The sequence below is a fragment of the Pelmatolapia mariae genome, linkage group LG10_11, assembly GCF_036321145.2.
Source record: "Pelmatolapia mariae isolate MD_Pm_ZW linkage group LG10_11, Pm_UMD_F_2, whole genome shotgun sequence".
In the NCBI taxonomy this organism is placed as follows: domain Eukaryota; kingdom Metazoa; phylum Chordata; class Actinopteri; order Cichliformes; family Cichlidae; genus Pelmatolapia; species Pelmatolapia mariae.
The window spans coordinates 38,832,417-38,967,916 of NC_086236.1; the positions used below are offsets into that span (position 1 = coordinate 38,832,417).

Here is a 135,500-nt window from a genome sequence, read left to right on the forward strand (position 1 = left end):
AGTCAGTTGACCAGAGAGTGCAAAAATGTATATTTTCACTCAAACTTAATTTGTTTATCTTTTAATGTAAATCCTACTGCTAAGATGAATGATTGTAAGAGAAAACAACTATTTTCTTTAGAGCAAAAAAGAACATTTATTAATTTTTATTTTATTTGTATTTTCCTTAAATGTGTCAAATATATATTTTCTCATCTAAATGTCCACCTAGCTGTGAGCCAGGGGGCGGTAAAGTGCCTTAACATTGGTTGCCAACCAAGAAGAAGAAGAAGAAGAAGCTGTGAGCCAGGAGGGAGGGGGTGAGTGAGTGATTCGTAACAGGAAGGGAGGGGGTGAGTCAGTGAGTCAGTGATTCGTTCAACTCGTTTGAGCTGTGAGCCAGGAGGGAGGGGGTGAGTGATCCGCCTTACGCCATGATTCAGCACAGCAAGAGAGGGGGTGAGTGATTCAGTGATTCGTTCAACTCATTTGAGCTGTGAGCCAGGAGGAAGGGGGTTAGTGAGTCCTGAGTGATTCGCTTATGCTATGATTCAGCACAGCAAGGGAGGGGGTGAGTACCTCAAATGTGCTGTTAGCATGCTAGCTGAGCGATGCTACTGTGAATCGAGGATCTATTGTCTTGATGTGAGCTTCTACTCAAGGTTTTTTCTTCCAGTTCAGAGCAGGAATGTTTTTGTTAATAAACTGGCTGTTGTTTTTTCCCCACAATTTTAACTATAAGCTAGATATATTTATACTAATGGAATTAGTTTGCTAACAGCAACAGAGATGAGTCAGTGAGTCAGTTGCGCTTGTGACTCATGATTCACGAGTCAGTAAAGTGTCGTTCACGAATCGAACATCACTATCTTGAGGTCTTATATCGATAAGTCGAGTTCAGCTTTCATTGGACTGAGCTGCTGTCTTGTCTTTTTTACTCTGGTGAAAAAGCAGCTACTACAACACAGGACACACAGAGCACCTGTTCAGTCAGTCACATTATTTTCACTTTGATCTGTGACAAATTAAAGTGATTTCCAAATTTCAGCCTGTGGGACAGTTTAGCTTTCCATCACCTTAAAAGTAAACAGCAGCTCAGTGATAAAATAATTAACTGGTGTGTTTATTTTGCTGCTCTGTGTGCTAAATCACCAGATGAACGATTCATCTCTTGTCCTTTTTATAACCCTGTGGTGTTTTACTGGTATATTTCTTTTATTTTCTTTACAGGTGACACTCCGAGGAATCATTTTCTGTGTTCTGAACTGTGAGATGCTCTTTTAGATTGGTCAGATGTTGTCACACCAGCCCTTTCATGCAAACATGCAGGGAAAACCCTGGGTTAACATAACAAACTGGGTGCCAGCTTTTTGTAACCGTGAATCCAAGATTGATGACGTAATATATAACAGGTGTTTGCAAACCCAGAAAAGGGAAACTCTGCCTATAAGTCGAGTCATAAAGAACCATCCAGCTGAGAAAGAGAAAAGATTATAAAATTGACTGTGTGAGAAGAAGAAAGCAGGAAAACCCTCAAACTGGGCCAGAGTATAACAATTTGAACATCTTATGTATTTAAATGTTTATTTTATTTATCAACCACTTTCTATGCATCAGGATACACTGTTACAGCTGTAATATCAGCGTTTGCTTCAGCTTCACTAATCCTGCAGCCGATGATTTTCCAAATGAGCAATTCTAATACTTGTGAGCTTGACTTGTCTGTGCTGGTGTCAGGAACATGTGTTCTGGGATATGAACATTGGGAGGAACAGTCTGTCAGCACTGAGTCCAGATTCTGCATATGGCAGTTTGATCATAGGGTCAAAGTGTGAGGAAGGCTCGGAGAACAACAGCTTTTGGTGGAGGCAGCATAAAAATATAGGGTAGCATAGTCCTTACTGGAAAAATGAGGCTTGTCATTAATCTCACTCAAGAAAGATATCAGTGGAAATTTTCCATCGTCTAGGACCAAGCTCCATCCTCCAAGATGGCAACACTTGCCCCACAGAGGGTTTGATCCCCTGGGTAGCAAACACCCAGGGGTCATGCTGCACTTTGCTTGATGCAGAAGTGGTGCCGTTATTGCATTCTTTACATTCTAGCATTAGTAAATTATGTGAGCACGCTGAAACGTTTATTATGGTCCTAAAATAGTGCAAAAGTTATTATTGGTAATGCAGATAATAAACGATACATTATGTAGTACAACAAACTAATGTCTTGGGTCAAAATGTAGCAGTAGTATAAAAATGTCAAATGTTAAAGCTTCAATTTTAAAACTGTATTTATTATTTTGAATACATAAATTTCAAGTTAGCAACACGTTTCAGAAATGTTAGGACAGAAGCCTGAGGGCAGCTGGGAGCTGAGGAGACCAACTACTGTAGCTGTTCAAACAAAATGTTGACCTTCTGGTGGCTGTGGCTCCGTGGCAGAGCTGGTGGTCTACCAGGTCGGCGGCTTGATGCCTGGCTCCAGCTGTCCATGTGTCAAAGAATCCTTCATGAAGATAATGAACACTGAGGTCCGCTCATGGATCTCCCATCAAAGTGTGTGTGATTGTTAAGTAAATGCGCTTTAGATAAAAGCATTGTGCGTGAATGGGTGAATGAAACGTGTAGAAAAAGTGCTTTCACAGCTCACATTGAGTAGTCCATTTATCATAATGTGCTAAAAGGTGCCCCGCCCCCATACTTTTATTTATATTTTTCCAAGATACAGTAAGAGAATTAGCAAGCAAGAAGAAAATAAACAGACAAAAAGCAAACAATGAATAAACTGAAACCTAGCAGCTTTTAAGCGTTATCACTTCTGCATTACCATTATACAGTCCACTTTATAGTGCATCAGCCAGTATCATGACTTCCAGCTTATCTTCAACAATGACAACAGTACAGAACATGTACTGTCTGACAAGGGAGAGCCGTCATCATGCTCTGCCACTATTCAACACAATAAAAGCTTTTAAAAACATTTCTGTACTTGTCATCATAAAATCTTAGTATACATAACAGTGAGTGTATTCATGTTTGGATACTGTTTAAAAATTAATGCTTTAGAAGGATTCTAGAGCTGAACCTGGTCTTGATGGCTGAGGTAGTAGGCTTGGCCTGGAGAAGCCCCTCTTTGGAAGTGCTACAGTAACTGATGGTAAGTGCACCATCCTTGCATGTGTCCTTTGTGGTGCTCATTGAAGACTGTTTTGTAGCACTTTTGGATTCATGGGCTATGTTGGTGCTGGCTCGTAAACTACTCTTCTTAATGTTCTTGCTGTTATTAGTACCCATGGCACTGTGCCTGGAAAAAGAATTGGCTGGTGGGTCAGATGTAACTGAGTTAATAGCAGCTTTAGTTACACTAGTCCTAGTAGCAGCAGCCCTGGACTCATTAGCCCTGGTAGGTGGCTTTAAGATTGTAGTGTTCTGATGTTTTTGGAGCGTTTTCTCTCTCAGGTGTTTCCATACAACCTCACTAGCAGGCATGAGGTTATAGCTAGTGCTGACATTAGTAAGGCTTTCCCTTTGATCAGAGGCCTCCAGAGCAGCTGTGCTTGCCACAGGCAGTTTTTCTATATTTCCCTTTCCCCTCTCAAGTTTCACATCTCCAACATGCCCGTATCTTTTTTCTACAACAGAGTGTTTACACATGTTCACATAATCCTCTCTAACATTGTCCCCTTTCTGCTGAATCTCGTAAATATTACTCTCCTGTGAGACATGAGCATCTTTGTCCTGAAATGTCTGGCACTCATTTGATGAGTTTTTGTCCAAGGGAACCCGATTCGGAAGGACAGGACTGGTGTCTGGTGGAAGGCCTCTCCTCCGTCTGGATAACCTCAGGACCACAGGGTTCTCATTCAGCCGTCTAGAAACTGAACGTTTATTTAAACATGGAGTTTGGCATGAATTTCTTCCTGAATTGTGGAGAATACTGAAGGTCGTGTGGATGCTATAGTATTTAGAAAGCGTTGGGTGGCGAAGGTGCTGATTGTTAGCCCGATGGTGGTTGTGATGTAGGGGGTGGTACTTGTTGCTGCTTTCCTGGGCTCTGCTTCGGGAATGGCGCCTTGATTTGTATGTATTGTTTGGCCTTGTGCCTTGTTTGTTACCAACACCAGTTCTCGGCGTTAAAGGAATGACTGACGCTACACAGGAGGTTCTTTGCTCAGAGATTTTAGTTACCTTGGCAACCTGCAACAGAGAGAAATTGTGATAGTCTGCATACTTCTGTGGATAATCATTTTTGTAGGCCTGAAGTTAGCATCACCCTGGTTTATGACGCTTAGATGTTTTGGTTAGCACAGTAACCATGCAAATTTTGTTTAAATGCATTTGGCAATATATGAAGTCAACGACGCATCCAAAGGAACAACGCCACCATCACGTGACTTTAGTGTTGGCATCACTGAGCCGTGATGACATATAGCCCAGAGATTAAAACTAAATACGTTCACACACACAGACAAGGTGAGAGACTTTCAGTCTGATCATTAATTACATTAACTCACAACTTAAATTTATAAAGGTTTTAGTCACTTTCTGGACTGTTTTTTGTTTATCAGTGTATAAGATGATGAAAGTAGGTGTCACCACTACCTGTAGGTAGATACCTTCAGTGTTTGGGATTCCTGTTTCTCTGTCCATTTATTTTAAGTGCTGATCCAACTATAGCCAACTATGGGGGAGGGGAGTACACAACAGATAGTTCCCACGTCCATCGGAGGACTGACCCATGGAGAAAAACTTGCATCCTAGCGACAATTTACATTAATTAGTGATCGTAGTTCCATCAAACTAACACTGATGTCCTTGGATTGTGGGAGGATCCGGGGAGAATTATTCAACATCTATGACACTGGGGGGAGGACCCTCCAAAACCTCCACCGTCTGTCTTGGGGATTTCTTTTTTTTTCTCACAAATGCTAATCTCAAATGCAAAAGGGGTGCACACACACTCACACACACACACGGGTGAAAAAATACTCAGATTTCCTTTGACATATAAGCTGTAGCAAAAATATACAAACACTAACACCAATATTTACTCATTCCATTGTGCACAAAAATAATGCCATGTTGGCGTATGATAACAACAAACAAAAAGGAAAACAAACAAACAAATAAATACATTATTTGTGTACACTGAAGCTGATTCATATCTTCGTTTCTATGCTGCAGACCCAGTGTTTGGACTGTTTGTATCACTCACCAGCAACTTTAACTTTAGCTCTAGATGTCGTCAGAGAGGCGACAGCTCTTTATGCATTTGTATTTAATATTGCATTTGTCAAGTTTTGTTAAATGTCACTGTGACTGTTTCAGCTGTTTGGCAGCATTGACAGCAGTGCTGTGACTGTCAAAGAGGAGCTTTATTAATCCACTCACACTCCAGTCAGTGGTCCTCTTCAGCCACCATCAGGTGCTACTGACATGGACAATGTGTCCAAGACCTTTTACTCTTGTCATTGAACTTAGTAAAAAACTGTTAACAAAGCCCAAAAGGAACAACCCCGGGTGTTAAAAGGACCTGTATGTTTATTAGTGTTTGGTTTCCATACCGATGATACAACAACACACTTTTCACACAAGCAAACGTGTAGTAAAGCATGACCAGACCTTGTTAGCCCTCTTGACATGACGTAAGTGCTGGCGAGGTCTCAGGAGGTGTATCTGAGCTCCCTCTCGCCTGTCCTCCTCCACTTCCTTCTTCTGTTGCTTCCCTTCTCTTTCATCCCTGTCCATCCTTTTCCGTGCTCGAGCTGTTAAAGGGCAGGTGGACCTGACCACAGCAGGGCTGGCAGGCCTCCTCTTCAGTGATCTGGAGTCACTGTGCACTGCAGGACAGGTACAGGAACTGAAACTATCATTTCAAATAGCAGCTAGAGTTTAAGGAGGAATAATATACTTGCAAAGAAAGATGCAATAGTTTATAAAAACATTCCCAGCAGGCGAGTACCTGTTCTTCTACATAACATCCTGATTTTCTTCTCCTCAGCTGGAGCCTTGTGACAGGAAGGCAAATGCTGACTGTCACCTGGCTCCCTGTCTCGCTTACTTGTTAAGAATGCCATGTTGCGTGGCAATGCTGCTGAACCTGAAGTGAAAAAGGAAATGGCATCATCGGGTGTGCGTGTCATGTCCCTTTTTTATTTTTAATCTCCGTAGTCTCTCACAGAGTTAAAGCTACTTCACCAAAACAGTTTAAAGAGGCAAAAAGATGCTCTGAGAAACACTGTACAGCCTGACTCTGTGCTATCAACACAGTCTAAACAACTTAGCTGCTACGAGCTAACTTCACTGTTATACTTGTCGACTGATGCTCCACTAACTGCTTTAGCAACATAATGTAACCCACATCTCCTCCAGCACTCATGCTCAACATGTGCTATGTGCATGAATACATCAGAGGGAAACTTGGGGTTAATGTCTTGCACGAGGATATTTGGCATGAAGGCCGGAGCAGCCAGGGATCGGACCATCAACCCACCAGTTAGTAGATGAGCTGTACAGGCCGGATAAAACTTTTAAAATAATTTCATTTCCTGCATCCATTTTTTTAAATGTCAAACAGGGAACTAGGAGAAGCGGCAAAGGCAGGACAAACCAAGGATAGGCTGGAAATGACTACAACTGCAACAACATCAGGTTGTGTTGCTCGGAATAAATCAGAATATATTCTGTATGGTGGTGAATTATGTGAGTAGCGTATTTTTCTGTTAAAAGTGTGGAAAAAGACGAGTAAGCAGACAGAGAGCTGGAAACAGGCAGTGTGCCCTCTCTCTCTCTGCTGATATGAGTGAATAGAGCTTAGTCTCAGTTTTTTCCTCACTTTCTCTCATGATGGTAATTATTCAAGTAACATATCTGCATATTATTTATATGATGATTATATGAATAATATACAATATTTATGTGATTAATGTGTAATGAATAGAAGCAGAAGTATCAAACAATCATGCTGTAATTACAAGGCCCAGCCCAAATGAGGGGAAAATGGGAATCCTTGCCTAGAAGCAGCTACATTCCCTTGCACTGATTTATTTGGCACCACTGACAAAAAATGAGGTTACACTCTTTGTTGATGGCTTAAGCTAATGCAAGAGGGTTCACAGAGGGAACGCCAACAGATACAATTAACACCCACAAGCTGCCCCACACAGCCCATCTTATTTGAACCGGACCAGTGAAACTAAGTTCAGTTATGTCACAGTCTTTCTACTTTATAAACAAATGCTTCATTCATTCAGCATAACTCTTTGGGCTTAAATTTAAAGAAATAAATGTGTAAAATTACAGAAATCGGACAGACAGACAGATAGATGACTACAGGGTGGGCCATTTATATGGATACACCGTAATAACATGGGAATAGTTGGTGATATTAAAGTCCTGTTTGTGGCACATTAGTATATGTGAGGGGGCAAACTCCTCAAGATGGGTGGTGACCATGGTGGCCATTTAGAAGTCGGCCATCTTGGATACAACTTTTGTTTTTTCAATAGGAAGAGGGTCATGTGACACATCAAACTTATTGGTAATGTCACAAGAAAAACAATGGTGTGCTTGGTTTCAATGTAACTTTATTCTTTCATGAGTTATTTACAAGTTTCTCTTTGTTCACAGCCATTGACATGTCGAAGAGGTTAACACGTGAGGAGCGGATCGAAATTGTGTTGATATCTGGTGAACGCAGTAACCGGGTCATTGTAGCAGATTTCAATGCAAGACACCCTACGAGACCACCCATCTCCCACGCTACAGTCAGCAAACTGCTTGCTAAGTAGGGCTGCCACGATTAGTCGACTAGTCACGATTACGTCGACTATCAAAATCGTCGACGACTGATTTAATAGTCGACGCGTCGTTTGAAGCTTTGTAAGACCACAAAAGCCGCAGGAATAAGTAGTAGGATTTAAGAGTGTAATAACGGACTGAAACAGAAGATGGCAGCACTGCATGTACAAGGATGCCAGCTGCCGTTAAACTCCGAAGAAGAAGAAGTAGCTCTATCCCAGAATTCATAGCGCAGCCCAGCTCAGTTTCCAACAATGGCGGCAGCTAGTTAGTTTTAATATTACTCTTATTATTCTTTCTGGGTCACAAAATAAATGTTTAACATATTTTCAGGCGAGAATGTAGCTGTGTAAACCTCAAATATCTGCTCAGTTTATCAAGACACCACATATTTTCAAAAGCGCTCCGAAGTTTTCGGAGACGTCTGTTACCCACTAGCTTGATAGCTAGCCGGGGGCAAGGCTCACTAGAGCCCGTGAGAACACCGGACTCCCGGCAAATCGTTTTCAAACCCACCGCCGTCTTTCGCTACTCAGGTTAAAAGTGATATATAAGTCACTTAGATAACTTAAAAATGTTATTGTTTGGCTTTTTTTTTTAGTATTTTATTTGTTCCTGAGTAAATCGGTTTGGCTGAGGTTAAAGTTATAGTTTTTACACAGCTGAATAAACGTCAAGCAGACAGCTGATTATCAGAAGTGTGAGATGCTGGAGAATATACTCCGGTGTCCTGTTACATTTTAGATAGCAAGGAGCAGACGGCTGAGTTTATTAAACTCCACTGAAACAATCTGCAAATTTCATTAAAATTTAATAAACTATCATCTTGTCTTTATTTTTAGTTAGAACATACCTGAAACACCTAAAGCTGTAAGCTAATGATAGTTATATAAGAGCAGATGCACGCTGGTGCAATAAGCTGTACATTTTACTTCCAATGGATGCATGACCTGATTAGTCGACTAATCGCAAAAATAATCGGTGACTAGTTGACTATCAAAATAATCGTTTGTGGCAGCCCTAATGCTAAGTTTCGTGAAACTGGTTCAGTGTTGGATTTGCTAAAATGTGGACGCAAGAAAACTGTCACTAATGAAGAAACATCAGTGGCTGTCCTAGCTTCATTCAGCAAGAGCCCACAGCGTAGCACTCGCCGCATGTCACTGGAGAGTGGCATTAGTCGAACATCCCTTCGGCGGATATTAGCTACTCACAAATCGCACCCTTACAAACTCCAGCTACTGCAGCATCTCAACGAGGATGACCCAGATCGGCGCACAGAATTTGCAGAATGGGCAAAACAAAAATTGGAACAGGACCCTCAGTTCACGCAGAAGATTTTGTTCAGTGATGAGGCAAACTTTTATGTGAATGGTGAAGTTAACAAACAAAACCACCGCTATTGGTCTGACACTAACCCACATTGGATGGATCCCTCCAAGACTGTTGGAACAACAAAAGTGATGGTTTGGTGTGGTATATGGGGTACAACGATAGTGGGTCCATTCTTCATCAATGGAAACCTCAAGGCCACTGGATATTTGAAATTGCTACATGATGATGTGTTTCCCTCTTTATGCACTGAAGCTGGCACGTTCCCTGAGTTTTTCCAGCAAGATGGTGCACCACCACATTATGGGTGCCAGGTCCGAGCATTCCTAGATGAACAGTTTCCTGGAAAGTGGATTGGTCGTCGTGGGCCAGTTGAACGGCCCCCAAGGTCTCCCGATCTGACCCCCTTAGACTTTTATCTTTGGGGTCATCTGAAGGCAATTGTCTATGGTGTGAAGATACGAGATGTGCAGCACCTGAAACTACGGATACTGGATGTCTGTGCTGGCATTTCTCCTGCGGTGTTGCTATCAGTGTGTGAAGAGTGGGAGAAGAGGGTTGCATTGACAATCCAACACAATGGGCAGCACATTGAACACATTTTATAAGTGGTCAGAAACTTGTAAATAACTCCTGAAAGAATAAAGTTACGTTGAAACCAAGCACACCATTGTTTTTCTTGTGACATTACCAATAAGTTTGATGTGTCACATGGCCCTCTTCCTATTGAAAAAACAAAAGTTGTATCCAAGATGGCCGACTTCTAAATGGCCACCATGGTCACCAAACATCTTGAGGAGTTTGCCCCCTCACATATACTAATGTGCCACAAACAGGACTTTAATATCACCAACTATTCCCATTTTATTACGGTGTATCCATATAAATGGCCCACCCTGTAGATCTCTCTCTCAGGCTGCTGAGGGCTGCAGTCCTTCTTCCTAATCTCCATGTGCTTACAATTATGTCCAAAGTTAGTTAGACAAAGAAAGTATTTTTGTTGATATGTGCCTGAAGTGCAGACTTTCAGATTTAATTCAGTGGGTTTAAAAAAAATCGATATGACATCATATGATATGATATGCTGATTCAAATGGTATTTACAGCTTTCATTGTAAATGAGGCCAAAGGGATCTTTGTGCATTCGGCTGTAATACCAAAATAAACCCATTAGAGAGTTACCAAAGAGCTTAGGAGCAGTCAGATCTACATTCTCAAAAAGGTGAATCGTGGCCAGCTCAGCAACATCAAAAGGCTTGGACACCACAGAAAAAACCAACGTGGATGATACAGAGACACAAATATACTGCTAGGCTCAGAGTTCGAACGACCCATCGTCCAATTAGTAGATAACATCCTCAGCTGCAGCCACCCCTGTGCACAGCCTGGTCACGTATGAGCAGCTTCCGTGTTTTCAGCTTACCTCTTAAACAGAGAAAAGACAAAAAGTCCTCAGTCTTAGGGCGACGTTTGGCCAGACAGGTGACTACAGCCAGGCTGTGGGAGTGGGTATTCTGTGCCGACGTCATCAGCACTAATGGTCCTGGAGAGCTGGGTGGGGACTGAGCAAACTTTCTCTGTGCGTGCAGCCGTGGTCTGCATACATACATCAAGTCAAATCAAACAAACTGAGCTCAGTGCATTTATTAATAACGCAACAAACATTTAATCTTAATATCTAGTAAGCCACAGTTCAGTGGTGACAGAGACTTTAAATGAATTTAGTTCTCAAAGTGAATTTCATTTTCTTGATGAAACGCAATGACAGGATTAGTTTTAGAAACTGTTGTGTTGTTGTACACAGATGGGAGCAAATCACAAAGTATAAATATTCATCTGTTGCACCAACTCACGTTCAGTGAGTGATACAGCATCACTCGAGTTGATGTGCATGTCATGCAAAGGCAGATGAGTGTATACTTTTGGCAACACTGTGTTTATTAAAATCTATTCAAACCTCTTGGGATGTGATTTTTATTTAAAAATCAGCTTCTGATGTTGGAACATCACAAGTTTGAGAAGCACTGCTGTATGACAGTACGAGCATTTTGTCCATCACAGGAATAATCACAACACACACAAAAACACACTCGTGCCTACCTGTTTTTGGCACAATCATCTTCATCACCACGATTACTGGTAGGATGGCGTTGTTGCGTCTGTAAGGACCAACTCCAGCTTGGACCAGCTGCCCGATGCTTGATCATAGTGTTAACTACAGAGCCTTAAGAGAACAGGCACAAGCCCAGCTGTGTGAGAACTGACCTCCACCTACAGTATCATGACAATCAAAGTAATAACACATGATGACCTAGAGTCATACGCTTGTTGTGTTACTCACCGCTTGTTGTGGTGTGCGACCTCAGAGTCCTGGCTGAGAGAGCAGCTCTCAGTGGCGTCTTTGTGTTTTTAGATCTGCACATGTTGTTCAGTGAGTGTGTGTGTTGAGCAGTGTGTGTATGTTTTGTATATTTTGAGTTCTGCAGCGACAGCGTGTTTTGTGTTTTATTTGAGCGTAGTGTCCTGGTAGAAGACCTCTTCTGGTCCGTGCAAGTACGCTGCAGAGTGTGTGCAACTTTCCTTTTACACATTTTCGTCTGAGTTTGTGTGTTCCGTAGTATCCGAGTACATTTACTTTCTGGAGAGTGCGAGGCCCAAGTCAAGTGAGCTGTCTGCCGTTTGTTTGTGTGTTCAGTGTGTAGGCGCTTTGAAACGTGCATGTTTTGTGCAGTATGTGTGTTCTTCTGTGTGTATGTATTTAGTGGTCTGCATGTGAGTCTTTGTTGCTGCGTGTGCATGTTTTTTCTTGCTTGTGTTTTCTTGTGTGTATTAGGTTTTGTCAGTGTCTTTTGCAGAGCATGTGAGTGTGTGTTTTTTGACTTGCGTTCATGTGGACACTTGTGTATGTGTGAGTGAGTGTGTGCAGCACGGTGTTTGTCTCTGTATTCCCTGAGAGAAAGGAAGAGAACTTTGCGGACCAGACGTTCTTCACACCACGGCATCCCGTCACTGATGTCCTGCACCACAAAAACAGTGTCTTCACATTTAGTTCCACATATTTTGGGGCATCAACACAATTTTTATTTTATCTGTTTACTAAAACGTATTGATGTTACAGGTACAAGTGAAATGTTTGATGAACCATCCTGAAATCTGAAACATATTTGGCCAGTGGGGAACATTCTGCTAACTGTGACGTCTCTGACTAGTCTGAAACTGAGTTATGTGGGGATTTACTCAAATACACTTTTCAATTCAATTTATACAGCCCTAAATCACAACAACAGTCGCCTCAAGGCGCTTTATATTGTACAGTAGATCCTACAATAATACATACAGAGAAAAACCCAACAATCATATGACCCCCTATGAGCAAGTACTTTGGCGACAGTGGGAAGGAAAAACTCCCTTTTAACAGGAAGAAACCTCCGGCAGAACCAGGCTCAGGGAGGGGCGGGGCCATCTGCTGTGACCTGTTGGGGTGAGAATCCGATAATCCGATAATCCGATAATCCGAACAAACTAGCAAGTCTACCTCTGAAAAGCTCAGAAAGTGGCCCAGTCAGGTTCAGACTTAAATCAAATTGAGATGCTTTGGTTTCGGTGTTCATGCCGAAAAAGCCCTCCAATGAAGAGAGCCAAAATCCTTCCACAGCCAAGTGAAAAGACTAATTGCCTCAGACCTGATTGCAGTTCTTGCTGCTGAGGATGGCACAACCAATGTTTAGGTTTCAGGTGCAATAACTTTTTCCTCCGTTAATAAATCAAATTATTATTTAAAAACTGCATTTTGGATTTACTTATATCATCTTTGTCTAATATTAAAATTTCTTTGATGATCTGAAACAAAAAAAAGTAATCAGGAAGAGGCCACATACACGTACGTACACTTTAAAGAGGAAAGACATTTTACTTACATATCTTTTTCTGATGACATTCCGTTTGGGTCTGTCTGTACTCATATTGCTCAGCAGAAAGCCTCTGTGTTTTGCCTGTGCTATGTTTTCACTGCAGGTGCTGGAATAAACATTCGTCTGCTTCTTTCTAGATGAGAAGAATTAAGAAATGCTCCAATTAAAAAAAGCCATTGGACAGGGCCGCAGTAGAGAGTCACAGTATTCAATATGACTTCAAGTCATTTTAAAATCAGTCCATTTTGTGGCGCAAAGTCACTCATGGTGTGCAAAACCACCAGAAGTTAGTCAAGAAACAGTCGTCTAAAGGAGCAGTGAATCTCACTGGAGACACAGCAGTACTGCGTCTATCTGATGACACAGGTGAGCCAGCAAAAGCACACTGATTACTCTTCAATACCTGAGGGTTAAAGATTTAATTAGGATAAATTAGACAGCCTGGTTCAAATATAATTCCTAGTGCAGATTGCGTGGAATAAGACATGCAATTGCCACGGAAACAGCCAATACTTCAATAGACATGAAGTTGTGCTGAGATCTAGACTTGTAGTCCTAAACCAAGACCAAGACAATACCAAGACAGACCGAGTCAAGACCAAGACAAAGTCGAGACGAGACCAAGACCGAGACAAAAAAGTCTTTAAACTGCAGCCAAATGCTGCTTCGTTTACGGGTGTCGGGCATATTTATGTGTTTTTGCTTTCGCACAGCCCTCCTCACCGCTGTCTACTGTCTCACTCACTGAGAGGACAGACGCACGCTCCACTTGACTGTCGCGTCTCTCACCCTCTCTGTTTTTCACATAATGATATGATCCTATATCCTCGCATGTGATTGGCCACAGTATGGAGGGATTGGAGCATAGCTGAGCCACTGTGTGAGAGCTGAGCAGCAAAAGGAAATTAAGTGAGGAGCCGGCTCTCGCTCAATGGGAGTCGGCTCTTCTGATTCACTACTAAGCACTCTCTAAGCACGGCTCTTAGAGCTGATGCTTTTGCGCATGACACATTATCGAACGTTACGTAGTGTGTCGTGGATACTGTTGACTCCAAATCTCCCGACCACTATGTCGATCTGAGACAGCAAGAGCGAGACAGCGAGACCAAGACAAGACCAAGACCACCCAACTCTACTGTGAAGATGAACATCTCTGTCTGATCAAGCCATCCTAATCATAATAACTACGACCCTAATTGTCACAGGTCCGTTTTCTCGTGTAAGTGAAATTGACAAATAAATTTATAATTCATGATGAAGTTATTAAAAACATCAGGGTGACAGGCTGTAAACATGAAATCATGCAGCTGCTCAGAGTGTTGTCAGGCTGCAGGACGGTCGCTCTCCATTTTTCCTCTCACATGGTCTACTTCTGACAGGAAGTAACCATGGTTACAGGAGGATGCTCTCAAACCCTCGTGGTCTAAAAGATCTCAGGTTATTGATGCAAAATCAAACTGTACCCCAGCACTAAAACCTCATAAAAGAACCATACTGTATCAGATGCGCGTAATTTCTAGGGGGTTAGGGGGGTTATGAACCCCCCAATAATCAGACCCAACCGATATAACCCCCCAATAAAATTATGAATTATCTTGCATAAATAAGCTGTTGATTTTCTTTACTCATTTCAGTTATTACCAGCAAAATAAAAAATAGCTGCATGTTTAACCATCTGGGAATTTACCCAGATTTATTTATTTATTTATTTATTTAGACAGAGATCTTGACCCCCCCAATGTTCAGCACAAAGTTACGCCGATGTACTAAATGGATGTATTACTGCAGTAACCTTAATAATACTGGCTTTTTTTAACGAGGTCAATCGATCACAATGTGTGCACTATGTCACTGACGTTATTTCCTTTTTATAAGTAAAAAATGAAGCATTCTTGAGTGTGCTTTATGTAATTTCACTGTCTACATTTTGCTGTGCTATTCAAACATATGGATGTTTGTGTATTCAGCACATGCCACAGATGCAAAGGTTAATGTACTATATTATGTTCCATGTTCAATGAGGACTGATGAACTCTAGATGCTACACAGAACTATGTGATCCAAATCAGATGTAGATAAATACGGTGCAGTGACAAAAACAGTGTATAAGGAGGGTGATTATTAAAGTGCTCTAAAAATAAAATACTGCAAAATGAAACAAAGCGTAAATTAACTAACTAAGAGGTGAGCATAAAAAAGACTAGCAAGCAGCCACACAGTCTAAAAGGAGCCATTATGGCCGAATAAAAGCAAGAGCTATGAGGCTACTGACCAAAGTGCTTAAAGCACACACAGGTTGATACAGCACTTTTAATATTATATTACTGTGTGGTCCATTTGCTGTTAAAAATGCTTATATTGATGAACTGCAGCAGCTGTGTTACTTTCAGTAGTTCATGTTTAACATCTTCATATTTTTATAATATCACAATTTTAACTTCCTTTGTAAAACCGGTTAATTTGCAGGGTTAGTCCATGTATGTGACTGGTCAAATCTGCCAGTGCTGCCCCTTTCATAGGACCATCCACATGACTGGTTTGGAAAACGTGGCTCGAGCTATCGAGCTGATAAACTCTTGGACCACTTATCCTGATTGCCAGTGTCAGGAAAGTGAAGCCAGACAGAGGAAAGTTATCCTGGCTATGTTCAACCTGCTTTGTAGTGCAGGGACCAGAGGAACCAGGCCAGCATGCTGTTGTTGTTCATTGACTTGCAGCTTGAGACCTGACTCAAGTCAAGTTTGAAAATGATTTCAAATGTAAATAATCCTAGCAGCGGATGTCTGTCTCCTTCTGGGCTATCTGCAGTATATTTCTATATCTAGTCCTGTCCTGTGTACTTGCACACACCTTGTCTCAGCCAACATGTTTACAAGCTCTAATGAACGGGTGAAACTGGAAATATGGTAGGATATGACAGAGCATACTAAAGACCTATGTGGTAAGAGGTTGTAGGGACAGTAGGACTCAGAGTACAAACAAAGCTCCATTCAGCTGACTTTCATTATTTTGCCAGCATTTCATGTGGGTTATAGCGTTTTGTTCAATTTAGAAAGGCTTTCAGAGACAGCATATTGATACTGCCAAGTCAGTACATTAATTTAAACTCAATAGCTTACAGTGGGGATTATGAAATATGAATCAAATAATATCTCCCAACCCCACTACTGTAACCTCTCACTAAACTTCTGTCCTCGCTTAACACAAGAGCCTAGCTGTACTGTACAAGAGTACAAATGCATTCAGACAGATTTACAGCAACCATTACCCCAGGCTCAAGTTTGTTTCTTATAATGGAGGTAGCTAACCTAAGGCAGTTAAACCATCATGTGATTATGCTGTAATTAATTCTCTCATTAGCAGCAATAACACCGGGCACTGCTCTAGAATCCCCGCGGAAAGGACTAGAGATGGCACGATACCACTTTTTTTTATGTCTGCTACTGATATCATAAATTTGATCTGATATCTGCCGATATGACTCCGATATGGTGCATTTTATAATCAATAAAACTGTTTTTTATAAATATCTTGCTGCCATTTGTTCATAGTCAAGTTTTAACCCCCCCCCCCCCCCCCCCCCCAAAAAAAAGCTACTCTGTTATAACTGTATGCAAAAAATACACTGCACCCAAAATATTTCATAGTTCAGCAATACTGATCAATCTAATAAACTTAAACCTGCACCATCCTCCCTATTCTGGTATTTTAAAGAGTACTTAATAGAAAAATTAAACAACCTAACTAATAGGGTTGCCTACGATGACCTGGATGACTGAGAACCTTCACAGACATTATTATTATTATTATTTTTTTTTTTTTTTTATTTCTCTCCGATATCCGATCCAGTAATTTAGGTCACTATCGGACCGATACCGATACGTAATATCGGATCGGTCCATCCCTAGAAAGGACCACGCTTTGTGTCTCACTCACTGATTTTGCACTTCATGTAATCCTACCACCTACACTCACTCAGCACCTGTAACAAACCACACATGCAGTGTGCAGTACAACATGCTGCAAATAGCCGAGTACCGGCCTGCAGTCCTCTGGCTTCTCCCACACCCTGACACGGACACTCCCGTGCAGCTACAGCGGGAACTAACATGCGCGGGTGGATGGATTTATTTCTGAGGCGCTTCCAGCCCTGACGACTGAGCAGTCTACGGATCATTAAACAAACGCAGATGACCGAACAATACACAATGTGTCTCCCACTGAGCATGTTCCCTTTAACAAAGCAGGCATTAATAAAAGAGATCACGCACCCCATCCAGGATCCCCGGCCTGCAGTATGGACACATCTAGGACCTGAAAGAACGGCACACAGACCAGCTCACAGCTTCACCGACTAACAGCAGCTCATGTCAACTGTCCCCCCGCTCCCCTGGGCTGTTATTCCCGTAGAGCTGGTGCTTGGAGTCGGCCCCTGCACGGCTCCTCAGCGCAGTGAGGAAGCACCGACTGCGGTCATGTGAGCCGCAGTTACCAGACAGGCTAGAGCCGCTGAACCGAGAGTCGCGTCAGCAGACGCTCAGAACGCAGTCGTCACGTGGTTCAGTGGGGTTCAGTGTGAGTTTCCGTCCCTTTTCACGTGGGTCATATGTTGATTTGTTTTTAACAGGTTCCTCGCAGCGCTTATCCTCTCTCCCACGTACAATCATACAATTTTATAGTTTTAACCGTATTTAATAAAGGAAAGCTTTATTACATGTTTAATTTTATTTTGTATTAACATTAAACCCATTTTAACTGACTGTATGCCTACGGCTCTGTCCTATTGAAATAGGTACCTACCACCCCATATGGAAAATATATCTATAAATCTTATAAAGTTTGTATCTGTTTTGTGTGAAACTTGTATGAAAAGCATACAAGAGTGAAAACAGATATAAGATCCCTTGAAAAATTATATAAATGAAACTTGTATGTTTTGGATACTTCCTAAAACAATATATGAAAGCAATGAGAAAGTGGCCACTTTCATGAGTAAATCATATAAGCCTTCTATGATTCACTATATGAAGTAGGCCACATCTGATGCAAGTCTTTTATAAGTTTTTACTATTTCTTCTCCATATGGGACGGGTCACACTGTGGTTATTAAGACAAATGTGATTGTCACAAATGTGACAATGTGCATTTTGGCCTGTGTGCTGAGATGCTGCATATATTTTGTCATACTATGGTGGGCAGTGCTCGCTATTATACTGCTGTGTGTTGGTGGTGCAGTGTGACAGACAAAAACACCAAGCAGCTGGACAAGCTGGTGAAAAAAAGCCAGCTCAGTGCTTGGCAGGAGGCTTGCTGGTCTTACATAGGACTGTGGTGGAGACCCACAAAGCCCCAAATGAAGTCTCTCTATCTTACACATTTAACTTAGCTTAAAAAAAAAGTTTTTTTTCTGTTCATCCTGTATTTATTGCACTTTTATTCCCAATTTTAACATTGTTTTTGTTGTTTATTATTGTGTTTGCAGTCACATGGTTTTATTATCCATACTCGCAAAAGTCATACTTTTGCGACTTCGGAAAAAACCGCCGTAAAAAAAAACAAAAAACTACTTAACTTGCGAGATACCGCCTCTGTCCGCCGATCCAGCAATTTGAATTCTTTGCATTTCAGGATACTGTTCTGTAATAAACGGTAAGCATTATACATATTGTCCTTGCAACACTGGAATTTCATAATTGAATGAATCGCTTGGCTTGCAAAAGTATGACGTCACAACACTGTGATTGGTCACTTGCAATGTTGAACCTGGAACAACATTTATTATAATGATGCGGGAACAACACCAACATGATGATATCAGATCATCCTTCTTTGATGCAGAACACCTGATTATTCTGTAAATAGATTTAAATGGCAGTATAAAAAATCGCCTGATGCCTTTGCTGCATTTTTAGGTGAATAGTACCATATAGCTTTGTTGTTTGCAAAATTTGTGCATAAGTTTTAGAAATGTACAATTTCTATTTCCATTTCAAGTTATGAAAATGATTCATTAATCATGTTTGTGGTTTTACAGTAAAAAATATAACTTTTTTCTACTCGGATTTTAAATTTTTTCTCTGAATTTAGATCAATTGTGCTAATATAGTATGTCAAAATGAAAAAAACAACTCCAATTTCAGATATTTGAGGTTGTGCTGAAAATAATGATACCAAACAAGGCAAGATAAACAGTTTTTAAAGGTGAAATATAGAGGTAGAATCAAAAGTAGTCAGAAACGGCAAATTATACCCTGGACCCCAGAGGGTTAATGTTATTTCTTTAAGTACTCTGCAGCTCTCCTGGCTTCTTCAAGGACAGTCAGAGCTTTTCTCTGGATATTGGCTGCCTTTTTTCTGTTCCCTGTCAAGATGATACCACACTGCTTCAAAAATGTTAAGGTGCAACAAAGAGTGCAGTGTTCAGATAAACAGATAAATAGACAACAGACTGTATAGATTTAGCATAATATATGAATCATTTATTTGAATAATCCAAGTATGCAAACTAAAAATCCCAGGAGAGCTTATGAGACCACAAACAATGTTGAGGTCCAGTTCACAGACACAGGTTTGCAGAGGTGAAGCCTAGAGGACAGCTGGCAGCTACAACCATGTATGTCAGCACCCACTTGTCACAAAGTGTCACGGCTGGGGGCAGCAGTCGTGTAGTGAAGTGAAGGAGGACCCAGGTTGCAGACAGCGGCGGTGATGCGAGTGAGTTTATTTACAGTGAACGATAAATAACAAAGGCGAGAGCAGAACTAAACATAAACCTAAACTGGGGAAAACTAATAATAAACAAAACCCGAAACCATAACTCACAAAATCACATGTAGGGGAAAACATAAGGAGGTTACAGCGGATGAAGAGCAGCGGATGAAGAGCAGGGAATGAAGAGCAGAATGGAGAGCAGAGAGACGCAGAGATGACCAAATAACACAGACGAACCGACTATGAACACAGGTAACCAGACACTATGGCTGTATCCCAATTCAGGGTCTGCAGCCTTAAAGGCTGCATTTTAAGGCCGATTACGTCACAGCGGCGCGCCGAAGGCTGTCCCAATTCAAAGGCTGCTCGAAATGCGGCCCTGAAATGCGGCCTTCATTTCCCTGAATTTTAAGGCTGTGGCGATGTAGACTTCGGCCGTTTCTCAATTCTCAAGTACGTGAGTACGTACTCGCGTTCTCGGCGAGTACGTACTGGCCGAGAACGCACGGGAGTACGGACTCGCCGAGAACGCGAGCACGGACTCGTGATTTGTACAATTGGAACACCAGCGTACGTGATGATGTCACAGGTCCGGAGTTTCTGCTGCCGTCCCCTCTTAATTTAACTGTGAGTAACATGTTATGAAGCTCAGCTTTAATCACAGCCAAACCGGTTTACTCAGGAACAAATAAAACACTGAAATAAACCAAACATTAACATTTAGAAGTGATCTAAGTGACTTATATATCATTGTTAACCTCAGTAGTGAAACCTCTATTAATAAAAATAGTGTACATGTACATACGTGTACATACCTTAATAAAAACAAGCAGGTGAGATGTTAGAACGCTTTTATTTCTATTCTAGTGGACATTTAATACAATAGACAGCTGCTGGGGTTTGTTCAACCTGAGTAGCGAAAAGACCGCGGGCGGGGGGGGGGGGGTGAAAACGATGTGCCGGGAGTCCGCTGTTCTGGACGAAATGCATTCTGGGATATTTAGCTGTACCAAGTCCACACCGATGCATGCTCGATAAAACGGGCGGAGCGAGAACACATCCGGGACTTTTTCGCGTTCTCGGCTTGATGCGTACTTCGAATTGGAACAGTACTTGGTCTCCGACTGATGACGTATCACGAGTACACGAGAACGCAAGTACGCACAAGTACGCATATTGAGAAACGCCCTTCGTGGCCCAACATATCCCACAATTCATAGCGCGGCAGTCACTGTGGATAATTTTGCCGCAGACGGCAGAAGCGTAGCGGCCGAAGAGTAAACTGTTAAACGTAAGTACTGAATATTATGTCACTTATTTATGTGCAAATGTTTAATAATGAGGAACATTAAAACATACTGTTGGCCACATGTCGGCAAAGTTATTTGCCATTAGCGATGTTTGTACTTTCAGCATTTACTTGGTTTTAAAGCCTTTAAAATATAATAATACAATAGCTGACTTTAATCCTACAGAGAATGTGATGATTTTATGGATAATTAAAGTCAGTCATATATCCACAAACACAACAAGCTGAAAGTCAGTGATGCTGCTCGGTTTGCAGTCCTGAATATCACGGCACAAGCAGGATTCACTGCACTGTTAATGTTAGCTATGTTATATTGCTGCCTCTGTTCGGTGGTGTCGAGCCAAACGGACTTTAACGTGTGTTTGAACGAGCTGACGGTTCACTCGTTAAGCTGAAAGAAAGATGCTTTAATCACAGGAGTCACACATGTGTCCACTGTACCATCTGGGAACTCTTCTTGTTTAGCACTCGTAATAACACAAACACTAAATCCTCCTTCTCTTGTGCTGTTTTGTAGCAGTGTATACACCTGAGACTGTCACCTGTCTGTCTGTCCTGCACTCTCTCTCTGTTTCTTTCTCTCTGATTGTGGAATAAAAGTGTGAACATGTGTTTATAAGTTACACTTGTGTTTGAATCCTGCAGCTTATCACACATTTGATTTCCATGTGTGACAACTGCAAGTGTCCAGAGTGAGGACAGACTGAGGGACCCACTGCTGCACATCATCTGTGAGGCTTTGCACCCCTGATGATCCACCAGGACAAACTCAGCAGTGTGTGAGGAAGAGGAGGAGGAAGAGCCAGCAGCAGCTGACAGATGGAGAGAATAGACAGACTGTTCCCTGTTTGTGAAGGACTGCTAGGAAAGTTTAAAATAACTAATTATCTGTCCTGAATCAGTCTTATTAGGTAATGTTCAAATAATTATATCATTCCAGTGTTTTCAGTGTGGGAGAAAGTACTCAGGGCCTTCAAGTTACACACTATGAAAGGCAGCAACAAGTTTAATATTCAGAAACCTAAAGTATGTATCAGCAGCAGAATGGACCTAAAAATAAATGTTTGTTTCAGTTCTATGAAGCTTTGAGTATTTTGGATTAGTAGCACTGCTGTGTTTGTTGCATCATATTGCTGTAATTGTTTATATGCTTTATATATTCTGAGGTAAGTTGATCTATAGTGTTACATCATATTCTATAAGGATGTTATGTGTTTGTTTACTTTCTGCCCAGTTTGACCCATTTAGCAGAAGTCAGCCTGTTTAAGGCTCTGATATCTATTCTGTATGACTTAAAGCAGTTATGACATGGTCTGATTTTCTCACCCAATAAAGGAATATTTCATATATCAGTCTACTCTTCATTCTATCAGCAACAGTTATCACAGCTCGTACATTTTCCTTTTTACACATATATGTAAGCATTGAGCCAAATTTAGTAATGCCAACATATTAAAAGAACAATATTTGTCTCCTATATATAATACATCTAGATATACACTGTCAAAGATACTTGTCTTTGAGTGAAGATTTAAGGTGATAGGAAATATAAATAACTGCAACTTGAATCTTTACTGAAGCTCAGTATTTGACACAGAGTTCATTCACATGAATTTCACTCACATGTGCTGTACCAGTGTACCTGCACATGTGATGTGACAATAGAAGTGATTTGATTTGAGAGTTCAAACTCACTGCTGTAATAACTTATAATGATTAATATGATAACTATATTATTGGCCGTATCATATTTACACTTTAGTCTCATGAACAACATTAGCTAATTGTTATTTACTAGCTAATCTTAAATGACTGTTCAGTACAGAAATGAAGCCCAACAATCATGTTTTACAGTCCTGTGGTCTCAGCCTCAGATACTTATTAAATCACACAAAGCTCGTTTAGAAACAAACACACGAACAAAATATATTCTCCTTCACTTCTGTCAAACAAAGCTGTATGAAACGTTTCCAGCGGTTGGTGTTATGGTTGCTAGGCAACCTGGGCAGCGCGACGGAGGCTAGACCGTCCCATTTCACGAGCCTCGCACTTCCGGCCTTAGCGGTCTTTGAGTACGCGGCCCTTGAGGATCGTTGAGGCTGCGTACTTTAAGGCTGCAGACCCTGAATTGGGATACAGCACAGATATACACACACCGAGGAACACAAAATGGCAAACCGGAGGGAGGCACAGCTGATCCTAATTACACAGACGAGACGGGGAGAGCACAAAACTGAACACAGTAAGGTCACACATGGATCTACAAAGTAAAACAGGAAGTATACACTGACGAAACAAAGAACACGAAACTGACCGGGAGCACAAACTATAACCAAAGAACTAGAACATCCAACCCCAAATATATATAGTCAGAATACCCCAGAACATAAGATAATACTACTACTACTACTAATAATAAGCACAAAATGCTGGGTCAACGACCCAGGACCATGACACAAAGAGCAGCCTTTCATGCCTGACTCTGCATAACTGTAAGAACCAAAGCATTTTAATTGAAGAGTCATCTAAAGAAATCGTCCTGTGCATGAAGGGAAAAATAAACTTTATTGGTGAAAATCAGATTTGCTGATCTGCTTTTCCCTCCACAGTTTCAACATTATGAGTGAACTAAAGCAGGTATGAGAATCAGGCCCAGGCTGTTGTTGTCTCATACTGTCACGTCCCTGCCTGTTAGCCTGTGGATCTTTTTCCTTTTTCTTGCTTTTTGATTGTTGTTGCCTCTAAGCTGTTATTATCCAGACTTTGAATGTATTTTTAAATTTGCTTGTACGGACGGAGTACTTGAGTATTTTTGAAAGGTGTCAATTAAAAACTGTATTAAATGTATGTATTACAATTTTTTTAAATTAGAATACAAATTTCATGCCACAAACTTGAGTTGTCATATACATCTGTGAGTTTATGTGCACAACATTATGCACATGTGGTCTGTGCATGTACACACATGAAAAATTTGACATAACAGCATCTATGAAAGTGTTGTAGAAGTCACAACCCAAACCTCGACTAGAAAACTGTCTAAAAGAGTGTCTCAAACTAGTGTCAATATTAAACTGTCATTTCTAAGCAAAATCCCCAGCTGTTAAGATCTCAGTGATACAGTCCACTTGAAAAAATGGGAAAGTTGCCAGTTTCATAGGTACTAATGAATGCCCATACAATCAGAGATGCAGTCTTTTAACATGTGCTGGTAACATGCTGGATGCTCCTTTTCCTTCTTAGTCTGAAGGGCGTGGTATCCAAGTTTTCCAACAGTATTCCAGATTTTGAGTTGTCTGACCACAGAAGAGTTTTCCACTTTGCCTCAGTCTATTTTAATTGACCTTTGACCCAGAGAAAACAGTGATAAGATCATGTTTACATGTGGATTTTTCTTTACATGGTAACACAAGTCTTCCTGCAGTGATTTCCATGTCAGAATCATGACTGTTTTAAATTCAGTGCTGCTGGAGAGGCTGAAGATCCGAGGGATTCAATATGAATGTGACCAAGTCGTTGGTATTTTTTCATGATACCGTTCACTGTAGATGATAATTATTCATTCTGTCTTTCCTCCAGCTGTTTCTTTTCAGTAACACTTCCTTTTCCAGTCTGTTGTTGCTGGAAAAGGAACAACATTTCTTACAATGCTACATTTTGTGTTCCATTATAAATAAAATATGGTGAGATTTGTAAATGATTGCATTCTGTTTTTAATTTACATTTAACACAGTGTCCCAACTTTTTGTGGAACTTGGTTTCTGATAACTATGCTTTCCTGCAATACATTTGCCAAGGGTGAAGTACACAGATGAATAGTAGAGATATTGTGGCGGACCACCAGGTGGCTCCACTCACACCCAAGTTTAAGGGAAGTGTTGGGGTGGAGATTTGGGCGTTTTCCGACGCTAAGTCGGCGTTAGCTAATGCTGCCATTCTGACCCACCCATCCCTGTCGGTGCAGAGTGTGTTGACCACTGATGCGCCGGACATAGCGGTGGGTGCGGTGTTGGAACAGCAAATCTCGGGTGTCTGGCAACCGCTCGCCTTTCTCAGCCGTACTCTACGAGACAGCAAGCGCAATTACAGCGTTTTCGACAGGGAGCTACTAGCTCTCCACCTGGTGGCCCATCATTTCCGTTTTTTTCTCGAGGGTCGTCACTTTACCGCATACGTGGACCACAAACCCTTGACGTTTGCAATGTCCAAAGTTTCTGATCCATGGAGTGCGCGGCAGCAGTGCCAGTTGGCAGCCATTTCTGAGTTTACCGCGGACATTCAGCACGTGGCTGGTAAGTGGCTGACTGTTTGTCCCGTGTTTGTCGGCACAGACTACTCCGCCATGGCTGCCGATCAGAGCGGTGACCCAGACATCCTCGCGCTTAAATCCGCGCAGACTGGCCTCATACTGGAGGACAGACCCGTGCAGGACGGCGGCCCTCTCCTGGTCTGTGATGTTTCCACCGGCCGCCCTTGCCCGGTAGATCCCGTTTTATGGCATCGTCGGGTTTTTGACTCGGTACATGCTCTCTCTCATCCGTGGGTCCGGGCCTCTGTTAAACTGGTCACCTCTAAGTTTGTTTGGCCGGGCCTTCGCAAATCGGTGAAGGAATGGGCGGCGGCGTGCATTCCATGCCAGCTCGCGAAAGTTCATAAACACACCAAGGCACCCCGGGAGCAGTTCTTCATCCCCGGCAAACGTTTCGATCATGTGCATGTTGATCTGGTGGGTCCTCTGCCGCAGTCACAAGGTTTTACGCACCTTTTGACTATTGTTGACCGCACCACCCGGTGGCCGGAGGCAGTCCCCCTGGCGTCCAGTACCGCAGCGGTGGTGGCCAAGGCGTTTTTGTCAACCTGGGTTTTGCGTTTCGGCCCCCTGCAGACATTACCTCAGACCGAGGCCCCCAGTTCGTTTCAGAGCTTTGGTCAGCTATGGCTGATGGACTGGGGGCCACCGCACAACCGCATACAAACTGCAAGCAATGGGATGTGTGAGCAGTTCCACAGGTCGCTTAAGGCTGCTTTTTGCACTTCCTTAATGGATGGCAATTGGGTTGACCGCCTCCCGTGGGTTTTGCTTGAGCTGCGCTCTGCGGTTAAGGAGGATCTCGACGCGTCCCCAGGTGAACTAGTGTTTGGTCAGCCCCTCCGCGTGCCTGGAGAATTCTTGCCTGAAAACCCTCCCACCTGCTTCGATCCATCTGTGCTATCCCTCAACCCGCTTTTGCACTCACTTCGGGTTCCTGGTCCAGTGCATCATTGCCTGCCTGACACTTTTGTTCCAAAGACTTTGGAGACTGCTAAGTTTGTTTTTGTCAGGCACAATGCCCACAGGACGCCGCTGCGTCCGCTGTATGACGGCCCGTTTAGGGTTATTGAACCGGGCCAGAAACATTTTGTTTTGGATTTTGGGGGTCATAGGGAAATTGTGTGTGTTGACAGACTTAAATCTGCACGTATTCTTGCGGACAGTCATGTAGTGCCGGCCCAGGTCCCTCGCCATGGCTGCCCTCCTTCCACGGGGTTAACAGACTCTGGTTTTCCCCTCAGGAGCACCCTCTCAACCGCCGGCGTTTGAAATTCCTCCTGCCTTTCCTGCTCGCCTACACCAGCCTCGTTCACAGGATGGACCTTCCTCTGCCAGTTCTCTCCCTTCCAGGTTTCAGTCGTTCTGGCCGTTTGCTTAGGCCCAGGGTCCTGGACTGAAAAGAGACCTTACTGGGTGTTCGGGGGGAGGGGGTTATTTGTGGCGGGCCGCCAGGTGGCTCCACTTACACCCAAGTTTAAGGGAAGTGTTGGGGTGGAGATTTTGGCATTTTTTGCATGTGGAGTTCTGGTGAATCCGTTAATAAAGTTGGAGTGAGACACTGAGACCTCTCCTGTCGTCTTTACATACCTCCACAATATTATTATAATTTATTATAATTATTACCATAAGTTAGTAGTTGTTGATGAATCACTGAGGATGTTACTCTTGAACTGCAGAAGAATTTACCAATTCTATTCATGACTGGCTTCTGAGTTCCAACTGAGGTGCAGAAGGTTTCCTGTCACTGTCAGAGTCAGGTTTGTTGCCACCACGGCTGAAACTGTTCAGACAACCATCAGGTTTGATAGATTTATCTCCACGGTTGGATTCGTACCGTTTAACTTAGACAGTTTTGGTTCATCGCCAGGACTGGACTTCAGATTTCCTCTTGCTGTGTTCTTAATGTGGTGTGTAGTCTTTGAGTTTCTTTGCTTTTCTGCTGTGGTTTTTAACATTTCCATAACTATACATGTGTGACCTCTGTATCTGAGCATTTCATAGTACTCAACAAAATTACACTTCTCTGGGTCCAGAATGCGAAGTTGTTCTACATCTCTGACCTGACATCTCTTAGCAGCCCAGATTTCGTTGTCTTTTGCCATCTTGCTTACTTTCAGCCTCGTCTTTCACTTTATTTTCACGTTTTGCCTTCCATAAAGGAATCACATGTACCTCGACCTCAACAGGTGATGACGATGCTGCAGTCATAATGTTTTCACTTGGAGAAGATGTCTTCACTGGAACAGCAGGTTTTGGTAAATACTGAGTAAAATAAAAATCACAGAATCACAGTTCAGAATGATCACATATAATTCATCACATTAATCCTGACACACTGCTCTCTCTTCCACCAGCTACCTTTATATGTTAAAAGTATGATGGAAGCAGGGGTAAGGTGAGTCGGCTCACAGTCATGGTGAGTGTTCTCCTCTCAGACTGTGCGCGCAGGTGACGATGAGTAACGGCGGCTACATGGGGACGCTTTATCAGAGCGACCTGCTGTGGTGGGTAGCTTGGTCAAAAGAATGTTTCCGATGTGACTTCGCTGTGATAGGCAGATGTCTGAATACACCTTTGCTTTACTAAATATTTCTTTTTATTGGGCGATCCGAGTTTACCGAAAAACACGAGGAGGCAGAGAGGACACCCAGGGCCAACACGCGCCTGAGAGGACGGCGACAGTGATAGTTGTAGTTAATCAAATTAGCAGGCCTATTGAAAAAGAAGTCCCATTTCAACTTCAGCTGATATCTATGCAATACTATACATTGGTCATAGTGTTGACTCTTATTCAAATTGTAATACATTTATTTCATTTTAAAGATTTTAAACAGGGGCTTATTTACACATGTATTTATGGATTTATGCATTCATTTATAGATACACATACACGACCTGTCCAAGGTGTACCACCACCCCGTCACCTCTCCTCCAGCAATTGGATAAGAGAACTAAAAAAAGAGAGAGATGCGTGGACATACTAAACGTGCAGGACTCCACATCTTTAGCGGGACCTTGAACGCAGCACGCATAGGTTGAGAAACCCCGTGAAGAAATGACGCACCCATTCACAGCGCTTTTACTTCCTGCATCTGTGGCTACAGCTGATGCTTTCTAAGGGGCGGCACATGCACTAACTGTAGCCCGATGGGCTGTCGTGCATTTTAACCGAAGTTCGTTCCTTTTAGTTTTCTTTTCTAACCCGGCTGTAACTTTGGTGTGGACCCAGCACAATGGTAGGATTCATTTATGGTTCTGTGCCTATGATACAGTCCAGTACGGGTAACTTTTCTGTGGGCTGGAATGAATTTCGGAGACAGCAGTTTTTCTTATTGGCAACTTTCCGGGCGCCTTTGCTTTCAGGTGCTCTTTAACAGGGTCAGCACGGCTGAGTGGAAGAGAGGTCTGTCGCTTTGACCTTAGAGGCTAAGCGTTCATGTCAGTTACGGACTCTTCTTCACTAAGTTTGTGTTTCCGTAAACAAAACAGAGCCATTCCAAGATTGAGGGCACGGATTTGTTAAACAGTAAAAGCGGGAAAATACGCCCGAATGTTGTGTTACTTTGTGACTAAAGATGCGAAAGATATTTGTAGCACGAACTTCGGAAGTGATAACTGTAAACAGCGTTTGAAGAGCTGCAGGTCAGACAAGTTCTTGCCAGCCTTTGTGTTTGCAGTATTTGTGAAATGCAGCCACCAGTACTCATGTACTCAGAGTTTCAGACCGAGGTCAGAGATGTAGGCTGCTCACGTGTGTTAAGAATCGGAAAATCGAGGAATTGGTAAGTTACCCCGCAAACGGTAACCTTCAGGGAACGTTTGCTGAAGGTTAGTTTTGTAGAACCTTCAGGGAACGGTCCCTTGCTTTATGGGCTACAGTGTCTGTATCTTTGTGATGGCAGCGTCCTTGTTTGTCATTGGGCCACTGCTGACATTGGCAGGTGCTGATGTTTTTTTTTCTTTTAGCTAATTTTCTTTTAGGTGACATTTTTATGAAAAAAACAAAAAACAAACAAATACATGTTACAAAAACATTTTGGCAGGACAGACAAAAACACAAGCAGCTGATCCAGCAGAGTTGGCTGGAGCATAAACCAGTAAATAAATAACTACACATAACACATGTTTGAGTAATCTGTGTGTTTGGAAGAAAAAAAATAGCCAATGTCTGCAATATCCTTTAAAAAAAACATAAAATCAAATATTGGTATTGCTATCAATCTTAAAGACACTTTATTGATTGGCCTGTAATTTAACCTGCTGATGTAATGATATTTTATTATATATTTGATATTTTGGTGTATCCCTTGTCGAATTAACAGTTAGTTGACTGGCCAAAAAGGGGTAAAGTTTAAAAGAAAAAGAAAAAAATAGTGATAGGTCATGACCTGGTTCATAGTAATCTGGGTTTAGTAATGTCCTTTCTGTGATGTAGTTTGGTGTGTATGGTGGAGACCACAGCTTTTGACAGATAAGGACTAAAGAAAACAAACAATTTGGCATATTTTGACTTGAATTTCTTTTTTACACACAGAAAAATCAATCATCAGACTTTATTGATAATGAAAAGGGCAATTAGTCTGAAATGTTAAAGTGCTCTGAACACAGCTTTAAAAGAAAGGAGCCAATAAAACAGTTCTTACATTTACACAAAGGTTCTGTTTTAACACTGGGCTGAAAGCATGAAAGAGCCCCCTGCTGTTTGTACTCGAGCAATTTTGTAACTAAATTGTCATCAGTTTCAAATGATAAGAAGTGAACCTGTGTGAGTCCTGTTGCTCACTTTGTCCATTTGATTTAACAAAAATCGTGTCACAGTGGTTACATGGTAAACACATGTTCCAAACACGAAGGGTGATGACAGGGTTCAAGAAATTCCAATATCTGGGATGGCTGTGTCAGGAAGGGCATCAGGTGTGAAAATCTGTGTCATGTGCAAGTCACAAAGGTGACCCCTTGTGAATAAGGAAGGAGAAGAAAGAAGCCTACCATGTGATGTTGAAATGCTGTCAACAGTTTCTGATCTTTTGTTCCACAGAGCTGACTGTTGTCCTGTAAATATGGATCAGATAAAAGAAGCCAGGGTGCCGTGCTCCAGCCTCCTCACCTACCACAGAGAGCTGCTCGTGACCAGGCTGAGGAGCATTCAGTGCATCCTGGACAACCTGTTCACCTGTGGCTTCTTCTGTCAGGAGGATGTTGAGATTGTTCAGCGAACTGCCACCAAGGCTGATCAGGTAGAAAAAAGAACGTCCGAGACAAAAACTGTGCTTAAAAATCTCTGAATGTGAATACGACTCCTGACTGCCTCCACCGAGGAGGTGATGTTTGTGTTAGTGTCTGCATGTGTGCGTGTCATCACTCTGTGTGTAAACAGCTTGAAAAGTTTGGATTGTGTGTTTGTAAAACTCTGTGGAGGGTGAGGTCATGCTACCGACCCATGACACGTCAGCTATCGTCCATCAAGGTCAACTTAGTAATTTATTGGTGGACAGCTATCATTCCTACAGGTGTCGTGTGTTTTGTGAATATATAGAAAGTACTGTATAAAATATCATGTGACATTTGACCTCTGACCTCTCCTTCAAGGTCAGTAGATTGCATACATACTACACAATTTAAAAAATGTAAATATAAATTTGAATTTCTTTCATGATTTTTTTTTTAGGTGCGCAAAATCCTGGAGCTAGTCCAGTGCAAAGGGGAGGAGGCCTGTGAATATTTCATCTTCATAATTTATAAAGTATGTGATGCATACATAGACCTGCAGCCATGGCTGAAAGAGATCAACTACAACCCAAGTGAAGATGTAACAGTGATGAAGGTGGTTAACACTGATCCAAGTAGGTGTCATTATCTTTGACCTCTTTCATACTTTACAGCTCTCACATCTGTAGCACTAAGAAGTCAGTCTGCTGTTTATCAGTTGAGCAGTTATGGTAGAATATAAAAATCTATAACAAGAATAACAGTATATTTTCTACTTGATTATACAGAAAGTGTAGTAATATTTCAAACTGAAATTGTAGAAATCAGCAGGACTGGAGGGTTTTTTTTTTTTTTTTTGAGTGACTGAAGTTATATGTAGAGTATGTGGGTGTTTTAAATGAATAACAACAGCAACCATCAGGCTGATGTAGCAGGATTAATGGAGGCCCTGAGTGTTATTGACTTATAAAAGCTGTTTTATTTGTTATTTTTTACTTGAACTTGTAGAATTTTTGTTTGTAAGAGCATGAAACATGCACAACCTTACCACCTCCTCAAGTCTCAGAATATCTTAAAAGCACTTGAAAAGCAAAATATGTTCCGTATGCAAAGGTCTTAAATGTTAATAGTGATGCCACAATTTCAGTACACATTTCTGCCCACTTCACAGATTTAGATGATGCATTGTAAAAGTAAATGATTTATCTGGACATGAGACAAACGTTGTAAAACAGCTCTGTCAGCCCTCACAGTTTATTTCTGTGTGGATAAAACAGGGTAACAGATGCAGTAAGATAAGCTAGAGTAACTAACGCAATGGTTAAAGCCAATATCTAAGAAACAACTAATAACAGAAGGCAACCTGCACTCTGTCGCAAAACAATATTTGATACAAAATATCCAGATAGTAAGCCATTCTTTAGGTAGGCACACTATTCTTTATGATTTCTTTTCACATTATTAAACCCATTTGGACACACCTGTAACATTTTACCTTATTATTCATTTGAACTGATATCAATTATGTTTAACTTTTGTTTGTATACTTTCAGGCTTTTGGTCTAAAGTTTAACTAAATGTAATTAAGCCACACAAAAGCTTCCCTACCTAGAACCAGTCAACGTCACCCTGCAATTCTCCCTTAAATCATGTGATGACCAATAAAACACGGTGCACTGAAATCATAAAGAAAACAGTTTTTTCTCTTTAGAAACCCAGAAGAAATCCCCCCGTCTGTAGCTACAGATAACACACACACACACACACACACCTCCACAGCAGCGCTGCAAGATGAGCGGTCTGTCTTTATTTAAACGTTTGGAACAATTTACACTGAATATTCCACTTTTGGAGCTTTCTCACACTGGGCCAGTTGCTCAACTCTTGTGTTTTCTTATTTAATCTGATACATTTTTCTTGCTATTTTTGGTCATTTATGAAACAGCTGAGCAGTGGCGGGCACTCAGGTTGTAAACACTCCACTCCCTCAGTTCTCTCTGCTTCACTTTTTTGTAGTTCTTACAAAGAACAACACCTCCTTATAAAACTCTAGATTTTCCTTCAAATAGACACCGAGCCAATCACCTTTTACATTTCAAGAAAGCAAAATGCCATGCTTATGCGTTCTCTACCCCTGTAAAAACTTGAACACATGGAAAATTGAATAGCTATGTTAGTACACATACACTGACAACAAACAAATAGATAATTCTTTTTTGCCTTTGTAGAAGAGTTTTGTCTTCCACAGTTAGATTAGAAGATCATAGTATTGCTGTGCTGGGATACCTGCTGCTATTGTGAGCAAAGTCTTGTGGTAGTGTTGTGAGTTACAGTGCATTTGGAAAGTATTCACAGGGCTTCACTGTGCAATCCTGTCTCAGAGGCCTGAAGATAATTCGTTCACTGGACTTCATGGCTTGCTCTGACATGCTTATACAGACAGCTGTGTGCCAAACCATGCCCGATCAGCTGAATTTACCACAGTGGAAACAGGATGCACCTGAGTGTCATGGAAAAAGTTACACATGTTTATTTTTAATACATTTGCACCAATTCTGAGTTTTTTCAGTCATTATGGACGACTGTGTTCAGGAATTTGAGGTGAACTTGACTGGAATTTATTTTGTTGTCAGGCTGTAACATGGCAGCATGTGGAACCAGTGAAGTGTTGTGAATCCTGCACAGATGCACTGATCTAGATCTGTTTAAGAAAGAGTTTGATTGCGATCAAAGCTTTGACATTTTTTAAATGTGCACTAAGTCAGCAGATACTGTGAGAAGTTAAGACATGACATGAGCCGGGACACCAGCTTCATCATGTCCTATGGCCAGCAAGAGGAGACGCGGCTGGAGGACCTCTACACTGACACTGTGATGGAACTGTTAAATGACTGCAATGAAAGCCTGGGCTTCTTAGAGAGTGTGGACCAGCTCCTGGGAGATCACGCAGTTTTCAACCCCCAAGGTGAAATCATCTACGTAATGGGGGACGCTGGTGTGGGAAAATCCATCCTTCTGCAGAAGCTCCAGAACCTCTGGTCCATAAAAGAGTTGCAGACGGATGCCGTCTTCTTCTTTAAGTTTCGCTGTAGGATGTTCAGCACCTTCAAGGACGCAGAACAAATCTCTCTCAGAGACCTTTTGTTCAAGCACAACTGCTACCCAGATCACGATCCAGACAATGAAGTGTTTGATTACATCCTGCGCTTCCCCGAGAAAGTCGTTTTTACCTTTGACGGCTACGATGAGATTCAGGAGGACGTAGACCTGATGAACCTGCCTGAGGTGGTTTCACCGGAGGATAAGGCCAACCCGCTCCAGCTGCTTATCAGCTTGCTCTGTGGGAAATTACTCAAAGGCTCTCAAAAAGTGCTGACGGCCCGGACAGGGATTGAGATCCAAAGCAGGGTGATCAGAAAGAAGGTGGCTCTGCGTGGGTTCTCCCCAGATCACCTGAAGACTTACACTGAGTTGCACTTTAAGGAGCAGGAGCACAGAGAGCTGGTGTCCATTCAGCTGGATGCCAGCCCCCACCTCTGTGGACTGTGCTCCACCCCGCTGTTCTGCTGGATTGTATTTAAGAGCTTTGGACACCTGCACACAATGCACGACAGCTTTCATCTGCCCAAAACCTGCATCACGCTCACCGACATCTTCCTCCTGCTGTCCGAAGTGTTCCTCAGTCGCTCTGCTACACCTGCTCCGTCTTTGCTGAAGAAAAGCACCCGCTGCACCTCGGAGACGTTCAAAGCAGGGCTCAGGCCTCTTGCTGTATTTGCCAAGCTGGCGCTGCAGGGAATGGAGAGAGGCAGCTTCATTTCCAGCCAAGAGGAGATCAGTGAGTGCGGTGTGATGGAGGAAGATCTGACTCTCGGCTTTCTCAGACCTGTTAGTGAGGAGGAGGATGCCAGCGGGAGCTCCGCTACCTTTGAGTTCCTCCACATCACCCTTCAGTCATTCCTGGCAGCTTTTGCTCTGGTGTTGGATGAGCAGGCTGCTGCCAGCTCCATCCTCAAGTTCTTCACAGAGTGCAGCAGGAGAAGGAAGGTGTCTTGTCTGCCTCTTGATTCCTGCATAAGTAGATCTTCAAAGCCCGGCGAAAAGAAGCCGTTTGCAACCAACGAACACCTGCAGTTCACTAATCTGTTCCTGTGCGGCCTGCTGTCCAAGAGTCAAAGAGGCTTGATGGGACATCTGGTGTCTCCCGTCTTACTGAAGAAGAAACGGGCCCTGCTGAAGTCGTACCTTTCCACTAGTGTCAAGTTCCACCTGCGTGGCTTACCCCACTACGACGGGCAGGAAGGCAAGAAAGTTCATGTCTTGCCCAACTTCCTGTGGATGCTGAGGTGCATATTCGAGACGGGAAGCAACGACATTGCTCAGATGACGGCGAAAGGCATCACGGCCGGCTTCATCAAGCTGGGTTACTGTAACGTGTACTCGGGTGACTGCACCGCCCTGAACTTTGTGCTGCAGCACCGTCAGAAACTCCTGGGGCTCGACATGGATAACAACAACATCAGCGACTATGGGGTGAAGCAGCTCAAGCCTTCCTTTTGCAAGATGACAGTAGTGAGGTGAGTACGGCCGTGCTTTCAAACACGTGTTTCGTTTAACTCTGAGCTCTAATAAAACTGTTCCCCTGCAGACTGAGTGTGAATCACCTGTCCGACAGCAGCATTGAGATTCTTGGAGAGGAGCTGTGCAAACACAAAGTTGTGGAGGTTTTGGGGTGAGTAAACGTTGTAAACCCAGTAACTGTTGTAACAACTGTACAAGACTATATCGAGGGTGTTGGACGTGATTACATCAACATTTGGGACCGACTGATCTGATTTTTGGATCAGATTGGGATCGGTGACACCTCAGTAGCACCCAGGGGCCCAGTCTGTTCAGTTCAGTTTTACATTGTGTATGTTCACTTCTTCACACTTCAGCAGCAGTGCACTGTTTGCTAATGATGTGAAAGTACTAACATAGCATGGAGGAATCTGAAAGTAAAGGCTCAGCACTGTCTGCTCTCACTCAGCATTCAAACTCTCTCTGATCCAGTTATCTGGGTGGCAGTTGTATAAAGTTATAAACTGATTTGCGTCATTGAGTGAAATAAGTGCTTGATGCCCAACAACCCACACAGATGCACTGCTCCTGAGCTAATTCTGCTGTATGAGCATGCAGTGTCCCTTGGTTTCACGGTCAGAAACGCTCTGTGCTCGACACGTCTTGTTTCACGTTGCCAAGGTTCAGAAATGTTACTAAACTACGGGTTGGCTCACTACAACGGTCTGTGTAGGTTTTGCTGTCGTGACAGGATTTGTTCAGGGATACATTTTGACCTTTTAGGATCCACTTCCATGTTCTGCATTGAACAGGCCACAGTGAATATATATCCTTGGTTTGGTGTGTAGGCTCTGAGCTCATCACTCCAGCCATGTGTGGCACAAACAACAACAACAACAACTTTATTTATAGAGCACATTTAAAAACCAACGCTATACCAGAGTGCTTAACAAAAAAGACAGAAAATAGAACATAAATATTATAAGACCATAACAAAGTACCAAATATGCTAACAGGTCAGTGTCACTAATACACAGGAATAGCATGAAATGCATATCAAATAAAAACATAGCAAAAGCACAAGGCCATAAAAGAGAAATAGAGTAAGTCAAGAAATCAGATAGGCATTAACTAACAGGAAAGGCAAGGTTAAATAAATAGGTTTCTAACCGTGATTTAAATGATTGGATAGCAGTAGGAAGGTTACTCCACCAATCAGGTGCAGCCAAGTCAAACGCATGGTCACCTCTAGACTTCAGCCGAGATCTTGGCTGCACCAAGAGTAACTGAGTAGATCATCTTAGTGCTCTAACAGGAGTGTACGATCGAAGGAGTTCAATAAGGTAGTTCGGTGCTTTGTTGTTGATCATTTTAAAGTAAGCAGCAGTATTTTAAATTAGATTTAATGGGTAGCCAGTGCAGGTCAGCTAGAACAGGGGTAACCGAGGCAAACCTCCCAGTTCCGGTCTGAAGGCGTGGCGCCGCATTTTTGAACAGTTTGCAGTCTATGAAGAAGAGCAGAATGAAGACCGAAATAAAGGGAATTACAGTAATCCAGCCTAGAGGTCACAAAGGCCTGAATAAGCTTTTCCAGGTCCTTACGCGGAACACAATGCCTGGCCTTGGAGATGAGACGCAGTTGGTAGAAACTAGATCTAACTACAGCGGGCACTTGTTTATCAAATTTAAAAGAGCTGTCCAGCAACACGCCCAAATTGCTAACAGTATCAGAGAGGGAACTGGCAAGCGAACCAAAGGCATCACGAAGTTGGCCGCGAGGAATATTGCTGTCAATCACCACGATTTCGGTTTTCTTATCATTAAAGATAAGAGAGCTCATCACATATAAGATGTGATGAGCAGTGGATCCAGGTGGATGCTGGGATGGTGGAGGGGTTGACACTGATGCAGGGCAGCAGCAGCACTGCTGATGTTTCTGAGGCAGAGATGGAAAACTGCTCAGTTTGGGCTGGAGTGTTTGGTGTCAGCGAGGATGTTGGTGTTTATATGTACACATATAATTTTACAAACATGTATGGATGTCTTACAATGTTTGGAATAATGTTTTCATCTTATCTTCTTTAATTCTTTTTATTTGAGTATACTCTCCCTCTGTTCAGCACTTTGGCCGACACTTGATGTCCTTTAAATGTGCTGTAATGCAACGCAGCTTCGGTTGCCTGCATGAAGCAGCTTGCTATGTTATTCCATTTTCTCTAAAACCTGTCTGAATCACTTTTTAAAAAACCAAAAACACAGTGATTTATATTTTTATATTTGTGTCCTCAGGCTTTACAACAATAACATCACAGATGTTGGAGCCAGGCTTGTTGCTCAGATCATTGAAGAATGCCCCAAACTGCGAGTTCTTAAGTAAGTTAAAAATATCTCAGTTTGGGGAAAAAACCAACATACCTTACTAACTTTGAATACTTTGACATTACTTTGTAGGATTGGTAAAAACAAGATCACCAGTGTTGGTGGGAGGCATCTGGCCAACGCCATAAAGAAGAGCTCGTCAATATTTGACGTTGGGTAAGAATTCAGTGTTCATCCAGGAAATTCAGCAAAGAGCTGAGTTGTAAGAAACAAAGTAAAAATGCAGCTTTAATGGTGACAGAGGAAGTTTCTAGCATTTATTCTGAGCGTTTGGGCACAACAGAAATACACCCTGGTAACTGAAACCAGATGTGACAAAGGGAGAAATCCCTCCGAGATGCAGTTTTAGCTGTGTTGTTTAGCCCAGCTGAAAACATTTGAGGAAGGACTTGATAACGAGGTGCCTGATCAGGCTTTCTGTGCATTTTTGCAGGATGTGGGGGAACAGTATTGGCGATGAGGGAGCAGAAGCATTTGGAGAAGCTTTGAGGAACCACCCGAGCCTTACCAACCTCAGGTAGGAAGTTATAAAAACGGCACAAAAATAAAAATGCCCATCTAGACTTAATGATTAAAATCTTTACTCTTTTTTTTGTCTTCTAGTCTGTCGGTCAATTGCATTACATCCAGAGGTGGGCGGGGCCTGGCTGAAGCACTGAAAGAGAACACGGCACTCAGGATATTCTGGTACGTGCAGTCTGTGTTCCTGCGTCGACATCAGTAATGTAGAAGGAGAGCTGGGATGCGCCGACATCAGTATTTAGTGAACAATTTAGCTGCATTCTGAAAGAACTCGCAGCACAGCGCTTAAATCCATGGTTGACCTTATGGATGTGGAGCTACGTCACAGTCAGTGCTGCCTCTCCAGAGTGACTAAAGTCTCATGGCTGTGTGCCGTTACTGTTTGTGCTTTTTAGGTTGGTGGAGAATGAAATGACCGATGATGCAGCTCCACACCTGGCTGACATGATTCAGGCAAACACTGGTCTGACCCACCTGTGGTAAGAACAACACAGCATCAGTCTGCATCCTGTTTACACAGCATGGATCGGAACTCTTACACAGCTCAGTGTCCTTTGTAAGTCACTGCTTGTTTGTCTGCAGGTTAATCAGCAACCAGTTCACTGTGGAAGGGATCAGGCAGCTCGCTGAGGCCCTCACTCACAACAAAGCACTCAAAGAGATATGGTGAGCATCAGTTCAAATTGACATCTTGGTCTTTTGTTCTCCCCTCAAGGTTATGTCAGACCAAGCAGAGGGTGGGTGTCCACGTTGTGAGAAGGATTATTTGAAGTCCAACTTATTCTGGATACAAACTTAAGCTAGTTAGGGACGGATCGGTAACTGTAAGGCTGTTAAATGCTCTGCTATCACTTCCAACATAAATGAAGACAGAAAACTAAACAGCAGTGACGTTTGTAGGGTTACTGAAGTTGGGCTAGCTGGTATATAATGATGTGCTACGTGATCGCTAGCGACACAGCTATGTTAGCATAACATAAACACAGTGAAGCTGGAGGATGAACGCTAACTTTTTTCCACTCGATAAAAGTTAACGTGAGGGTTCCCGATGGTTAGGGACAAATGCAATCGCATGGCAGGATGCTGTAAACGGACCAAACTTTAGTCAGGAGAACAACTGAGATAATCCATCCACAATACCAGGTTAGTCATTAATATACTGCTGCATGGGCTGAGCTGTAGTTACATCGTAAGGATTTAAAAACTGAGCTTTAAAATGAACAGTGGTGATAAAAACCGAGAGAGGCCGACAGTGATCACTGACTGTTTTTAGGGGCTTGTTGAGATTAAATAGAACAAGATAGAAAACATTAAAACATGTTAAAAACACAACAGCCTTCATAAACGCAGAGTAGTTTGAATCCGGAAGCAGGATTGATACGTCATCACTTAAAGATTGGATATCCCACCTGCTGTGAATGGTTTAATGCAGTACAGATGTTATTATTATCATTATGTCACATCCTGTTTATGACAGTTAAAATAAATAATATTCTTATAAGAAATAAAATTGTCTCATGTAAACTGTATATGGCATTAAATAGGCCTACACTACTGTACTTTAATGTGGGTCATAAGGGTGGTACTTCAAGAGCCATAGATTTTATGAGGTGGTACTCATTGTGAAAAGTTTGAGAACCACTGATCTACTGATCATCAGGCGCCTCTGCTGTAAGGTAGACCCTACAATAATGGACTAGCACGTAAATAGGCTCAAAGGGTGTAGCTCTGCTGATGGCCTCATTTCTCTCTGTTGAAACGGACAGTGAGCTAATAAAATAGGAATTAAGCTGTCCCAAGTCATTTCAGTTTCAGTAAAAAAAACAGGAAATTTCTGCTTTCTTTATTACTGGGGAGGAAGAAAAAACCATCATTCAGATGTTCAACTGAGACAGAATTTCTTGATTCATCGGTAAAAGATCTATTGAGATATTACAGATGATGAATGAAAGAAAAACGCAGCATAATCTAAAGTGTCGGGCCAGTACATGCCACCAGAAGTAACGCTGGTGGTGGAGGACGTGTTGATCTCCTCGATCTGGAGCTGAGCTGGATCCACATTGGACCCAGACTAGCAGGGAGATGCCCTCTACAACACTAGGTCCAGCTTTTCCCTGTCACCTGTCTTTGACAGCATCCACAGAGTGAATTGCAGGTTACGTGGGGCAGTCGTTAATGTTGTCCCTGTGAATGCATGACTGGAGTCTGATTGTATTTCTACAGCGTGAAAGGAAACCGGCTCTCTGAAGAGGAAGAGCAGCAGTTTGTGTCAGAGAAGCGGCTGCGGTTCCACTGACTGGGCACCTCACATGACGCATGCACGGAGGAAGTGTGTGCGCTCGGTCCGTGTGCTGGTGTCAGCAAACGGATTTGGTGCAGTTTCACCCGATGCTGCGGGGATAAAGTCGCACCACCTCCATTGTCTGTGTTTTTATTTATTTCTTATTCTTAAGCGAAAAACCCCAGAATGTTTATTTTTGAAATCTCTGAACGACATCACCGTGTTTCATTTTGGGGACTTTCCCCTAAAATTTCAACAAGTGTTTCACAGTTTTCCACAAAAGTTAGGAAGTCGGAACTTAAACAAGAAGTATACAGCATGCTGACTTCCTCACATGCACACCTTGTTTTCTGTGTACTGTAAATGCTTTTTTATATTCATCTGACTGTTACACAAGATGATGTTTTTCACATACTTAATGGTGGTTCAAAGGTCTCGAACTCTTTAGCATTTCCTGTGTTTCTGCATAGATGTGACCTAAAATGTTAGAACAATAAATAAATGGAGCCCAAACACTACCCGCGAGTGGCAAATGTGTGAACCTTTCATCCAGTTCCTGTGTCGAACACGGGCTTTCCCCGCTGCTTTCTTCAGACATTTCTGTTGGAATAAAGCAAAGACTTTGATTTGACTGTTTCAGACGTGGCCAACACTTCAGTATATCACTACCAACGTGTTTTACACATGGGATCAAGTCCTTGTGTTGGAATGTTTGTGCGTGTTTGTTTAGGAAGAAAACAAAGCAAAATGCTTCACTGTGGTCGATTCAGTTAAAAAACATTGTCCAAGCAGCCGTCTGATTGGTCCAGGTAATCTTTAATAAACATTTCAGAGAGCCGGAGCTCCTTACACACAGGTGCCTTGATATGCTCACCAGTGTTGTTCAGTATGAACATGAACCCATGTGAGAGGCTGCTAGCTGCTTGGACCCCACAGGCTAACAGACCTACATGCTGTAAAATCCTGTTTTTATGGATGTACATACAGAAATATTCAAGCTTGCTATGATTTCTTTTGTTGTACAGATTCTGTTTGTCGGGGCTCAAACCCAACATAGTTTGCAGATAAAAAGCATGCTGGGACCGTGTTTCTCTCGGTGCACACTATCAAATATACAAACCTAACAAATACAGCAGCTCTCAGAGCCTCACGTTTGATCTTTGAGTGATTTGTTCTTTTTCTTAGTTGGTTTATTTGTCTCAGCTTTCTGCCACTTACCTGAGTTCAGGTATAAACACACCACACCTTCCCTCAGCAGTCTGTAGTCTGCACCACCTTTTGCTTTCACTTGTCTTTTATTTAGCTTCAGGTTCGTTCTCCTCCCTCGCTCACCATGTCTGGTTTCAAAATGAGAAGATGATGCTGATGATGGCCAAAATGCTGGGAGCGTCATGAACCCAGCACATTTACCTTGTGCTTCTTCAGACAGTAGAGACCAATTAACTGGATAAAGTCTGAGACAGGACAGTCTCATATATTCACATTAGAGCTGTTTTATTCTTTGGAATAAGCAAAGATCCAGTATTGATCAGCCTCCATGTGCCTACAGTAATCAATAATTGCCAGATTTTCTTTTCTTTCTTTCCAGCGAGTTGCAGGCTGTGCAGGGGATTTCTGCCTGCCAGTGCAAACAGGGGAAGCCCCATCGTGATGACCCAAGTTACACAATAATACAAAAAGCCATTGGAGAACTGAGAATCTGAGGCTGGTCACTGAAAGAGTTCACCCAGCTCTCATCGTGGTGTGAACTGTCATTTAGCATCTAATGGGGCGTCACCGCAACTAATAACACCTGTCATTAGTTTAACTTTACTAATAATTACTCCGTAAGACAGATTTACAGTGCTCTGATTGGATGGAGTTGCTCGGCTGACATTAGGGTAGATCCTGGCGTACAGCCTGGGCTGGGCCAGTGACACACCTCCGTCAGTGTAAATGTATTTAACCATGCAATGAATCCCTCACATATGTTCATATATGAAAAAAGAAGAAGACTTACGTCAACATTATGTCTCAGTTTATCTATACGATCTTTATTGTGGTCTCATTATAAAACATTTTTGGAACTTTTCTCTTATTTGTTTATCTGTGGAGGAAGCTGTAAAACGTCAGAAAACAGGACGTAGATCAGCCACAGAAGTCTGAATCAAGATTAAAGTGTCATCAGAGTATGAAAGGTCACTGACACTGAGTGATTTCGAGTGACGATGGGTGAAATGACAGCTGGTGACTCCTGACTCCTCAACTTTGTACCAGGCTGTAAAGATGTGCAGCAAAGCCAGGCGTGTTTACGCGTGGGTCTGTGGGGTCTGATCAGGAACAAGCCTCACGTGACATTTACAGGAACTGTAGTTTTTGGAACTTTGCCTTCAAGCTGTACTGATATACGCAAAGTCCCATACTGAGCTCAGATATAACATCATCTCCTGAGGAAGACCACGCCACGTGGCAGAAAGCTCTGGAAATGTTTTACTACAGAGTTGCAACTATAATTTAACTGCACTCGTAACATGCTCTCATTTAACGCCAGCCTTTCCCGTAAACCTTTTCAAGTTCAAGGATTCAGCGTGGTGTCAGAGCCACTGTGGTATTAGAGGTGTCTGTGTTATTGCAAAATGATGGAAATACAAAAACCCACATGGACAGGAGAGTGAAATGTCAGAGTCATCTTTTAAGGCCAGATCTGTTGCACATTTCCTCATAAATTCACAGACAGAAATGAAAAGACAGTCGGACCTGCTCACAGGAATCAGCTGCATGATCAGTTAGGGAGAAGTGGTTGTAATCTCTCGCAGAATTCAGATCAGAGTGAGAGATGACGGTACAGTCAAAGCCCTGTGAGATGTCCATCAAGCAGCCACGTGGTCGCTCTGTCGCTACGAACGCACCGATCCTGCCTCCACGCACTGTGCGAAGGGAGCGCGTCACCGGGCTCGGTTAATCTCTGTGTGGCCGTCTGATTTCCAGAATACAGTGTGATGATTCAGTAGTCATGAGTGTGCCGGGGTGGATCCCAAAACTCCAAATTTTGATCCGTTTGCATTCTAGTGACACCAACGCCCACCAGAGAAGCACACTAGCTTCAATACATTCAACAACGACAGTAAAGCAGCTCGTATATCAGCAGGACTCCCAGCTGACTCACGAGAGATGGAAACACTCAGTGTGTGTGTTCAGTAAGGGACTGTGTGAAAATGGTTAGTGAGAGGAGGGGCCACAGGGGCCGGCGTGTTCTGCACTTCTGTCATTTGCTCATGAAAACTTTTAATGATGTAAAAAGTTTACATTTCACAGAGTCCAGTGTTTCATCTTAAAAAACGTCCCCCCCCCCCCCAAACACACACACATTACATGTCATGGAAGACACGGTGAACGCAGCAAGAGTCACAATAAAAAGCAAAGTTAGCATGATCATAAAAAACATCATTATAAAATCTTTTCAGCCATTAAATCATTTTTGGGAGATACAAAAACCAAACAAACTGCTGCCTGTGATTCTTTTTACATATTTATATAAACACAAAATGAATGTTGACTTAGCACACCTAAACTCAGTCGGCGTTTGAGGAATGTGTAGGAAACCAATAATAAAACGTTAACCGTGGTTATTCTATTAAAACCATTTTTCCTCCCTCTGCACCACAATCATTTTCTCACAGTCCCTAAGATCACTGAAACTACACAGGAACCTTTCATGTCCTGCTTTCATGATAAAAATCTCAAAAATAACGTCAAGCACATCAAGATCATAAGTGAGAGCGCACTGCCTCCCAGTGGTGGAGAGCAGTAACTACAGAAACTGCAAAACAAGAAAAAGGATCATGTCTCTACAAAGTAGAAGGCACACATCTAAACACAGACATGTTTCTGTCTCCCATTATTCTCCTATTTAAAACAATATATTAATGTTTGATTTCAAACACTTTACTATGTAAATAAGTTCAATTACCAAAATGACAAATCTTAAAAAAACCTCTGGTTTGTAGCCACTGTTTCCATAACATGATGCAGCTTCTGCATGATTTCAAGCATAAAAAGAAAATCCCAAATATCACTTAATCAACTGCATATTGTTCATTTAATGATGATAATTACAAGATGAGAAACTCTAGTCACAGAAGCCTGGAGGTCACTGAGTGGCTGCCTGGTGTTGCGAGAGAAAAACGTGTGTTCTCTGATTGGTGGGTGAGTGGTAGTCAGTGGTCACAGAGAGGTACAGGCTGCTGCTGTGGTCACTCAGTTTGTATGGAGGTTGCTGACTTGTCTTCAGACATTCACTAACGACTTACCGATCATCTAAAGGTGGCCACGGCAATCTGCTCGCAACCAAAGCAACTGGAAGGAGGTTTTTGGTGTAGCATCCTCTTTGCAACCCCCAGCAAACGCTCACAGACTGACTGGGCAATCAGGAAGGGGTGGATTTAGTCTTCACAGGCAAAAGAGACCGCAGGAAAAGGATGACAGGTTTCAGATGTTTTGGAGCTTTGGGATCCACACAAGCCCTGGATCAGTAGATGGGTTTGAACTTAGCTCGTCCTCTAAGGCTGAACGTGAGCTTGTTGGTGAAATCAGTATCAAGACTTTTTTTGTTTTGTTTTTCTGAAACTGAAAGTCTGTCCACACTGGTTCCTCAGTGAGGTCTTCAGGCACACCTAACCCCAAACAGACAGGTCCAGTTAGTCCCTCCAGTTCTGTTTAGTTTAAGTTTCCTCAGCCTCAGCACCTGGACTGCTGCATTTGCCAGGATCGAGATCAAGTTGCTGACTCCCAGTGTGACGGTCAGTGCCTGAAAAAACTTCACAGAGCTCACTGTGTTTTCCTGGTACCTTTATAGTCCTGCAGCTCCACACAAGTAAACTGTCTCAGTCTGGTGTCCCAAACAACAAAGACATAACACTGTACTCTGAGGGGCTCGGTTTACCTGCAGCTGCTACGGTTAAGATGCAGAAATTAACACGAGCTGACAGATGTGATAAAAAAACTGAAGCTAATTCTTACAGGAAGGAACACAAAGCTAAAAACTTAACTGAAGGTCTTGAAAGGTTTTCCCACATTGTCTCGTTACCAGATCCCGTCCATGATGGAACGAGATATTATTTATGTCGAGACATATTCTGTTCTGGTGTTGAATAAGCAATCCTGCAGGTTCATGCAGGTTCTGCAGCATGCACTGGAGCCGTTTGCAGCCACGTGTACGGCAGCCTGGATGTTATACATCAAGATCCTGGTGCTTTGCTTGAAAACTACAGACTGACATCTGCTGGTGGGGACAAAGTATTTCAGGTCCTGATGAAGATGAGTCTGGTCTGTGGTGGTGAACGTGATGCTGAGTCTTAAAGTGAAGCTCCAGCTTTACTAGCAGAGGGTTAAAATATCCATCCATCCATTTTCTTAACCACATATCCAAAAGTCGGGCTGTAGCCTTTTCCAGACAGGAAAGTGGGCTAACTTGAGGGAAAGAAGAGACTCAGACGGGGAATAACTGCTCCCCGTGTGGACGCGGCTGAAGTCGGATAAGCAGTTAAAAAACAGGATGGTGGATTTTTAATTTAATCTCATTTTTCCACATGCTGTTGTGTGTCCCATTGTTCTGGCATACAGAACACTTATCGTGTTAGAGAAGTAGCAGCAATGTGCTGCAGTGGGTTTAGGCTGGTGAGTGATGGACTGGGCTCCTGTACCTGAAGACCTTCACTGTGTGGGCGGGGTCTAAAAAGCACTGATGACTGAGTCTTTGACAGTATTCACAGTTGATTGGCACCGTTTTTGCAGCAGCACTGTCAGCTGCGAGAAGCTGCAGACGCAGACACCCCGTCTCTGGCTTGTTTCTCCTGCTCGGGTAGAATGGCAGTTGTGGTAAGATGGTCCTGGTGGTGGTGGGGGTTGTAGGGCGTTGGGTGGAGGACAGCCGGCTCGGCCGTAGTCTGGACTCCCCTCTGTCCTGCCTGCTGCGTGCCGAGCGTCGCTACAACAAGGCACTGGGAGACACTGATGCTGACGGAGGAGGGGAGGGAGCGAGTCGGAGCGCGTCAGCCAACAGTCTCCCTCCTCCTCCTCCTCCTCCATACTGGTGTACAAACTGCTGACACGCCCCTCTCAGGAAGTAGAGCCCTGCCTGCCGTCATGCCCCGACCGTCAGGGCTGGAGAGGATACGAGATGGAAGAGTCTGTCAACTCTGATGCTGAGTGTAGATGTGCAACTTAAACATAAAACACACAAGTTTGTATCCCTGAAGATTGCTTAAATGAGATTTGGCACACTGTGGTACTACATTATTGGGTGGGTGGGTTGTGGGAGGAAGGGTGTTAACTGATCACAGTGGTCATAGAGTCCAGCAGAGTCCCTGAATCCAGGGATTTCATTTTTGCAGATCCCTCTGGGGACCTCTCATGTACCTGAAATCACACAGAAAAGAATCAGATGCTGACATTTAAAAAAAATATCATCTTTACGTCTGTGGATGTGGATTTTACCTGTGCAATGAAAGCTTTAATCCGATGGATGCTCAGGACAGGACCTGTTCACCTCAAACCACTCGTCGATACAGCTGCAGGAGAGAAAACAAGATGGGAGGAGTCTGTGAGACAGCGTGGAGCGTGAGAAGAGCGATGTTGCCCGAGTCATTCCACCACGATGCACCTCATCAAACTTTACACCTGACCACACCTACGGCTATTTTCACTTGTTCGTGTGCTACAAAGCATTGTTAACACTGGAACATTTAACCGTGCACCTTTAGCGCATTCACTGTAAGAAGCACCTGTAATAAAACAGCTTCTCCTTGGCATTAATAAAGTAAACTTCGTAGAGCTCATGAAGTCCATTTTGCTGCCTCTGGCGACACCTGCTGGTGTGCAGTAGTCTCGTCACATGTATTTTTATTATATGTCATTTGTAATGAAGTGGACTGTGTTGGACTTGACCCACTCAGGCTAAAGAAAGCACATGTGTTTCCTCTTTCCTCTGAATAACAGCTGAAACATAAACTGCATATAAAAGATGGAGAGCCACTCTGGCTTCCTGTTGGTTAGTGAAGCCTCAAAACCTCAAGCTGACGGTTTTCACCACTGCTCTTGGTGCCTTGAAGGCTGATGCAATACTCACATTTCATTAGCCAATGAGCGCTCCCCAGTTTATCCTGCTTTCTGACTATAACTTACAAAATGAACCTCATGTTTTCCACAATCTGACCTCAAACTACCAGCTGAGACCATAAAGTCACCTGGGCAGTGTTTGCTGAGGTCGAACTTAGAGAAGGAGTCACCCATCGCTGGCCTTTAAAGCATTTTAGCATTCATAGGTCAGACTTGTCCATCTTTTAAATACAGTCTTTGTCTGAAACTAATGAAAGCTCAAAGGTGAAGAAGTAATGTTCAGTAGTGTGGGTGCCGTCATATCAAAGGATGTCTGTGTCTGCTGGTCTAAACTTTAAGTTTGTAGCATCTCTGAAAGGGCAGCAGCCAGAAAAGGCCAGATTCATATTCAGTTATTAAAAGAAGGACTAATATTACCACGTGGCTATAAAAATGCAGCCAAGACATTATAAAGTCTGGGGTTGATTTTAAAACAGTGAGCTGATACCAGCTGACAGGCCAGTTCAGTAAATACTGAAACTAATATCAATAAATCCACTTTAAGCCCAATCTAGGCCCTCTGTGAAATAATGTGACAGCACTACAGTGTGCGTGACTCAAGTACTCGTCCCTCGCTGTCAGCATGACTGTTCTTTTTAACCCTGAACCTCAATTTTGCATCAGTTTAAACTGACACTGCTGCTTCCTTTTTCTGTTATAGCCATGTTTGCGTGCTGCTCTCATTTCTCCTGTTCACGATGAGGGACAAGAGCCACACACCACTATGCAAAACACATCCCTCCTCTGAAGCTCGCTTAGGCTTCAGCAGTCAAATCAAGTGGGTATCTTCCAAAGTTAGGAGTGCTCGCTCTTCTGTTTTACCGTCTCTCTGACTGATGTCAGCACAGGAACACTTTTAGGGGGGGAACTAAAGAGGGTTTGTTCAGTGCAGCCAAATATGAGTGTGAGACTGGAATCGGTAAGATCAATAAGAACATCTCTGCCTGGACACCCAGCATTTCTTTGCCTAATCTTCACAAGTCGTCACTGTGATGGAAATGCAGACAGTGAAGTGGCTGAAGGAAGCTTGTAATTCCTTAAAAAGACTTCCTGGCACTGAACTGTGTCGCTAAGGCCACACCACAGCTGGGACCACTGTACTACTACTGTACTATTAGATGAAAAGGAAAACAAATGAGGTTCCAACCCTTTATGGTAGATGCAGAGGCAGGGCAGGCGAGCGATGGTGTCTCCCTGTTGCAGCTCCTCCAGGCAGATGGCACATTCTCCTGCATCCCGAGGCAGGACATCCTCTGGAACACACACACACACACACACACACACACACACACACACACACGATTGGGATTATAGGACGACTCATAACACAACACACAGCCTCTGTTGGCAAAACAGAGCTGCAGTAAAATCTAGTGTGTTTAAACCAAAGTGAACATGTGATCTGTTAGAGCTTTCTTAATTAGTGGTTGCATCAGTGTAAAAGACGGCGTGCAGGTTTCAGTTGCACTGTAAGTCAGTATTACAGCGCACCCACACATGTCCTCCATACTGATTTTGACAGTTCAACAATTATATTTACATAAAAATAAAGGTCATCCTGACAAAATTGTTCAGAGATACCGACAGTGGGGACACATTTTAGTGTTTCTGTTTACTAGATGTGCACTGTGCTACTCTTATATCTCAGTCAGGACCATTGTGTTTTGGGAAACGCAGCTCTGTCCTTGGTCCTCCCTGTAAGAATATCTCAGCACAGAACACAGCAGGCATCAGCGGTAATGATATGATTACTGACAGCATTGAAAGAGGTGGAGCTGGGCTGCAAAGTGGCTTGCAGATATGCAACAACTCCTGGTAGGCTAAAACGGCTTAAAAAGCCCAACCTGTGTGAGGTTTATGCAGGAGGGGATCAGCTGTTTCATCAGCTGATATGGGCAGGCTCTGGGATCAGCTGATCTGCCAGGATTGTGTGGAGCTCGACTTCATGACCTGTTTGAACTGAAGCGTTGCCTGATTTATATAATGTACAAACACATCGTCCATGAGATCACTCCATGTATTCCTTTAACCCTCTCAAGGCAGGCGTTGCAGATTTGCAACAGTTAAGAACTAACAACCTGATTACCCCACATACATATTTTATGAGTTTTTTTTACTCAGAAGTACCACTGCAGGACTTGGTTGTGCATTAGCAACTAAAACTTAATTTGAGCCTGAGAGGGTTAAAACTTTTAAGATCTTGACAGTGGCACAAGAAATACGGGAACGCAAACACATGAGAAGGGTTTTTGGTGGCAATCAGAGGCAACATGATTAGGATGTGTGTTGCATGCTGTTCTGGATGATCGTGATGTGTAGAGAGCTAAAGTCATACTGTTCAAGCAGCTGAAATTTCTAGATTTCCCTGAATGCAGCACGACTTTGTCAGAAGCATTTAAATCTTTATCTATCAGTGTTTCCACACTCAGTTTCGTACTGTGGGTAGGAGGCCACCGGATAGCCTCCACCTCTGCTCAGCGCTCCTTACAGTGTGTGAGGTTACTGTGTGTGTGTTCATGCTATGAATAGCATGGGTCCGGCTCTAGAGTGGAACTCAGCATGTGCACCATTAAACCCATCACCTGCAGCAAAACACACAGTCATTAGGATTGGCCTTATGTAACAGTGGATTAACCCACATAGGCCTGCAAAAGCCTGTTATTATGGGCAGCAGCACATGGCATCCAGCTCAGCTGAGGGCAAAAGCATCTTTAACACACTGACAGTCTGGGCCGGGCAGCCAGTCAGTGAGAGGTTTGTAATACTCATGCAGATGATGTTTGCTTCAGCTGCAGAGCGCCTCTGTCCTGCCCCATCAGTGAGACCGCTGTCTGTCTGTGCATCCACATGTATGTTTGTGAATTCTGCATACGCACGCAAAAGAGTGTGGGCGAGCATGAGAAACTAAAATTAAAATGCTGGTAGCTGTCAGTTCTCCCTCTCAGACTCCTGGCAGATGCACTTATTGAATCAATTTGAAAATCCTAGAGGATGAGATGACGTCTTCTTGAGTTGTCGGATATCCTGCATTTTCAGACAACTGATATTTGAACTCGTTTAGTAGATGCAACTATGGTTTCAATGTGAAAATCCCACGTCACCTTGTTCCTAAGTTATGATGTTCACAAAGATGGTTTCCACCCAATGAGCTCACATTAAATACCCCACCAGGCCTTTACAGGTGAGGGGCAAAAACTGCACACTGTGTCGAATCAAAACCAGTAATCTGTTGTTACCATGCCCCTGGGACTGTGACGCACACGACCCAAAAACACAAACCACTGCTTGCATGATGAGAATTTGATAGATTGGGTTCCATAACATTTGTGTCAAACAGCTGCCCTTCATGTCATATTCCACTAACTGCTGGTATATTTACCCTTTGCAAAGAAGTCAAAACTTTCATTCCAGCTCTTCATCCTCCAGCATTAATGTGTTTAACTGCAGAACTGTCTATTGTCTTAATACTGGTTTGCACACTGGGATGAACCACAGACTGTATCTAAAGGTTGGAGGTAGCCACCGTGCTATTACCAAGGGGAAATCTCTAGAGCTAAAACATGAGCCGTCGCAGACACAGAACACACCGCAGTTCCTTTAGTGCCACTCAAGAGTGGCTCCTAGAGAGAGTGGGTCTCCACAGTGTTAAAATGCATTAAAAAGCATTAGGGGAAAACAACTAAAACAAGACACGAAAAACACTTTAGCCTCTGAGGATAGTTTTCCCCTCTAACATGCACAAGATCCCCAGCTTGAGACTGTGAGGAAACAAACCCAGATAAATAAGAGAGCTGTGTGAGGAAGGGCACACAGAGTCAAATCTGTGCCAAATCAAATACGCAGATCCATCCGCCGTGGCAAGGCCTTGGACAAGAGGAGGTGATTAACAGAGCGGCTTTCACTGCACCTCTGAGCTGCAGCTTCTGTTGGGAGTTTGGAACGAGCAGCTAGCGACGGGATATGTGCCAAACATAACATCATGATATTTCAGAGGATTCTCACAATAAATTTGCTGATATGGGTGTTATTAATTCGACAGCATAAACACAACAGGCTGCTTTGAAATATTTGATAAAAACTTAAAAAATATATATTACACATGTAACTTTTAGTGGAATAGTTTATTCAGCAGTGTATTCAAGTATAAAAATAAAAATTCTCCCTCTGTTCTTTGAATTGAAAAAGTCAGCATAAAACATAAATAGTATTACAAAATAAAATCCATCAATCTTCTTCTGCTTATCCGCACCGGGTCCCGGGGGCAGCAGCCTAAGCAGAGAAGCTCAGACCTCCCTCTCTCCAGCCACCTCCTCCAGCTTGTCCGGGGGAACACCACGGTGTTCCCAGGCCATCTCTCCAGCGTGCCCTGGGTCTGCCCCGGGGCCTCCTCCCTGTGGGACCTGCCCGGAATAACTGGCCCAGGAGGCATCCTTGTCAGACGCCCGAACCACCGGCTCCTACAAAATAAAATCCACTACCGAATCTAAAATGTGTGATCCTCGGGAAAGTAGCTGGTCTCACGGTTTGAGGCGCAGAGCTCCCACCTGCTGTTAATATAGTGCACAGTCAGACTGAGGTAAGGCTCTGTCGTCCTACTTGACCATAAATCTGTGGTCGACGCAGAGTGATCCACCACCCAGAGCTTTCCTCATGGCCTTTCAGACAATCCTGGTACAGACTATGATGGTTGAGATGGTGAAATAAGTTAGCAGTATTTCCCCCTCTCGATGCACTCCTTGCATATTATAGTGTTCTGTTCTGTACCTGATCGTTGATATCCAAAATCATTTCCCAAACAGGGAAGTAGCTGCTCTTTTGGGGATTAAATCCTCGGCAGTAATGCTTCCAGACATATTTGCCTTCACCTTCACAACTTAAATAACTTTGTGCTGCATGACCCATGTGAGCGCAATCCACTGCTTAATGGGGTGACGTGTTTACGCCATGAAATGAGCTCATGATGATAGAAGTATATGATGTGAATAATATCATATGGCCCATGCCTACGAGCACTTTCTCTGACAGTGTCATCAGTCTGTCTCACAGCAGGTTAGAAACCAGGAACGAGGTCAAGGGAGCATCGCCGGCTTCAGCCAAGCGGCACCTGTCATCTTATAAACATGCAACAGCTGCTGTGCTTGTGTGTCTATGTCACGAAGCAGCGCCACATACATTTAGGGAGCACAGGTCTGTGCGCATGTGTGTGAAAATAAATAGCAGTTCAAGGCCAAGCCCCAGCGTGCAACGACACGAGGCCTTCACCTTTACTCTGTCTCTGCTGTGCTGCTGCTTTCACAAAGACACACTCACAGCATCAGAGAACAGACTCATGGTTACACTATTGTTACCTGCACCTGCTTGTGTGTGTTTGTGAGTGTGTGTGACATAATGAAGGGCTGTCCTTGAGCGACCAAAAGCAAACAACTGAAAGGAATATAAACATGCTGATTACAGATCTTCATGGTCATGTGACTGTGTGGTAAGAGTGGAAAGACCTGAACAGCTTATTATTTTCCTAGAAAGGCCACAAACAGCAGGGAGCGGCTGTAATCACTGACACAAAACCACACAGGGTAATAAGAAACATGGCAAGCTTAGCAGAGCTGCTATGCTTTTCTTTACTTTTTGATACACGTGTAATGTCACAAAATTAAAATATTCCCTGCTCAGGCTTTAGACTGTTCCTATCATAGTGTGATCATTTTAACATCGTATAAAAATGTCATACTAGAATATCACTGCTATAGCAACACCATGCATTTACTTTCCCCAGTCGGTGCAACGAGACAAGCTTGGGCATGTCTGAAAGCAAGAGCCATGTTAGTACATAAAAAGGCAGCTTGTTATGACTCTCTGCAGCGATCTCCTAAACGCACCAGGCGATGCCACCAGCTAACAGAAAACAGCAGTGAACAATAACCATGCCCCGTCTCACAGTACTACATTATCCCAGTAGATCACCTCGCAGCTTCATCACCATTTTTCTGGCACCTACACCTGGAAAAAGATCCCAGTGGAGAGATTATATATCTTATCTGGCCTGGGAATGCTTCGAGATCTCCACTTCCTGAGAGCAAGTGATCATCTGGAATACCCTGCTGCATTTTTAACCCAACTTTGGATCAATGGAAGAAGACAGGTGCATGGACAGATCGTGTTCATTGTTTGCATTCCTTCTTTAGCTGACAGTGTTCTCCATATTGCAGCAGTCTGCTCAGACAGGGACCATCACATGACTGAGAGACAGGAAGACAGAGAGGAATCAGTCCCAGCTGAACAGGAAGTGGGCTTACTCAAAGAGGAACTCAACTTGGCCTGAAAGCACTCTGCTGAAAGGGAAACACCGAGCAGAGTGTTGGCATGAGCTGAAATGTGTTCAGACTTAGTGAGAGAGGAGAAGTGAGAAATAAGCCTTTGTCAAACAAAGACATGGCATGAACACACCAGAGATGCTGCTGTACCACGCTCACTGCGCTTGATGCCTGTTAAACTTCACTACTGTCAAGATCCTGAATCAGGAAATGAAAGTGGGTCATCCATGCTGTGAAACAAGTACGAGATGAGGTTTTGTTGTGTGTATAAAGAATGCTCTTATAAAACAGACACGATCCCTGCTGCTCTCACTACACTTAGGCGTTAGGGTTGGGACAGACTTGCTCACAACCACGATGCACATACATACAGCCAGGGCGGCAGATCACAGAACAGTCTGCGTGATTAACTTCTGATTTTGCATGACACAAAAATAACTCGGAAGTCAAGGAAGTCATATGGAAAAGCAGCTGACTTCCTGCTTATATCTGATGATCAAAATCCTTTCAATCATCAGAACGGTTTCTCTATTAAAATGATGTCCACCTGCTCGTCAGGCTGGAATTTTAATCTTCTTTTAGAAAAATGATCAGATGCTGCCAGCCCTCTCTGAAGAATTCATCAACAACATACGATAGAAGTCGTATCCATCAATCCATCGTCTTCGACAGGGGGCTGGATCCCATCCCAGCTATCGTGGGGCGAGAGGCGGGTATAAGTCATATAACCGATCAAAAATGTATTCTTTATATGAGGATATGGACAACTGCAGACAACACCAACAAGCATGTGTTCCACTTAGAATTTCTTCCAAGTCCACCTAAACATCTCAAGTATCTCCACAGATTCACAAAAATACTGGTGGCTGCACAGATACACCAAAGGTATAAATGTAAAAATCCTACGTGGCGTCATTCTCAGGTTATCGTCATTACAAACTTGGACGTTCACGCCAGCGGGGTGACGACAATACAGTCTTTACTGCCTGAGGGGTAAAAATGGAGGGCATGGATTTTTTAACGGCAAAAGTCAGTGGAACCAAAGTAGACCCTTCCATAATCAGTGATGTGGAAAGTATAACTTTTCAAAGGGTTGGATAATACACAAGCTAATGTTCATGAATAAAGCAGCCACAGACATTCTAGGATATTGTTACTGTAATAAAGTGAAAATCAACACACAATGGAGCCTGCAACACAGTGGCACAGTGATTAGCAATGCTGCCTCACACTGAGTTGGAGTCCACCATCTGTTTGGAGTGTGGATGTTCTCCCCCCTACTGGGACTTCCCTCCACAGTTCAAAAACAGGCATTTAGTGGAGTTAGGTAGGGCTGCCACAAACGATTGTTTTGATAGTGGACTAGTCACCGATTATTTTTGCGATTAGTCGACTAATCAGATCCATTAGACATAAAACGTACAGCTTGTTGCACCAGCAGCATCTGCTCTTATATAACTATCATTAGCTTACAGCTTTAAGTGTTTCAGGTATGTGCTAACTAAAAATAAAGACAAGATGATAGTTTATTAAATTTTAATGAAATCTGAATTGTTTCAGTGGAGTTGAATAAACTCAGCCGTCTGCTCCTTGCTATCTAAAATACAACAGGACACCGGAGTAAATTCTCGAGCATCTCACACTTCTGATAATCAGTTGTCTACTTGACGTTTATTCAGCTGTGTAAAAACTATAACTTTAATCTCAGCCAAACCGATTTACTCAGGAACAAATAAAATACTGAAAAAAGCCAAACAATAACATTTTAAGTTATCTAAGTGACTTATATATCATGTTTAACCCGAGTAGCGAAAGACTGCGGGGGGTTTGAAAACAATTTGCCGGGAGTCCGGTGTTCTCAGCGGCTCTAGTGACCCTTGACCTCCCGGCTCGCTATTGAGCTGGTGGGTAACAGACGTCTCCGAAAACGTCGGAGCACTTTTGAAAATATGTGGTGTCTTGATAAACTGAGCAGATATCTGAGGTTTACACAGTTACATTCTCGCCTGAAAAATATGTTAAACGTTTATTTTGTGACCCAGAAAGAATAATGAGAGTAATATTAAAACTAAGTAGCTGCCGCCATTGTTGGAAACTGAGCAGGGCCGCGCTATGAATTCTGGGATAGGTTGGGCCACGAAGTATACACCCGACCCATCCTTCAAATCTGGGGAAATGAAGGACGCATTTTTCGGCTGCGTTTGGGGGAGTCTTTGAATTTGGACAATCTTCGCCGCGTGGCTGTAACGTAACTGGCCTACAAATGCGGCCTCCAAAGGATGCGGCCGCTAAATTTGGACACAGCTACGATACCGGACACAGCTTCTTCTTCTTCGGGGTTTAACGGCAGCTGGCATCCTTGTACATGCAGTGCTGCCATCTTCTGCTTCAGTCTGTTATTACACTCTTAAATCCTGCTACTTATTCCTGCGTCTACTACTTATTTCCCGTCGACTATTAAATTAGTCGTCGACGATTTTAATAGTCGACGTAATCGTGACTAGTCGACTAATCGTGGCAGCCCTAGAGTTAGGCTAATCTAACAGAGCTCAGTTTGTCAGCCAGTGATTTTTGTGTTGTTCATGTGTAAGAACCCAAGAAGTATTGAGGTCAGCCAAAAATATGATCAGACATTGCATATGTGCCCAATCAGCAACTATTAGGAGGAATATAAGACAAGACAAACCCACTGCTGATGCTGGCTTCCAGCATAAAACAGGCTCCCTGTAGCTCAGGTGGTAGAGCAGGTCTTCTAGGTTCAATCCTAGTCTGCTCCAGTCTGCATGCCAAATATCCTTGGGCAAGATACTAACCCCAGGTTGCTCTCCGATGCATCCATCGGAGTGTGAATGTGTATATGAATGTTAGTTAGTTAGAAAGCACTACAAACTTAGAAAACTTCTTGTGTGAATGGGTGTGATTGGGTGAATGAACGAGTTGTGTAAAGCGCTTTGAGTGCTCAGATAGAGTAGAAAAGTGCTCCATAAGAACCAGTCCATTTACCATTTAAATCCACATCCTGACTAACAGGGTCGGGGAGTAACGGAGTACATGTGCCGCTGTTACGCATTTAAAATACAAAATATGAGTAACTGTATTGCGTTACAGTTACCGTTTAAAAAGGTGGTATTCAGAATACAGTTACTTTATTGAAATGAATGGATTACACGGCGGTATTTTCCTGTTTCATATGTTCGGCTATGCTCTCTCTATTTTTGGTTTCCACGCCGGTGGAAACCCAAACAAAACACACATTAAGAGGCTCTAATGTCTGTGTCTCAATCTCGCGGCCCATGTCACCTCTACTTGCGGCCCGCATAATGACGTGAAGAAATATTTTAAAAAATTATTCACTGGCAGGATGCACCGTGCCCTCCTGTGTTTTAAATGCACTTTAGAACAGCACACAGCAACACTACATATGAGCGGGCAGAGGGAGGTTTGGGGTCTTCACTCACCCCGGTTCTGTTAGCCGTCAGGGCTGGGGGGCTGGGAGGAGGTGCTGGCCGTCAGATTGGGGTCTGTGATGCGGGGCCTCCCTACTACTGCAGATAGTACACGTGGCGCTGTCACTTGGTGTTTCGCTCGCTCTGCGGTAGAGTATCACTTCCTGTTCCTGCTCAAACACAGTGGTGTTTCTGAGTAGCTTTTCTGCTTAGCAATTTAATTGAAATCTTTTGATACATCCCTTTTTCATAGTATAATCTTAACGTGCTTCATCTGAATCACCCTTTCTGTGTGCTCACTACCTAATTTATAGCCAAAGTATTCACTCACTGTCTCTTTACTGTTTCGCTAGCTTAGCTTAGCTCGTAGCTGACTCGTTAGCACCATGGCTACTTCACCTGTCCCTGTTGCACTTTCCTGCTCATTGTGTCAGATGTTTAGTTACTCCTCGGCCTCCTTTAGCAGTAATGATACCTGTAACAAATGTAGCATATTTGCAGCTCTGGAGGCCAGGATTACTGAATTGGAGACTCGGCTTCGCACCCTTCATTCACCCGTAGCTAGTCAGGCCCCTGTAGCTGGTGCAGCCGAAGATAGCGTAGGCCCCGCTAGCTGTTCCCCGGCAGACCCCAAGCAGCTGGGGAACGAGGGCGGTTGGGTGACGGTGAGGAGGAAGCATAGTCTTAAACTGAAGCCCCAGGTACACCACCAACCTGTTCATGTGTCTAACCGTTTTTCCCCACTCGGCGACACACCCGCCGGGGGTCAAACTCTGGTAATTGGTGATTCTGTTCTCAGACATGTGAAGCTAGAGACACCGGCAACCATAGTCAATTGCCTTCCAGGGGCCAGAGCAGGCGACATTGAAGGAAATTTAAAACTGCTGGCTAAGGGTAAACGTAAATACAGTAAGATCATAATTCACGTCGGCAGTAATGACACCCGGTTACGCCAATCGGAGGTCACTAAAATCAATATTGAATCGGTGTGCAACTTTGCCAAAACAATGTCGGACTCTGTAGTTTTCTCTGGTCCCCTCCCCAATCAGACCAGGAGTGACATGTTTAGCCGCATGTTCTCCTTAAATTGCTGGCTGTCTGAGTGGTGTCCCAGAAACGATGTGGGCTTCATAGATAATTGGCAAACCTTCTGGAGGAAACCTGGTCTTGTTAGGAGAGACGGCATCCATCCCACTTTGGATGGAGCAGCTCTCATTTCTAGAAATATGGACAAATTTATTAAACCCCCCAAAATCTGACTATCCAGAGTTGGGACCAGGAAGCAGAGTTGCAGTCTTACACGCCTCTCTGCAGCTTCTCTCCTCCCGCTACCCCCCCAAAAAACCATCTCCATTGAGACTGTGTCAGCTCCCAAACAGACAAAAAACAAACCAAAAACCAGCAATAAAAAACTTAAACATAAAAAATCAAAAAGAAAGAACAATACAGAATCCACATCTGAACCAAAGAGTAAAACAGTGAAATGTGGATTATTAAATATTAGGTCTCTCTCCTCCAAGTCTCTGTTAGTACATGACTTAATAATTGACCAACAAATCGATTTACTCTGCCTTACAGAAACCTGGTTGCAGCAGGATGATTATGTTAGTTTAAATGAATCAACACCCCCGAGTCATTCTAACTACCAGAAACCTCGAAGCACAGGCCGAGGGGGCGGTGTGGCAGCAATTTTTCACACCAGTCTATTAATTAACGAAAGACCAAGACAGACTTTTAATTCATTTGAAAGCCTGATGCTTAGCCTTGTCCAACCCAGCTGTAAAACTCAGAAACCAGTCTTACTTGTTATCATCTATCGTCCACCTGGGCCTTACACAGAGTTTCTCTCTGATTTCTCAGACTTTTTATCTGATTTAGTGCTCAACTCAGATAAAATAATTATTGTGGGTGATTTTAACATCCATGTAGATGCTAAAAATGACAGCCTCAAAATTGCATTTAATCTGTTATTAGACTCAATTGGCTTCTCTCAAAATGTAAAAGAACCCACCCACCACTTTAATCACACTCTAGATCTTGTTTTAACATATGGCATAGAAACTGAACATTTAACAGTGTTTCCTGAAAACCCTCTGCTGTCTGATCATTTCCTGATAACATTTACATTTACAATAATTGATTACACAGCAGTGGAGAGTAGACTTTATCAAACTAGATGTCTTTCTGATAGTGCTGTAACTAAGTTTAAGAATATAATCCACCCACTGTTATCATCTTCAATGCCCTGTACCAACATAGAGCAGGGCAGCTATCTGAACGCTACTCCAACAGAGGTCGATTATCTTGTTAATAATTTTACCTCCTCACTACGTACGACTCTGGATACTGTAGCTCCAGTGAAAACTAAGGTCTCAAATCAGAAGTACCTGACTCCGTGGTATAATTCTCAAACACGTAGCCTAAAGCAGATAACTCGTAAGCTGGAGAGGAAATGGCGTGTCACAAATTTAGAGGATCATCATTTAGCCTGGAGAAATAGTTTGCTGCTTTATAAGAAAGCCCTCCGCAAAGCCAGAACATCTTACTATTCGTCACTGATTGAAGAAAATAAGAACAACCCCAGGTTTCTCTTCAGCACTGTAGCCAGGCTGACAAAAAGTCAGAGCTCTACTGAGCCAACAATCCCTTTAACGTTAACTAGTAATGACTTCATGAACTTCTTCAGAAATAAAATTTTTATCATTAGAGAAAAAATTACCAATAATCATCCCACAGATGTAATATCGTCTACAGCTACTTTTAGTACCATTGATGTTAAGTTAGACTCTTTTTCTCCAATCGATCTTTCTGAGTTAACTTCAATAATTACTTCCTCCAAACCATCAACGTGTCTTTTAGACCCCATTCCTACAAAACTGCTCAAAGAAGTCCTGCCATTAATTAATTCTTCAATCTTAAATATGATCAATCTATCTCTAATAATTGGCTATGTACCACAGGCCTTCAAGGTGGCTGTAGTTAAACCCTTACTTAAAAAGCAATCTCTAGACCCAGCTGTCTTAGCTAATTATAGGCCAATCTCCAACCTTCCTTTCATATCAAAAATCCTTGAAAGAGTAGTTGTCAAACAGCTAACAGATCATCTGCAGAGGAATGGCTTATTTGAAGAGTTTCAGTCAGGTTTCAGAGCTCATCACAGCACAGAAACAGCTTTAGTGAAGGTTACAAATGATCTTCTTATGGCCTCTGACAGTGGACTCATCTCTGTGCTTGTCCTGCTAGACCTCAGTGCAGCGTTTGATACTGTCGACCATAATATCCTATTAGAGCGATTAGAACATGCTGTAGGTATTACAGGTACTGCACTGCAGTGGTTAGTATCATATCTATCTAATAGACTCCAATTTGTTCAAGTAAATGGAGAGTCTTCTTCACATGCTGAGGTTAATTATGGAGTTCCACAGGGTTCAGTGCTAGGACCAATTCTATTTACATTATACATGCTTCCCCTAGGTAGCATCATTAGAAGACATAGCATAAATTTTCACTGCTATGCAGATGATACGCAGCTCTATCTATCCATGAAGCCAGGTAACACACACCAATTAGTTAAACTGCAGGAATGTCTTAAAGACATAAAGACCTGGATGGCCGCTAACTTCCTGCTTCTTAATTCAGATAAAACTGAGGTTATTGTACTCGGCCCTGAAAATCTTAGAAATATGGTATCTAAGCAGATCCTTACTCTGGATGGCATTACCTTGGCCTCCAGTAATGCTGTGAGGAACCTTGGAGTCATTTTTGACCAGGACATGTCCTTCAAGGCACATATTAAACAAATATGTAAGACTGCTTTCTTCCATTTGCGCAACATCTCTAAAATTAGAAATATCCTGTCTCAGAGTGACGCTGAAAAACTAGTTCATGCCTTCATTACTTCCAGGCTGGACTACTGTAACTCATTATTATCAGGATGTCCTAAAAACTCCCTGAAAAGTCTTCAGTTAATCCAAAATGCTGCAGCAAGAGTACTGACAGGGACTAGAAAGAGAGAGCATATTTCTCCTGTTTTGGCTTCCCTTCATTGGCTTCCTGTTAAATCCAGAATTGAATTCAAAATCCTGCTCCTCACATACAAGGTCTTAAATAATCAGGCCCCATCTTATCTTAATGACCTTGTAGTACCATATCACCCTATTAGAGCACTTCGCTCTCGCTCTGCAGGCTTACTTGTTGTTCCTAGAGTATTTAAAAGTAGAATGGGAGGGAGAGCCTTCAGTTTTCAGGCCCCTCTTCTGTGGAACCAGCTTCCAGTTTGGATTCAGGAGACAGACACTATCTCTACTTTCAAGGTTAGGCTTAAAACTTTCCTTTTTGCTAAAGCATATAGTTAGGGCTGGACCAGGTGACCCTGAATCCTCCCTTAGTTATGCTGCAATAGACGTAGGCTGCCGGGGATTCCCATGATGCATTGAGTTTTTCCTTTCCAGTCACTTTCTCACTCACTATGTGTTAATAGACCTCTCTGCATCGAATCATATCTGTTATTAATCTCTGTCTCTCTTCCACAGCATGTCTTTCATCCTGTTTTCCTTCTTTCACCCCAACCGGTCGCAGCAGATGGCCGCCCCTCCCTGAGCCTGGTTCTGCCGGAGGTTTCTTCCTGTTAAAAGGGAGTTTTTCCTTCCCACTGTCGCCAAAGTGCTTGCTCATAGGGGGTCATATGATATGATTGTTGGGTTTTTCTCTGTATTTATTATTGTGCTATCTACTGTACAATATAAAGCGCCTTGAGGCGACTTTTGTTGTGATTTGGCGCTATATAAATAAAATTGAATTGAATTGAATTGAATTGAAGGAGGCGGTCCGCTTGCCTCCACCCCAGAGAGAAGGGTTACACCTCCTGGGTCTAGGTGCGGCTTGCCCCTCTGGGGGCGGGGGTACCTGGACCTGGGATATAGAGTATATTTGGGGAGTGTGATTGTCTGTGCAGTGTCTATTTGTGTCTGTCTACACGTTGGGTAAGTGCCGAGTATTTGGTTGTGTATATAGGGGTGGGAATACACGTTTGAGTCTGCGTGCGCCTGTTCGTCTGTGTCTATATGTCAGGTTGGGTCTTAGACTCCACCTCTCTGGGAACATCTCAGGCCCTCCAAAGTACGGAGGCCTATCTCCCCTCACCACACTCCCTGCCGGTGGCTGATGCCCTCAGACGTTGGTGTGCTGGTGGTTCTTGTCGACTGGGGCTGGGCACTCATGTATGTACCGGCTCACTCCTGGTGGCCGATTGGCGGGGCCTGGCGCCTGTGGCCCGGCTGGGCCCCTTCCGGGGGGTGGGGTGTCCTCAGGCCTCTGGCCTCTGGGCCTGAAGCTCGGTCCTCTCTGGTGCAGCTGGCTGCCGGCAGAGCCCGCGGGCACGCCACTGCAACCCCCTCTGGCCTCTGCTCTGTGGCTGCTGGGTGACCTCTCGTTTGGGGCTCTACTCAGCTCTTCCCAGGAGGGTGGCACGGTTCCCCCCCTTTGGTGGTCCTCCTTGGGTCCTCGTACTCTGGGGCCTCTAGATGTCTGGGGCCTGGATCTCCTCCAAGCACATTGTGCGCTGTCTATCTTGCGTGCTGCACAATAACATTTAATATTTAGTATCTACTGTTATCTACTGCTAGCTAGTTTATTGTGATGGTGCTGTATTTATTATGTTGCTGTTTTTTGTTTGTTTGTTTTCTCTTCTGTTTTTTTTCTCCATACAGGTGATCCAGGTGTTTTGTTTGTTTTCTCTTTCTTTCTTCTCCCCTTTCTCACCATCTCTTCTCCCCTCTATTTTTCTTTCTCCCCCTCTTTCTTTCATTCTTTCTCCCTGTCCTATCCCCCAGTCATGTCTGTCCCGACTGTAACAACCGAAAATAAAATAAATACATAATTATAGAGGTCAATCAAATGGACCAATATGGCAAGGCCATGATGATCCACTTGGTAAAGTAAATCCGCTTGGCATCTCTCTTGGCCTTAAGACAACAATTCTGATGGCTAAAGATCCAAACGGGACAGGGGGGGGAAAAAAAAAAAATTATTCACGAAAATTATTTAATATGAAGGCAACAGGCAGAGTGTTACAGGCATCGCCCTAAAGCATGTAGCCTCATGGGCAGTGTAGTCCGTGCTGCAGGGAGAATGGACTGTCATACCCGTTATGTGTCTGTGAGTGAGGGAGGGAGAAAAAGGAAAAGTACGAGCTGTCATCGAGCAGAAATGGGAGCTGGAAGCATGTAAATATAATAATAACCACTGCAGCCAAAAAGAGTGCCTGACGAGCCCAGCTGTAAGTAAGCTATTAAGACTCGACTGTACACTGTGTTCGTGTTTTCCTCCGGAAACAATAAGTTCAGTTGGAGCAGCCTTTCAACGCCTCTCTCTGTCTCTCGCTAGCAAAGTTGACCCAGACAACAAAGTAAAGCTAGTTTTCAGCTACGAGCCCGACACGAACCCGACGTATTAGCCAGAGGTCCCTTTACTACGGTTCGGAGCCGCGGACCTGTTTTATATACGCGCGGAATAGTTTTCTATACGAGATCGCTGCAAAAAGTGCAGCCTTACCTAATGTCCACCTACTGTTACTCATTTATATTAAGATTTAAACATCTAGTTGGTATTGGTATGGTGAGTAGCCTTCAGTAATAGTAATAAATCACACAGCAATAGTACATTCATGTAGTTGTAAAAAGCATGATAATATATTAAGTAATCCAAAGTATTCAGAATACGTTACTCTCATTGAGTAACGTAACGGAATACATTACAAAATACATTTTGGGGCATGTAATCTGTAGTGGAATACATTTTAAAAGTAACCGTCCCAACACTGCTGACTAATGAATTTAAAAACCTTCTTGTACAAAGTCCTGAATGATCAGACCGCATCATCTTGTAAGACCTCATGGTAACACTATCACAACAGATCATCAAGAGTATCTTACTTGTGGTTCCTAGAGTCTCTCAAAGTATAACATTTGATTTATGCAAATCATTGCATTTTGTTTTTATTGACATTTTAAACAGCACTGGCTTTGTATCATGGGGGGCAGAGCCTTTTTTGTGGATTCCCATGATCCACTCTTATGGGTTTCTTTTTACTGGTATTTTTATAGTGCCTATCAACTCTTAGCTGTGCATGCTTCACTACAAGCCTCATTAGTGCCTTCTATGAAGCATTCATGAAGCCATTCAGTTCTTAAGTTGTTATTTATTTAAGAACTTTCTATCTCTAATGGATGCATTGGGGTTCGGTATTTTGCCCAAGGCCTTTTTGACATAATGACAGTAAGAGCTGACCTCCGACCTCCAAGCCACATATTTCCATTGTTCCTCTTTATTTTGTATTCTGTTGCTGGGCTAACACACAGAGGCAAACACCAATCAACGGTCGTCAATGGTGCTATATAAAAAAACTGAAGTGAACTAAAGGTTAAGTCAGTGGTTCCCAAACCTTTTTTGCTAGGCCCCCTTTGTTTTACAAGAAAAATGTTCTTGTGCAGGTGAAGCCAAAGGGAAGATATGCTTCACCATATTTTCTAGTCTTTGGCTTGGAATGAAGTTGGTTTGGAAACATATTCAGTGATGCTTCATCTCCTGCTTTGCGTTTGTGTGGGAGCCCCGTCAAAAGCCTGTCCATTATGCTGGCAGTGTCCAAGCCTTCTTTTTTTTTTTTTTTTTTTTTAATTTTCATACCGTGCCCCCCCTGCAATGGCTCTGCGCCCACCCTAGGGGGCGGGCCCCACACTTTGGGAACCTCTGAGTTAAGCGATTAAATGATCATTTACATGTAGGCAATGCTGTTACATAAAGTGAGTTTTCATGTTTATTTTGGAACAGTAATAAGATCCTCTCAGCTCAGAAAACCAAATTTAAGAAATCTTTATCAAAACAGATCACCCTTTGCTGACAGTGGCAGCAGAGCACATCTGTCAAATCTGCAGGGAAACATGACTGCATCTCGTAGCTTCCTGTAACTTCACTGTGGGGAGTATTTTACAAGCCCATACTCATGTTTAGCAGAGGAAACAACGAAACGTTTCCCCCAGCCACACTAACTGTGGCTGTGATATCCTTAAATACAGAAGAGATCTCTGCTAAATGCAAGGAGAAGCAGCCCTCAGGCAACCACAGCTATGTAGTTTGGGAAATATTACATGAAGATTATACTAAATTTCTCAGACTGCAGGAGGAAGATCCTGTTACATAAGCAGGGAGCTGACTGGCTAATTCATATAAAAGTTTTTTTTAACATTATACTGATGATCATCTTGAGGATAATTATAAGCCTTCTGGAAGGAAGAGAGTGACATTATTAAGCTTGCATAACTTCAGTTAGGTTCTTTTAGTTATTTCAGTCTGACAGCTCTATTTTGGTTTGGTACAGTTAGTTTAATACACATTTATGTACATGATCATTAGAAGTCAAAGCAAGCATCAGGCTGCAGGGACTCTTGTTTTTCTTATCTATGGGGTGGAAAGGTGACATCTTATAACATCTTATAAGTCTTTACAGAAAAAATATAAGCAATGTCAACTACATGTGCATGACTCTTGGTGAATAGTCCACAAGCTGCCTCATCGCCTCGCCAACATAAATGCAGCAGCTAAGGTGGATATTGCCGTTTCATCCAATCACGTTTTATGCACATGGCTACAGACCGGTCACATGGTTGGCCACAGTTGTTGGCCCTGCAGCGGCCACCTCAGCTAGGCTTATGCACTTGAATTGTGAGAGGTAAGAAAACAGAATTCAGTTTACTGAATCTGCAGTCTACTGACATCTAGTGGTGACATTTTACACACTGTAACTTTAAGAATCTCTGGATCTTATTCACGAGTGATGAGAAGCTAGCAGAGAGGTGCTGCATCAGCACCTGTAGCGTTCAGGTAGCTGCTCTGCTCTGTGTTGGTACAGGGCATTGAAGATGATAACAGTGGGTGGATTATATTCTTAAACTTAGTTACAGCGCTTTCAGAAAGACATCTACTGTGATAAAGTCTACTCTCCACTGCTGTGTAATCAATTATTGTAAATATAAATGTTATCAGGAAATGATCAGACAGCAGAGGGTTTTCAGGAAACACTGTTAAATATTCAGTTTCTATGCCATATGTTAAAACAAGATCTAGAGTGTGATTAAAGTGGTGGGTGGGTTCTTTTACAGTTTGAGAGAAGCCAATTGAGTCTAATAACAGATTAAATGCCATGTTGAGGCTGTCATTTTTAGCATCTACATGGATGTTAAAATCACCCACAATAATTATTTTATCAGAGCTGAGCACTAAATCAGATAAAAAGTCTGAGAAATCAGACAGAAACTCTGTAAGGCCCAGGTGGACGATAGATGATAACAAGTAAGACTGGTTTCTGAGTTTCACAGCTGGGGTGGACAAGGCTAAGCATCAGGCTTTCAAATGAATTAAAAGTCTGTCTGGGTCTTTGGTTGATTAATAGGCTGGTGTGAAAAATTGCTGCCACACCGCCCCCTCGGCCTGTGCTTCGAACATGAAGTTCACTTTTGTTGCTTATGGTCATTGTAAGAGGCAGACAGTAGAATGATCCGGTACGGTAAGTTGGCTGCTAAGTTGTCAAAAGTTGTTAGGCAGTGAGTGTGCTTTGTCAGTGTCACAGTCAGAGTCACCCCTTAGTCATCATATCTGCTGTCAAAACACCAAGATGGAGATGGCTGATAACGCTCAGGTCAAGGCTTTAAAAACAGGTCTTCATTGACCAGCAGGTGACATCATGGTGGCTACTTGCATCTTCTAAAATACTCATGAGGCCATATATCATCTATTATACTGAGCTCTAGGTAGAAACAAAATGTGGCAGTGGCTGAAAAACTGGGCTCAGCCTCAGACGTTAAACGAGGAGCTCAAACACGCACAGGGAACTTGGAAGTGAGAGTGATTTAACACACAGAATCTGCTGTAACTACACAACAAACAGGCACGGTTAAACTCAGTTCAAGGCACTTTTGTCTACTTTCAGATTTCCCCTTATTTTGCCTGTACATTGAAGGTAGCCATGAGATTCTATAAAATGGCCTAAACACTCCCTGCAGAGCAAATACATGTTTTGATACGACTGTTTTGTGTGCTGAAACTCCAGTGTGAAATCCAAAAGGCTGCCTGCCCAGAACTGGGATGGGTCTACTAAGAACAGGGGTGTCCAACTCCAGGCCTCGAGGGCCGGTGTCCTGCAGGTTTTAGATGTGTCCTTGATCCAACACAGCTGATTTAAATGGCTAAATTACCTCCTCAACATGTCTTGAAGTTCTCCAGAGGCCTGGGAATGAAGTAATTGTTTGACTCAGGAGTGCTGACCCAGGGTGAGATCTAAAACCTGCAGGACACCGGCCCTCGAGGCCTGGAGTTGGACACCCCTGACTTAGACCCTTCATAACTGCTTGTTCTTCTTATCTAGGGGAATTTTGCATTCAGCTACAGCATACTTTCAAATGCTAGTATATGTTGTAAAGGCAATAAAGGAAGTCCTACCATTGTATGTCACTCTGGGTTTAGTTAAACACAACACAAGGTGAAGATCCATCTCATCTGAGGCCAAAAACTTGGAGCACACGGGGCACTTGAAGCCTGGAAGAGAGAAAGACACCAGCAGTGAGTAAAACATGGAAGGTGGAAGATGAGAAAATAACGAATGTGCAACAGCATTAAAGTGGCAAACACTGAGTCTTTTCTTCTCTCCTCACTCAGCACAAGTTGGTGATGTGTTGTTGCATCTCATTTCCACTTTGTCCCGTGCTGTGAAAGAGACTGCGAACACTCTTTTTCTGCCCAGACTGGGTAGAATGTATTGCTACAGCCAGTTCTTGACTTAACTGCAAAGAAACCTGCACTACCAGAAGATTTCACCTAATAACGCTTTACCAGACACGTGTCTGCACTAGATAACCATTTGTGTTAGAGCACACTGTGATGGTCGGTGCGCCTGATTATTAAAGAGGGGGTTGTAATCTTTCAGCAGTGACATATAGTTTCATACATTTGATTTATTTCTGTGCACAGACTGCTAGTTTTCATTATATCACTGCTCCCACCCAGGATTTAGTCCAACCTAAATTATTGCACAGACATACAGACATCACTGTTAGACTTTTACAAATATTTAAAGGCCATCCTTTACAAACACAGTAATAATACTGAATTGTGGGAGTGACCTGCAAACTGCTTGGCAGGTTTTTTTTCTTGTTATTGCTTTTCAGTTGCAGTACCAGAATGCTGCAGCATCATATTGTGGATGTATGAGTGCTGTTTATCTTTCTCTGAAAACAGAAACAAAGGTTTGATGAGACTGAAGTTTCCTGGCTGGAACACTAAAGCGGTAAGCTGAGAGGGACAAAAATGCTATTTAGAGCTCAGGAGAAAAGCACAGTTACTGTAGGTGATAACTCAGATAAATGAGTCGCAAGAGCCACAAATGTATTTCCGTAATAACCCCACATAATAATAATAATAATATTGATGGAACAAAACACTATTTGAAATAGCGAGGCCAATTATTTGTTTGTGTCATGCACCGAAGACATTTGAGTGTGAGATTAAAGGATGAACATGAGGAAAGAGTTGCTTTGCGTCACTTTGTGTGACTGGGTGAATGAGGCATGTTGTATACAGCGCTTTGAGTACTCCGGGAGAGTAGAAAAGCGCTATATAAGAATCAGTCCATTTACCATACGAGATTGTTTAATTATTAAGTAGCCCTAAATATCTATTCTCAGTTTAAACTGTGGCTTTCACATGTGACGACGGCATTTGTAATTAAAAAGGGCAGCAAGCTGAGAGAAAAGCTAAAGCTGTGCTGGACTTTTCACCCCTGCTCTGTCTTCCCCAGTGTGACTGTAACATTAAAGAGATACCAACTGAAGTTCAACTGAAGATTGGCTAAACTTCTGTGTAATATCACATGGTACCATGAGATAAGATGGTGCAGAAGCAAAGTAATGTTTCTTTATCCATGAAAGTGGTTACATGGTGATTTGTCAAAAAGCCAAAGGCCTATTAGGAAATATATATAATTCCCCTCTTGCCCTCTTCAAGCTCGGGTCCTCTACCAGAGGCCTGGGAGTTTGGGGGTCCTGCGCAGTATCTTAGCTGTTCCTAGGACTGCGCTCTTCAGGACAAAGATCTCACATGTTATTCCAGGGATCTGCTGAAGCCCCTCGCCCAGCCTGGGGGTCACTGCCCTGAGTGCTCCGATTACCACGGGGACCACTGTCACCTTCATCCTCCACATCTTCTCGGGTTCTTCTGTCAGCCCTTGGTATACAGGACTTTCCTAACTCTCTGCAGGTATTTGGTGGTTGCAGCTTTCCTAGCAGCCTGTTAGTGGTTCCCATTTGACTGTGGGATTCCCAGGTACTTGTAGCTGTCCTCAATGTCTGCAATGTTGCCTTCTGGTAGTTCGATCCCCTCAGTTCTGCCTACCTTTCCTTGCTTTGTTACCATCCAACTACACTTCTCCAGTGTGAATGACATCCGATGCCGTTGCTGTAGGTCCTAGTGGTGCGGGAATCGATGCCTCGGGTATGGGCAGCTTGCAGGTTCCCTCAGTACTGCCTTGCTCTTGGCCTCTAGTCTCCTTCTCCGTTGAGGGTACTCCTCCTTGTGGCTGTTCATCTTGTAGCCATTCATCACTGCTGCCGTAGTGTAGATCAGCTGATTAGTCTCCGTGATGGTTGCAGTAAGGATTGTCCGTGATGCTGCATTCACATCTTCTAGTAGACCTTCAGAGAGTACGTCACGTAGCCTTGGTAATTGGCTACGGAGGGTCCAGGTTTCCAGCTTCGCCATGAGCCTATCTTTCAGTACTTGGGACTTGGTACCCAATCTCGAGTGGGGGTGATAATATCACCCCCCTAACCTGATGTCCTGGCTGCCCCTTGCTGTAGCATTTGTGTTGCACCTCAATGATCTGAATGTTGGAACACGGTGTTTTGCGGTCGGTCTCTGGGCACAGAAGATTCCAGAGTTGATGGGATTATTTTTATGTGGTGTATACAAATGCCAGGTGACTTCTGCTGCAATCAAACTTCCCCTCTGGGACAAATAAATGTCATTTATGTGCAATATGTGAACTGTATAGCAGTGACAGCAGAGTTTACACACAGACAGCCATGGATTCAATCACTAAATGTATTAATAAATGATTAATCAGAGACAGTTGGAGGCAGATAATTACATAAATTATGCTGCATACTGTACATCACACTCCCCACATCCAGTAATTATCCCTTTGTTCCGACGTCCATCACAATCTTGCTGTCACGATCTCAGCGGAGACAGCAAATTCTGCAGTTTCCTGTCACATTGCAGATTTCCTCCTCCACTATCCATCAGCAGCTCTGCAGCAGGGGGCAGAGTGTGACATATCACAGCCAGGTGACAAAGTATAAGTGTGTGTGTGTTTGGAGCTTCCTACAATGTTAAAATCTGTCCAAAGGATAAATGGATTAAGGCAGGCAAAAACACTGTTTGCCTGACCTCACAACACATGCACAGTGTCATCTTTTAAGACCTGCTGGCCATATGCTGACAATTAGGCATGTACAGTCGAGGTGTGTCTATCTGAAATAGAGAAATGCGGATGGATCCAGCTCTGCACGGCTCCACCGCTCATTCTGAAAAATGCTCAAAGCCAGAGCTGAGCCCTCCCTGTGAGGCTGCGATGACTCATCCACTATTCTATATGGGCTGCTCTCTTCACTACATTAAATTGCTGCACATGTCCTCGTGCGTGTCTTTCTGAGGTCATACCTGCTGTTGGTCGCATTAAAACTCTCAAACAATATGCCTCCTAGTATGAGTCGCACACAGAAATAATGACATGAGTGTTATTTATAACCCCGTCCGATGTGCATCTTTTACTTTCCTGTAAAGTGCTGCAATCACCACAGTCACATGATGTGAAACATCTGTTTCCTCCAGATAGGAAGTTAGAAATTTCTGAATTCCCCAAAACAAACCAGAAGAGAAGTAGAATTTACATATGTATGAAAAATCATCATCATCATCATTCTGATAAAAGCAGGGGTGTAAAACAGCTCTGACACAAAGAGGGGAACACTTTGTTTCTGCGTGCTGCTCCTGCTTAAAGCCACAGCACAACACTGCTGTAATAAGGATGCCTGTAAATGTTAGATTGTATGCTTTTTTCTTTCACTATCATATGATATGTTTGGGGAAACTGTTTGACTGCTTTCTCTGATGAAACCCTCAAACTTCAGCTACTTTTCCTCTTTAGTTCAAATAAGACTGGATGACTTTGATCTTGACTCTCTGTGATGTCAGAGAGAGGATGGCCTTAATCAGCTTTGTGTATCTCCTGTTATAATGTCCTGATCTGTTACTAGTGTTTATTTAAAAGGCTGCATTTCTCACTGTGAGGAAGCTGCTTTATATTTAAGGCTTGACAGAAAAAATGCTCAAATAACTTTAAATAAATCCACCCAAGAGTCTTTATTTTCTGAATCTGTATTTATTAGCAAAACAATCAATAACAGTGCATTTACCTTATTGACTTAATTGATTTGCTCTTGTGTTATCACAGCTCAGTGTTTCTCCTGTAGCTGCTCTCCCTCATGTATGTGAGACCAAATGTTAAGTTACTCTGGGTGGAACTTTAGCACACAGACTGCAGTTAAGGTGTTGTCAGAGCTTTGCAGTTGTGTCATTTCACTTGACCACAAACATATAAAGGAAAGCTGTTATTTTCTGCTGATCCTTATCTATTAGCTTCCTTCCCACTAACAACTGCTGTGTGACATTATGGTGAATGCCCACCAGCTGTGACCCCTGAAGCACTTCCCACCTAATTTTCTTTTTTTTTGCTGTTGTTTTGTTTGTTGGCACAGGCCAATCAAAAAACTGTAAGTTTTAAGGGGAGAGAAGCTCAAACTGCCTTTTTGAGGCAGGGAATGAATTCTGCGGTTTTATTACTGTACATGGAAATGAACTTAGTATGTCTCCTTTTATTATTTCATTATATGGACAATGCTCCTGTGGACACATTTACAAAGAGGACATGTAAAGGCATATAACACTACCTATGATACAACTTTCAAACTTTTATGTGCATGTATATTTGTCCAACTAACCATCTAGCACTGCACGGCTCTCTTAAGCTCTCCTGTCAAAGTCTTTCAATCAGGTTGAGGTCTGGCCTTCGACTGAGCCACTGTAACACCTTGATAGCTTGTTTGTGGATCACTGTCCTGCTGCCTAACCCAGTTTGGTCAAGCTTTAGCTTTTGGACAGATGGCCTCACATTTGAGTCTAGAAAACTTGGCATACAGTTGACGGTCAACTCACTGACTGCAAGTTGCCCAGGTCATAAATCCTTACCCCTGCACCACCATGGTCTACACCTGGTATGAGGACTTTGTGTTGTTTGTTGTCTCTAATTGTGACGCTCTGCCTTATAACCAAATATCTCAACACCCATAAAACTCACTGGTATAAAAAGATTAAAATGTGAAAATGGGGTAATGACATTTATAGCATACTTTCTTAGATCACCACATGTAAATATGAGCACTGGAAGTATCCTTGGGCAAGATGCTCTCTCATCCTCTCAATCTTTTTCTCCAATGCATCTATCAGAGTATGAATGTGTATGAAGGTTAGCTAGAAAGGGCTTAAACAGAAAAATGAGGTAAGCTTTATAAACAGCTTTGGGTGCTCAGGTAGAGTAGAACCATATCTATTTATTTTTTTACCCAGCACCTGAGCTGACAACTGTATACAAAAATCTGTAATGGTCAACAGGTTAGCCAATAATAAACTGCTCATATTTCATACTTAACAAATCTACGACATGTCCAGAAGTCTGCACGGTTTGAAATCTCCCCTCATTTCTCAACACTGTAGTCTACAATCACATCGTAGTTTAATGAGTTTTGCTTGGAGTACTAAGCCTAAGAATGCATAATTCTCTTGATTTTTATTGAAGTAGTTATGAGTCTCATGGTATAAAAGAAAAGGTTAAATGGCAACAAAAATCTCAGGCTCCTGTGCTTCATAATAAAGACATAAATGGTATCTAGTGACCACGTTTTATTTGCAGAAACACAAAAAGAATCAGCTTTCCTGACCCACATAACGGTAAATAAATGTAAAATAAAGGGCGACCTTATTCTCCTCGCTCTCTTCACTTCACCATTCTCTGTGCTCACACCTACAAGAATAAAGCAAACAGGACTGATATTAATTAGCCTGTTAACCTGCTTAAAGCCTGATATTTTCAGGACACACCACTGTAAATAATGTATTTATATTTGTAAATGTCCACATTTAGTGTTTAGTGAATTAAAATTAGCTGGTTGAAAAGGGCTAAAAGTAGTATGTTAAAATGCATCAGATAAAACTGGGTTTGTGCCTTACTCACGTCGTCCTTGCTGGTTTTAGTTGCCACTACATGAGCTCACCTCATGTCATATCATTTGGAGAAGGACCTGCTCTAGCTGTTTCTCAAATTTTGGACCGTGTGTTTCTTGGTGTTAGGTTGTGCGAATTTGATGAATACAGTGTTACAGATGACACTAGCTCATTGTTTTTAACAACTGTTAGTTTTGCTGTGCTCACCGTTCTTTTGATAGAAATTTGTTAACAGCCAACTTCCCTCAGTTGCTTTATTTCGTATGATTTTGCTTTCTGAGAGAAAGACATGAGTCACAGTGCACATCAGCAGTTGTCGGCTAGAATAAATTCATAACACCTATAAGCCAGTCCAGCTCCGGATGGACTAAACCAATCTGGGTAAAATGAGTGTCTCCACTACTTCTTGGAATTAAAGTTCATTTACACGACTGATTTATTGCGGAAATTTCATTATGACACTAATTACTTTGAAATGAAAATTGAAAACAAAACCAAATTTTTCATTCTAGGCTCCCACCATTGGGGCCCTGGGTAATCAGCTCCACTTTTGTCGCCACTTTAATGTTATGAAGGTTAATGTTATGAAGGCTTGTGGTGAGTGAGGGAGCAGATTGGACTGAAGTCCAAAGACTACCATGACACAAAGTTCTCCTGAAAAGCTGCAAGCCAGCAGCTTCTTGGCTACAGACTCAAAACTTCACGCACTGTTACCCAGAATGCTTCACACTTTTGACTATATAAGCACCATATCTTTGTTCCCATCTAATCTGCTGTTTGGAGAGCATCCCTGAGCCCTGTGTTCATTACCCACTCAGCTCTCCTGCAGTCCCTGTGTCAGCACATCTTGCACACCATGCTATTAAAAGGGATTTATGAATCGGCATTTTATTGATCACTTCACTGATCGTCCAGCCGGTGTGGCTGCACTTCAGTAGCCCAGCTCATTGTACACAAACGCCTTCCATGAATCCATCAGCATATGCATGAACACCACTGCTCACAATCCTTTTAATATTAACGTCAGGTTTTTCCAGAGCTAGGCAGATTCTTAAGCTGAGAACTGGCAGGGATAAGAAACTGGTAATCAATCATGACCAAGTAAATCCCCTTTGTCTTTTTTCACTGCTCTTCTTTGCCACCTGAACTGACAGTTTGGGGAATGAGGCTAGCATACAGATTCATAAATACATAGAACCTAAGGCTCGTGACACAAGGCCAGAGAAGAGGTCTGCACTCCCAATTGCAACTCGATAGTTTGATTTGAACCCACTGAGGTGTTGTACACAGGCAAGATTACAAAAATGGTTTGTTTCAACACTTATGGGCCCGGCTGTACAACACAGAGACCGCGCTCCATAACATCACTCTGTGATCACAAGCAGCCTGAATTCCATAGAGATTACAAACTTTAAATTAGCCATGATTTTTGCTTTTCATGGACACAGTTGCAAAACTGTTTGACTGCACCATGAATTTTGGTGATTTAACTTGCACAGAAAGTGCATTTCAGGGAACGAGCAGCAATTACAAAAACAAAAAGGAAGGAAACAACAATATTAGCCTTGTGAGATCCTTAATGCTGTTAACATTAATAAGGATCTAGTTGCACTGACATATGATAATCACCTGCTGTTTTGCCCATCTCCTCATTGCAGTAACCATCCTCAGTAATGGAAGCATACTTGACTGAAATAATACTTCTGCATGAATCAATAATGAAATAACTGAATGAGGAACTTACGCCGGCTTTAAGTAACAAAGTAGCTACAGACAGTCAGCATAAGACAGGCTTTGATTCTCTCTTGGCAACAAATTCTTAGATCGTTTGAAACCTTGGGGTTTATGTCTGTGTAGGTTCTCAGTCATCCAGGTCATGACAGTATAAGTGCTTGGAAAGAAAGCGACTGGACTTCTTTAAATTTCTTGAAGACACTTCATCTTTCATCCGAGCAACTTTTTCCGTTCTAAAACCAAATGGTGGAGAGTCCCTGGTATATAAGGGAACTGTCCTTAACAGGGTCATTAACCCATGTTGATCATGTACCACATGCACCAGGGTCATCAATCACCTGAGAGGTGAAATGTCTTGAAGAAAATACAGTTGCTCCTTAGACTTCGGGGTTTAGGTATTTAAAACATGCAGAACACTAAAAATAAATTGATGTGATCGGGGATTCTAAATGTTTCAAAGTAAGTAAGTGGATCTAGATAAAATGCAAGGGAGCCCCATCCTGAGACAGAAAGAATTGTTGACCCATTGATGTATATATAGTTCATGTTACTGGCACTTTCACTCCAAGGCAGAGGGTAAAAAAGGAAGTGACTGGAATAAAAAGAATATAGAGAAGAGTGGGCAGATGAGAGCAGCAACAACAGGGGTATAAATAAACATGCTTGCTGAGGAAAGAGCTGGATGTAGTGGAGACGATGCGAGGCAGTCCTCCTGTCTAGCGCAGCACTGCCTTCTTGTTACGTCAGCCTGAGTCTTTCTGTCCTCCCCTCAGTAAATATTAGCATCACACGCAAACACAGAGCACCAGGAGGACTTGGCGTCGGGTCACCGTGTAAAATCGTGGTCAGGTTCTTTTTGCTCAACTATTGTTGACTTGTTTTGGCTAGCTTTGACGATAGCAAGCAAACTAGAGTTAGCCAGCTAGCTGTTGCTTTGGGTTAGGATTACGCTAGATGAATCTGGCACCGGTTAGTTTACAGAGTTAGCAGATTGAAAAAGGCCAACTACGTTACCAGATCAGCCCTGGAAGTTTGGATGAATTAGCCGAGCTTTAACACCGTATGTTGTTATGAGAGATAGCTTCTGTGTTGGCTTATACGCTGCATTTAGCTAACATCAGCCAGAAGAAAGACGGGTCAGAAAACTGAAACTGTTGTCACAATGAAACAACTAAATAAAGTTCTCTAAAACAGCTCATACAGCCTGTTAGGAGATTTTGTGTCATAAAGAACCATTACATTTATGTGAAACAGCAAAAAAGAAGCTCTTTAGAGGTCAGCATCTTAATAAAAGTAAGTGACTGCTTCATAGATGGAGTACTGAATGGCTGTACTTATTTCCCATCTTGTGAATACGTGCAGTATTTGCGAGCACCTGAGACTGTCTTATCTGTCACAAACACACCACCACTACCATAAACCTCTGTGGGCTTTAAGGGGCTTTCCGCTGTTTCCACTTACAAGTCAAAGTGTGAGGAAAGGTTTCAGCAGGTGCTGTGTGCCGTTAATCATCTGTCTCTGAGATCAGCAGACAGATAAAAGAACAAAACAAAACAGTGGCAAACACTGTCTCTTTATGCTTCACATGTGGAAGGAGTATGAGGGGATAACCGTGTGTACTAGAAGAACAAGACAGTTAAAAGGCACTTTCATTTTCTCTGTGATTTCCCTTTACACACTATCAGATGCAGTATAGACTGTAGAAATGAGAAATCATGAGAAGTAAGATATAAGATCATCTTCACTGTCACTGTTGCAGGAGCAACGAAAAACTGTTCAGCCGCTTAAATCCAAAATGTAGACCAATAACAATATAACATAGTGCAAAGTGGAGTCAGTGGAGTGTACACTACCTGCTCTACTACAGTTACAATGTTCCCAGGTCCACCACGGACATGTTTCTGAGAAATCACTGGCACTCCAAAGAGAACTCGAAGGACAATGAACGTCTGATTTGCATTTATCGAGTAGCCAGAAACGTCTAAGTTAATATTCAATAGTTAGAGGACTATGCATCAGCTTTGAGATTACAGGTTGTTCATCTATTCAAGGTGAAAGGACAACACTGTGAACCAGTAAACCCATACCAATGATCTTCAGTGAAACACTCGTACCAGTATTATAAATATATTCCTCTAATCTATCCACACTGCACAGCTGTGCACAGATGTGGCAGTTTCACATACAAGATGTTGCATATTTCTCCTGTTTGTACAATAAAATCTATTTTCCATGTGTTGGACTTTAAAGTTAAATGTGTGGTTCTTTTATTGTGTCTTTAATAAAGGCTGGCAGACACTGTTTGTTGCTAGAGAATACTCTAAGCCAGTGGTTCCCAAACTTTTTTTGCTGGGCCCCCCTTTGTTTTACAAAAAATGTTCGCGCCCCCCCCCCCCCCCCCTCCCGCGCGCACGCACATCCTCCAACCACACACACCCATATTTTGCTCCATTGGGGTTTATTTCACACCTCCAACATTTAGTAAACAATTAAGCAAATACAAGTAATCTGCAATAAATTACAGGTAGTAATAAAATAAACTACCAACTCTTTTATGCTACGTCCACACCTACACGGGTATTTTTGAAAACGCAGCTGTTTCGTCCACACGTGAACGATGTTTAGAATCACCAAAAACTGAGATTTTTTAAACCTCCTTTTTTGCGTTTACGTGTGGACGAGGAATACAGAGTTCGTTGCAACGTCAAAGGTATGTGCTTTTTTTCACATCACGCTGTGCGCCACGTTATTGTTTACATGAGATGAATTGCAGAATGGCAGATAGAGACAAAATACTGTTAATCTGACTATCTGCAGTTTTACACGCTTACATACACACACAGTTACTGTCCCTCCATTTAGAAAGGCAGAGGCATCACGGTGTGATTATTTTACGTGTAGTTGTTTTTTTCCTGTGTAATAATATTCAACATTGCTATCAATACATTTCTCAAAAAATGCCTCTCTGTGCAAAATGGGCTTAAAAACATAAACAGCTGTGGGATACTGTTTGTCCGTGATTTGAACCGGGGGAACAAATGGTGGCAGGATCAGCCTGATGTTATTTGTATCCCACTGTAACTTTACTGTATAAAGAGCTAACATCTCCAAAATGTCAGGAGTAGTTAGTTATTACAACAAGTGTTTGTAAACTAAAAATCAAGAATGTGGGATACTGTTTGTCCATGATTTGAAGAACCCAGCGCTGCTCCCGACGAAGGGAAAACCAATTCTGCAGGGGAGACCTACCTTGTCACTTGTGCAGGTGAAGCCAAAGGGCAGATATACTTCATCATTATTTCTAGTCTTTGGCTTAGAATGAAGTTGGTTTGGAAACATATTCAGCTATGCTTCATCTCCTGCTTTGCGTTTCTGTGGGCGCCCCGTGCTAGCAGTGTCCAAGCGTTTTGTCACCCCCCCCTTTCATACCGCGTCCCCCCTGCAATGGCTCTGCGCCCCCCCTAGGGGGCGGGCCCCACACTTTGGGAAGGTCTGCTCTAAGCTCTGCGAACCATGGATGGTTGTGCTGACAGAATAGGCTGTTATTGACAACGAAACAAGTTTTATTCCATCTTGAACCATAGCCTTGATTAATGTGTTTATTTATTATTAATTATTAACGTGGCTGCTGTAAAATAGATCTATTGGCTGATCACAGATGTACTGCTGACATGCAGTGATATGAAAAAGTTTCTTTGCTTTACTGAAGGAAAAAGTTGAATTTACTTGGGTCATAGACTATGGATCGTGAAAATAAAACAAACAAACAAAGACATTACTATTCTTGTCAATCTGTGATAATATTGCAGGTTGATAACACAGCAGAAAGTAAATGAATCTGTTTGTCAAAGACTCCACTGTGAAATAAGAGGGCATAGGGTTACAGTAATTATAACAGTTTCCTTTCAGTTTCTCTTTATGTGCAGTTTGCCTCTCTGAGTAAATTAAAACAAAAAGTCTGTGTGCATGATGCGACTCAAATGTGGCTATTCTGGGGTTTTTGGCCTTTAAGTGCTTGTCTTCATGCAGCAGGAGGTACGTTGAGGCACAATGGGGCAGAGATTGCAGGATCGGCACCTGTCCAGCTGACACCTGCCTATTTATCGAATAAGATGGCGAGGAGGTGCAGAGTCTCTGCAGGAAGAAGAGGCTCAGACATTTACAGAATATACTGATGTGGGGTTTGGTCACGCTACCATGCTACTGTGGAAAAAAATATCTTGCTACTGCAAATGTTAGAAGATTTCAAGAAAAGTTAACCTGCCTAAGCTGAAAGACAGAATGAGGCATGTTTTATGAAAGTCCACTGCCCATTACAGTGTGACTAAAATCATTGGAAAGTGTTCTGAATGGTGGAGAGCATTTACACCCAAACTGCAAAAATGTTACAAGTTTGTTCAGGAGAAACAGAGTAATACAGCTCTTTATCCCACTGTGGTTGCTCTTTCTAGGTACAAAGTTCTTCATGTAGGCCAGCTTTAAACACTGAGCGGTTAGCAGCTGCTAATCCCAGTGACTAAAGTCTCAGCCAGCCAGCATTTCTAACTAGAGAATTTAGGAAAGGCAATACATTGTTCCAAAGTACCCCAGATCTGCAGCCAGAACTATGTTGTATATGGAGATATTTAAATATTTTCAGTCAGGTACTGAGTTTTGCTGTTCAACACAACCAAATGCCAGGATGCAAATAGTCACTGAAACGTATAAAAAAAGCAGAACCCCACACAGAATTCAAGGTCTGTGAGAAATCAGCTGCACTCAGAACAAAGGTTACAAAGTCTAATGTTAGTTTGTCCAGTAGTTCTTCACAGCTTGAAGCCCAGCCAGACGAAACCTTATGTGATATCTCACAAGAATCCAGCTGCTTTCTAAGTCTATGGTACTAAGCTAACGATATAAATTTCTGGTACTATGAAACCCTTTTTGTGAACAACACGACTGACAATCAATCAAATCATGTCAATAATAATAATATGTAATTTTATATATAATTGTAGCACAAACTTTCTCTGACTCTTCATTTTGAAGCCTTAACATTAGTGTTTTGGCTTCTGCTTGATTTTTGGATCCAGAAGTTGCCATATTTACACCAGAAGAGGGTAAAGTGCCAAGTTACAACCAAATTTCCCCTTGTGGGACAATTAAAGGATTATTCTATACTATTCTATTCTATTCTAAGTTATCAGCTAACAGTCACAAGAACAGTGCAAATCCTTCTAAAACTGAGACAGTTATGACTCTTATCATTGTGGAGATTACAAATTATACAAAATCACTGTTGGAGTCAACCACTTCAACATGAGATGATACCTTAAACTTCCAGATGTATATTTCATCACGGTTTCAGATCAAGAGTCTCCTGGATAATCTAAGAGTGTGGAGGAACTCCTCGTCTTGTGGACATTTTACTGTGTAAAGGTCAGCAGGAAACCCAATCCAAGCTTCACAACACCTGTGGCTGACGTCACATCCATGCAGTTAATCACCAAAACACATCTGCTGCTGTATTCAGGTGAAGGCACAGATTAAGAAAGCAGGTTAAGTAGCTGATAGCTTATCTCTTCAAGGTAGATTTCTGCTAACCTGAACTGACTTGACCACAGAACTGAGCCCCTGTGATGTGTAATCATCTGAACCCTCATGCTGACCTGTTAAACATTTGTCCAGTAAGACACAATATTATCAATCTTGGGAGCAGAGAGTGTGTAGGATTTAGATCACCGTGTCCTTGTGCATGAATAATGACAGCAAGGATGGAAAAAGATACTGTCAGGGACTGGTCTCTGTCTGCAGGGGTTTCTCTGTCAGCTCCAATCTGGCTTTAGGTCTTTGCAGAAAACAGATGAGCAACAAATGGCCTGACTCTCTATGTCATGGTGCGGTCATGAACACTGAGGCAAGTGAGGTCTGCAGTTTGGATGATGTTCTGGGGTCTTTTGTGAACTCTCGGATGAGTCATCACTGCGCTCTTGGGGTAATTTTGGTGGGCAAGTAACCCCCTGGGAGGGTTCACCACTGTTCCATGTTTTTGGCATTTGTAGATAACGGCTCCCACTGTGGTTCATGAATCCTACTACTACTTCATTAGATCTGTGTAGTTTTTACATGAATCTAACCTGGTGGGAAACAATGTCTAAATCTAAGCAGGTAGTGAAAGCCACAGTTCAAAGCACACAGGACCTGATGGGAGGCACTTCAGGGTCTCCTGGCCGAAGGTCTTGTTGTCCTCTTTAGGACAACAGAACCTTCATCCCTCTGCAGCTAATGATGTCCCAGCAAGTGCATCAGGCCACTGACACCAAAGGAGACTTTGTGTACAACAGCAAGACACTAACACTAATCATTGCTAGTTCCCAGAATAAGAATGTGATGTCCTATTAGAGGGATTTCTTCAGGTAACCTATTCACAGACAGAGTCAGCAGCATTGTGAGTGGACATCAGCTGGATCGTAAGCACATCTGAAAATATTAAGTAAACTTGAAATAAAATGACTTCATTAGGAATCACCAAACATCAAAGAATCTTAGATTGATTGAAAGCACCTGAGTCCTCCTCACAGTCGTCACGGCAACCTCTGACTGCTGTCATGTTTAGCTTCTCCGAATTTTAACTACAAACAAATCAATAAAACACTTTGTATCACATTTTATAACCACTGATCTTACCGGTCAGAATTTGACTAAAGTGACTCTCAGTGTTGCACAGGAACGCAGAGATACTGTACTGTTTAACCAAAGGTCAAACAGGGACAAATACCAGTCGGGCCTGGTGGAATAATGCACCCGTTTCATTTTAGCACTTGTTGTGGATTCACTGCTACAAAGTCATCCCTGCTCTACTTAATATCTAGAAAGACTTCCAAAGTTTCTTCTTTAAAATGTTATAAAAATCAGCCTGTGTTGATATGCAGAGATCTGACTAATGTGTCTTGCGGTTGTCACACCGAATTTAAAAGACAAAGTGAATCATTTATCGTAACAATGCCGCAGAGGTGAGACTGGCTCTTATAGGTTTTTGCAGACATACAAATGCACTGTGTATGCACTGTGGACAGTAGCTGGAATTTCTATTATTGTAAAGAGACACATAGAGAAGCAAAGAATTTACAACCCCATGCAATATTTAAGACCTTTGACCCCACTATAATTGCTTTTCACTGGCATACAGGAAGAAGCAGGAGAATAGCTGAGTTGGAGATGGGATATCTTTGATTGCCCACATAAAAGTCTCTCAAAGGTCCTAAAATCCAATTTCTCCACCTGGTCACAGTCCAGTCAGTATCTGCATGAAACTAGAGTTTGGTACAATTCAGAACTGTGCCTCTCTGCTGCCAAGCATTTTATCAAACTGATTGAGAGTTATAGCCACACTATGATCAATAGGTGGCCATTTCCTTCATGAGTTTACAGCTTGCACATAGTGGGAGAAATTCTACAGATGCCTCAAACAATATAGGTACGCACTACAACTATGTCAGTATGTCTCTGGACACACTGAGTGCAACCACTTTCAGCAATAAGGTGTCTTTCTCTAATTTGATATAATGTCGAGTTCTGGACCTTTCTGTGGCAGCCTTACTGCACACAAGCGAGTGTACTCCTAGTGCCAGCCCTAAGCCCGGATAAATGGGAAGGGTTGTGCCAGTAAGGGTATAAAATAACGGCCAGTGCGGATCATAAAGAATGACATTTCCACATTGGATTGGTTTGAGCCCAGGTTTACAACAACCGCCTTTGGTGCTGTTGGTTTACAGGTTAGTGGTGGAAACTGTGCTACTGTTGGCAGACAGAGAAGGGATAGTGGATATACTGGCCAAAGGATACTGAAGATGCAGCTACGAGACAGGAGGAAAAGAGGAAGACCACAGAAGACGTTCATGAATGTAGTAAGGAAGGACATGCAGAGGTTTAGTGTGACAGAAGAGGATGCTAGGGACAGAGTGAGATGGAGACAGCTGATCCGGTCTGAAGAGAACAGCCAAAAGAAGAACAAGTAGCAGCAGCCTAATGATGGTGTGGAACAACTGTCCAGAACTGCTGTAGAGATGGAGCATGCTCCAAACTACACAATACCTGGTGGCTTCTTTCTCTGTCTTTGCTGCTTCAGGAACTCTGAAGCCATGCACATATAAACTCCCTCCTGTATAGAGTCTGTGTCGACCAACAATAGTTGCGCTAAGAACAACAACAAAAAAACTCAACACAAAAAGGAGTATTGCAAAAGGCCGGCCCTTTAAAATTCAATTCAATTCAATTTCATTTATAAGGTGGTTGTTGGGTCTGCGCTTCCACAGGCCCCGCTGGTTTAGAGACTTATTCCCGTTAACGAAGCAAGACGAACAGCTCAACCGGTTTTCACATGCTAGCAAGGGGAACCGGACGGCAGCAGTCCTCTGCCGACGGTGTCAAGCCAGTCCAAAGAACCAGCTTCCCCTGCAGCCTTTTATTTCCCCCTATGGTTATAAAAGGTTAAAACACTCTGTGTGTGTGTGTGTGTGTGTGTGTGTGCGCATGTATGTGCGAGCATGTGTGTGTGTGTGTGTGTGTATGCATGTGTGTGTATGCATGTGAGTGTGTTTGGGGGTGCGTTTGTGTGACCTCCTGCTCACCAAAAGGGTCATAAAGGCAGGAAGCTTACTAAACAAGAAAACAGAACCCTCACATAGGATGTGCCTGTAATAAAACACTACAGCCTCCCCCACCATTCAACAGGTTGGGGAGGGCAATAGAAACAGGAGAGTGTTTTTGATCATACAGTTTGAACCAAGACTTACAAATTTAAGTAACACAATGACAACATTTAACAATTTCAACCTAACAGTGGTAAAATCACACCAATAATCACCTCAAGGCAGGTTATATTGTAAGACTCAACAATACAGAGAAAATCTGACGACAAATCAGACGACCCCCTACGAGCAAACACTCGGTGAAAGTGGGATGGAAACCCTTTGAACAGAACCAGGTTCAGGGTGGGGCAGCCGTCTGCTGCAATAGCTCTAATAGACAGGATAATAGTTTATAATGATTGATAACATCAGCCTGCCAATAAATCTGTTGGGCTCTAAAAGTTAACAATGTTAATGCTCAGGATACTCAGACGAGTAATGCTAATGCTATTAAGGTGAAGTAAAAGTCCGAAGACAAGGTGTCTGACTGAACATGGTGCTAAAGTGCCCGTGCTGGTGGTGACAGAGGATGGGGGGGGAAACAGAGCATGTTGTGGGGACAAGAGAATACACCCAGTACATCAAAACAAAGACACTGATACATGTTAGTGACAAGGAATAACAGGAGCTTTGTAGTTGGAGGAGAATGACAGAGGAAAAAATGGGCAATGAAATCTGTGTAGGTCACAAGTAGAATCTCATTTTTCATGGCTCTGTGTAGCTAAAATCATCACCAAAAACAGTCATAATGCTCGGGTCTTATTTTCTACAGTTGACAGGCTAACAAACCCTCCTGTGTCAGTGGCAGCTGAACTTCATTCGACCATGGCCTGCAATCACTTTGCCAAATTCTTCACAGAAAAAATCCAAAAGATTAGACAAGCAATTGGTACATCAACAGCAGATCCAGGACATGTACTGTGTCCACCAAAAAACTGTTTAAACACCATCAAACAGTTTCACCCTATTAACAACAAAGACCTGGAGGACATCTTAGGCCAACTGAACTCCTCCTCTTGCTGTTTAGAGGTCCTGCCAACAAGTTTTTTCAAAAAGGTCTCAAAGACTTTAGAGTCAGACCTGTTACAGATCATAAACTTTTCTTTAACGTCAGGTGTGTTTCCAGAATCACTAAAAACTGCTGTAATTAAACCTATACTGAAAAAGGACAATCTTGACAAGACACAAATGAATAACTACAGGCCGATCTCAAACCTCCCATTTTTAAGTAAGATCATTGAAAAAGCAGTTTCTCAACAGCTCAATTACTTCTTAACACAGAATAACTGCTACGATGCCTTCCAGTCAGGTTTTAGACAGAACCACAGCACTGAAACCGCTTTGACCAAAGTGTTTAATGACATATGTCTGAATACAGACAGTGGAAAAATGTCAGTCTTAGTTTTACTGGATCTCAGTGCAGCATTTGATACAGTTGACCACAACATATTACTCAAACGACTGGAGAACTGGGCAGGTCTTTCAGGAACTGTACTAAACTGGTTCAAAACATACTTAGAAAACAGGAAATACTTTGTATCAATAGGTAACTTCACATCTGAGCAGACAAGTATCACATGTGGAGTTCCCCAAGGTTCCATCTTGGGACCCCTTCTGTTTAACATCTACATGCTCCCACTGGCACAGATTATAAAGAACAACAAAATAAACTATCATAGCTACGCAGATGACACACAAATATATATCACAATGTCACCAGGAGACCGAGGCCCTGTACAGGCTCTTGGTAAATGCATTGAGGAAACTAATGACTGGTTGTGCCACAATTTTCTCCAGCTAAACAAAAACAAAACTGAAGTAATAGTCTTTGGTGCCAAAGAAAAACGATTACAGGTCACCAGAGAACTTCAATCTATACACCTAAAAACCACCAACCAGGCGAGAAATTTGGGTGTAGTGATGGATGCAGACCTAAACTTAGAAAAACACATTAAGACAATAACAAAATCAGCTTACTATCACCTCAAGAATATTTCAAGGATAAAAGATCTGATGTCTCAACAGGACCTGGAAAACTAGTCCATGCATTCATCTTTAGCAGGCTTGATTACTGTAACAGCATCTTTACAGGTCTACCTAAAAAATCAGTCAGACAACTACAGCTCATTCAGAACTCTGCTGCTCGAGTCCTCACTAAGACCAAAAAAGTGGACCACATCAGTCCAGCTCTGAGGTCTTTACACTGGCTGCCTGTCCGTCAGAGGATAGACTTTAAAGTTCTGATGCTGGTCTATAAAGCTCTGAATGGTTTAGGACCAAAATACATCAGTGACCTCCTGACCCAGTATGAACCTTCCAGATCCCTCAGGTCATCTGGATCCGGTTTTTTATCAGTTCCCAGAGTCAGAACCAGACACGGAGAAGCTGCATTCAGCTTTTATGCTCCATATATCTGGAACAAACTCCCAGAAAGCCTCAGATCAGCTGAAACACTCAGTTTATTTAAATCCAGGTTGAAGACTCACCTATTCTCAGCTGCTTTTGAATAAAGCACCAAATCCACACTTTTAAGCTTAAATTTCAAAACTTACATTTTAACTACTGACTTTATCTACTGTTCTGATTTTATCTACTGTTTTGATTTTTGATTTTAAATACTGTTTTGTTTGTTTGTTTGTTTGTTTGTTTGTTTGTTTGTTTGTTTGTTTGTTTGCTTGTCTTAATCAATTTTAAATCATGCTTTTTATTTGTTTTTGTTTTTAATGTCTCTGTAAAGCACTTTGAGTCACCTTGTTGTTGAATTGTGCTATATAAATAAACTTGCCTTGCCTTGCCTAAAATATGAATATTGTTATTTTTTACTCCCATAAAACCTGTATCTGCATCAGCCCCAAAATGCCACAAACCAGCGCATTTAATGCCACTCTGACAGATGCTGCTGGTGTGTCAGATATGAATGTGTTCTTTGGGCGTACCCAAGTAATACTGGACGTTATACAGACTTAATACACAGACAACCACAAAACAAACAACCACAGCCATGATTCTAGTTTAAAGGTACTCTGCATATTGTTCAATGAAATGTGTGTAAATGTGTGTGAGGTATCCTGTTTGATGAAAACTGCCACTTGAATACATGTATATGAACTATATGAACAAATTTACAAACTGACATCAGGAAAAATAAAATGCTCAAACTGTAAAGATTATGAGTTCGTTATATATTATTCATGTATCAGCTGTTTAGTCATTTTATGGCAAAATGGATTCTGTCGTTATATTTTGGTATCGTTTTTGAGTTGAAAAGAATAAAAGGATATTTCACATTAAACATACGAGTCATTAAATGTACCAGTGTTGTGTACTAAGCACAGATTAATTTAAGAATTTTTGAGCAAATGGTGCATTAGGTTGTAACTGTAACGTATATTTAAAGAGTTACAGTGAAAGGAAACACCTGTAAATGGTAGTATAAACAGAGTTTCACATTTTACTATTACAGAAAGGTCCGTTAATGGTACAGAAAACATGTTAAAGTTAAAGGGACTATCAAGCAGCACAGACATACATACTGCCAATCTACAGAATTTTCTGTTTTATCATTTAAAGGAAAAGTCTGTAAAATGGTAAAATGGCCTGCATTTGTATAGCGCTGTACTCCTGGCAGAAAGTTACAGGACTTTTTGAAAAATATTTTGTAAAAACAAAAAAATTTTTCTTTCTTTTTTTTCTTTTTGCAGTGAGGACTTTAATATATAACTGAATCAGCCTTATAGAAGTTCTCAGTCAGTAGTTGTGCTGTGGTTTGTGAAAAATGACCAGTGCTCGTTGGAATTAACGGGTTTTTATCGAGAACCTTACATGCACTGGATAGTTTTGAGCCATATCATATCATCTGTGACAATATATATTTTTAAATAGTATAAAAATGTCAAATTATTATGTCATATGGCTTTGCACTCCCTAGTGCACTCAACAACAACACAAGCCTGGGCATGTCTGAGAGCCAAGTATCAGCTTGAGTACCTAAAAGTGAGCGATCAACAACCTCCAACAAAGCCCAGCACTTAGCAAAATATGCAAAATATCCAAAGTATTCTACCTTTAGGTGGAAACAACAAACATGTTTGACCACTTCAGGCAAAAACACAATGATGAGTAAAACCAGGATACGAAGGAGACGCTAGCAGCTGGTGAGATGCAACCAAAATGTAAACACATGACCAAACACCGCTGGAGCTGCGCTCCATATCACAGGAAGAGCAAAGGGTGGATGGAAATGACTGACAAACAGGACTTTAAGCAGCTGGTTAAGAAGCTTCACCCAAGACACAACACCCCAGGTAGAAACCCATTTTTAGTGTTATTATGAGACAATATTGTGCAGATCCTGCAAAAATAGAAGTTTATTTTATTTTAGCTATTGTTAAATATTAAGCAGTGTCACCACTAATAACAGTAATAATACTACTGCTGCTGGCACCTGGTTCAATCAGACTCAAACTTCAGATTAAAGTGTAATCACTAAAAGTAGCTTATTGGAAAAAAACAAAGGATGCACATAAACGCTGCTCTCTGGGAGCATCAATAAAACCTGTGCTTCAACTGAGACCAGACTGGAATATGCAAATTTGCTGGTAGGTGTTTCAGCTGGGACCCACTCTAATCTCTTTCCACTAGTACCTCCTCAGCTGTTATGGCCGCTTTGCATTAAAACTGAGTAGCTCATGTGTGCGTGAGGTCATTATAGCAATGTGTCCAAAAGTCTGTGATAGGGCTGTGCGATATGACCAAAATCTCATATCCCGATATAAGACATCTATCGTCCCGATAACGATATAAATCCCAAAAATGTAACATTTTCTGTAAATTCTGTGAATCTCGAGCAGCTCGACTTGAAGTGTTTCCAGCTGGGCGTCGTGTACCTGGAGTCGAGTGTTTTAACCGATGCATGAAACGATATATTTTTAGACATAAGTTGTAACGGCCGCCGTTTTCTTTGTGAGTATTTATTACACGGCGTGCTGCGGGGAAAAGCCTGTTCTAACGTTTGAGTCTCAGGTTTATTTTTTAGCACCTGACGGCTCTTTGTTGCTTCTCATCCGTAAATACTCTGCATCCTCTTTCACGTGATTCAGTTTATTTTGAAAAGTCTCAACGGGATCTAGAGCTTTATTGTGAAAGGTTTATGCGGAAAATAAACAAGCGGACACGCGATGGTTTTACCGTCATTGTTGCTAACGACAACGCATAAAAACAGGCGCTTGTCCGTCCATAGTGTGGCTATATTAAATATAAGAGAAAGAGAGAACTTTAAGAAATGAATATAGCCACTACAGTGACCATCAAAACCATGAACAAATATTGTCGTAAACAGTTTATTTTGCGACACCACAAAACAAACGATAGCGTAAAATGAAACGATAGACGTTTTTATATCGTCATCCGATACATATCGTTATATCGAACAGCCCTAGCCTGTGACATCCTTTTTATGCAACACAAACACACAACAATGGAGGAGTCGAGGCGATGGTATACCTGCTGCTTGGACCACAGTGTTGACTTTTTGCAGCTGTTTCCCTTGTTGCCGGGTTTCAAAAATGGCGGTTCTGATTTCTGTAAAGAAGTCGCTCTCATGAATCATCGACTGACGCTGCGTACTGGCCAATCGGTGGCATGCAGTCTCTTGAGGTCACATTTTTGGATCGCCTTGGAACCCCAGCTGAGTAGGCTGGTACTACCACCTAATGCAAAAAACTGAGTCGAGCTAAGCAGAGCAGATACTAGTGAAAAAAAAAAAAAAAAAAAAAAAAAAAAGAGTATACGTGGCAGCTTTTATCTGCTTGCTTGGATTGGCAGAAAGAGGCTCCATTACTAACTGATCCCACTTTAAAGGTTTTCTGCAGGAACACAAATAATGTCAAAATGCTGCGTAGTATTTGTAATCCAGGGCAGGAAACAGCCACTTAAATTCACAAACTATTACACCACACAGTCTGGGACAAAAAACAAACACGAGTCACTACACAACAGCTAACTTCTACCTCCATAGCACAGCAAAATGTGAAACAAAGTATTCACAAAGTGCAATTCCATACAACATCTAGGCAATGTAGTACTCTAGTCCTCACCCTTTTAGGGGTGAATATGCTATTCAGGCAAATGCCAATTAGCAAAGATGTTATGAATGCAGCATGCTAACCAAGATTGACAGCATTATCAAATTTAATTTTTAATATCTAATCTCACCCACTGGCCCAACAGTGACATTCCAAAATACAGGGGCCAAAACCATCGGCTCATTTCATAGTGCCATGGTAGCTATGTCCATCTTTTATATACAGTCTATGGTTCTGACACTAATAAACAAACAACTCCGTTTGTCCATTTGAGACAAACAGCATGAATGCGTTATGCTGCTTATCAGACCATTATAGAAGTTATTTAACCTCTTAAGCCCCAACGCCCCCGGGGGCAAGAGGAGGAGATCACGTTTAATCAGTTATAACACGGGGTGAGAATTTTAAGTCCAGACATGTGTGGTATCCACAGAAACCTCTGAATCTCAGCTAAAATGTCATATAAACCATTTGTACAACCACCAAACACACCGAAAACAGGCCATGATTAAACGAGCAGTTCCATAAATGCGCAGAAGACCGCTAAACAAACAAAACCGAACAAGAAATTCTTCAGACTTCATGTAACCGGCTAAAGACAGGCTGGTTAGCTTCCAGAGCTATCACTGACTCCACACACCAAGTTTCATCACGATCAGACCAAAATTCACTGAATGAGCCGCAAAAGAAGACCACAAAAACACACAGCGGCGCAAATGCGCTAAGACAGAAATTGGCTTACCGTCCTGATTTCCTCCATTATTTTCACCGGCAGCCGGTAGCCACGTGATTAACAGTAGTTGCCAGGCCTACCTAGCCGCATCAGAGCCGTTTTCTGTCAACAACCTCCATTTTAGACCCACCTACAGACACGTGACTGGACAGACACCCAATGCAGTAAATTTGGGCCCACGTGGGTTTTGGCATTGCAACGACTGATTGGTTGAAGTGACGTGAACGTGGCATCGTTACTGTGATTCTATTGGCTCAAACGATTAAAAAGAGGTGTCAATCATGCAAATTGACCAAAAGAAACCAAAGTTACAGCCCCTCAGAGTTTAAAGGGCCAGAGACCAATTAAACGCTCCATGCGCACGGTAGAAAAGGGCCATTGCCATGTAAATATGTGGTTAATTCTTCAAAAATGTATTTAAAAAAAAAGCATTTTTAGGCCTGTTAATAAAATTAATTAATTTCTGCTCCTAAAAATCAACTGGCATGGTGTCCAATTGTGTGCCAAAATTATACATTTTTGTACAATGTCTGGATATTCATGTATTGACAGTGCTGTAATTTTTCACTGTTTCACTTTAGAAACACAAATCTTTGCACAGATGATGTTTATATGTTGGTTACTGAATTTCTGGAATGAAATGTGATCTGAGGCATATTTTTAAAAGGGTTATATGCTAAAAATTAAAGAAAAAAATTAGGCGAAGATAAAATCTACTTACTTTTTCTGTGTGTGTGTCTCAGTAACTTTGACACAGTAATATCTGCTTCAATATTTACACCTCTGATGAAATTTCCACAAATGTTAGCTTTATTTTGATACCAAGATTGTAAGGACAGAGTTTGTAATTGCAGAGAAATAATCAATTAAATTTGGGCATTACATTTCCGAGCAGGAAGCTCAGAAACCCCCTTGGGGCTTAAGAGGTTAAAGCTCTCTTTCTCATTTGCATTACATTTCTGTCAGCGTTGCATACTCTTCAGCAAAAACAGACTCTTTTACACTGTTTTTGGCTTGAATGTGGCAAAGCTGCTCTGCTGCATATCCACCAGTCTGTTCTTTAAATGAAGATCCAGCACCTTTAATAAAGCCATCACGCCACCTGCTAACACAGCCTGCAGACAAGTTTAAATGTGTGTGTATGTATGTGCACACTACTGATCCATGCATGCGGCCATCATAGAAGAAGGATACTGAACAAGCCAAGTTAATTATTACACTCCTGTCTGCTGACTCACACTCGCACTAACAACCTGTGCACACAACCTGCCACATGTGTGTGTGGTGCTCTGTACATGAATGTGTTTGTTTTAGTAAACATGCTCACCTGCACTCGCATACAGTGCCAAAATAATGAAGACTAAAGGTACTACGAAAAATGTACCGAAATGGTTCAGTAAATGTTTGGTTCACAGGTTTTACAGATACTGTACAGTTTGTTTCGCTCCTCCCGCTCACAGACAAATTCAAGTAGGAAGTCGGTGGGAAGGCGGGTTGGCTTAGACTCATTTAAAATGAGCCAAGCCTGTGCAGAAAGCAATGATCACCACAGTGTGTGTGCTGTTTTTCTTTCTCTTCAACTTTCTCCTATTTTGAACAAAAACCTGCGTGTCCAAAGAAATCAGTTCAAATTCTCTGATACATGAACATGTTCTCCCTGTGGATAATAATGAGGGAGTTCTTTCTTTAACAGGTGTTCAATCTGCTCCTGTGATGTAGGTGTGACTGCTGCTCTGAATGAATTGCAGGTAAACACCACAGCATGTTATGCAAAGCCCACATATCATCCACTCACATCATGCAACAATCACCTCCTCTTTCCTAACAACTGAAATATACGATCACAGTCTGAACCACTGATGCAGACACAGTTGGTAGTAGGTGTAGGCAGGGGTGGTGAGATAGCCTCCAAGTTCTATCATGATCACCAGCTTGCTGGCATATCCTCCTGGTTGGACCTGACAGCGATTCCACCTCAGTGGATGAAACAAGTTTCCATCTTTAACATGAACAATTTTCTTCCATATTTTGCCCAAATCTTTGTGCTTTGTTGGAGGTTCTTGGAGTAGTTTAATAACTCATCAGAGCCACTGCTGACTGACATGCATGGGCTTGTCTGCTATCGGTTTGTGTTTGTGCATCCCAGAGAACGTAAACGTATGGTCACTCTGTAATTAATATATTGATAAGAAACTTTTATATCATGTAAAAGTTTATATTCAGTATTATGGATGCGATGATATGGAACAGCGCTAACTTGCAGTAGAAATTTCAATGCAGACACGACAGGTTTCAAATAAGTGTTTCTCTGCTTCCTGCCATTAAATCTCCAAGTCTTTGCAACACTACAGGAAGGATGTGTACTATTCTTCCAGAAGATATTCCTCCATTTGGTCTTTTCATGAAGAGCACTGTCAAACACAATGACCCAAAACTTCCTGATTCAGTTCATTCAGTACCCTGGCATTATGATTCTCAGCATTTCCATCCTCAGCACATTGGTCAATGGATGGAGAGACAGAGTGGCATCCTGTCTTGAGGATAAAAAGGCTTTGTCAAAGCTAAAGCTTAGAATGGTGAGACACACTGGTGCTATGTGTCAAAAGTTGAGGGAGTCTCATGTAAAAAGATATGCTTCTTGTATTACTACGAATGTGTGATGTGAAGTTGCAGTGTTTTATCTCTTGGTTTATTTGATAATAATTTATGCATATAGATATTTTTCATACCTTGTAAACATTTGATAGCTCCCATTCACTAACACAGATTAGCAACTTAAAGAAGATGGAAATGTAGAATCTGTGAACCCTTTCCTCGTATTTATCTGTTTAATGCAGACTTTTCCAACGGTAACATTAATATTATCGTTCATGTTTAGATACAAAATCATCCATCATGTTATCCACCTGCTGCTCACAGTCTCAGGTAAATTCTTGGATGCAGTGTTTAAAAACAGCCTCGGCCATAACTGCTGTCTTTTTAAATATTATTGCAACACACTTTTAATATGCTTATAATGTGATTACTAACTCTACTATTAAACAGATTAAATAATAATCAATAATATTATTATTAAATAGGGTCTGATAGGTGGAACCACCATGTGGATGGATCAGCTGACAGCAGATTTACCAGCATTAGTGTAAATGTCAGTGATAAATGTGCCAAAGCCAGGCTTTCAGACAGTAACGTGTCCACAGGAGGGGTTGTTTTCTGACACTGTCAAATTCAGTTGCTCAGTTTTTCCTCTTTCAAATCAAATAAAAACATTGATTTACATTAAAGGCTGTTATAATCAGATTGTTTAAAGTAAGCCTGATCATTTCCACCTCCATATTTTTTTTACTTGGACTACACTAAAACGCTTGGCCTTTAGTCTGAAATAGCATGATTGTTACTGACCCGTCCAGATCCAAAATACACACTGTACCTTTGTACTGGTAGCAGCGTAAGCATTCTCTAGATGTTGAAGTGCAGATTTATTTAATTCAGTTTTATTTATATAGTGTCAAATCAAAACAAGGGTTACCTCAAGGTACTTTATACTGTAAGGTAAAGACTCTACAATTAGGGCTGAGCCATATCATACCGTTCACGGTAATACCGGTACAATGTTAGGCAACGATAAGAAAATAAAATATCGCGATAGAATATGGGTAAAACGCGCATGCGCAGTGCCTTTGTTTTCATACGCACATGGCCGAAAAAGCATGGGGGCAACAGAGAATGAGAAGGGGGAAAGCGGATCATTAAGTGAAACGGATGAACCAGAATTGGTTTGTAAAAATGGTGCAACTTCAGTGATGTGGAACTGGTTTGGCGTTTGTCCGTCAGATACCCACCAAAGCACATTTTTTTGTAGAACATGCAAGGGGGCCGTCGTTATTGCCGTATTTGTCGGACTAAGGTGCTCGTAAATCTGGGAGTAATCTGGGTCCTAAACTCCGTCCGCTTCATGTCCCAAAGTCAAACGAACACTGCAGCATCACTGAGAGTTAAAAACTGTCTAAATTCTTTCATCTTTAATAAAACGATCAGCGTTGCTGCTTTACCAGGTGTAACTATGAAGTTTAACATCCAGGCATCCATGAAAACAGGATTTATGAAGTTTAACGGAGTTAGAAGTTAGCAGGAAGTTAACGGAAGTTAGCTCGCTAGTTTTGCTAGTTACCTAAACATGATATAGCATGTTCTGACTGAGAGATTTCTGAAAAAATTCAAACGTACAGCTCTGCTATCACTTCCAACATAAATGAAGACAGAAAACTAAACAGCAGTGACGTTTGTAGGGTTACTGAAGTTGGGCTAGCTGCTGTATAATGATGTGCTACGTGATCGCTAGCAACACAGCTATGTTAGCATAACATAAACACAGTGAAGCTGGAGGATGAACGCTAACACTTTTCCACTCGATAAAAGTTAACGTGAGGGTTCCTGAGGGTTAGAGACAAATGCAATCGCATGGCAGGATGCTGTAAACGGACCAAACTTCAGTCAGGAGAACAACTGAGGGTGAGGGGAATAAACAGGACAAAAGTCTCACTGTGGAAAAGTGTCAGAGATGAATAATAATGATAAAATGCAAAGTGGTGTATAAACACAGAGAGTGGAAAGCAACAGTTGCACATGGATCAAACGATACCTGCGAGTTTTATCACATCGGTTTTTCCCTCTGTTTCAGAATGAAACCAATGAAATGTTGGCATGCTTCAGCTTCTACAAACTGTCAGGGTCCAACAAGTTGCAGTGTTGTTTTTGCCCTCCGGGGCTCAGCGCTCATTACGTGACTCACCAGCCGAATCATCTGAACATTTCTGAGCAGCACACCACAAACATCTATTTCACAGACAGGATCTATTTGACTGTTAAACATACAGAGAGCATTTCACACACCTTCACAGCAGCAATGATTTAAGCTGCATGAACTTCACATGCATTGATCTGCTTATATCACTGACGTTAAACTTTCCGGCTCTCAGTGTCAACGTCGAGCTGTGACCACGTTATTATTTTCTCCTTGGCCTTTTTCAGTCCTACATTTCTGACCTCACACACAGAAGACGACAAGCCAGCATGTAGTGAGTAGTCCTGAGGCAGAGGTCTTTTATCAGAGCATTTGCAGCCGGAGCCCCCAGGCCTGCCTGAGGACACGAGACCGGCTGAGTCTGGGACTTCTTTTAAATATCTTCTTAAAAGGTACTTTTATCAGACAGCTGAATGATTTTATTTTACTTGAGGTTATTTTCGCCTGGATTGGTTTGATCTGTCTTAACATCTTCTGATTCTGTGAGCGTGCTTAAGCTATAGATTATAAAATGATCAGATCAAGGCATAAAACCTGTCACTGTTCTGACAGACAGCATACACAACAGCAAACGCTAGTAAATAAATATAAAAATGATGCCTTCTGGAAACTGTCCAGCCTGAACCGCCTGCTGCTAAATACTCTCCAGGAGAAGGGCAATGCATCTCAAATGGCTCTGTTGTCTTCCTCGAATGAACTCAGCGTTTCTGTCTTCCTTCTGTGAACAGACACAAGTACACACACTCACTGTGCTCGTGCTGGATGATGTGCTGCGCCATGTGAATCGTTTTCACCGAGAGCATCACCCAGCCGATCCTCACCTGCACTGACAATCAGCTCCCTGACCGACTCCCTCTGTGTATCTGACCTCTGCCCCAGTTCCCCGATCAATCTCAGGTCACGAAGCATTAGAGCGTTTGAAGATTAGTCACTACAGCCCTCACAGCAGATCAATGAAACCAAGAAGAGCGCATTCACAAGGAGGCTCGCGCTGTTTATCTTAGCACTTGGCTCAAATGAGTCATCATCATCACACATTATTTGTTATTAAAGCCAGCAGGAGCCGCTCACTCAGGGGCCAGCATCTTCATCGCTGTCTGTGTCTAAGGCTACGTTCACACTGCAGGCGAAAGCGCATCAAATCCGATTTTTTTGACCCTATGCGACCCATATCCGATCATGGTATGACAGTGTGAATGGCACAAATCCGATATTTTCAAATCCGATCTGGGTCACTTTCATATGTGGTACTGAATCCGATACATATCTGATGTTTTAGAAAGCGACTGCTGTTTGAACGGTCATGTCGCATTAAATCCGTCTTTTACGTCACTGACACAAGACAGACACCAATTATCAGCGCCGGAGAAGACATCGCGAACACTTCCTGGCCATCCAGTGCAGATGTCAGTGAAACTGTTGGGAAGACAATGTTGGAGAAACGTGAACATTTTATTTATACTGTATATGGGGGTGGCGCTGTCACTTGGTGTTTCGCTCGCTTTGTGGTAGAGTATCACTTCCTGTTCCTGCTCAAACACAGTGGTGTTTCTGAGTAGCTTTTCTGCTTAGCAATTTAACTGAAATCTTTTGATACATCCCTTTTTCATAGTATAATCTTAACGTGCTTCATCTGAATCACCCTTTCTGTGTGCTCACTACCTAATTTATAGCCAAAGTATTCACTCACTGTCTCTTTACTGTTTCGCTAGCTTAGCTTAGCTCGTAGCCGACTCGTTAGCACCATGGCTACTTCACCTGTCCCTCCTGCACTTTCCTGCTCATTGTGTCAGATGTTTAGCTACTCCTCGGCCTCCTTTAGCAGTAATGATACCTGTAACAAATGTAGCATATTTGCAGCTCTGGAGGCCAGGATTACTGAATTGGAGACTCGGCTTCGCACCCTTCATTCACCCGTAGCTAGCCAGGCCCCTGTAGCTGGTGCAGCCGACGATAGCGTAGGCCCCGCTAGCTCTACCCCGGCAGACCCCAAGCAGCTGGGGAACGAGGGCGGTTGGGTGACGGTGAGGAGGAAGCATAGTCTTAAACAGAAGCCCCAGGTACACCACCAACCTGTTCATGTGTCTAACCGTTTTTCCCCACTCGGCGACACACCCGCCGGGGGTCAAACTCTGGTAATTGGCGATTCTGTTCTCAGACATGTGAAGCTAGAGACACCGGCAACCATAGTCAATTGTCTTCCAGGGGCCAGAGCAGGCGACATTGAAGGAAATTTAAAACTGCTGGCTAAGGGTAAACGTAAATACAGTAAGATCATAATTCACGTCGGCAGTAATGACACCCGGTTACGCCAATCGGAGGTCACTAAAATCAATATTGAATCGGTGTGTAACTTTGCCAAAACAATGTCGGACTCTGTAGTTTTCTCTGGTCCCCTCCCCAATCAGACCAGGAGTGACATGTTTAGCCGCATGTTCTCCTTAAATTGCTGGCTGTCTGAGTGGTGTCCCAGAAACGATGTGGGCTTCATAGATAATTGGCAAACCTTCTGGAGGAAACCTGGTCTTGTTAGGAGAGACGGCATCCATCCCACTTTGGATGGAGCAGCTCTCATTTCTAGAAATATGGACCAATTTATTAAAAACCCCAAAATATGACTATCCAGAGTTGGGACCAGGAAGCAGAGTTGCAGTCTTACACGCCTCTCTGCAGCTTCTCTCCTCCTGCTACCCCCCCAAAAACCCATCTCCATTGAGACTGTGTCAGCTCCCAAACAGACAAAAAACAAACCAAAAACCAGCAATAAAAAACTTAAACATAAAAAATCAAAAAGAAAGAACAATACAGAATCCACATCTGAACCAAAGAGTAAAACAGTGAAATGTGGATTATTAAATATTAGGTCTCTCTCCTCCAAGTCTCTGTTAGTACATGACTTAATAATTGATCAACAAATCGATTTACTCTGCCTTACAGAAACCTGGTTGCAGCAGGATGATTATGTTAGTTTAAATGAATCAACACCCCCGAGTCATTCTAACTACCAGAAACCTCGAAGCACAGGCCGAGGGGGCGGTGTGGCAGCAATTTTTCACACCAGTCTATTAATTAACGAAAGACCAAGACAGACTTTTAATTCATTTGAAAGCCTGATGCTTAGCCTTGTCCAACCCAGCTGTGAAACTCAGAAACCAGTCTTACTTGTTATCATCTATCGTCCACCTGGGCCTTACACAGAGTTTCTCTCTGATTTCTCAGACTTTTTATCTGATTTAGTGCTCAGCTCAGATAAAATAATTATTGTGGGTGATTTTAACATCCATGTAGATGCTAAAAATGACAGCCTCAACATTGCATTTAATCTGTTATTAGACTCAATTGGCTTCTCTCAAACTGTAAAAGAACCCACCCACCACTTTAATCACACTCTAGATCTTGTTTTAACATATGGCACAGAAACTGAATATTTAACAGTGTTTCCTGAAAACCCTCTGCTGTCTGATCATTTCCTGATAACATTTACATTTACAATAATTGATTACACAGCAGTGGGGAGTAGACTTTATCACAGTAGATGTCTTTCTGAAAGCGCTGTAACTAAGTTTAAGAATATAATCCACCCACTGTTATCATCTTCAATGCCCTGTACCAACATAGAGCAGGGCAGCTATCTGAACGCTACTCCAACAGAGGTCGATTATCTTGTTAATAATTTTACCTCCTCACTACGTACGACTCTGGATACTGTAGCTCCGGTGAAAACTAAGGCCTCAAATCAGAAGTACCTGACTCCGTGGTATAATTCTCAAACACGTAGCCTAAAGCAGATAACTCGTAAGCTGGAGAGGAAATGGCGTGTCACAAATTTAGAGGATCATCATTTAGCCTGGAGAAATAGTTTGCTGCTTTGTAAGAAAGCCCTCCTCAAAGCCAGAACATCTTACTATTCGTCACTGATTGAAGAAAATAAGAACAACCCCAGGTTTCTCTTCAGCACTGTAGCCAGGCTGACAAACAGTCAGAGCTCTACTGAGCCAACCATCCCTTTAACGTTAACTAGTAATGACTTCATGAACTTCTTCACAAATAAAATTTTTATCATTAGAGAAAAAATTACCAATAATCATCCCACAGATGTAATATTATCTACAGCTACTTTTAGTACCATTGATGTTAAGTTAGACTCTTTTTCTCCAATCGATCTTTCTGAGTTAACTTCAATAATTACTTCCTCCAAACCATCAACGTGTCTTTTAGACCCCATTCCTACAACACTGCTTAAAGAAGTCCTGCCATTAATTAATTCTTCAATCTTAAATATGATCAACCTATCTCTAATAATCAGCTATGTACCACAGGCCTTCAAGCTGGCTGTAGTTAAACCCTTACTTAAAAAGCAATCTCTAGACCCAGCTGTCTTAGCTAATTATAGGCCAATCTCCAACCTTCCTTTCATATCAAACATCCTTGAAAGAGTAGTTGTCAAACAGCTAACAGATCATCTGCAGAGGAATGGCTTATTTGAAGAGTTTCAGTCAGGTTTCAGAGCTCATCACAGCACAGAAACAGCTTTAGTGAAGGTTACAAATGATCTTCTTATGGCCTCTGACAGTGGACTCATCTCTGTGCTTGTCCTGCTAGACCTCAGTGCAGCGTTCGATACTGTTGACCATAATATCCTATTAGAGCGATTAGAGCACGCTGTAGGTATTACAGGTACTGCACTGCAGTGGTTTGTATCATATCTATCTAATAGACTCCAATTTGTTCAAGTAAATGAAGAGTCCTCTTCACACACTAAGATCTATTATGGTGTTCCTCAGGGTTCAGTGCTAGGACCAATTCTATTTACATTATACATGCTTCCCCTAGGCAGCATCATTAGAAGACATAGCATAAATTTTCACTGCTATGCTGATGACACGCAGCTCTATCTATCCATGAAGCCAGGTAACACACACCAATTAGTTAAACTGCAGGAATGTCTTAAAGACATAAAGACCTGGATGGCCGCTAACTTTCTGCTTCTTAATTCAGATCAAACTGAGGTTATTGTCCTCGGCCCTGAAAATCTTAGAAATATGGTATCTAACCAGATTCTTACTCTGGATGGCATTACCTTGGCCTCCAGTAACACTGTGAGGAACCTTGGAGTCATTTTTGACCAGGACATGTCCTTCAACGCACATATTAAAGTATGCACATGTAAGACCGCTTTCTTCCATTTGCGCAACATCTCTAAAATTAGAAATATCCTGTCTCAGAGTGATGCTGAAAAACTAGTTCATGCCTTCATTACTTCCAGGCTGGACTACTGTAATTCTTTATTATCAGGATGTCCTAAAAACTCTCTGAAAAGTCTTCAGCTAATCCAAAATGCTGCAGCAAGAGTACTGACAGGGACTAGGAAGAGAGAGCATATTTCTCCTGTATTGGCTTCCCTTCATTGGCTTCCTGTTAAATCCAGAATTGAATTCAAAATCCTGCTCCTCACTTACAAGGTCTTAAATAATCAGGCCCCATCTTATCTTAATGACCTTGTAGTACCATATCACCCTATTAGAGCACTTCGCTCTCGCTCTGCAGGCCTACTTGTTGTCCCTAGGGTATTTAAAAGTAGAATGGGAGGGAGAGCCTTCAGTTTTCAGGCCCCTCTTCTGTGGAACCAGCTTCCAGTTTGGATTCGGGAGACAGACACTATCTCTACTTTCAAGATTAGGCTTCAAACTTTCCTTTTTGCTAAAGCATATAGTTAGGGCTGGACCAGGTGACCCTGAATCCTCCCTTAGTTATGCTGCAATAGACGTAGGCTGCCGGGGATTCCCATGATGCATCGAGTTTTTCCTTTCCAGTCACCTTCTCACTCACTATGTGTTAATAGACCTCTCTGCATCGAATCATATCTGTTATTAATCTCTGTCTCTCTTCCACAGCATGTCTTTCATCCTGTTTTCCTTCTTTCACCCCAACCGGTCGCAGCAGATGGCCCCGCCCCTCCCTGAGCCTGGTTCTGCCGGAGGTTTCTTCCTGTTAAAAGGGAGTTTTTCCTTCCCACTGTCGCCAAAATGCTTGCTCATAGGGGGTCATATGATATGATTGTTGGGTTTTTCTCTGTATTTAATATTGTGCTATCTTCTGTACAATATAAAGCGCCTTGAGGCGACTTTTGTTGTGATTTGGCGCTATATAAATAAAATTGAATTGAATTGAATTATAATCTGCAGATTCTGACAGAAATCTGCAGCTATCCTTTGAAGCACCGCTCCTCTAAAACAGCAATAAGGATAATTATTAGGTTATTTACATTATTATGTAAATAACAAAATAACTTAAAGCAAAATTGGGAAACGTAAAGTCCCAAGTCTTTATATTAAGGGCCATCAGTCAAACAATATTGTTTGCTCTGGGTCTAAACAGAGTGCGTTGTGTGTGACGTCTTCTTTTGCGCATGCGGGCCGCTTTGAGGTTTCACACTAGAGCGCGTTTGCTGTCGCATTTTATTTGTAGTGTGAACAAGCAGACAAAAAAATCGAATTTGATCCAAAAATCGGAATTGAGCATTAAGACCTGCAGTGTGAACGTAGCCTAATTCATACCGCTGCTTTGAAGCTAAGCTAAGCTATGGATCGCTTTTTGATCATTTTTCTATTATCACTGTAACAACGTCGAGCTTAGAATAAGGCGCTGTTTTACCTCCTAAAACCATTAACGCTGACACTGTTCACAGAACTGCAGTCAGCTTTCTAACTTGTGCTCAGTCAAAACTGTGACACAAACACAAGACTGTTCAGAAACATATTTGGCAGTAAAGTTACAGCTGGGTGACCAACTTCCTCCATGTTGGCCCTTACATTAAAAGAAAATGCTAGCTGCACAGTTTGATGTGTGCCACGGATCACATTAACTAGTCTTAACAAGTCATTTGGCAAGCTGGTCAGATCACTACAGACAGTTTAGAAGGTGAACACAGACACAGAAATGCCAAAAATCAGCACTTTTTTAATGGCCACACAGTCAAATACCTGCGGTTTAACAACACTTCTGAGAAAACAGTGGTTGGCCGTGACCTTTGGAAACACTTTCCAGAGCCTCAAACTTTGATTTTGTATCATTCTGAATAAAAAGTTGTAAATGTTTTGTAGAGCTGGGCAGAGCATAAACGAGTAAATAAATAACTGCAATCACGGGCATAACTTTATGGCTATTACAAATGTTAGGCAAATATGTTTATGGTTTGTGTGTCTGTGTGCTTCATGTGTCTGACAGAAAGAGATTCTAAGAAGACACCCAACGTATCGGAATACTGGAATGGTATCGCTCTTAAAACCCCTGTATTAGTCTGGCCCTACCATCGCCAGTATAAAAGAGCTTTAACCAGCATCCCCAACCTCTATCCAAAAGACCCATGACTGACATGTTATTAGCCAATAAATGTCCATCCCTCCCTCCTCACATGGCAAAAGCAGCTTTAGGCTTCCTAACTGGACATCACTAACCAGTGGGTGACATCTTGATGGCTACACACATACTTAGCTAGTCTGTGGGTATCTGCTGATGGTTTCTAATGTTAGCTGATAAAGTCATTTGAAAATGGGAGGATTTAGTTGGCAGGCTTCACATTTACAGGTACCACTGACAATACTGGGTAACGACTTGTGATTGACAAGCATCACACAATAAGCCCATCTTTGATAATTCTTCTTCCTCACTCTAATGATGACCACTTAATGTTCCACCTGACCATAACTTTTGGATTCACCTGTTCATCGCATATTTACTCTAACTGGAATAAAACCTTTTAATGCATCTTTTTCATTCATTACAAACATTCAATACTGAAGACTCAACAGTAACACCAGAGGAACAGTATGTAACATCAATGCAGCCCAATTAATGTCATCATTTATTATTATTAGGGCAAAATATTGCTGCTGTCATTTATTGAAAGATAACTGCGTAGAGGCTTTACCAAGACAGATGTGGGCATTTATTTGAGTCTTGCTTCTAGAGCGACTGCAAAAGTAACCAAACAAACATGTTTTATTTAAGCTTTACATTCACTTAAACCTGCTCCACTCTGAAAACATTACTGTCACGTTTAGTCTGATCATTTTTCTTGGAAGGAGCTGACCTCTGGTTTTCGTTAATCTTGTAAAGTTTAGATGAGGTAACGAACGCGGTGTGTGTTCACCGGTGATCCGGTGACTGTCTCTGCGATCATATGACTCTTCCTCGGATTGAGGAGCACCTTGGCATAACGCTAACTGACCTACATCAGTTATGCTTCGTGTAGTACCAGCTGACTGTAATACTACGTTTCTAGGAATCAATGAACCCTGTTTGATTACCACTGCCCCCCGTCCTAACCTCTCCGCTGTACCCTGCTGTAAACAGCCGTGCGTCAGCGTCACCACAGCAGCGGAGCGGCTCTGCGCTCTTACCTCCGAACAGATGAGGCGAAAGGTGTGCTGGTAATGATCCAATCAACAGCCGGGGAACTTCTTGCCCTCCGCCCGAGCGCTCCCTGTCCGCCGCCTCCTCTGGGCTGCTGCCGCCGGACTCCGGGGAGCTGTAGCCCCCGCCGCTGTTGGGAATGTTAATGCCAGAGTGGGGTCTTAAACTCGAGCCCCCAACAGACCTGGCCCTGGCTCCGATCTGCTGGCTGGTGCTGGGTCCGGAGGCTCCGGACGCACCGTGGTACCTCGCCCCCCGGGCGGCAGTCCTGCCAGCGCTGCTGCCGGACGTGCTGGAGGGCAGGTCCGAGCCGGAGTAGGCTCTGGTCCGTCCGTTAGCAGCTGGGTTAGCAGTGGGGCTGCTCTGCTTTGCCCCCATGTTAACCTCTACTGATTCGGCTTTGAAATATTAACGAGGCGCTGTGCGAGCTCACTGCGGGACAGTACGCCAGATTTCCGCCCGAGGCAGATGGCTTTACAGGACACACGTCCTGGAAGAAGAGAAAAGCACACCAAACTCCGCGTCGCTACGATACCATCGAGAATCGACAACTGCCAGTTGGTGAAAAGTTAAAGCGGCCGCGCGTGACCAAAGCTGGGGATGTGCGGAAAAGTTTAGCAGACGTCACCATTGTATTCCGTCAGTAACGGTTCTAGAGGCTGTGCTGCAGGTGAGAACGTGGGTCCTTCCTTGTGTGCTGAGCCGCTCCTGGTGACCCGCTGTGCTCCGGCCGCTGGGTCGTCCTCAGTACCCCCTCCGCCATGGCTCCCGAGCCGCGTGAAGCAGTGAAGAGTGGCGCTCCTCACACCCTCCTGCCTCACAACACATTGCTCAGTAGAAGGAAGTGATGGAGGAGAAAGTCCTGCACTGAACCGTTTTAGCAGCGGTGGCGGCGGCAAGGAGACTTGCTGCGCAGGCTAGCTGCCAAGCTAGGCAGGCTCACGGGGACTTCCGCCCAGAAGTTTCAAAATAAAGCCTTTGCCGAGTTTAAATCCCCACTGCACATCACAGAGCCCCACCAGGCACCAAAGCCTCTTTAGCAGTAGTTTTATGTTATTAAATAGCTGTTTTACAAAGTGGCAATTTATGCATTTATATAAGTAAGCACAAATAATAATATACATTTCAGGTATCTCAAACAAAAGTACTCCTTATTCAGAATCACGCAAGTTATGTTGTAATGACTGATTAGTTAATGTAATACTCTGTTGATTTTACATGCTGTATATACTTCTGAGTAGCGTTATCTGTAACACTATAGACCAGGGGTGTCAAACTCAAGGCACACTTTAGGTCGCGGGCCAAACAAGATAAACATTTATTGAACACACTAAAACAATGTTTTTTTAAACATAAATATGAATAAAAACAGACAGGAATATTATTCCAGATTAAATAAACTTAAAAAAAAATAAACTTTAACTTTAAATATTTTGCTCTTTATAAAACTATATCCTGTCAAAATTATGCAAGTTAGAAATATGAACATGCTGCCAAAAACCCCAGAAAAAAATAAATGAAAGCATACACAAGGTTGGAGCCGCATGTAGACGGAGCTGGGCATTGCTTCAGGAATGGAACTAATAAACTGTGCGGGCCATTCAGTGTCGTACTTTGCCTTGAGTGTATCATTACACTGCAGCTCCATCTGAATCTGCACAGGTGCAGTTCAGCAAAGTCCGCTGACTTGGTTCAACATTACTTGGCAACAGGGAAAGTGAGGCAGGTTGCACTGGTGCATTTGTGACAGCTTCACTTGAAATGCCTTCACCGCATCATACATGCCATGTCCATGAACTGACAGATTTCCTTGCTGAGCTCAAAAACTCTATTGAGAATTTTTATCCCAACTCAGCCAACGGACCTCTGTATGATGAGGAATGTCGGCAAACTCTGAATCTATTTCCCACATAAAAGACTGAAATTGACGGTGATTTAAACTTTTAGCTCAGATAAAATTTACGGTTTGCGTCACGGTGATCATTACATGCTCCATTTTTAGGACTTTACCACACAGCCTTTCCTGGTGTATGATGCAGTGATATGCTGTTAACTCACCGGTACATTTCTCCTCCTGCATCTTTACTCGCATCCTGCTGACTAGTCCGCTTTTTTCACCGCACAACACCGGCCCTCCATCTGTTGTAAGTCCAACAAGTTTGTCCCAGGGCAGTTTCACGTCGGTTACACTTTGACATACGTTTTCAAAAATGTCTTTTCCTGTCGTTGTCCCGTGCATCGATTTAATGTTCAATATTTCCTCTCCACGGATGAAGATGGCCAGCTGTGCAATGTCCATCATGTCTATACTTTCATCCACAGCAAGAGAGTATGCAATGAAGTTTTTGCTTCTTTCACACAACTGTGTTCTTAAATCAGTGGCCATCTCACAAACCCGATCAGCAATCGTATTTCTCCTCAGGCTCACATTTGCCAAAATCTGCGTTTTGTCTGGACACAAGACGTCGCACAGCTTCATCATGCAGCTCTTCAGAGTGGTACCAGGCTGATTTGGCTTTCTCATCTGCTACAATAAAATTTGCTTTCACGACAGCTTCACTTTGTGATTTTGCTCTGGTGAAAAGGGTCTGCTGAAATGTCAGATTCTTCTTTAGACTTCTACTTTCTGTAGTTTCTGCATTTAGGTTTTTCAGCTTACGTTTTGTCTCGTAGTGCCGTCTTGAATTAAATTCCTTAATTACAGCCACATTAGCTCCACTAATAAGACACACGGGTTTACCGGCAATGTCTGTAAACATATATTCAGTCACCCACTGGCGCTGAAAGGCTCTGCTTTCAGAATCAACTTTTCTCTCCACCATTGTGAGCAGCTAGCTTCGCAATAACAGAAGTTTGACTTGATTGATGCGGGAATGTTCCCAGTTAGCCTAGCGCCCAGCAAGGAGGCTGCAGCGCTGCATTATGGGATCTGTAGTTTGTATATTATTAGCGCCTCACATCGCGGGGCCATGCATAACAATAATAATACATCTATATAAAATGATCTCGCGGGCCAGATATAAATGTACGCCGGGCCGGATGTGGCCCGCGGGCCTTGACTTTGACACATGTGCTATAGACTGAGTGTATCAAAAAGAATCATCCGATTTTAAGAGGTGCTTACATACAGAACTTACAATGTCCGCAAGCGCTCGATGTATCCCCCTCTGGACACACAGCATATGTCCAAACTTAGAACTTTTGAGAGCATGTCAGGAGTCACTGCAGCCACCGCTGTTGTTATTCTACCTACCGGCAACCACGTGAAACTCACAGATCCCCTCTTTCTCAAAGAACATATTTAGATTTATCAGTGGAATTAAAGTTAAAGTTATATTTCACAACTGGTCCTTTCCATCCTCATCTGTTGGTTTGGGGCAAACTAACAGGAACTCACTAGAAGCAGAGAATCCTGAAGTTCATCAGAGATGACGGTAGATGATGGCATTTTTTCAGAGATAGAGTCAGAGAGTCAGAGTGCAACAAAATGAGAGTTTTGCCTACTTTTGTAACCTGCTTAAATGTGCATGTTGCACATGTCAGTGTTGATGCTATAGCAGTTTTTTTTTTAAGTGACCCCTTTGGGGTTAACATGTTCTTATTCAAGTTAAAGTTTAGATAATGCTTCAACAGGTTTGCTTCTAGAAAGACTGCAAGAGTAACCAATACCTCCAAGTTTTATCCAAGCTTTATATTTATTTTTAAGTATTTACTTTGAAGATGAACACTAATAGAGTGATAAGTGGAAAAAAACAAAACAAATATTTTCTGCTTGAAATGTTACTTTCCCCATTATCTAGTTCCAAGTTTGTTTATGACTCAGTAATTCAGTTAAATAAGCCAGGGTTGCGTTTTATTAGACTGAATTCCAGACAAAGACATGAATTTTGATATGTGGCAAGCTGAAAGCGTTTGCTGTTTATTTCACACTGAGCCTTGTTTTCACACCAAACAACTCACCTTCATGTCGCTTGCAATGTGTGCTATTTAATAATGCAGAGAAAGTAGAATATGCAACGTAGCTCTAAAGCATATACTCGCCTTTTCAGCACTTCACACCATAAAGCCTGAAAGACCCTTAAGTTACATTTGTGCACTCATCAAATCTAGTTAGTACGGAAGAGGATTAGGGCCACTGGAAAAAAAGAAAAGAAGAATTCTGACTTTAATCTCAGAATTTTTTTTTCCAGTGGCCCTAATCCTCTTCCGTAAGTTAGTAACATACAACATATTAAGCACAAATTTAATGTGAATATAGTGTTGTCTTCTGTAAGCGTCTTGTACACTTGGCACTTACAGTTTCACATCACATAATGAAATTATTGTGATTTCTGCCTGATGCCTGACCCTTCATTGATCCTGGATGAAGGGGCGTAGCTGCCTTTTGTGTCAGGTGTGCACTAGGCCTGATCAGATTCACCAAACTAGATCAAAGTGATGTTTCTATTACAGGTGAAATACCCGAGACTCCATAATCTGGTTTTAGAACCGAAGAGTCCTCTTCAATGAGAGGTGAAATGTGTTCACAAGTGAAAGGAAGCCCGGTTTACAACATTCAGAAAATAAGTGCTACAGTTTTGGTGAGTGAAATTCTAGAATTTTACAGGCCGGTTACGTAAGCTGCATCCACATTGGAAGTGATGAGACAATAAAAATGAAAGCTTCAGCAAAATAACTGCAGGTAAAGGGAATAAAGTGGCACCAAAGAAGCCAACTTTTCCCAGCTTCCAGGTGTGTGATTGAAGCAACTACAAATGAGGGTGACATACACCGCTGATCGACATATGACCTGGTAGTAAATACATTAGAAGGTTACCTAGGCAACCGGAGCCTGGGAACTCTGTAAGCGACTGAGAGATGTGTGTCTGTGTGAGGCATCCACACAGGTTTTGGGTGCAGCTTGTGAACTAAGATTGGCAGCGTTAAATAAACTTAGTTTGGTACCCTATTGTCTAAATAGGGTCACACGGCATGCTGTCAGCCAAAACATGAATGATAATGATTTCAAATCTAGAGGGCACAGTGATGTGACTGATGTCATGGTGGCTACATTGATCTTTTTTTCCTACATGATTTCACCTGCAGACTTTAAAAGACGTGACCTTGTGAAATCGTTCCTTTTTTGATATGACTGTGTAAACGTTAGACAATTTTACCTATTTTATTGTTGTAATTTTGAATGTGGATGGTGGTGTTTATATTGTATCACTGACTTCTCCTGAGGCTGTTTCATCGTGGCCTTTCTCAGCTTCCATGCACAGCTGACTGGGAGTGACATTTTGGCACAGCACACAGACACATACCAGTGAAATTAGATGCAAGGAGCAGGACACTCTATACAGCATCCTCTAAATAACCACGAAGGATCTCTGTTGGGTGGTTGATGGAAAAAAACGGTTGTTGTTTGAGTTTCTTTCTATTGTAGGGTCTTTATCTTATAGTACAAAGTGCCTTGAGGTGACTGATGTTGTAAATTGGCAGGTTATAGTTCTATGAGAGTATAACTGTTAGTGTGTGTCTAGATAAAATTGAAATACACTGCTAAAAAAAAACAACAACAAAAAAGAAGGGAACACTCGAATAATCTTAGCTTTTAGTTTTTCATATGATTTTGAATCCGGCCCTAAAGGGACTGAAGCTCATCTGATGTGTGATTTAACTGTTTTTTTCTAGCAGTATATATTCAGTCTCAGGTAATTCTACCTGGATACACTATTGGTGTCATGGTCCTGGGCCATGTTGGCCCAGCATTCTTAGTTTTTCGTGTGTTTTGGGATTTGTTCTTTATTTATGCCTTGGTTTCTAGGTTCTGTTAAGATGTTTCTTATTTGATTACCCCCTGTGTGCCCCTCTGTGTATCCGAGCCCTCGTTTCCCCTCCTTGTGTTTCATTCAATGTTTTTCCTCAGCCCGCCTGTCTGAACCTCTGTGCACTTCCTGTTTTCTTTGACAGTCCCCCGTCAGTATGCGTCACGTTGTGTTCACTCCTGCCCTGTCTCGTTATGATTATCAGTGTCACCTGTGTTCCCCGTGTATTCCCACTTCCCTCGTTAACCCTCTGTGTATTTATGTCTGCGTCTCCCTCAGTTCTGTGTCGCGTTCTCCCTCATGGTGTGTGGATCTCCCTGTGTCTCTCTGTGAGTTTAGTTTATGATTTTCCAGTTTAGTTTAGGTTGCTTTGTATGCTTTTCCCAGCCAGCAAATAAAGCTGTGGTTTTGAGTTCATCCCTTGTGTCTACGAGTTTGCGTTTGGGTCCTCTCCCTGCTCCCACACAGCCGGAACATGACAATTTGCAGTTCTTCTGGCTAGTTTGAATGAAATAGTATCGATTGTACTTACTTTGAGTTATCAGTATTTTTTGCCTGGATATTAAGAAGTAAAGTGGTGCATAAAAGTGGTGCATATTTGTTTCTTTTATGTTTGATTTTCCTAAGCAGAGAACATTTATCTAACGGCAGGTGCAAAGACTAAAAGTTCATGTTTGACTTAATTTGGCTAAGCCGTGATCATTATTTCCCTTTGTGTGTTTGCTAGAAACACGCCTAAGCTGAGACTCGTGTAGTGATTAAAATGCATTTTTACTGTAATTTAAAGCTAATTTGACAAATCCCTTCTGCACATGCCAAATAAAAAAGTCAGAAGCTATAAGGCGTTCTTCTTTTATTATTGTTGTTGTTGTGATCGTTATTTCTAATGTTATTTTACATGTTTAAATGTTTTTTTAAGAAAAGTTAACTTATCAAATTCTATAGACATTTGTTGCAGCATTATTATACAGTGTGAAAATCTGCCCAATATACTACAGTATGTGATGTTGTGCATGTGTGCTATCTGCTGAGCTATCAGCTGTCAATTAAAGAGATTAAATCACACCAGCTGAGACTGAATCTTCTGCTTTATTGAAATAATACAGCACACACGTCATAGCAGTGTCATCTTTGCTTAAGACTTCATGCGCATTTATGTATTAGTCGGTACATGTACTAAACATTTCCCATATTACAGTGTAAACAGTCACACGACACTATGACACTTCCACAGAATAAGAACTACAGAACTGTTTATTCTGTTCAGCCTAGGCATACCACACGGAAGTGGTGCTTTTATTTTGAAAACCAATGGGCTTGTTTTGGGTCTGACGGCGTAAACAAAAGAAGGCTTTAATAAATTTAGGACTAACACGTCGGGCGACGTCAGCAGCAGCGCAGCAACGTCATTAACAGCCTGAGAGTGTCGTGGTACATTTATGGTCTTCCTTGTGAATTCCTCGTTCACGTTTGCAGCAGCATGCAGGTGGTGTTTGCCACTGAGACGCTTTTTCTGTAATTACCTTGCTTCATGTCAGCCCTCGCAGCTCTCACTGTACAGAGATACAATTAGACTGTGGTCATAACGCATAAACAGTCGTGTGTCATAGAATTTAAGTTATTTGCCAGGAATTAACTGCAGATGTTCAGGAACGTAAACCTGTGGAAGCAAAGTGAAAACACAAAGATTTAAGAGCAGACAGATATATAAGTTCATAAAGGCTCCTTTAAAAATGCATGAACCTCTGAGTATTTAATATTTAAATTCAAATAATTTATAGCACAGGAGTGTCAAAACATATGACCCAGAGGCTAAAAAAAATCAATAAAAAACACTTCTGTTCCTGGTTTAATCAAGCTAGCATTACTGCAGTGGAGTAAGTTTGTTTTTAAAAATGTACTTCTTGATTTTAATAGTTTGAATCATAAAAATGAAAACAGAAATCAAATGAATACCATACACTCTTACATTGTGCTTGTACAGATTAAGCTGGGCTGTACAGTGAGTTTGATACTCTTGGTTTAAAGGAACCTTCCAGGTTATTTTGACATGGCAGTAGATATGGTGGCTCTTGGTCATGCTGAATTTTGCACGGAGAAAGCAATCAGTCCCTCTGTTTCATTTCAAATCAACCCTGCAAACTTTAAAAGCCACGCTGAGTGGAAACAAACCAGAATTATCCGTTGACTTCCTGTCTTTAAGATGATTGGTGATCAGGGTGCATGCATGCAACAGTGTTTTGGATAAAACTACATTCTGTTTGTTGACATTTGATTCGGCGCCGGACGTTAACATTTACCACGAATGACTAAGTGTAGTTCGTTCAAGCTGCATGGTGACATGATTGTGTGATAGTAAGTGATGTTGCCTCATTGCAGGAAGGTCGGCCGGGGTCCTTCTGTGTGGGGTTTGCATTTTCTCCTCTTGAGCTCTCTGGCTTCATCACAATCCAAAGGCATATGTGTTGGGCTAGTTGGTGATAGTATGGCTGCGGGTGTGAGTAGTTGTCTCTATGTGTTCACCCTGAGACAGTCTGGGAACCTGTTCAGGGTGTACCCTGCCCCTCCCCCTGTTACACCTGTCAGGATTGTGGATGGTAGTGTTTATATTGTGACACTTTGTTCTCTTCAGCCTGTTTCATCATGGCGTTTCTCAGCTTCCGTGCAGAGCTGACTGGCTGTAAGATTTTGGCACAGCGCACAGACACATACCAGTGACATTAGAGCAGGAAGGAGAGGAATGGCACACACTATGCATCCTCTAAACAACCATAAAGGATCTCTGTTGGGTGGTCGACGGAAAAATGGTTGTTGTTTGGCAGTGTATAGTTCTATTACATTATAACTGGCTGTGTGTAGATAAAATTGAAATGAATTGAAACATGCTGTTAAGACAACACCAAAAAAAGGGAATAATCTTAACTCTGATTTTTCATATGATTTTGATTCCAGACAGTTGATTCTGGTTTCCACTGAAACAGATTTTACTGTTTCTTTACTTTACATAGCAACATATGTTGAGTCTCGGGTAATTCTACCAGGATACAGCTTTTGCAATTGTTCTGATTGGTTTCAGTTGAACTGAAAGCAAAACAGCTGTGCAAAGATTCGACTTCCCTTCAAGTGCTTGTTTTGTGTGGCTGACAGTGCTGCGGTTTGTTTTCGAGAGACCTAAACCACCAAATGAATGTAAATGTAATGGTGGCGAGTGCATCTTCTGAAAACACATTAGGGACGATTTGTTGAGGTTTTCTGAAAGCCTCGAGTGTCGAATATGCTTCTGCCCACAACAGCGGTCTCTTTATGCACAGAGCATGGAAGGTGAGTCATGTTTTCAGCCTCAACCGCATTAATCCTCTTAATCAATAGGTCGGACCGACGGTTGATCAGTGGCCACAGCATCTATCTCCACCTGCATAATGAAGAGGAGGATGAGGAAATGTAGCAGCCATGCAGCAAATTGCCGTAATGGGATTGTTTCCATAAACTGTCAGGGTGGTAGTATTATTGTGCTCCAAGCTAAACGTGTTAAAAATGTTATGGATCAACCATGCCTATGCACATATGCACACCATGTTGCATTTATGAATCACACTCCATATAGAAATGTGCACACGTGGATCACATCCCATTCTGTACCTGATAATGCACCATATTAATGTTGATGCACACTGCAATGATGCACTATGTGGTACTGTACAGATTAGACTGTATATAGAAGGTGGGTGTCGCTTATGCGTTTGAAAAGTAAAGCTAAAGTGGAAGTGTGTTAAAGCTGCAGTGTTTCTATTGGCCAGCATGGGCAGACTCCCTTGGTTGTAGAGGGATGTACAGCCCTCAGTTCTCTGGATCTATGACCTCAGAAATACTTTGCTGATGAGTTCAGGGGTTCAAGTCTTGGTGATTAAACCTTAAAATGTATTTTACAGGATAAAGCGAGTTGTATTTAGAGGTGGACACAGCTGTGGACCGATGGTGATTTTTCGTTTTTATGGGCCAATGTTTTTGCTTTTGTTTTTTGGAATGGTATAAACAATGAAAGGTGGTGAATTGGCCAATTGGTCGTGATCGACATGGGATGCCCCCCCCCCCCCCCCGCGCTTGGGCAATTCTCTGAAAGCCGTCGTTTCACAGACAAACAGAAGAAAATGGTATTGAGGTGAAAAGGAACAGTTTGTCCCGGACTTCAGCTAGAATGAAAAAAAGACACAAAGCTGGAGTTATTCTGTGTCTTTGCTGCACAGCTGCCTCTTCTCCTCTCATTCTCTCCCCTCCCTCTCCTGTTGCTATTCAATCATGAAACTGATCAATGATCAGCTGATCGGCTTTCCTCTCTTGTTTGTTTATCGCCCACTTTGTGCCAGAAAGAGGAAACCAGCGGATGTCGCGCTAAACAACAGCAGCACGTTTAAGCTTGATCAGCTGTTGTTAGAATTTATTTAATATTACTTTCTAGTATCAGCTGATGTTTGCTGGAGCCACAGCTGTAAAGCTGCTGGTCATGATGTCGGTTTGGATCTGTGGTGAGAGGGAAACATGAAGATGAAACCAGGAGATGTCCTTACTGAATCATCAGAGCTGAACAGGTGATGGAGAAACAGGTTTACCTTTTAGGTGACATGAATGAGTTGAAGGGAAGTTATGAACTGTTTCTGAGAGACAAATCTTACAACCAAAGTTTTTATCTGATGTAAAATGTATAGAAATCATAGACATATACCAACAAGACAGTGAACATCAATGTCACAACAGCGTTTGTTTTCATTCAAAGGCTTCATGGCTTTTCCTGTAATACCTGGTGGGCCGGTCTCTAGTCAAAATGCCCGGGCCGATGTTTTGTCCCAGTCCAGCCCTGGAGGTGGGTCTACATTCAGATTAAGAAAGTTGCTGCTGTATCATCATGCCTGGTTTCTAACCACCAAAATGTCAAAGGACTCAACTCAAGGCTCCCTCACAAAGTTAGTTTGTAACTGAAAGCATGAAACAGCATTTGTGATCTGTACCACTGACAGACTAGTTACAAAGTCTAGGCTTCAATAAAAACACTTGTTGGAATTTTGAGACCATCACATTTTTGGTTTATCAGTGGACTAATTGGCTAATTTTCTCTTTCAGTGATTCTAACAGGTGCAAATACAAATGGCAATGCAATGGAAGGACTGCTACCAGCACGGAAGTTTCTGGAAAAGAGTTTTCCTTGAAAGAATGGTTGAAAACCTCCAGCCTTTCTACTTTTAGAATGAGTTTGCACTCCCAAAGGACACTTTTACATCGGACCAGACAAACAGGATACAAAGCTGTTGTGTAAACAGATTTTTTTCAGTGTATAAAGTGACAATAAGCAGTATTTCAGCCTGACCTTTTCCAAGAAAACAACAATAGAGGTGGAAGGTTTCAGGATTCAAATAATGGATGTATTGTGTTAAAACTGCCATTTTTTATTTGGTTCTTATTATGCAGAAACAGAAAATTCTCAAGAGTTCACAAACTTTTAGGGTAGAATGTGTCACGTTGGTACAGTGATGTTCAACTGTAGCATTTGCTAATCTAAACTACGATTTTCCCTTACTTACAGACGAAGGCGTTTCACAGTAACAGTAAAAGCCAGTATTTAGTTTTATCCTTCCCTCCCCAAATGTCCAGGGCTGCCACCATCACCAGCGGCAAACCTCATGGAAACTGTTTTGGAGTCAATCATCCTGTTTTGTTACTTCCATATATGAATGTGATGCTGTGCCTACATGATCCAGTACAGCTGTCACAACTCTTTTATTCCTCTCTGTATATTCGAACCCACACCTTAAACACACACACTTATTAATACTTAATAAATATGCACTTTTTAAAAGAGTATACATGCATTAATAAAGTGCAGCATGTATAAAAGCAGCTGCATCCATGCTGAATGGAAAAATCATGGCCTAATGGTGTGTGAATGGAGCCGTGAAATCCACATATTTGCGTCTCCACTGATGATAAGCATTTGGAACGGAAAGAAAAGTAGGATCAAGGTATCAGGGAGACATTAAATAACCAAGCGTTTCATCATATGGAGAGGCGTGGAAGCGGGTTCCTGTGAATCCTCACATCCGTGTGATCCTATCCGCTCTTTGACTAAACTGAGCGGCGACGCTTTGAGATCGTGAAGCGAGTGCAGATACCTTTTTTCAAATCCTTCACCTAATCAGGAACAGAGCGCACCTTTACTTAGGCAGGAATTTCAAGTTGCATCACACAACAGCACAACATTGCATCATTCATGCATCACACAATGGAAGCCTTTGTCTCTGCTTGGAGTTAAAGTGAAATCTGTGCTGTATTGTGATTCTTATTGTTGATGTTCCTAGAATAAAACTGAGCAGGCACTTTTGTATTACTTACCCCTGCTGGCCTAAAGAAGACACTGCAGCTCACCCAGCAGCAGTCTTTCTACAGCAGCAGTACGTCTAATCCTTTACCTGATCAAATCTCACCTCATTTAAACTCTTACCAGGGAATGAAAGCGTTCACGCTGGCAATTAGGTGCAATTTGTTTGTGATAATTTGGCGATTTACTGTGATAAATGGGTGAAAACTGAAAATCTGTTACTGCCTAAACACACAGGATTTCACTTTAAACAGAAATTCACATTCAGTGTTTACATTCAGAGTCCAGGCAGAACTTCATGGATTTGAAACAGCTGCTGCAAGACAGCGATTGAACTGCAAAATGACAAAATGAGCTCACTTTGATGGAGGAAATACGACCAGTTGAGTTGAATCCACTATTGCAAAGATTGCAGATGATATCGGCTTATTAACACACACTGACGCCAATGAATTACAACGTTTTGCAAGCAATTTCCTGCAACTTTTTGGTCCACTCCACAACAGCCTGCAATCTAACGTGAAAATAATTCAGTTCAGTCACCGGACAACCACATATTTTTCCCAGTTTCAGGAAGGTTGCTGTCTTATTTATACTTTAGCCATAAAGTAGACAAAAGCTTTGGTGCTTCTAGGTTTTGCTGGGATTTGTTTCATACTGACAGTCAAAGTGGAAAAAAGAAAAAAGTTAAACCTGGACTTCAAATTGTTGAGGATGAAGTCAGAACATAGTGCTACCACTTATTTCACTCCTGTGTTTCTGTGAAAACTTGCAATTTTGATTTTATATATGAATCCCCACTCCTGTGTCACCACAGCATCAAACTGATGTGAACCAAAGCGGAGCTAAAGGTTGGGTTATATCATCGAAATACTCTAAATCGATTCATGTCACCTTTGAGTTAAAAGAAAAAAAGGTAGCACATTTTCTTTTCTTCTTTTCTTTTTTTGACAGTTGTAATCCAAAGTATTAAAACAGGTACCCTCTCCACCACCCGTACCCCTGTCTTCTCCTGCAGCTGCGTGCTCTCACAGGTCCAGCCTGAGGACAAAGTCTCAGACAAGAAGAAAAACATCCTCCAGGCTCCAGCCAGTAATCGTGGAGACAGTGCCAGAGAGAGCAGACAACACCTGAATGCAGCTCATCCAGCCAGTGTGGAAATATCTCCTCGAGGCTATAAGAATCTCCTGAGCACAGTCAGTGGAAATGTGCGTGCTATACTTGAAGTCACCACCAGGTGGCAGTGTTGCTTTAATTAAAACAAGCTTGAAGACTGGCACGAAACAAAAGAATGCCTCGTCTGTGTTTAGCCATGCCCCAGTGACAAAGTACAGTAGCACACCAGTTACTGTTAAGCATCTGTCACCATGGTGATGGTGTTATTGTGTGCAGCAGCGAGAGTCAAACACAACACACACGGTGCACAGCTTCCACTCAAATCAACAAAACGGCTGTGCGGTTACTACTATTCTAAAATGATTTCACGTCCATATTCATGGAAAACTGAATCTTAAACCCACAAATGCAAGTAGTGCAACAGCACTATATGACATTCACTACAGAGCATGTTGGCAGCATGGTGATGAGCACTGTTGCCTCACAGCAAGAAGGTCCCCAGTGTGATTCCACCCCTGGCCAGGGCCTTTCTGTGTGGAGTTTGCATGTCCTCCCTGTGTTTGTGTGGGTTCTCTCCAGGTGCTTCCTCCCACAGTCCACAGACATGCAGTTAGTGGGCTAGGTTAATTGGTCATTCTAAATTGCTAAATTGTGAGTGTGAATGGTTGTCTGTCTCTATGTGTTACCCTGCAACAGACTGGTGACCAAGCCTGTCAATGCCAGGATGCACCCTGCCTCTGGGATAGGCTCCAGCCCCTCCCCCCGCCTCCCCACAACCCTGACAAGCACAAGCAGAAGAGAATGGATGGATACACATTCGTATTGTAACTACTGAGTTTTTGATAAGGCTTTTAGCTAGACAACCTATCTGTCCTTTGCTTTTAGGTTACACATGTTTACTGCATTAATGTGCCGTTCAGTTTCTAGTTGTTTCAGGAGACCAGTTTGGGTAAGAGGCTGGGTAATATTAAAGCTCTTTTGAAAATAAAAACAAAATAAATAAATAGTTCCCAACTTTGGGATAAATAATATGTACCTTATCATATCTTATGTATGTGTCCGCGTTTATATCTCCAAGCTGACTGTTGTTGTGATTTAGCACTATATAAATAAATCTGACAATGACACACATGCATGGTTATAATATATATACAAATAAATAAATTGTTTTTGCCTTTATGTGTTATTAATTTTTTCCTTTTTCTAAACTCTCTTAAAAACAATCTCGTTTGGGGCTTTCTTTTTTGGACTCATGCTAAATAAGCAGTTTCACAAGATACAACATGTTATCCTGCAAATTATGTTTCTTAGATGTAAGTATTTTTGGAATAATATGCTAACTGCAAATGACATTTAAAAATGTGTAAAAAATCGAATATGCCCTGGTAACATCAGCTAGTACATAATCTCGCTCTTTTTCTTTATGTTCACGACTATTTACATTCTCACTGAAGCCATCAAGACTATGAATGAACACGTATGAAATTATGTAGTAAACAAAAAGTTGTGGAATAGCTCAGAACATGTTTTATATTTTAGATTCTTCCATGTCGCCTTCCTTTGCTTTGATTCCTGCTTCACACACTCTTCATTCTCTCCATGAGCTTCATGAGGTCGTCACCTGAAATGGTTTCCAACAGTCGTGAAGGAGTTCCCAGAGATGCTGAGCACTTGTTGGCCCTTTGCCTTCACTTTGCGCTCCATCTCATCCCAAACCATCTCCATTGGGTTTAGGTCAGGTGATTGTGGAGGCCAGGCCATGGTGTAGCACTCCATCACTCTCATTGTTGGTGAAACAGCCCTTACACAGCCTGGAGGTGTGTTTGGGGTCCTTGTCCTATTGAAAAATAAATGATGTTCCAACTAAACACAAACCGGTTGGGATGCCATGATGCTGCAGGATGCTGTGGTAGCCATGCTGGTTCAGTGCGTCTCCAATTTTGAATAAATCCCCATCAGTGTCAGAGCACCCCCACGCCATCACACCTCCTCCTCCATGCTTCACAGTGGGAACCATGCATGTAGAGACCATCACCTTGTCTGTGTCGCACAAAGACACAGTGAGAGGAACCAAAGATCTCAAATTTCGACTCAGACCAAAGCACAGATTTCCACTGGTCTAATGTCCATCCTTCTGTTTCTTGGCCCAAACAAATCTTTCCTGCTTGTTGCTTTTCCTTAGTCGTGGTTTCTTAGCAGCTGATGGATCATAAAGGCCTGATTCACACAGTCTCCTCTGAACATGTAGAGATGTGTCTGCTACTGGAGCTCTGTGTGGCATCTATCTGGGCTCTAATCTGAGCTGCTGTTAACTTGTGATTTCTGAGGCTGGTGACTCGGATGAATGTATCCTCAGCAGCAGAGGGGACTCTTGGTCTTCTTTTCGTGGGGCGTCCTCATGTGAGATAGTTTCATCGTAGCACTTATTGGTTTTTGTGACTGCACTTGGGGACACATTCAAAGTTTTAGGGATTTTCCAGACTGACCGACTGTCAGCTCTGAATGTAAAATTAGACTGTCATTTCTCTTTACTTAGCTGATTGGTTCTTGCCATAAAATGAATTCTGACAGGTACACTTGTGAAGTGAAACCATTCCAGTGGTATAGCAGGTACAGTGGCTTGCAAAAGTATTCGGCCCCCTTGAACTTTCCCACATTTTGTCACATTACAGCCACAAACAGGAATCAATTTTATTGGAATTCCACGTGAAAGACCAATACAAAGTGGTGTACACGTGAGAAGTGGAATGAAAATCAGACATGATTCCAAACATTTTTTACAAATAAATAACTGCAAAGTGGGGTGTGCGTAATTATTCAGCCCCCTTTGGTCTGAGTGCAGTCAGTTGCCCATAGACATTGCCTGATGAGTGCTAATGACTAAATAGAGTGCACCTGTGTGTAATCTAATGTCAGTACAAATACAGCTGCTCTGTGACGGCCTCAGAGGTTGTCTAAGAGAATATTGGGAGCAACAACACCATGAAGTCCAAAGAACACACCAGACAGGTCAGGGATAAAGTTATTGAGAAATTTAAAGCAGGCTTAGGCTACAAAAAGATTTCCCAAGCCTTGAACATCCCACGGAGCACTGTTCAAGCCATCATTCAGAAATGGAAGGAGTATGGCACAACTGTAAACCTACCAAGACAAGGCCGTCCACCTAAACTCACAGGCCGAACAAGGAGAGCGCTGATCAGAAATGCAGCCAAGAGGCCCATGGTGACTCTGGACGAGCTGCAGAGATCTACAGCTCAGGTGGGGGAATCTGTCCATAGGACAACTATTAGTCGTGCACTGCACAAAGTTGGCCTTTATGGAAGAGTGGCAAGAAGAAAGCCATTGTTAACAGAAAACCACAAGAAGTCCCGTTTGCAGTTTGCCACAAGCCATGTGGGGGACACAGCAAACATGTGGAAGAAGGTGCTCTGGTCAGATGAGACCAAAATGCAAAACGCTATGTGTGGTGGAAAACTAACACTGCACATCACTCTGAACACACCATCCCCACTGTCAAATATGGTGGTGGCAGCATCATGCTCTGGGGGTGCTTCTCTTCAGCAGGGACAGGGAAGCTGGTCAGAGTTGATGGGAAGATGGATGGAGCCAAATACAGGGCAATCTTGGAAGAAAACCTCTTGGAGTCTGCAAAAGACTTGAGACTGGGACGGAGGTTCACCTTCCAGCAGGACAACGACCCTAAACATAAAGCCAGGCCAACAATGGAATGGTTTAAAACAAAACATATCCATGTGTTAGAATGGCCCAGTCAAAGTCCAGATCTAAATCCAATCCAGAATCTGTGGCAAGATCTGAAAACTGCTGTTCACAAACGCTGTCCATCTAATCTGACTGAGCTGGAGCTATTTTGCAAAGAAGAATGGGCAAAGATTTCAGTCTGTAGATGTGCAAAGCTGGTAGAGACATACCCTAAAAGACTGGCAGCTGGAACTGCAGCAAAAGGTGGTTCTACAAAGTATTGACTCAGGGGGCTGAATAATTACGCACACCCCACTTTGCAGTTATTTATTTGTAAAAAATGTTTGGAATCATGTATGATTTTCGTTCCACTTCTCACGTGTACACCACTTTGTATTGGTCTTTCACGTGGAATTCCAATAAAACTGATTCCTGTTTGTGGCTGTAATGTGACAAAATGTGGGAAAGTTCAAGGGGACCGAATACTTTTGCAAGCCACTGCATAAACGTAGCTATAAAGTGGTATAGCATCACTGCACCAGTGCAGTCTGAAAATCCCTCACACTGTTCTTCCCTAACTCATAAGCAAAACTTGAGCCCTCTGCCCCTGGACTGCATCTAGAAAATCTGTCCATGAAAAAATGAACAGAACCAGTAAAAAGGGTGAAGTCCAGTACCACAGGACACACCAAGACCAAAATGCCTTCTCCAAGTCCACAGAGCACATGCAGACCAGTTGGACAAACGTCCTGTATCCTCATGTATTCACGAGAGGATAAAGAGCTGGTCCAAGATTAAAACCAGATTATTTCTCCTTTTCCTCTCTCAGAGGCATGTTAAACTTCCTCCATCTACATATTTGCTGGGGTCCGTTTGGAGTCTTGTTTGCAGAGACTTTAGATGAAAATGCACCAAATGTGCATGAGCCCTGTGAGGCCTTCAGGTGCACTTCAGCCAGACTTCATTAACATATAACAAAATGACTGCTGGTCTTTTGTGCCTGCAGCTGCATCTGCAAGTGAGTGCACTTAATGTGCAGACGCTTGTTCCCAGTACTCTGGTATAGCTCAACACGAGCAGGTAGATCTGGAATGCGTTTGTCTTCTCAGTGAGATTTTGTCACATCTCTTTCTACGATTAATCTGGCTCTTGTGTTCAGATTCACTCACTCCAGAGACCTTTGTGTACATTTTGAGAGTGACATGCACTGACCCCTTTATTTCCTTTGGCGCTCAGCTCTTAACCGATAATGACTGATGGATCGGATCAGGGACAAGGAAAATCATCAAATTAATCCTATTGATAGAATAATGATGATTTGGGCTTATTTTTCTCAGAACCTGAGAAACTTGAACTCATTGAGTCAACTATGAACTCAAGTACCTCTATACCATGCGTCCAACAGCTAAAGCTTGGCTGAAACATTGTCGTGCAACACGATGATGGTAATGAGCTCAGCAGTAAATCTGTAACAGAATTGCTAAAGAACAAAAAAGAATTAAACTGCTGCAACACCACAGTCAAAGTCCAGACCTCAACCTGATTTAATGCCGGGGTGGGACCTTAAGAAAGCTGTGTGTAAATGAGTGCCTGCCAAACTCAATAAACTGAAGCAACCTTGTAAAGAAGTTATACGAGAGGCTGATGAAGTCATAGAGAGACGATTACTTCAAGTTTGCTAAATGCTAAACGCGGCTCTGCAGCCTATCACAAGGCAGACTTCGTTTTTAAAGGGACCGCTCAGAGTCCTGTGAAAACTGTATTTTTTGATTGAACCCCAAACCACGGTCGCACAAACTTCTTGATCTCTCTCTCGTTTTCACTCTTATGTTCAACATTTGCTGAACACTTGTTGGGAAGATGGTTTTGCTCTTATATAACTTGCTGCCATCAATTTTGATTCATATTGTTTCTCTTGCCCTGTTTCTTATGAGCTTCGGTCGACACCTGACATGCAAGCTGTGAGGAGGTGGACCCACAGAACTATCATGACCATAAATACCAGCAGGGCAGAGTAAAGCTGCTACACATATCCATGCTCTGAATTACTAGATGTTAGACCCAATGCAATATACTCTTTCTTAAAATTTTCCAACAGACTAGCGAAACCACAAGTGGACACTGCAATGATTGGATGTGTCGATAGATCAGCTGCTCCTGGGTCTCACTTAAAAAAAAGAAAAACTATATTCCAATAATCAATATTATGTTACCTGGCGAGGACCAATCAGCAGACAGATACAGCTGCAGGAATCTGGTGACCAGAGTGGAGCAGCTATGTCCGGCTATCTGAAATGACCACCGACTGACCCTCGGTAATAAACCAACGCCGCCTCTGTGCGCTCCGCTCCGATCGCTCTGCATTCCAGACAAAAACTTGAAAAGAAGGGAAAAAAAATGCACTTAATTAATTGCCTGACATATTATCCAGTCTTTCTTCCAGCCAATTTCGTGGGAGATGTCAATCAGGTGGATTAGGCTTGTTTTTCTCTTAGCCTTGTGCTGACAGTGGAAAATGATTAAAAGGAGAGATTACGTGACAGCAAATTTGTGTTGATATCATTAAACTTTCATCACGGACTGGGTTTAAAGCTCTAAATTGCTTATTAACTCAGCTTTTTGTGGCTGTTCGCCTATCAACACTTCAAATGAGCCAGATATCAGAGCAGCTTCTCCCCCCACCAAACCCGTCAGACTAGCTGCTCTTATTCTATAGTGGATGCATCCTTTGTACGACGACGAGCAGGAAAATATGGTCACGCTGAGAAAGATTGAGTATGTTATTTATTCAGGTCAAGGTGCAGCTAACTCTTCTCCTTTCATGTTTAAGTCATTTCTCCACCCTGTGCTGGGTTATTTCAAACTTTGAAGCATAAGACATGAAAAAAAAAGTTTGCAGATCTTCCTTCGTTGCTGCTCTGTTGCACCATAATCTTTCTGAAGGTCAGTGAACCTCCGGGTCTGTGATACAGATATCACAGTAGATCCACTTTTCCTTTAGTGGTGTGATGGAGCCGCCTGTGAATCAATAACACTGTGTGTGTTACATCAATAAGATCAAATAACAGTGCACACACACACACACACACACACACACACACACACACACGTTTCTGACATAGTTAGGCAGATGTGTTACAATATAAAGAATATAAGCACTTTCAAATTATTTAAACTCCATATTTATTTTGAAAGGTTACAAAAAGCAGAAATCCTGAACCAGAAATTTGATTGTTCAGTGTTTACGACTGAGTTGCGTCACTTCTTCTTTGAACAACGCTGCAAGTATTTTAGAACTGAGGAGACCAATTGCTGCAGTTTTGGAATCCAAATGTTTTCCCATTTGTGCTTCATACAGGATCACTCAGCAGGCGAGGAGCTACTTTGTCACAGCTTTTGATAAAACACCAGTGGGTGATGGTTTGGACTACAGACACCTTCTACAGAGCTATTAGCATTGTCCTGCTGAAATAAGCAAGACCTTCCCTATAAAGATGAAGAGGTTATCTGGGTGGGAGTATAATGTTGCTCCAAAATGTCATATTCACTATGACTTTTCTTCATATTTCACACATTGCCGAATCTTTTGGGTTTATTGCGCTAAGGTGTTACGGTTCAACGTGGGGGACTCAAGCGCAGGCCTCCAGAATCAGCTGTACACGAGAATTTATTTACAGAATCCACCAGGTGTATATACAGGAAGTGCAGGGCAGTGCTTTATACAACAAAGTGAGGGACGGGGCTCCAGGGAAATCCAAAGGGGTAGTCACTCGTTCTCCAACTCTCCACACTCACGACCGCAGATCCACTCTCCACACTCGACACAAAGATTCACACAGGGAAGATATTCAGGAGGTCTGTAGACGAGGAAACGAGATTTAATTACAAAGTTCACAATAGACTCTTGACTTAGCTGTGCTGTAGTTTGACTCTCACTGACGCGTGGCAGACAACGATCCAGCGAAGACCAGCAGTCTCCTCCTGGCTTAAATGCCGATCGCCTTGATGGGCATCAGGTGTGTTCCCCTTCCGTGGGCGTGGGCCGAGGGCGTGAACCCGCAATGAGTTCCGCCCCGGCGACAGAGAGGAGGAGAGAGAAAGCGAGAGGGAGAAAAAGGTAGAAATGGCCAATCAGCGTCCCGCTGATCCCCCAGGCCGTGACATAAGCGAGGTCAATCAACGCATCAGACTCCTCACCAGCAGCATCAGACCACCTGCTAAGAATCTCGATATTATGTTTTGACCAGTATTTGAATTTTAGATCTGTCATGTCTGGCGAGGCAGAGGGCATGGCGTGAGGAGATTGAGGATCCAAATGCAGGCACACGGAGACGAGGGTGGATGATAACCAGAAACGAGCCTTTAATGTCAGCTGTGCAAAAACTACAAACAGGAGGAACTGAGGAAACTGACCAAAGCCTAGACTGGGAAAACGAAACGTATAACCTGGAGACCAGAAGCAAGGACGAGGAACCAGGAAACAGGGAAAGCTGACAGAGGAAAAGCAGGGGCAACACGGAGGAAGACATGCAGACGGTCCGACGAGGGACGCGGAGAAGCACGCACTATGAATACACAGAGGGAACCGAGGGGATAGCAAACAGGAGAGGAACACAGCTGTGACTAATCAGACATAATGAGACAGCAAAACTCAAAACACTGAACACAGGATGTGAGACTATCAAAGTAAAACAGGAAATACACGAACGTAGAAACATGGATGACGAGAGGTAACACGAGGGACACAAGGGAGGCACAGAAACAGCTAGAAATCATAACCAATAACCAGAACTTAACTAAAGTGATGAATTATTTAATATTCATTGCTTTAGTTAAGTTTAGACTCCATGACAGAACCTAACATCTCACTGCTCATCCAGTTTCATCCCCATCATCTAATTAATCAACTGGCAGCAGCTCATTGAATTTGGACATGTAGACATGGATGTCCTGCTGAAGTTCAGTTCAGGACGAAAATGTCTTGCTGATGTCAGAGGTTAGAAGAGACTGTCCAGAATGCTTTGAGCTGATAAGAGGGCAACAGTAACTCATATATAACCACGTGCTGCAACCCTTTGTGAGCACAGTGTAGACACTTCCTGATGGCTGCTTGTAGCAGGATAATGCACCATGTCACAAAGCTCAGATTATCTCAAACTGGTGTCTGCCATGTTCAGCACCTCAGTGCTGTCTGTTAGACCGGCCTTTTCCCCAAGTAGGATTTCTTAATGTCAGACACATCTTCTATCTGTCAACGATCCATCCCAGGGGGGACGTATGCAGGGGCTTGGGTAGCTACCATGAATTGGGCCACTATCTACTAGATGCATCTGTCATTTCAAGTGACTGGACATCATCTAGTTCACAAAGGTATATCTCTGTATAAGTATATTACAAAAAAACACCAATTATATAGTCTGCCTGAGAGGAAAACTAGGATATGGAATATATAAGCTAAAAACAAAAGGCCTGGGTAACACACCTAACAATCGTCCCCTTTAATGTGAGAAGAAGAGCAGGGTAGCTTTGTGAGAGCGAGGTGGAACATGAGAGTTTCCCATGCTTTGCAGCTTCCTCTCAAGGATTCTGGTTTAGCTTGAAATTTTATCTCAAAATGTCACAAACACAACTATTATCCACTGCGCTCCGTGTCCTCGCCCACTTTCACCTTGTTCCAAAAGCCGGTTTGTAGCATGAAATTCAAAAACGAGTGGATACTTTCCTGAGAAACTCCAACATTTCATAGCTTACATCTTGGTTTAATTTGCAACCGCAAAGTTTGCAAATTAAATTCTTGGTTTCGATATATGTTAAACTGCTTTTTGTATAGAAGGTCTTTTTATTTATATATACGAGTTTTTCTCTGGTATCTTACAGGCTGGAAAAATCTAATTGTTAGCAAAAAAACCCAAAAACCTGCTAGCAGCCTTCTAAAAAAAAAAAACCCGTCAGCATTTTGCATCAAATCTGACTGGACTTTAATGACACTCGCAGACATGGTTTTGACTTTTGTAATGTACTGGAGCTTTTTCCCAGCTGATCTGAGGAATCGAGTTTTGAAATATATTTTCTGTTGCAGTTTTAGAGCAGTAAGATTTAGAAAAAGAAAGTCAGTCAGAAATAAAATATGGGACAATAAAATATATACATGTGTGACACCATGACAGGCATGACCTCAGTTCCACATATATACTTAGATATACATAAATATACATTCCTATTTATTTATTCATGCTCCATTTTGAATTTTACATTGTGCTTTCAAAATCTGACAGAATTGTACAAAAATAAAATATTCATGAAACTATCACACTAGGTGGTGGAGGAGAAGCTTGTTGCTGATGGGAGAAGTGATGTGCCGCCTACGGTATGAAAGCCTATTGCTACCATAGACTGCATGTAAAAGGTGGATGTCATCCTTTGGTTTCTGGATCAACTTTGAAACTTCAACCTCAGGATTTTGGCTGCCCCCATGAGAGCTTTTGGAGCCACAGGTGACCATATTTAGACTGGAGGGCAGACTGCTGAGTTATCAGCTGGCAAACTTCATCCATAAGTATGCATTAAAAATCCTCCAGAATGCACCAACATCACAAAAATATCTGTTTTAGTGAAAGTGAGGCCCAGCAGACAGCTATCAGCTGCAACTCCCAGTGACAGCACCTGGTAAAGTAAAGCATTCTGACTGACGGACTTTAAGCCTTACCAATCAGGAGAGTTATAAACAAAGAAAAAAAAACTACCCATACAAATGTTATGAACAGCAGCCTATCAACAGAGGCCAGAATCATGTTTGGGCCAAGCTGGAAACATTTTTAACACCATTTTAACAAGTCTGTAAAGACTGACGTCCTTTTGGCCATTAGAGATACTGCAGATTTAGACACCTGAGCACAACCTCCTTCCTAAACGTGGTTCCTTTCATTAGAAGTTTCACGGAAGAAAGTTTAGCTTTTATGCTCCTCCTCTGTATGTTCATTGTACTGATCCAGCCTCACCAGGTCCACCAGTGCTGGGATTATTACAAATGTCACTGTACCATGTCTTTGTTTTCTTTTTTAGAAGTCACTGGCAACTGAGCTGTCTGCAGGTATGAGCATGTGTTAAACACAGTCCTCCTTTTTGTCGTTCTGAATCCGTATGAAAAACATCATTTTATTGTTTCCCATAGGAGAAAAAAAATCTTAGATTAGGCATCTGCTTCCTAATCTGTCTAAAAACAGACAGTATTAAACATTAAACTAAAACACAGTGAATACCAGCGTAGGCACCTTAATAAACCCCTACAGGTCCTGTAGGCTAGTTTCTATGACGACCTAATTGAAACACTTGTATGCATAACGTATACATTTGTGTCTATAATGGTGCTAAATATAAACTACATTGAAAACAACATGATGGCAGTGAAAGAGAAAAAATGAAGTCTTTTGCAGTCTTTATAAGGTTAGAATTACAGCCAGGCTAAACTGCTGCACTGAGCTAACGTGAACTGCCTTTAATTTCATTCATGTAATCCTAACTTTCCTAACTTGCAATTAACTCTGTATGGGAACACACAGTGTTTGGTGAGCTAAGCCTGCAGGCTGTCCATCCTACACCATGGGAACATCTCTCTGCCTTTGTTTGGACTGTCAACACATCATGTCATAATTTACTTAAGACAAGAGTTCCTCTGCACAGAAGTTCCCCTGGTGTAGGCTACAGGTCCCAGTACTCACACACACACAGAAACACTATCACAGCTGGAGGTGGGAAAACCTGCAGGTTCATCCTCAGGAACATAATACAACACCAGGGACAGGAACGGAAACTGCGCTCCCGTAGAGCCACTATTGTTCTCTGAAACATGAGAGAGCAATGGGGAGCGTTCATGAGAATAGCACTGATACACAGCTCTGAGGTTAACAGTGATCACTAATTACATCTCACTAACAGAACAAGGCTGGATGACTGAGCTCCATGTGGAACCTAAATTACTTTCACATTTAGCAGAAAAGCACATCAGACTCGCGACAACACCCGAATAAAAGCATCGACATGTGTGCAGTGATCGGTCACTCACTGACTGTGCTCATGTAACCACACGTATCATTACTGCTACCACAGTTTTGCTTTCATTCACTTTTCACTCTTGCTCACTTTGTATCAGTGAACCTACCATAATTCATTTTTACACTTTTTCCTCATTTTCTGAGCTCGGTGTGTAAAATATGTATCTGCACAAAAACCACGCCTACTCATTTTCCTATATATATATATAGAGAGAGAATATGCACGCCTTTGACATAATTCAAACGCTTCAAAAGATTTCTTGTTAATCTTTTGCAAACACACAGTTTAACCAGTTTATGTTTGCAGGTAGGCCAATCAGCAGATGATTTCATAGTTAAATGCTCTGCTGGGATTCACTGGTTCCTGGCATTATTGTGGCTGCCACTGTGACATGTACCACCAGGGACATGTTTATGGGGTAGGCTAGAGTGGACGTTGCCCAGTTAACCACTGGCAGGTGAGAGTGGGAACGGTAAGTCAGCAGGTAGGTTGAATCCTTCTTCGTTTGCATCCATTGGCAGCTTTTGTTATGGGACCCTACTTGTAGTTTTCCATATGGATGAAGCAAAGTATGCAACAACAAAAGCAAACAGTTACACAAACAAATGTTTCAGCTTCAGCTTATGACACAAACTCAATTTGTGTTGCCTACATTAGCCTCACAGTCTGTACGTTGACTTTCTCCCACAGCACAAAGACTTTCTTGTCAGGCTGATTAGTGATTCTAAAATGTGCACACAGCTGCCTGTCTCTGTGTTAGCCTTTGAAAGACTGATAACCTGTCCAGGACTGTCCCAGCTTACCTTTTGTCCTACGTCAGCTTTTACTGTGTCTGCACATTAGGCCCAAGATTTCCAATGATAGTGAAGAGGGTAGCTGGATAATGATTTGGGGGAAAATGCTGTGTTATTTATTTATTATTTGTGCATCAGAAGTATTTCAATAAACCACATAGTTCTGAAAGTCACCACAGTGAAGTTAAACAGTGGAAATACTGGAAAGTCCAGTTGTTGCTATTTGAGTCATTTCCTGGCTGTTGTTGTGCAAAGCCAGGATTCTCAGTCTGTAGCGTTGGCTCTTCACATGCTGCATCACATACAGCAAGTTTCGTGCAGGTTTTCAGTCACTGCCTGGAACCCAAAAGGGTTGAAAGGACAAACAATTATTATATTATTTCTACTAGGTCAGCTGGTATGAAAACTATAAATCGGACTCAGCTTTCAACTTCATGCTGCTAACATCGTCATTCCTGACATGGCGTATTCTTGGGGTCAAAGTCTGAACGCTTGTTGCATTTCAGAATAAAAGGAGATGAGAGAAAATGTGCAAGTTTACAGCACAAAACACTGAAGGTATAATAATAAGTTACTGCAAGCTGTTCGTGTGACTACATCAAAAAATATAAATCCATACGTGTATGTTTCTCACACTCTGTGTTGCAGCACATCGCAGTGAGAACAATACCACAGTTTCTGGCTGTGAAGCTGTGTCGTGTGACAGTTCTGCAATGTATTATGGATGCAGTGAAAACACCTGCTAAAGGCAAGTATGTATGTGTGTTTAGTGTCAGCGATCAGTGGGAGAAAAGTGAGCGCTGCTTTTTCTGTGACAGAGATTGGCTGAGGGCAGGAACTTTGCCAAGTGTGCCCTGTCTCATTTACATGCATAGATGGCATGGCATTAGCATAGTAACAGCCAAAAAAGCTCAGAGAACTAACGGGAGATATTTGGCAGCTGATACTCAGGGCCCAATTACAATCGTTCGCCTGCATTCTCCTTTACTCAGGGGCTTTCTCATCTCGCAGCCCTGCGCTCTGCTCGGCTCGGCACAGTGGGCCTATCTTCAAACTGTCAGCCTGTTTAGAGCTGGAGATTGGTGTGTGTGTGTGTGTGTGTGTGTATCTGTGGATGTGTGTGTGTGTGAGAGAGAGTGAAGAAACAGACTAGCTCTGCACTAATGAGGACAGGGACAGAGACAGCTAGAATCCTCTCTGCTGCCTTGCCTGCAGGATGGAGGAATGTAAATAAGCTCTCCATATTCTGACTAAACAGGCGCGCTGGAGTCCTGGAAGTTGTTCCTTCGAGGAGGCAAAGAAACAGGTTGGACCTATCATGTAGAACCAGACTTCAGTTCATGCAAACTGTTCACTGCTTCCAATGAACAACAGAAGGAAGCTGTGAACAATCAGCCCCACAGACGGTCAGTTCACTTTAGTTTGGTGCCACCATCACGTGTCAAATGGGGCTGTTGAAACATAAAGACAAATTTTAACTAAAAGTATCACAATATTTTGTCTAAATGTGTACCTGTTGTAATATTTCTAACCACCCAGATGGAGGGGAAATAACTATGATAATGCCAAGAACACAACACACTGCTAAACAACACACAAATTAACATTTAGCATTTTAGCAAATTAACATTTAGCAGCAAACTTTGTTGCAGTGTCTCAAATGCATACACTGTACATAAAGGTGGTTTTAGACTGCTCTGTGGTGCAGAGGTACAAGACAGACTTCTGCAATTCCATTATTGCGATCAGTCATCAGTTCGATTCCTCATCGGCTCCACTTTAAGTCAACCGTGACTAAGCAGGATATCAGTGACATTATTTTCATTTAGGTTATTTGCATGTTGTGTGTGGTCAAATATTTGAGTGTGTTGGAGGTATTTCCTCTCTTTTTGTGATCAGTGTTGGGGTCGTTCCTCAAAAAAAGTAATATATTACACCTTTTTGAACACTTTCCTTAAAAGTAATGCAGTACATTACTTAATCGGTACCAGGAGAAAGTATTTTGTTATAGTGCTTGTTACTTTTGTAACAAGCACTATACAAGCAAGTGTGTGAATGTGTGTGTGAATGGGTGGATGACTGGTTGTGTAAAAGCGCTTTGGGGTCCTTAGGGACTAGTAAGGCGCTATACAAATACAGGCCATTCATCCATTCATTCATTCTGTGTTTCTCCGTAAAATGACCTGAAACGCATCGTCTCATAATTACCATTTAACAACGTAAACCTACAGGCTACAGTCAGCACACCATCACAAATCCCTGGTATGAACACAAAGCTGATAGCACAAAGCAAAGATGGAAACCAGCACAGAGAGATTCTACTTCAGGAATATGAACAGGTAGGAACGGAGGCAGGAGCCAGACTCCTCGTCCGTTTGTTACCTGCTGAAGTTCAGGGTCTGGCTGCTGGGCTGGGATCAGCATTCACTCAGCTTTAACATCAGTATGGGCTCTTTGCTAGCTTAGCATTAGTATACTTCTGAAGAGCCGAAGCTACGTTAGCAGCACGATGCAGTTGGTGGTTTCCACTTTACCATCGTGCTCTCGTCCTTTTGTGCAACAAAATATAAAACAGATCCTGTTAAAAGGGAGGTTTTCTTTCCCTTTGTCACCAAGTCCTTGCTTATAACGGGTCATCTGATTGTTGGGATTCTTGGGAACTGTGTGGTGAGTTAGTTAGTGTATGAACCCGTCACCTAATTTATTTTTATATTAAATTCAGTGTAAACCTCATCTCATGTAGTCCTACAGCTGTCTCAAACAGCTAGAGAGATTTTGAAGGGCTGTAAGCAACATATTGATTGAACGTGTTTGGTATACTATAGCACTCCATCACAGACCACAATCACAAAAACATTAGATCTCCTCCACCCGAGCATCTGACTGTAGATGGAATTCGAGCAAGCAGCAGGGTGGTGCTGTGGGGTAAGTCAGAATCCGCTTGTCTGGGTCACATGCTGTATCTTCTTCATCTCCATTTGAACAGCACGAAGAGCTCCCTGCAGCTCTACTGAGTAGAGAAATGACTGAGTCACCTGGGATCTCAGTAAAGAACAGAGAGAGAAGCTCCCAGAGGGCTGCAGGTCAATATCATAACACACAACTGCTCCTATTTACACACGATTGCCTGAAGGCTACATCCAACTGACCTAGAAAGAGAAAGCTGGAACAAAAGACTGGAAAAAACATACTGAGTGGTATACCACTGCTCTATTTTAATTAAACTGTGAGCTAGTGTGAAAGCAAGTGCACGCCCACAGGACAATTAATGTTCAGTGTTTTGACGAGCAGAGGCTCACATGCAGGCGTGGATTAAAAAAGTGAAAGAAGTCACCTATTCTTTTTGTCACATTTTGCCCTTCTTTGTGTCTGCGGTGCAGCCATATTTAACCATATTATTCAATACAGATAGCCAGGACATTTCAATGTATTTAACATCACTACATGAATATACTGTACATGTGGTGAAATCACATAGTTTTGCGACTCTCCATTAAAATGAATGTAAAAAAATACCTGACTTAAATCTGTCGTTCACTGTCTGTGGGCTGAGCTGCATTGTTTTTATTTTGGCTTGTATTTTCAGATCTCTTCCTCTTTACAAGTCGTGTTCTGACACAACTGAATACATCAAAGTCTCTAGTTTGAGGATCGGGTTGTCAGCTTCATTAAATTCATTAAATAGTTGTGGTGTGTTAGCGGGACAAACTGTTGTTGCAAATCTTCAGTTTTGTTTTGGTAATTTGCAGCAGTGGTCATCTGTTAGATTACTCTGGGAGTTTCAAACTAAACTTCTCGTTTTAATGGATTTTCATTTTTTTTAAACAAAAAGTACAAATGTTGGATTAGATATTACTATTATATAACTATTAGATATTAGCCATTAACCATGGCCTAATGTTCCCATGAACTATTTTTACACAAAAAGCCTATAAAAAAGTATAAATAAATCCAGAAATAAATTCGAGATTCAGACCAAGACAACACAGTTACACTCGTTCTGCTTATCGATCTATTTAAATCCTTTCAATCGACGGTGGATCATTCATCGCAGTATGATTCAGTGTTCTCCGCCTTGGTTTATATAAATGTTACTTCCTCCTTATGCTTGCGGTATCTCTTTTTTGTGAATGCAGGATGGCATATACAGTATGCAGCTCTGCTATTAACAAAATTAGCAAATAGTGAATTACCCTATAGCAGCTAGATAGCGCTACATGAGCCTGAAGGCGCTTTATATTGTAAGATAGACCCTACAATAATAGATACAGAGAAAAACCCAACAATCATATGACCCCCTATGAGCAAGCACTTTGGCGACAGTGGGAAGGAAAAACTCCCTTTTAACAGGAAGAAACCTCCGGCAGAACCAGGCTCAGGGAGGGGCGGGGCCATCTGCTGTGTAGGTTTGCCAGCTGTCCCATTTTAGCCGGGACATCCATTATAATGAGCAAAACTGGTTTGTCCCTTAATCTACGCTAAATGTCCCATGTATTATAGGCCCGTTACCTGCAGTGTCACATACAGTGCATATTTACACCATGGCCATTGTGCTTCTGGCGTGCCAGAGTTTCCCTTATTTGATAGTAAAAAAGTTGGCAGCCCTACTTCTGCGACAGGTTGAGGATGAGGGGACATGCTGTGGAAGAGAGAGAGAGATTAATAACAACTAATAATTAAATGCAGAGAGGTGTTTAAACACAAAGTGAGTGAAAAAGGTGACTGAAGAAGAAATACTGCATCATGGGAATCCCCCCAGCAGCCTACTTCTATTCCAATGTAACTAAGGGAGGATTCAGGGTCACCTGGTCCAGCTCTAACTATATGCTTTAGCAAAAAGGAAAGTTTGAAGCCTAATCTTGAAAGTAGAGATAGTGTCTGTCTCCTGAATCCAAACTGGAAGCTGGTTCCACAGAAGAGGGGCCTGAAAACTGAAGGCTCTGCCTCCCATTCTACTTTTAAATACTCTAGGAACAACAAGTAAGCCTGCAGTGAGAGAGCCAAGTGCTCTAATAGGGTGATATGGTACTACAAGGTCATTAAGATAAGATGGGGCCTGATTATTTAAGACCTTGTATGTGAGGAGCAGGATTTTGAATTCTGGATTTAACAGGAAGCCAATGAAGGGAAGCCAATACAGGAGAAATCTGCTCTCTCTTTCTAGTCCCTGTCAGGACTCTTGCTGCAGCATTTTGGATTAACTGAAGGCTGAATGACATGTTTAGGGTTATGATTAGGTCTCTTTAGATTCATGTGAAAACTTTTCATGGGAGTTTATGGGAATCCTGTTTAAATCCACGTGCTTTGGTCTTGCCTACCTAAAGTGCATTGCTGCAGAAGGCAGGATTGCATAGAGTCCTATGTAAGCTTTATTCTTTACATGACTTTATATGGAATTTTTACTGTTTTGGCATAACTAGAGGAAAATCTCCTAACAGAAGAGATGCAAGGCCATTTAGCATGTGGCTAAATGCAGCATAAGCAAGCTCAACCTCAAGTGGTGTGATGGTGATTAAGTGGATGTCACGACATTTTTCCAATAGTTATCTAACCCCATATGGAAAAGAAATAGAAAAAACTTATAAAAGACTTGCATTAGATGTGGCCTACTTCATATAGTGAATCATATGAGGCTTATATGATTTACTCA

The 135,500-nt window shown here is 42.3% G+C and overlaps 3 protein-coding genes across 3 annotated transcripts; 1 reads left to right on the top strand and 2 right to left on the bottom strand.

The window, feature by feature from the left end:
- Window positions 1-2,248: 2,248 nt before the first annotated feature.
- Window positions 2,249-17,533, bottom strand: LOC134636974 (uncharacterized). Its single transcript, XM_063487260.1, has 8 exons — window positions 17,290-17,533; window positions 13,025-13,151; window positions 11,449-12,124; window positions 11,208-11,331; window positions 10,531-10,703; window positions 5,938-6,075; window positions 5,598-5,815; window positions 2,249-4,172 (listed from the first exon to the last, which is right to left on the bottom strand). Exons 1-8 carry the CDS (start codon window positions 17,292-17,294, stop codon window positions 3,030-3,032), a joined length of 2,604 nt encoding a protein of 867 aa, XP_063343330.1. The 5' UTR covers window positions 17,295-17,533; the 3' UTR covers window positions 2,249-3,029.
- A 10,917-nt stretch (window positions 17,534-28,450) lies between these two features.
- nod1 (nucleotide-binding oligomerization domain containing 1) lies at window positions 28,451-42,835 on the top strand. The gene is made up of 12 exons (XM_063485427.1): window positions 28,451-28,586; window positions 30,389-30,587; window positions 31,019-31,193; window positions 33,320-35,135; window positions 35,207-35,290; window positions 37,408-37,491; window positions 37,570-37,653; window positions 37,931-38,014; window positions 38,101-38,184; window positions 38,415-38,498; window positions 38,602-38,685; window positions 40,243-42,835. The coding sequence occupies exons 2-12, from the start codon at window positions 30,411-30,413 to the stop codon at window positions 40,313-40,315; spliced, it is 2,829 nt and encodes a 942-aa protein (XP_063341497.1). The 5' UTR covers window positions 28,451-28,586; window positions 30,389-30,410; the 3' UTR covers window positions 40,316-42,835.
- Window positions 42,836-42,951: 116 nt separating this feature from the next.
- Window positions 42,952-104,942, bottom strand: znrf2b (zinc and ring finger 2b). The gene is made up of 5 exons (XM_063485428.1): window positions 104,003-104,942; window positions 67,683-67,778; window positions 48,582-48,687; window positions 46,775-46,848; window positions 42,952-46,696 (listed from the first exon to the last, which is right to left on the bottom strand). Exons 1-4 carry the CDS (start codon window positions 104,391-104,393, stop codon window positions 46,791-46,793), a joined length of 651 nt encoding a protein of 216 aa, XP_063341498.1. The 5' UTR covers window positions 104,394-104,942; the 3' UTR covers window positions 42,952-46,696; window positions 46,775-46,790.
- Window positions 104,943-135,500: the final 30,558 nt, after the last annotated feature.

Coding starts and splice junctions, on each gene's coding strand:
- znrf2b (XM_063485428.1), bottom strand. CDS start 104,393: ATGGGGGCAAAGCAGAGCAGCCCCACTGCTAACCCAGCTGCTAACGGA. Junction 48,688..67,682: donor ACCCAGAGTGACATACAATG/GTAGGACTTCCT, acceptor TGTGTGTTCCAG/AGGATGTCCTGCCTCGGGAT. Junction 46,849..48,581: donor CTCTGCATCTACCATAAAGG/GTTGGAACCTCA, acceptor TCTCTCCTGCAG/CTGTATCGACGAGTGGTTTG.
- nod1 (XM_063485427.1), top strand. CDS start 30,411: ATGGATCAGATAAAAGAAGCCAGGGTGCCGTGCTCCAGCCTCCTCACC. Junction 30,588..31,018: donor CTGCCACCAAGGCTGATCAG/GTAGAAAAAAGA, acceptor TTTTTTTTTTAG/GTGCGCAAAATCCTGGAGCT. Junction 37,492..37,569: donor CCCAAACTGCGAGTTCTTAA/GTAAGTTAAAAA, acceptor ATTACTTTGTAG/GATTGGTAAAAACAAGATCA.
- LOC134636974 (XM_063487260.1), bottom strand. Junction 12,125..13,024: donor ATGTCATCAGAAAAAGATAT/GTAAGTAAAATG, acceptor TTTGTGGTGCAG/GACATCAGTGACGGGATGCC. Junction 11,332..11,448: donor GTCGCACACCACAACAAGCG/GTGAGTAACACA, acceptor TGTTCTCTTAAG/GCTCTGTAGTTAACACTATG.